The sequence below is a fragment of the Vanellus vanellus genome, assembly GCF_965231255.1.
Source record: "Vanellus vanellus genome assembly, chromosome: 1".
NCBI classification, from domain to species: domain Eukaryota; kingdom Metazoa; phylum Chordata; class Aves; order Charadriiformes; family Charadriidae; genus Vanellus; species Vanellus vanellus.
The window spans coordinates 89,189,009-89,293,059 of record NC_138905.1 but is presented as its reverse complement, the minus strand read 5'-3'; the positions used below and the strand labels follow the sequence as shown (position 1 = coordinate 89,293,059).

Sequence of the window (104,051 nt, the reverse complement as noted above, 5' to 3'; positions counted from 1 at the left end):
TCCCCACTTGAACTGCGAGCATCTTGTTTCTGAATGGTTTAGAACAACAAGAGAGATCTGGTACCACCTTGTTCTCCCATAAGCTGTTGCTTCCCACCTGTAAGGGTTAATCCATTAATCCTTCAAATTAGACTCATAGTGTCTTTACATTGATTGTATTGAGAAAGCAGATGGCTCCACCATCGCATACAGCCATGTGACTTTTCGTGTCAGCCATATGAACGAGGCTATGACCATGCTATCATACCCAGGCTTTTACAAGCATGCTGTTACTACCAAACATTTAATAACTTTTAAGGATTTCGGTGCTGGAACTCTTGTCCCGACATTTCATCTTGCAGATACACCAAATATAGCACATCTGGAACTGATCGAGCCTTCTGGTGTGGCATAGATTTGCTCTTCCTGTCTCACAGCCATATTGGAGTGCTGCGAGCACGACAGCACAACAGATATTAAGCTCAGTGCTTAGTTTCATGTCCACAGGCAGAATGAGACCACTCACGTAGTGGATAATCTCATCTTCAGTCATGGTGTTCTGTGACAGCAATTTACCACAGTACCAAAATATCTTCCCAGATGTTAAACTGTTTATTGTAACTGGGCACATGTACTCATCCCTCAGTGTAGAAGGTTGGCATTTGGTTTTATCTATAATAATTGTGAAACCAAAGTTGCTGGCTAAAAGCAAAATGATCAACTAGTCTTCCATTTGCATAACAATGTGGGACTGTTGTAGGTAGAATGATTTTTCATTGGCACAAAACAAAATAAATACTTTTCTATCAAACCTTGCACAATATGACCACTAGCACAACCAACAAAAACACAGAAAAGACAGCGGTAATCCACACAGAATCTTTTGTGACAATAAATAGGATTTTCCATTACTTCAGCTGTCATCTGGTCACCAAAGGTCTATGTGATAGAAAGCTTGGTTGGAAATTCAAAGTTAAACAAAACTCTTCTCTCACAACCTAGTGAGTTAAAAAAACCAAACCAGAACACAAAAGATTTAATTAAATCAATGAATGTCAACATAAGATCACAGTTTTGCTGCAGCATTTTCCCTGAAACTGGCTCATGCAACAAGTCCCATGATGTAAGGGACTTCTGAAATGAGGAGAGGAGATACCTGGGTCCTTTCAAGACTTTTGACTACGCAATGAAGTGACATTCTTCTTGCAGCTGTTATTGCCAAGTTTACTCAGAAAGAAGGAACAGATCAAATAATTTAAAGGAAGTTAGATAGTCCAATATAGCAGAAAGAGAGTTTTTGTTTTCCCGGGAAGAACAGATAACATCTTTCCTGAACAGAAAACCTTTTCCACTAGACTCTCTATGCTAGCATGCTAGACTTTCTCTCTGTGAAGCAATCAGTCATAAATAAACAGGTAGGCAGCATCCAGGAACTCAAATACAGAGATATCAGTACAGGTGAAAGATCCATCTGTTGTTCTGAACATAAATCTAACCAAGCTGGACCACTGGAAGAGCATGCTCATTAGATTCAAGACTCAAACCCACCTGGGTCCATATTGTTGCTATTACCTGAACCACACACAGACCATCTCTGAGTTTTGTCATGCTCCTTGAGCCATATGGATAAATAGAAAATGCATCAGAGCAGTAATGAAAAGTACAAATGAGTCATTCAGAATGGACTTCCGGCTCTTACTGATCCTACAGCAACTACTGAAATTGGTATTGTAGCTTATCAAAACTAGCTGTTTTGGGAAATTCCCATTTTGGGAAAACATCCAAAGGCTTTGGATCTGAGGATTATATTTGGCTTTGGCTAATGGTTTCCCAACAGACTTCTGCTGACACAATCATCTAGCAAACTGTAGGGACCAGAAAATTAAAGTTTCATGTTACAGTATAGTCCTCAACAAATCAGATTCAGAGTTCCTAAGTAAGATGACATAAAGGCTTTAATCAGCAGTATTTACTGCAGTGCTGTTGTCAGGATCACAATGGCCCTAACCAAGGATAAGTAAACACTTGCTCTGATAACCTATAGTCCCAAAACATTTAGATACAGGTCAATCCACAAGGATCCCATTTCACTGTCCTTCCTTAAACTTTCAGCTCACTCATATGAACTCCCTAATCTTGAATGGAGGCAACCATAATCCTGCTAAGGAGTTTTGTTGGAATTGTTTGTAAACACACGCTGAATCAGAACTATGCACAAGGGCTTCTGGAGAATCTAGGAACCCAGATCATGGTGGCTGAAAACTAAGTATACTTCAACCATATCTTTAAGAGTTACAAGCAAATTCCAGTATAACATACGATATACGTATTCTCCAGTTATTTGAGGCATGGATGTATGTGGATGCTGGAGCACTGCCAGAGTTAATTTATGAGGCCAATCATCATCTGGAGTCTCTGCTGAAGAAAACATTGTTCCTGAATCTAAAATGCCCAGTAAATTCCGTGCTCTAAATTGGGAGCACAGAACTGAGACTCATTATCAACTTATCTTACTAGCCTCACTATCAGCTCACTTATCACTGTTAAGTGATAAGATGACTTCCTAGGAACCACTGGTCACAAAGATAAGTGTCTCAAGTGTATGCACTCAATGCTTATAGCGTATATATACTATATAGTACAAATGTTTATAGAACTTAGTGATTCACTATGGAGCTGATGTTCATCTCTAAAGGTAAGTGAATCTCGTCAGTTATCTGGAGATGCTAGGTCTGATACTGCCAATCCCAACCACTACACACATACTTCTAATGCACTAAACATAAGTAACGGAGATTTCGAGACCAAGACACAAATCACTGCATGTATTCAAGGAAAAGGATTGCTGAAGAAAAGGAAGTTGAAACAAGGAGCAACACAGCAAGGGGTAAGGATACCTCTCTGTCTTTCAACTCTTCTTTCTTCAACTAGGAAAGATGTGATTGGATCCCTTTTCCACCCAGTTCTGAAAGAACACCTTACAATGACTTTCAGCGCACCACAGGGCATGCCTACACTAGCACTGCGGTTGGGATCAAAAGTGTGCTTTTGCAGAAACTCCCCACTGTTCCCACTAACTACACTTCAGCAGGCATCAGAGAGAAGTCTCAGGGAACATGAACTGGATGAAACCAAACATGAAAATGCATTTCAGGAGTGCACCTACTGCATTCCAGATGTAAACAAACAGTAAAGCCCCAGCACACCAGACTAGAGTTAGTGTGAAAAAAGTCCTTCTGAAATACATAGCATTAAGGTTTCTCCAATAACTGTTCTCTAAAAAGCTGCCCTAGCTCATCTGCACCTCTTTGCTAAAGTAAATGCTGTCACAGAACACCATCTAGAATTAGTGCTTACAAAAATGTTCTGAAGAAGAAACAGGGAGGTAAAAGAAGAACAAAGAGACTCGAGTAGCTTGGTATCAAACCCAACTTTTACTGATAGCAGCAAGCACACGTTGCTTCAAGCTCAGCTGCTTCTTGCCAAACTCTTCCCAGATACCAAGTAAACGGCTCAAGGAATGCAAAGAGACAGCCAGGCTAGGTCCAGCTAGACTCTTAACCTGAATGCCAAGATGGTTAACTTCCCAGAAAAGCCACGCTCTAAGAAAACTGAAATAGGCAGCAGATACTGCAAACATCTACATTACCATTGTCTCCTCTCAGGGGACTTTAATGACTATGGTTGTTAGTGGAATTGGGATTATTTCACTGGGCAGACACAGCTTTTATTTTGAGAATTCCTCCACAGAAGCTACTAAAATAAAAAGGCTAAAGTCAACAACCAGTAGGTGAACATACTCATTTTACACAAGTTTAACTTTCCTGAAGAAGAAAAAATAGGCATATTTCCTTACTTGAAAGAAATAGGTCAGGCAAGTAACACTTTTTTTTTTGACTGATAGGGGAAAGAGGAGGGGAAAACCCCAATCTATTCTTAAATTAAAAAGAGAGAAAATAGTAAATTTGATTGAAATACTGAGAAATATGTAATGTATTAAATCCCCTACCCCAAAGAAAGGGCTCTTTTTAAGCTTTTCTTCCTGCCTCACCTACGTGATTTTCTGAAAGACTGCTCAGAACAGCTTGGGTAACGAGCCAGAATTGCCTGTTGATGTCATCTCTTCCCCCCCTTTTTTATATTAATAAATTGTATTGAAGACATATGAATACTCCTATTTCCTTTTCACTGCAAAGAAGGTGTGCTGAATGCCAGCTGTATATGTTAGGTGATTTGAGCATCAGAAGTGTAAAGACACCTTGAAACTATGATCCATCTTTTGAATACATGCTCCTATCTTTGTTAGTAAAATAGAGGAACAAGTAGAAACTAGATACACTAGTGTTAAAGGTTTCCAGTATCTTCATGAGCACTGTGTTAGCTTCTCTAACGTAAGGTTCTAAAGAACTTAGTGTGTGACCTTTACAGAGATCAACTCATGTTAAAAAGTGTCACAGCAAACACTTTATGCCAAGTCAGTAAGCAGCGGTAACATGCGTGCCTTAATTTTTTGTCTTAGTTCCCATGCAGACTAATGCAGCTGTTAAACACTGACAAAAGTTTTGTAAAACTACCTAAATATGCACAGTTATAACTGTGCCCTTTCCTAATCCGCTACAGCTAATTTGAAAATAGGGACTACTTTTGAATACACTTATTCTTTCCAGAGAACATTACCTTTGACTTGTCTACACCAAGTTTGGTTTCCCATCATTCTGTCTCCATCCACTCTGCTCTTGACTAACTTTAGAAAGTATGTCATCATCAAGTTCTTGCATGGCAGGTCTCTTCTTCAGATCCCTAACAAATAAATACAGGTCTCAGTAGGGATCCACAGACACTCAGTCTACAACTTCTTGTTTTGCAAAATTAAATAATTCTTTCTGAATCACCTCACTATGGTAATTAACTAAATTTAAAACTAAATAACTTTCTTTTTAATAAAACCCAAACAAACAACTGCACTACACAGAAACCCTCCCAGTTTTAGTAACTCGGTCATGCAAGACTGCAATCCTTCGTGACAAATGTCATAAGCATATAACGGTTATGAGCTGCCAGAGTACAGGATGAACTCAATTTACATTACAGTACAGCAATTTTAAACACAGCACCATTAAGTGCAATGATACACTTAAATACACTAGCCTAGGACCAGTAGGGCTTTCATTACCTTTTAACATGTACTACTATCCCCTCTTTGGAAGAGTGTGTATCCTTTTGGCAATTCCCCTTTGCCACACATTCCCCAACAAATGCTGTGGTTCGTGGGTCTCAGTCTGTGGGTCTCATGAGGCCTAAGATCAGCAGAAGCTAACACCATTCTCCCACCACTGAGCTTTCTTGAGGCTCATTAGGGAGATTTCATAAAGATCTATTTAATCTCAGTCCGGCTCTGACTTCAGCGCAATTTTCTAAACAAGTAATTTTGTAAATTTTACAGGAAGTTCTCAGATTTCTCAACCTAACATTTCTTTCACACAAGATTACATCTTTTCCCCTGCACCTTTTCTAAAGGAATCCTAGACTTGATGCTGAACTGAAAATCCTGGAGCTCTCTGCTAAATCAAACAGCAGGTGGAATAGGAGCAGCTGAAGCACATGCTGTTTCTCACTGCAGTACTTTAGACCTGACCAGCAGGATGGCACAGGTGGCAGAAATGAAATTCAAGTCCACTCTCTGGGTTCTTTGAAGTGACTCTCAAAGAGGCCATCTAGCACAGTAGTCACAGGGAGTTATAGAGTATGTTTATCTGTATCCATAAGATACACTGACTCACTTCACACAAACTAGATACAGATACAAAATTACACTGAGTTTGAGGACATGATATGGAGAGGCAGTAAGTTCTCTCTTCATCACCCTGAGCTTTTTGATTTGTGAGCCTGTGCTTTTATTCTGGTTATCCAAGAACACATTCAGCCATCATATCAAAGCTGAATAACCACCAAAAGGATGTGTCGTCCATCTGTAATGAGATGACATGCACAGCTAAGGATGTCCTTGATAAGATTACAGATCTTTCTGCCAGATTCTGATCATGTCGCCTGTACCTCAGATTCCTGCAGTGGTCAATGGAAAAGCCCAAACCCCCACTTGAGCAGTCTTATATTCTGCTTTTGCAGGATTTCTTCGTGAATTATGATTGCTTCCGTCCTCCCTCTTTGACTATCCAGACAAGCTCAATGCTGGTCCCACTGGAAATATCTGGCTTTATGCACGTTTTTTTAATACAAACACCTGCAATGTTCTACTTGGGTTTTTCACGGAAAAAAAAAAGTTTTTGTTTCAAACCAAAATGATTAAGAAGATACGAATAACAAAATGTCCGTCCCAAGAAACAAAAGTCCTTGCAACTACTCAGCAGTTTCTACTGAAATCCCACCAGTCTTCTTATTTCTTGATAGATGGGGGAAGCCAGTTCTTTGGCTTTCTCTGCTCCATCCTCTAAAACCTTTATCAGATGGGATTTGTCTTCCTGGAGTTTCTTGATTTCATTCCTGATAGGTGCAAACTTTTGAATAACTGACTCCGCTACCACCATTTTGTAGCGAGCAGTGTCGAGACCAGCAGATTGGTGCAGCACTTCTTTTATGCTAAGCCCTGTTACTGCAGCATGAATGGACACCAGATTTGAGACACCCGGGCGACCAGCTGGGTCGTAGGTCACCTCAGAGGTAAAGTCAGTCACAGCTTTGCGGAATTTCAGCACTATTTCGTCAGGGCTGTCTGCTATGTTAACAGTAGCTAACTTCTGTGGATCTGACTTGGACATCTTCACTGTTGGATCTCTGAGGGATTTTATTTTCCTTGTTGTACCTTAAAAAAAAAAAAAAGAATAATTATGAACACATAGAGACAATGGTATCTTATGACAGTTGCTAAGAACACTTTGCAGAAGCATGACAAAGTTCTCTGTCTGTCCTTGCTTAAAAATGAATTGTAAGCACAATCGTGTACGCTCCTATTTAGTCCTTAGGCCCTCCCTGTTCTTCTAAGTTACTTTTCTCCTCCCATACACTAAATGAAAACCTGCTCCATTTCTTCCCTCCTCACCAAGCAGAAACTTCTGATGGGATACTTCCTAACGTTTTCTGTGGCTATGTGCTGATTTTCCCCCAAATGCTCTCCTCCCTTGTGTTCCTGCCACTACAGACAAGTTACCCAGAGAGCACGAACTGCACATTACTGAAAGGTTCTTCAACAGTGGAGAAACAGGTTAAATCCACTGGTAAAAAAACAGAATCCCAGAACAGTTACTCTCCTCACTTTAGGAAAGTCTTCCACCCAAAATCTCTAGGTAATTGTCCTAAATATCAGTAAAGACAGTTATCAAAAGTTCCCCAATTGAACACTAAGCAGCTCTGTTTGACGAAAAGCACTGTTCAGATAAGAGAGGTGTGAGTATTGTACAAACTACTAAGATATACATGTGTACATGAAACAGAACAGTAGCATTTGAGGAATATTGCAAAATACTTTAACAGCAACAACCCAAACTGTTTCAGTCTTTCACCAACAAACACCATTCATGGAGTACACAAAGTACCACTGGTGTAGAAAGTACTCACACCAATTGTTTTTAGACACCTAATACAGCCAGCTAAACTACCCACATACTGATTATGTACTCGGTGAAAGGGTTAGTGTTCTTCCAGGGTACAATCCAGACTGCCCCAGAAAGTGCTCTGTTCTGAATCATCTTTTGGAAGAGTCTATCTCTTTTCTGTAAATTTGAAGGAGACCAGGTACTCCTACAGGTAAGTGCCAGGTAACTGCCTACAGTTAGTGAGTCTGAATAGGTCCTTAGCTCCTCCATTCATCTAGGATATTTCATTGATTTGCACGTACTTGTGCACTTACGAAGGTATGCTTTTCCTGAGGAAAGCAAAAAGTTCTTTTTTTTCTTTTTTTTTTCCCCTCTTCTTCTCAAATCGAGCTTTTTATTTCCTGGGAAACAGTCTCACCTGCATCATAGGCTATACTCAGCTCCTCATTACAGTTCTTAGTGTTTAATTGTTCTTTAGAAACTACAAAGCTTGCAATACCCAGTATTCTCTAAGCTCCACTCTGGGTCTAACACCATTTTTGTCACTGAGGCTTGAAAATTGAGAAAGGTTTATTACTGCCTGTCTTTTCTAAGGTGAGAGCTCCTTGCCCTTTTGGGGGCGAAGGTCTCTGCTGTGCATTCCTCTACATTACTTACAACAAAGATGCAATGCTTCTTCCTTGCCCAATTCTTCACGTTTCTTAACAAACATGCCATTTGCGCCATCTGACTCCTCCTCACCCCCGGCCTATGACCTTATAGCTCAAAAATGGCTGAGAAGATTTTCCTTATAAGTCTCCCTGAGTCTAAGATCAAAACCAGCAAGTCTAAGTTCTGTAAGAGGTGCTTGCTGAAATACGCAAGTATATATTAAATACACTTAAAAAGATTTTTAAGCATCATAGCAATAAACCTACAAGCTGTTTAGCATGCTTAATGAAAACACCTACCACTCAGACATTGAGGAATTCTGCTTGCTAGAAGTCTCTTGTCTTGTTCCTTACATGTCTCCTGAACTAGCAACATGGACCAGAGACCCTACTCTTAAAACATCCAATACTTGAAGAGCAAGGCTGACCAGCAGCAGCAGAGCGCATCTGCCCCCCGGACTAGAATACCATACGTCACATACATTCCTCTACAGGGGATTTGTAAAGCCTTATGTCTATCTTGGGAGTTCAGTTTCACAGCCTTTAGTCTCTTGTCAGTTTTTAATTTTCCGCTCCCTTTTCTTGGTCCCTGAAACTATTTCCACAATATTTTAATCCATCTTCAACCCTGAAGTGCAGTTAAGGGGAAAGAAAAAAAAATAACCAAGACCAGCTCACTTAAAATGGCTTTGGGCACAGGAAAGAATTGTCCGTATTTCTTGTTGAAATGTTGTGCTATATCTTGGGCTAGTTCCAGGTGCAGGACTTGATCTTCTCCAACAGGAACATGTGTCGACCTTTTAATAAAAGACAGACACAGGAAACTCAGCAAAGCTCTCCAGTTCTGCTGAAATGTTACTCAAGGCTGTCACAGTTTCTCCCATGAGTGAGGGCCAGATTCAGCCAAACAGTCCCAACTAGATATAGGTGCTGCGGGAACAAGATCCCAAACTGACTGTATGCCAGGATGAGCCTGCTTTTTGGGCTGAACTGAAGCACATCTCCAAGGGCAGAAACAGCCCTTCACGAAAACGTGTATGGTAAAAGTACCAATAAGAGCAAATCATTAAACTCAGCTCAAAGAAAGGTTTTTGTAGTTTCTCCTGCTGTGTCTTCAGAGATCAAAAAGCACGTGTTACAGTGTGCAAACAAAGTGAGAAAGATCTGCGAGGCATAAAGTGCAAGCACCTTGCCTTGTTAAGTCTCAGGAAAACATAACTGTTGTCGAGAAGTTAGTACCATGGATTATCAAGGGAAGGAAAGTAGAGGGTGGTTCTTCCTCATAGGTCACCATTATATAAATATCATGTGGGCCAGTGCCTCTACTGCCACAAGTGTTATCATTCATAGATTAGAACTATTAGGATCAAAGGATCATTTGATCTTCCGTAATGAACTCAATAGCTTGAATGTGGTTCTGGAGGAAAACACAGTCTGCATCAGAGGACATGAGGAGGTGAAGAATCCATTACTTCCCCTGGTGATTCTTTCCCACAGTTAATCATACTCGCTAAAAATGTATGATTCTTTTAGATGAGGCAGACTTGAAGTCTTGCCAGCTTTTGATTACTCTCCCCTCCCCCAGCAGATTTTTTTCCTAAGGCTTGTGGGGTATTCAGCTCTGAATCCTGGATATGTTCCAGTGTAAGAAAGTTCACTATGCATCTTTTAAGTTCCCAGAAAATTTCAGTTCAACACGGTACTCCTTCCTTCCGATTCTGAATTACTGGGCCGACATCCAGGAATCAATTTGTCCACCTTTATTCCCCACCAAATAATCAGCAAGGCAACTTAAAAACAGTTACAGTAGCCAATAGGAAATCACAGTGGCCTACAACTAACAGAAAGAAAATCAGTTACCATAATCAATATACTTTAAGCAGGTCAAAAGAAACGTTTCCATATGCCAAAATGGTTCCATATTCACAAAGTTTGCCACTAAACAGAAAACATATTGTCTTTATAAATGCCTCTGCATGATTCTTTGCCTTTTTCCTTGCTGTTTTTTAAATATTTCTGTCCTGGTGCTATTTTTATTCTTTTCTGTCATATATTTACCTTCTGTCCATTTTCCTGTCTCTTTGATCCTTGGTTCATCTGAATTAGTACTGTTTCTCCCCCTCCTCCAGCTCTTAGTTCTTCTTCATGACTGCTGTTCCCTTCACGTTTTTCCATTTCACCCTGATTCTTGTTCCCTATATTATGTTTTTACATTGAAACATTCCTTATTAAAGATACTATGTCAAGTATCTTCAAAGAGATACTGTTTCTCTTTCACTTCCTTGTTTTGTGCTCTATCTGGACAGCCTGCTGTTAATACACGTGGTAGCAAACAAACCACAGGCTTCACTAAGGAATGATGAATCCCATGATCTTATTAGAGATGGAGGAAGCATACATGGTTGAGCTCAATCAAAACAAGGTCATTTCTGATAAAGTTGTCTAAATTTCACCCTTAAATACTGCTTGACAATCAACTGGGACTCGCTGCTTTGAAGATTATTTTAATGTTCAAGTTCATTTTGACTTTTGCTGGCTTCCCATTATTTTTAGTTAAAATCCAAGTGAATTAGAAATATCATCTACTGGTCTTCTAACATTATGGTTTTCCCCTACTAATGATCACTTAGGATTTTTCTAGATACATTTTTTCTGGGTTAACAGCTGGCTAATCTTGGTTACTCTGTCCTCATAGTTCTGTATTACTTCTCTGTTCCAACAAATATTCACAACTTCACTTCAGAACAATTCCACAAAGTACATATGCTCAGAACATAAAAATAATTAATACATAGTGCAGTGTCTCCAACATTTACCTATTGAGACAGTTTAAAACATATTATGAAATACAACCAGTCACAACAATGCACTACAAGCTCTATTGGCTGGGCTACAAACTTAAGCCATGCTGAGTCATCAGTCCCTCATTAGGGTGTATTTCCATTGCAGCACACAGTACACCACAGAGAAAACTGAACTAGCCCAGGCATCACAAAGTGCAGTAAATTACTCACTTCTTCATCAGTATCAACAGGCCTACGCAAAATCCCACACTAATACAGGTATACTATATATAGCCAGCTTAAGTATCTCTACAGTATACTGCATAAAATAAAGCGTAACTACTTAAAAAAAAAATATGTATATGCACATGAAAGCGTAACATGTATAATTCAACATCACTGTGTTATAATTCCCTAAGATTTGTTCTGAAGTTACCAGCTTTTTCTCTTTACAGCCCTGCCAGTTGATTTCAAACCAGGCTAATTTTCAACCAGCCACTTGAGAGGTAAAAAGCTGTCATCCATTTCCAATTTTCTGATCTAATCACACCCAGCTCCCCCACTTAATAAGTTAGCATGTTGACCTGATGAACATTCATTCTAATGCAGCTGAACAGACACTGCCCATGGGCTCACATTCTGCCTCTTACTTGTACAGCAAAATATCTGCTGCTTGAAGCACTGGATAAGTCAACAAACCAACAGTTCCATCGTTATTCTGGCTGGCACGCTTCATCTGTTTGCAAAAGAAAAACAGAAACGAATCACACGTTTGGCTAGTGATGTCAAAGTCTGTGATTTTAATTAATTAGAATGCCAACTAATTTGAGTAACTTACTGCCTAACTCTAGAGAAAAGTGGGCCATGTAAAATCTGCTCCTTGTGAATAAAACCATCCCATTTTATGTCCTATATTTACAAATTTCCCTACACTGTTCCGACATTATAGTGAGGAGAAAACATAGGCTTATGTTTTCTTTCTGTTTGTAATCTTACTAACAAAAGTGATTACAAATACAAAACAATCAGGTTGGGTTATTACATTTAGTATTGATAAAACCTACTTTTAAAATAGCATTTTCAGCAGTAAGTTTTTGAAATGCTTTATAATAGAGGTATAAAAAGGCATTGATACCGTGTTTCACGGAAAAAGGATCAAGGCATAGTGACTAAACAGTCACCTGGAGAGTCAGTGACAGCTAGGAGGAAAACCAAGAACTACAGAGGCAGAGTCCAGTATTCTCTCCATTAGTTCACGCTGCTCCCCACAATCCACTCACTCTACCTTTTACTGCTCCAGGATATAGATCGTTTAAACCAAGACAGTCAGGTTACAGATACTCACTCTGTTCTAGCAATAGCATACCTACTTTTTGTTTTTAACAACAGTTAAATACACTAAAACCCTTAAAATCTCAATTATTTCATTAAGACTATTCAAATATCTTTAGATTTTTCTTACCCTCTCATGCAGATCCTGCCTTCTGTCTACATCTTTAAGTGCCTAGGGTTCACGGGACCTAATTTGCAAAGCCTAGCACCTGTAACACCTATCCGTAGATTTGGAAAGTCAATCCAGTCAAAGCTGGATTTAAGAGCTTAACTTTAGAACCTCAGGTTTGAAAAGGTTGGCTTTAATCTATGCCATGCATTAACGCTGGTTGCTGTATTTAAGTTTTACTGTTTTTATTTAATTAGGAAGAAAAACAGGAAAAAAGAAAACATCTGGAGATGTTTAAGACTGCTCTGAACTCTGCAAGCCAAACTGCTCTTAAGATTTTTTTTCCCTCCTTTTTTGATACTTCTCTCTCTTGCCTTTTGGTTTTTCTGTTTACTAAATGCCAAAATAAAATAGAAGGAAATTAAATGCAAGAATTCAGTTGATGCAGTCATGCTGATACAGTACCAAGATTAAGAAGATGAACATTTGAAACTTGTAAAGGCAAACATTTAAGGTGCATTAACTTTATCACTCAGCATGTTTTTAATATTTATAATTTCTATACTCTTCCAACATATGCTTCTTTTGCACCCTCTTCCATAAAAACCTACAGAATAGCCACTCTTCACAATGGGAAAAAGAAAAGCTGTTTATGGAAATCCTTAATCAGCAAGGCTAAAGGTTTTCACTGCAGTATCTTGTAGTTGTTTTGCATTATTAAATAAGCATTGAAATAACTCCAAGCATTCTAGCAAAATCAGTTTAACAACACTAAACAACCCTCTTTTTCAGTACCAGTTTCTGCAAGTCTCTGCCAAAAATATTATCCTGTATCTTCCAGCAGAAAAATGTTCACTGATAGCAACACACCTGGAAAGACACATTTTCCTCCTTCTACCATAGGACTAGAGAGTTACTTAAACTTAAAGCAATGATAACTGAGATACAATTGATACTTCACAGATAACAAGTATTTCAAGGACAGCAATTCTACTGAATTCCCATAAAATTCCTTTCAATTTATGAAACTATCCATACCTTCCATTGGGGCAAGCGTAGCAGACGTGGCACATTAGTTAAGCACCCAAGAATCCAGGCAAGTTCTGCATGCTCAGGAACCTGGAAGTACGAAGTCAGAATATATTTTAATCTGCATTTGTATACATATTTTCTCAAAATCAATACAGATAAATAATATCAAAGATAAGAAAAGCATTTATTTTTGTCTATTTCTTTTCAGTAAGGTCAAGTGACAAGTTAATGAAAAGTTTTGGACACTGCATGGATTAAATGCACTATGCTCAGAAGTACAGCAAGGTTCTTGATCCCCTCCACTCACGTTTTCTAAAGAAGAAAGAAAACACCTCAGCAATAACAGAGTTGAACTCACACATAAACTAACCAACTGCTGGCCACTGTGCCACAGCTCCCCCACCCCTTGAGATAATACATTAATAGCTACAAAACCTCTTTGCCTTTCTCAGTTCCAGTACCAATAAGCTACGCAAGTTTTGTTTCTTCTGCATCAGGGCCCCAAATGCACTAATTTCCCTTAATTGTCCTGACCAGCCCCATCTGTACATGTTCTACCCCATACCCTCTGCCCATGGCCCCAGAAGCCCCATTTAAGCTCAGGTCAGGCTCCCCCAGTCCTTGCCCAAGCTATGTTACACTGCAGCATGTCTGGCAGTATAACCATAGGTCCTTCACAGAAGCCTGAGCTGACAGCCAGGGAACAAGAGCTGGGCTGCTCCACAAGGCTGTGGCTACAGACAGCCACAAGCCAGGCAGGAGTCATTACCTCCCTGACCAGGACAATGGGGTGGTGGTGGTGACAGTCTGGTGATCATGGAAAGGTAATTAGTCAAATCTGAGGTCAATTCAGGAAGCCCAGTGAGAAAATCAGGGCAGCAGGGACAGGGTTGAGCACACGTACACTGTGATGTAGCTCAGGTTCAGACTGGGGGCCCAAGCTGAAGTGAAGCTCCAGAAGCACTGGGCAGGAGGTGCATGGGTGGAGGGTCCTGGTGAGACTTGTCAGGGCTTTGGGTGCACCAACAGGTCCTAATGACCATGACCTGCCTGCAAAACAGGGATAACATCTAAGGTTGTGTGTCAAACCTTCTAGTACAGGTTAATTAATCCAAATTAATTGTGGATTAATTTGTCTCTCAGTTCTGCAATCCTCTATCAAAACTAATACTGATCTGCAGGTGAAAGAGCAGGTCAGGCCTTCACTGCTACAAGGGCGAGTTGAAAAAAATGAGGGAGAAAAAACCTTCCATCATACCACAAACCCTTAATTTAACATTCTGGGGGGACTGCAGTTATAGTGGAATTTTAATCATTTCAGAAAGACATTAGACAGAGTGATTGTCCCCCTCCTGCTAAGAGGAAGACTTCTACAGGCAGAGACAAGAAATGTGCTGTGCAACAACCTCTGTTGTATGAATCCATATTTAGCTTCTTGACATATACCCTTCAGTTTTTGCATTTCCAATATTCATTTTAGAATTAGTCAAACAGGCCAGCATTGCTGATGCATACCCTGTCATTTTGGTCTGTTGCTACTTAGCTATATATAAGATAATCATCGAAAGAACAAGGTGATCCCTGTTCTGCTCCTATGCTTGCATGTTTGATTCACTCTTTTCAATAGTGGCAGGTCTGGATGTTTAAGAGCATGCTAACTGTCTAAAGATGTTCAAAGCTCCATGCTTGCAACGTGATACAACAACGCAGATGGAAGGCAGTAAAAAGTGTTTGTTAACAAGTAAGAATTACTAGTATTGTTAATGGCAGTTCCTTTGTTGTCACATTTTAAATGTAGTCATTTCCTAGCCAACAGTCATTAGACTATTTCGGTTGTCAATGTTGTGTAGAGGTATCTGACCGCAAGACAACAGCTAAGAGATTAGAGATATGAAATGTTCCAGGTTGATTCTCTTTCCCTTCTTTCTACTTTTCCTACAGTTGGTTTTTTTTTTTTTCCCCTTTTTTTTCTTTTAATTTCCTCATGCTTATTTGACCTGCAATCTTCTGTGCACAAGACAAAGTGCAGCAAGATGCACCCAATATACCTTCTGCAAGATACAAAAAGTAAACTGAACTGTAGAGAACATACCAAGCTCAAGACCCCTATTTCATTAAGAAGGAATCACCATATGGTTCAAAGTGGTTTCTCATTCCTTTCTTCTAGTCACGGATAGAGAGGAGATGGGGCTCTGTTGCACTTGTGTTGACAAGAACTCCCTTTAAAAGCTATGCAGTCATTGATCCAGCTCTGTCAGACGCTGCTTCCACAGCCAAGACCGCACGTGTGTTTCATTGCATCAGTGACTTTGACATTACATCAGTTACCAAAGCACCGAATGATCTAAACAGCATTTGTTGAATCGAATCCGGAATTCTGGGTCCCAGCAAGTTACACTCACGTCTAATCCTCAAACACACACAGTCCTTTCCTAAGTAAGGCTAGAGTGCCGAATACTATGGAGAAAGAGCCTGGTAAAAGAGAGAGAAAATAAAAAGGATAGCGGTAAAGATTTCAGTTGGAAAACATTTCAGTACTGGAGCCTAATGAGTTAACATTCATGACTCAAACTGCAGTAACTGACTGTATGTTGGTCTGTGAATCAAGAGGTACTACGTTTAAACCACAAATCGTTTGTCAGACTAAATCATGGTTTAAGCTACTGTGTTTTACTTGGCAAGAGGGGCAGGTAATTGCTGCATTTCGTTGGTCACCGTGCATCAGCTCAAATGTGGTTACTCATTAAGCTACAGTACTCCATCACTTTGATTGGATAACTTTGGACACAAAGAAACTGGAAGAAGTGAAGATGTATGACATCAGTAAAAAAAGTACCAGTCTACTCTTCCTTTCTGGTACTGAGCAATACCAGTGGATCACAGTTAGGAGAAGCCATTCTCTCAGAGAAACTCAGTCAGCCTCCTGCCCTGAGACCATTTAAAATTCTGAGCAAATGTCTTAATTAAACAACCAAAACATAAAAATGTAAGAAATAATATCCTACCGGATCACAACAGAGGTAGCTGTAGCCTAGCACTCTGTTTCCAGGAGTAGCAACAAAAGACGGCATTTAGGGCGAGCACACCAGCCTATCGCTTCCTGCAGTGTGTTCCTCTCATACTTCTTCAGCATCCATTATTTTTGTACTAGGGAATATCAGAAGATATTATCCCTGGCCCTATCCTGTTAGTATCCATATTCCCCATGAATGTGCCAAATCCCTTTCTGAACCTGCTGAACCCCACTTCACGACCTCATGTGGCAACAAGCTCAAGAGGTTCAAACCTGACGTGTAAAAGACTTTCATTTAATGTTTCTTGTATTGCACAATTTGGTGAACAATTCCACATTCAGTTTATCCAGTGCTGATTTTGTACACTTTGACTGCATCTACAGCTCAGCCTTCTCTTTGAATTGAAGCATCTCAGACTTCTACGCGTTTCCTTTTAAGGCAGCTACTCTATCGCCTTTGTATCACCTCTAATTCGCTACTTCCTTCTTGAGATGCAGACATCCAACATTCAAGGTATGGGCACACCAAGGTTTTGTATAATGACAAAACAGAACCTCTGTCTTGTTATCAATAGCCTTCCTGGAAATATGGCGATGATGACATATTGTTGGGTTTTTTGAAAATTACTTATACTGAGCCAATGATTTCAGAGAACTGCCAGTGATGACTCCAAGACGTTTTTCCTGTATTGTGACTCAGTTCAATACTGTATAAAGAAGGTTTAGATGACTTTTACCTAGATGCTTTATTCTGCATTTAAAGCTCTTCTACCACTGATTTGCCTACCCACTCTGTTTTACAAGTCCTTTTGGAGTTCCTTTCCTTGACATAGCATTTGACTATGCAGAGAAGTATATCATTGCCCACAAACTACTGTTCACTATCTTCTTCAGGTCAGGAATGACGATGTTGACAAGAATTGCTCCCAGCATGAATCCCTGAGTGACATGACTACTGACTGTGCCATTCAAAAAAATAAGTGATTAATAAGTGATTACTGTACCCTATTTGGCTTTCAACTCTACTCAGCTGCAAGACTAGTAATGAACATCTCCTCCAATACATTTTTTTTTTAATAAGAATTGATATAGAACATTGTCAAAGGCTTTTAAAAAAATTCAAATCCATTATGTTCCTGGGATGCCCTTTATCCACATGCTTACTGACACCCTCAGAGTGCTGCAGTTTAGTGAAACAGATTTCCCTTTAAATAAACCATAGTGATTCTCCAAAGAGACTGTTTACTCCTGCACTCGGTGTCCTAGTCTTCGTTGAAGACTCTACCATCCCTGGTAAGACGAAAGTAAAAATTATCAGTTTGTAACAGTTTCCAGGCTCCCATTTAGAGCTCTGCTTGTGTGCTGCCAACATGACTTCAATCTACTATTCCTCTGGCACAGTGACCATTAATGGTGGCAGACTGCACACCTTGGCCACTAGTTCTGCTATTTCACATCTGAATTTTTTTCAGACTCCCAGCTGAATCCATCTGGTGTTTAAACTATCTTTACCTAATAGTTTCTGTACATTTACAATAAACTGACTTAGCTCTTCTGATCTGCTGCTACAAAACACATAAAGTGGAAACCTTCCCAATGCCTTCAGCAGTCCAATACCAAGAACTGAGCCTCACTCTTAGGGCTTTATCAACCCTGAGTGTCTCCTATACTTTATGCTCACTGATCTCCTAAATGACCTCCTGTTTTTGATATGAGACCACTTAGTTACCAGCTTAAGAATCCTCTGCAGGGTGCCCCTCAGCTTCTTTTTTAGCCCTCTTGATTTTTTATTTAAAAAGAAGGGGACTTTCCAGTGCTTTCGTGTTGTTTGGTTTGGTTTTTTTTTTTGTTTTTAATTTGGGCAAGTTTTCCCTTCTGAAAATCTAATCTTTTCCTATGACGGCATCCTAACTTATGGAACCATGGAAAGGGATTTGCTGGACTAATGCTTTCTTCATTAGTGGTGTCACATATAGAATCATAGAATGGTTTAGGTTGGAAGGGGCCTTAAAGATCATCTAGTTCCAACCCCCCTGCCATGGGCCAGGACACCTCCCACTACACCAGGTTGCTCAAAGCCTCGTCCATCCTGGTCTTGAAGACTTCCAGAGATGGGGCATCCACAACTTCTCTGGGCAACCTGTTCCAGTGCCTCACCACCCTCAGAGTGAAAAATTTCTTCCTAATATCTAATCTGAATCTACCCACTTCAAGTTTGAAGTCATTACCCCTTGTCCTACCACTACATGCCCTTGTAAAAAGTCCCTCTCCAGCTTTCTTGTAGGTGCCCTTCAGATACTGGAAGGCTGCTATCAAGTCTCTCCAGAGTCTTCTTTTCTCCAGGCTGAACAACCCCAACCCTCTCAGCCTGTCTTCACAGGAGAGGTGCTCCAGCCCACATTTAATTGTTGGTTTTGTTGTTTGGTTGGTTTTTTTAAATACATTTTTTTAAAAACATGACCTCCAGGATAGTTGGAGCTTTCCTGTGTTTTGTTTATTTATTTCTGACAATTGGACTTAATTTTCACGTAGCTCCCTCTCTTGAAATAGAACATTCACACACTTTATTTGGTCTGCTCTCTCCCGCCACAATGCTAAACACCACTGTAATGAGGTTGCTATTACTGAGAGCTATCTACTAAAACATCCTCAACTAGGTCCTGTGCACCACCCAAAAGCAATTGTAGAATGGCATAATTTCTAACAGATTGTAAAACTAGAAAGCACAATTTATTGCATCCAAAATTTTATCTGTATGTCTTATCCTGATAAAGGCTATATATGGATAGTTGAAGTGTAATACTACCGCTCCCTATACTAAATTTGCAGCTTATCTCATTTAACATCTCCTGATCTCTATCATTATCTCGATCAGTAGGGTCAGCAGTACAATCCCAGTAACACATTTTGTGTTAGATTTTGGTATCTTCACCCACAAGGATTTTTATTTCCCCATAGTATTATGGAGAGAGGCAATCCCTCCAGTAAATTCAAACAATGAAATGAAACAGAGAAAAGACATCTCATCGTTGTACCATTCTGTCAAATGATCTTCAGTTGCTTCCTATTGTGTTAGGAAGCATTTATCATGCCATCACAAGGAAGATGTTTGTCAAAGAAGCATCACTTTCCACACAATTTTCATTAAAATGGGTACGACTGTCAGAGAGGTCTTTTGCTTGCCTTTTTTCTTTTCTTTTTTTTTTTTTTTTAAAAGGAGTTCACCCCAAATCTAACTACAACTCTAGAAAATAAAAGTATATGGAATTCCAATCAATTAAGGTTATTTTGTGTATACTTGAACCAGTAAAGAACTTAATTTGGTTTGTATTTTAAAATCTGACAACAGAAGTATCCTCTGGAGCTATAATGCACTTCAGGAACACCCCACCTTCCTGAAAAAGCACAGAGAATAGTAAGCTTAGTTCTTCCTCAATGAAGACATCACTTTCTCAGCAGTGCCCTCTCCCCCAAATTCCCCAGTACAAAAATAATATAACTGTTTTCCTACATTTTGTATCTCCAACGAACAAAACTCACAACCAGTGACAGTTCCTGAAATGTATGTCAAACCAACCTCCAAGAATGTCACAATCATTGGTAACTCTGAAAAACTGCTATCTAATCCATTAAATCCTTCATGTCAACTCCAGCTACTTTTGCGTCCTGAATGAATACAATAGCCTGGTTTCAATATAAACATTATTTTGTCAGGAAATATTTCTTGCAGCTTGGCTGAAAATATTTGGAGGACCAACAGTCTTGTAAGTCCTCTATTTATTGTTTCCCTTACAAAGCCAACTATTTCTCATTTAGCAGTTTTCACAAAAAAAGCTTAACCAGAGCCATATAGCAAACCCCTCTTCCTAGACAGTCCATATCATACCCTTTGCTTTCCTCAGTAAATACATCAAGTTTCTGTTGTTTTTCCTGCTCTGTGCTCTCGCCCACGTTAACACAGTTTTCTTTCCTAATCTGTTACAAGTCTGTAAAAACCATCAACATTTCTCAAAGGGTCGAGATGGTCATCTCTCTGCTATTACCAGTGACACATTTCCTCCTTCAATTTCCATTGCATTAAGCATCCCCCACAACCTGGCTTACTAATCACTAATCAAAGAGTTCTTTCCAGAACAAACTATTTACATTCCTTCCTTGTGGCCCAAGAAGCCTCAGTCTGCATAGTCAGATTCCTTTTATTTTTTTTAAAGCACACTTATTTAACAGAGGTGACCACTTCCAAATGATAATGGCAGTTATCTAGGAAGCACAAACATCTCTTGTTTCTTCACCTGGCTGAGAGCCCTGCTCCTCCTTCTTTACAGACAAACAGCTTCTTAATTCTTCACTTGTGTGGCCATTTGATGTTATTAAACTCTGACCACACCGTATACTTGGATCATCTCTGGGGCATTATATGCTGAAGTACAACCTCAGGGCTTCTCCCTGAAGATCTGTTACTTTGTCCTTGATCCTAGCTATTCCCATACGAAGTTATTGCTGCTATTCCCTGGCCACAGCTGATGATATACACATGGAAAACCAATAGCTACTTCTAGTCCAAGTAATTCTAGATGACTTTTCATGCTGAAACATACAGCTGAAAAGGACAGCAAGCAATGAGATTCAAGAACAATAACAGAGGAAAAGGCATGGACACTGTGAGCAGACCTGAAAGCAAGCAGGTCGGCAACACTGGAACTTGGCTTTCTGAGGCTTTTTATAATAAGTTGTGTGTCTGTAGCTGAAGTGGCTTCCTGCAAGAAGAGATGCAGCATTTCATTTTTAAGATGGATTTCCTCAAGTTACAACCTAGAGCCCTTCTCTGTAAGGGACTGCAAATTTGCTGCATGTCTGTTATGTGGAAACAGTTTCCTCTCAGCAGTGTAACCTCATTAAGGGCTATATTTTACATGGCAATAAATTTCAAAGATTTGATTTTGACAGTGTAGAGGACAAACAAACAGGTCTGGGGAGGTAATTTGGATAGCTGTGTACTAAACAAAATCTGAACAGAGGAGGGAAAGTGTCCTAAATTTCAAAAGAAATGAAACATTTTTTTTAGGATTTTTGTCTTTTCTAGAAGTACCAGTTAGGGCTTCCAAAAAATTCAAGTGGCCTTTTAGAAGGAAATGCTGCTCACATTTATTTTTCTTAAATAAGAGGTAGGATTTTATTAATGCCTAAGGTTGCAAGCAGTATGTTTAAGATACTGGGTAATGCATCTCTGTATTACACAGCTAGAGAGAGTAATGGAGCCATAAATAAGACAAAATAGACTGCTCTTGAATCAAATGCACACAGCAACTGAGCACCTAGTGAGATACTTTTACAACAGAAAATTTGACATGCTATCGCAGATTCCTGCTCAAAGAAATAATTCAAGGGTGAGTGGAATAAGTTCATGGTTATGAAGGCAACATCTGATTTAAAGAATATATTAAACAATGTATTGAATTGGGTGGGTGGTTATCTAGCTATCATTGGTAAATCTCTCAGTATTTATAGCTTTCACTATTACCTTTGAACAATTCAGTAGCTTGTCCTTATTTACATTTGGCTAAAATTTACAGAAATAAGATCTGTGTCTCCTTTCCAAAGAGCCTGACCAAGAATAATCAGGTTATAAACCCAGATAGAGCACAGTAATTTGGCAGAGGCAACCTTTTCCCTCCTTTTATTCATTATGAAATGAACTTAATTTCAGAAACATTCCCATAGTTTAACCCACAATACTGTTTTAGTAATTAGTTTGGTGTGTCCAGAAGACTGGTGGAGAGAGGAACATATAACAGCTACATAATAGTATGAGATAAACCAGGTAAATTAAGGAAGAAAGGGAAAAAAAAAAAAAAAAAAGAAATCCTACTGAACCATGACTTTTCTTCCCACTGAGCTCTAGTTATGTCTAGCCCAGTCCTATGGGGGAGAAAACAGAGGGATGAGAGAAGCAGAATAATTTTCTAAATTAAATAGTCACATACTTCCTCTTATGACAGGAAGTTTTCAATGGACCATGCTAAATTAATGTACTTTAATTAATTTATAAGCTATGATGCAATGGAAGCTTTTAAGCCCCTCTGAAAATTGGACAAGAAGTAGTGTGAATCCATTCAAACTCTGCCCACAAAACAAAGCAGCTGGATATTTCTGGAAAATAATAGCAGTGAAACAGTTAGTGCACACATTTAAATCGTTGTATTTTGGCTTTTGGAGTTAAGGCTAAGACAAATTGGCAAATTCCCACCTCCCAGAGTTACTGCTTCAATTTGCTTGCACACTGCAAGAATACTGCAGCTGATTATACTCAGAAAATAAATCACCCCATCCAGAAGGCTGAAAACTGCAATTTTCTGCCCAGAAACTGAACATTACGTTGTCCAGAAACTCACAGGACTCCTCAGAGAAGTGTTAGTGCAGCATATCAACCACTGCCTGCTGGATCAACTCTGATGGAATTTTAGTTTCTCTTGGGATGTTTAGTATGTGTCTACTATGATAGGTAGGTGGACAGGAAGAACAGCCTGAGACCACATAAAAGCAACAGCAGTTTCTAAAATTGTTTTGACTGTGAAACAGATGAGATACAAGATGGTTATGGGTAAGAGCTGAAATGTGCATTGTACCCACCAAGACTCAGAGAAAATGTGTTATACCGTATAAGCTTACCATGTGTGCAGATTGCTTACTGTCTTCCTTATTTCCCACCCTGTAGTCCTTTTGTTTTCAGTAAAACAGTCTAAGTTTTATGAAAGAGGACCGTTACAGCTTTTATCAGTTATGGTATAATTTAAGGAATATCTTTGCTCTTTCTTCTAGTATTCTCAGGATATGTTGTATAAGTCATTATTCTGTTACTTCTCTTTTATGGCTGGTAGGGAAAGGCAGCCACTTAAAGCATATCTTGACATTATTTTCTCTGAGAGCAAAGAGGTTTTCATACATCTTGCAGCTGTGCCCCAAATAAAAATGCATAATATTGAAATATGCATTTATTTTTATTTTCATTCTTACAGAAATTGTCACTCTCCTATGACTTGTCTTCCAACTTAAGAAAATATAATTAAACATGCTGTAATGAAAGAGCTTCTCTCACTGGGAGGCCATTCTAGTGTCCAACATATTCCACAATTGCATTTTCCTAGATACTCTAATTAAATGTGCTTGTTCATAACCCTTCACAGACAATGTGGTTCCAACACTACCCTAAATATTCATTATCATCCTTCTTGCTTCTAAATATTTTCAAGTTATCACCACTTGTTCTTTGTATCCACTACTTCCCTAAGCTGGAGTTCAAGTTTGTATATGGTAATATAAGTGTGGGAGGTATTTGCTGAACTACTACGTATGGAGACCAAATATGCAGCCAGACATTAACTTCCTGTTCATATATGTTACAAAAAAACTATAAATTACAAATGGTAGATTCTGAAGCATACAGAACTAATTTTCATCAAACTAGCGCTTTCCATTTATATGTAACTTAAGCTATATACCTGATACATAAGAATAGAGGCCATATACCCTCTAAGCAATACAAGAAAACTCAGTCTATGCAAAATTCCTCTCACTTTTATTTCATTTTACTTGCAAGGCAAGGACATCACTGAAATCTGTTCTGGGACTCCAGGACAACTTCACCTGTATCCTTATCGTAGCAGCACCTTTTGGATCTGGTGTAAACATGAGAGGTATCTGTTCTCACCACAATTTTTCCCAGCAGTCAATCTGTGATTAACATTGTTCAGCCTTTTGTCTCTTGCTTGTATTGGAATGGATGATAAAATGTGGGAAAACTCTAGAGGCAGGTATTTCAGAAAGCTCTGGATTAGAGATTTGATCTGCATAAACCCTGCTGTAAATAAAAGCCTACTGACAGTGAAAGTCTTACCAAATGCATATGCCTTTCAAGAAAAAAGTAATCAATATTTTTTTCACATATGGCAGACATATTCCAGAGAAGCAACACAAGCAGCAACAGAAAGGAAGAACGGAAAGAGTAAGCCAAACAAATAAACAAAAAAATCCCCTCTTTAGCAATTCTAGACCATTCTTGCCCAAGCTAACGCAGAGAAAGTAAGAGGACACGGAAGCATTTACAATAGTGACTGCATGAGCAATTCCCTTACTGGGAGCTTACCATTACTGGCATACTTTTGCAGGGCAAGAATTTCATTCTGGTATACTATAGGGTGCTTCCAGTCATTAGTTGTAGCTGGTTTTGGTGACTGAAATTAAAAGTTCTTATTTCATAATAATTTCGTTGCATGATGTTTGTTTGTTTTTTTTTTTGTTTTTTTTTTTTTTTTTTTTAAAAAAAGAACTGAAGTGGAGCATTTCTATGATCTATAGATTTGGTAATTTTCAAGACAGAACTCTCATTTATCAGTTTGATCTGGTACTGAAAAGAGAAAGCTACTTTGCCCATAACCAAATAACTAAATCAGTCCTCTCTTTGCAGCTGGATCTTCACTGCTTTCCTGATGACCTCTGGAAGTACAGACTAGTTCAGTATACAACTGCTTTGGGTCACTTTGCTTTACACCTCAGCCAAAAGTTTGCAAACAAAACTGTGGCTTTTTAGACCATTGTTGGAGACTGCTACGGTAGCTGAAAAGCAGAGGCCAGGTTCTTTTTTGAAAACTGAGCAATTACCAATCCAAAATCAAGCAATAAACTTTCTTGATTAGCAATAGCTGCAATTCATCTTACACCTTTGTTTTTAGGGACAATCACCTCAACATTATGACATTCCATAAAGTACTATTTCATTATCGTACTAAAATGATAATCACATTAGCAAGGTTCCTGCCTCCTTTCCTCGCATCAAGAGCTACACACAGATATTCCTTTTAATTGCTTCCAGAGAAATGTCTGGTCCTGCCAATACAATTGTAACAGACCGTTGTGCATCTCTGGGTATACCTGACTACTACATACAGCTTGAATAGACTTTTTCGGGGGAAGTCAAATCACTTCAGCCTAAACCATTACGGAAACAGTCTGGATTCACAACCAACTGTAACAGTCCTCCTCCTTGCAGTGTGACAATGAGCTTACAAAAATCTGCTACAAACAGCCACTTCTGAAAGCTGTATTGATACATGTGGTAAGTATTATTAAGAAAATGGTTCAAGACATCAGACACTGCCCACAGAAAGTAAATACTTACGGTTTAGATTGAATAAGAAGAACAACCATTAGATACGGACTGATAAGGACACCCAGAAAAACTATGATATTTATTTATTTATTTTTATTTATTTATTTAACAGAGGCCAGCCTGGCCACCATACTATAAACCAGAATCATCTTTGGTGGAAACTTTTGTGTGACAAAGTTGAACATTTTTCAAATTTATCTATCTAAAGGTTACAATGGTTGTTGCCTGTCTTGGTTCTGTAAAAGCGTCACTTACAGTCCTGTCCTCCCATAATTTCCTGAGTCTGGTACTTTCTCTCTGGGGACTCAAAGCCTCAATCTCTGCGTTATTATATTGTGAAAGGTAAAAAGTGCTTTCTGTGGCTGACTGCAATGCAAGATCCACACTGATAATTTGCTGGCTTCAAGGGAAGTCTGTGTGTTGGCTTTAGCAAGACCTGGAACAGCAGTAGTTTAGGTTTTTGACTTTAAGAACATAAGAAAAGCAACACTGTAACAGCAACCAACAGAAAAGAGCATAAGTACAGAAAAGCATATATTCTCCCAACTGTGATTCCAGTACTTCCTGCAGAGGTGGCACCTCAGGTATTTAACAGTCCCCAAACAAATTTTCAGATTAATTTGTCAAGTTCTTACCTGAATTCGCACACATTTCAGCATGCACCGTATCCTGTGCCAAGGAGTTTTTCACCTAATTGTGGACTTCATGAAATGCAGCATTATTTTGATCATGCTGAATCTACCAGGTGTTAACTTATTTTGATACCTGTTAGTTCATGTTCTTCAGTGGATAAAACAGGTGTTCGCTATCTATTTTCTCCATTTGACTTGCAGTTTTACAAACCTTTACTTTATTCCTCTCTAAGCATAACCTGAAAATCATCTCTTTTCTAGGCTGAAGAGTCCTCTCTGTGTATCTAGTCACTGACCCTGCATTGTAACTGAATTGCTCAGTTGCTTGATAACAAGAAAAAACAAAACTCCAGACTGGTTTTTACCGTATTACTGCCTTGTAACTCACCTTGAGATTATTCCAGTTAATGTCAGCCTCAATGTGAATGAAGTTAAGTCAGAGCAGAGCCAAATTAAAACCCAAGCTGGTAACTTATTTAAAAGGATTAACAGATTTGAACAATGGAAAAATTAATTTAAATATATCTCCACTAGAATTCTGAGCTAATCTATTTAGATTGTTTTTTTAATACAGAGGAAAACTGAAGCAGGAAGCATATCTGTCTTCATCACTTCAATTTCCACAAGGGATATGGAGCTATGATTGTCATTTGCAGTTAGACAACCACAGGAAACTCTGCCTGTAAAGAACCATGTTCAAAGGTGGAATGTAATACCACGATTTCATTTCATGCTGATAAAATTCAGACCCTGTGCACACCACCTTCGCAATTCTGTTGCAAGTCAGACATCTGGTTAAAGATGTCACATCTGCCTCTGTGGGAAATCACAGAAGTTTACTAGTTTAGAGTCAGTAACAGAAAGTTAATCAAGCAAGAAACTAATTTGTGTTCCAGGAAAACGCAGCATGCAATAGACTAGGCTGACATATGCTAAGTAGGAAGGTAAGCCCAGTACCCCTTGGGGTAGTCAAGAGAAGCAGCGAGTATTTCACATGCAAATTATCAGATCAGGTGGAAAAAGGTGCATATGAAAATGATGTTATAGAGAAGAAGGGAATAAAAAATCCCAGAGGAGTCAGAACTCCCAGGTGATTATTATGGAACTGACACAGAATTTACCATGCCAATCACCTGTTGGAGATATTGTGCAGCTGGTAGATCAAGTGGTAGATGCTGGTGCAAAACCACACAAATGTGTTTAACTTGCATTTATGGTTGCACAGACTATGTTTATGCATTTATGAGTTAACCATTTGCAACTGAAGTGAAACTTATAGAGCTAAATTAATGCTCTCCTAAGAAGTCTTTTCAGTATTTTACTCATAACCCACACCAACTCCTAGCTCTGCTTGGGAAATTTAAAATGTACTTATCCCTAAATGGACTTCTCAATCATGGTTTCAGCTACTCCAAAACAGCAGCAAGGGATAAGTTTGAAATCCAACGTTGCTAACATTTTCTAGGACCACCAACACAAAGATGATAAAGGAGTTCAGTAACGCTATGTTCATTCATTAACATGTCTGGAAAGCCACTTAAGTAACAAATCTAACGTAACGGAAGCACTAACCAGTGACTGTCGGAACAGGAAACACTTCTTTGGGTCAATACCACAGGCAAGGACAGCAGCAGTGGTGTCCAGTATGTTCTGGCGCAGGACAGCTGGCTCCTTGGGCATGGTGAAAGAGTGCATGTCCATAATGCTATACAGCACTGAGCTGCACTCCTCCTGCAAATTCACCCAGTTCTGAATGGCTCCAAGGTAGTTACCCAGATGAGGCGTCCCAGTTGGCTGAATACCAGAGAAAATCCGATCCACGACCATATTCTGTTACAAAGCATTGGTAAAATTAACACATGCATTTTCGACAGTTTATTTTATATTTTAAAGTAATTAATAAAGCCTCACTTACGCCTGTCTCTTCTCTCCTCCTGTCAGTGTATTAATGTATAAATTACCTCAGGACTGACTAAAAAAAAAAAATGCAATTAAGCTGGTCAAAATACTCTATTCCACCGCAGAGAGACTGACAACTAGCTTAATTTTAAGCTGTTAGACTGCATATGCAAACAAACATAACTGTAAACAAGATCAGTGAAAAATAGATCTCAGAAATCAAGTGGTAGATTCTTTCATTCTGTTTTGCACCAAAACTGTATGTTTCTCTTTAGTACATCATTCACTCTGATACAGAAACTTAGGATCACAATGTAGAGAAATTCAAACACTTTTGTTGAAAATGTATGCAGTATCCAAGTAGATTGCCATATTAACTCCCATGAACATTGAAGTCTTATTTTTCTAGCTGCAAAGACATTTTAAACAGTTCCTGAAAGAAACCTAGTCCTTGACCTAAAGGTCAAAGAATAATGAAAGAGATTACCAAAGTTCTGAAACTACCCATCTTGGCAGCAATAGGGTTTCTAAAAGGGCTCTACAAAGAAATACTACTATAGCTCAAGATCACACTTGGAATACTGTGGATGTATCAGTACCAGTAAAATGTCAACATCTGAAGAGAGTTCACAGAGAACCAGCAAAAAAATGATTAAGAAGCTGAGGTTGTGAGCAAAGATTAAAAAGCTTAAAACATGTATAGCTTGGCTAAGTGACAGTTACCATCTTGGAAAGTTTGTTTTCCTGCATCGCAGCCCTCCATCTGACCATTTTCTCACTGGTCCAAGCTGTCAGCCTATGATCAATTACCTCCCCAACCTTTCCAAATAATTCCACCATATTCAGAAACTAACTCAGCAATGTTTTATGTGAAAATGCTTGTTATGTGCCAAGTTGTAAGAGCGTACAAGACTGCTTGACTTATAAATGAGGGTCCCACCAACCTCAGCAGGGAGTCCTAGTCACAAAGCTGCACAATACAAACCCTCAGACTCTGTGGTTCAGCAGGAACATTAACTTCATTATGCCCCTGTCTGCTAAATTTTATAAGCAATATCTATAACGAAGTAGAGAAAACTTATTTATTGATGTGGTCCATTTTAATTTCTGCGAATCTCTTACTAATGCATAGGGGAGAAAAAAAAATTAATAAAATCATACAACTAAAAAACCACACAAAATGGCAGTAAAAGTCAAGGCCAAGTACCATTATTTTTAACTATTAAAAAAAGGACTTCAAATTGACTTAATTAATTTTGACTCAGACTCAAGAAAAATGAATGAGAAAGTGTTTCCCAGTGGAATAGGACTTTTTTTTTTTTTAACATGATCTATAGTTCAGAAAAGCCTAGCCCATTTCCTTCAAAATTTGCTGAAAAAATATTTTTGCTTTCAAAGTAAGCCTGTTTTTCAGATTGAGACAATTTTCTTATCCAATGTTTAAGTGTTTGTGCTGACACATAAGAGTAGGTTTGGGCTAGCAGCATGCTAATTTCTCATGCTCATGTAAATGCCTACACACTTAAGTCCAGGCACTAACCCACCCACCCCATCCCAAATATCTGCTTAACTTCTAGGTATATTCTTGAGTTGGTTTCTAAATGCTCTTGGAGAACCTCCAGCACAGGAGCTGCAAGGTAGTCACTGCAATGAAAAGCACACCATTTCCTCTAACAGCAATTCTAACTTCCAGTTCTTGTGCTCCAGTTCTTGACCACCCATGCCTCTTTTCTCCATTACAAAAAAATGGAGTTATGCTACTCAATTCCTTGTTTGCCATTTGATCCCTTGTTTTTCTAGGAACCTACATCAGAGCATTCATCACCACTTTAGAACCCCCTCACCTCCCACTAAGCTACCACCTGGCTCAAGGACTGCAGCCAGCTTTTTGTTAACACTGAGAAGGGCCAGGTGCTCACCCAGAGAAGGAGGCATGCAGAATCCCAACATACATAATTTAAATGAAGCCTTACAGAAACTCAGGATTCACTGGGCTTCAGAGCTGTGCTTCTATTATTAAGGGCGCAGAGCAGTTGCTAGGCAATGCAACAGGTACTTCACAGGCATAACATTCGTCTTTTGCTTCCCATGTTCCTGCTCTTCACCAAGAGAATAAGAGCTCAAGAAGAAAACAAGGTTATAAATAGATGATCACTAAGATGCCCCTACAAGGATCCCAGAACAGCTGGTTGTTTGTCAGAGCACATTTCCTCTTCTCATCTCCCTGTCTCCCCTCACTCAGTTCAAGTCCTGATGCTCCTTCCCACAATTATTTCTCCCCACAGTGCTTCCTGCTTTCCACTGCCCATTTATATGCCTGTTTAACCACACTTTTCTACACAGGCTATAGCTTCTTACAGCCCCACTCTCCACTTTCTTATCAGACTATTTCATCCCTCCTGTGTTCCTGCATTCTTTTCTTCCTCCACTTGTGCTTCCCTACCCCCTGCTTCCCAGAAGAGCTCTTGCATGGTATATCAAGACAGTAAGGAGGCACAGAGTATGCCATATGGTAAGGAAGCTATTACTGCCTTGACTCCAATGATCTTATATAAAATGCTTTCCACCTGCACTTTATGATGTTCCACAAATCCACTATGGATGCGCATCAAATAAAGTATGTTAGGATGACCATGTTAAAGCACGGTGCAGAAACTTGCACATCTTTCAACTGTAGTCTAGATAAAGACAGCATCACCTGAAATGTCTCCTGATGTTATTGCTTCTTTTTCCTGGGAACCTGAAACTAGTGCTACTTCAGTGCAGAAACAGCTCTATCACCTGGGATAACTGTCTCTTATACCAGAAAGTGGGAATCTTTGTGCAGTCAGCACAGATCAGCTCGTGTGTCAATACCTTGCCCCCAACAAAGCTGGCACCATGAGCATGTGGAGAACAGTTCTGCCTACAAACCATTTTCAGTCCCCAAGTCACGCAGATTCCATTCCCTTGCAGCCACAGTCCCGGCTTCATATGCTTCCCACGACATGTTCGTTATTTGCTTTTTCCCCTTCCCAGATCACTGTAGATTAAGTCACTAGGAACATATCTGATGTATTGGCAAAATTATGTCCACTAATTTGAGAATCATACACTCAAATAGATGGTACAAATGCAATACAGACATTTAAGTAGGTAGTTTGAGAATGTTTTTAACCAAGAAAATACAAGATATCAGTGTTTCAACATACACTACACATTCAAATTCTGTACTAACTCCAAATATTTGAAAGATAACAACGTGCTAATTAAAGATAGGTTTATTATAACACTACATAAGTTAGCATCTGGTGACACAGTGCATGTTGGAAAGAAAATACCCAAGTACAATGTTATCTCTTCATATGAAACTGTTTTCATTTTACAAAGTCCTCTGTCTATCCAGTAAAGAGCATACCTGTGAAAGCAAGCATGGCATCTTTAACGGTGCTTGTACATTCAAATGGTAAACAACTACTTATAAAAGGCTTGTTCAGTATATGGGCAATAAATATCAAGCTAAACATGAGAAACAAACAGTAGCAGTATTATACTGAGTCTAAGCTCAGCAATTACTTAACCTAAGCATGGAATTTGCAGAAACAAGTAAATCCAATAATGAAAACTGAGCTAGGCTGGACCTGGGTAAAGCACTAGCAAATACATTACAAAGAACAAACCCACACAGGCTCCCAGCTGAGGGACCAGTTGACTAGAAGTCTTTCATCTTTAACTCCTTTGATTCCATTTAACAACATAAAGCATCAGATGTTACAGCAAATAGGGTGGTATGAAATATTCCATTGTGTTAGCAGAAGTCTATATTAAAAAAAGCCCCCACAAAACACCCTTAAATGAATCTTGGATTTCTAGCACTAAAAATATACAGAGAACATTGCTCCTTTGGAGAGAGTTTATGTTCCCTGTTTGTTCACTCCGTGAGAAGCAGCGGGCAGCATAGCAGCATGGCAGGGGAGTTCTGCCTGGTACCATGAAATCATGGGGCTGGAATGCACTTCAATGGAGCTATTAGGTCAGGGGATGGGAGCTGTGTGCTCGAAAGTACTGGAGTTGGAAAAGGATAAAAACAAAAGGAGTGAAGACTTCCCAATGGAGCAGAGTGAAAGCCACAAGACATGCAGCTCCAGCCCACAGGCACTCACTCATTCAGACATCTGTAGTAAGCACAGTGTGAGCCTGCTGTTCGTATGTTTAACTCTGTGTGGTGTGTGCACCTACACCAGTAGTACTGCATGTTAATCTTCACTCCTTTAAAGAGCATGGCATCTGACAGATGTTTTAAGATCTATTATTTGTTTTCTCTCAATAAGACTTCTTCATGGCAATTCCAAACACCACAGTGCATTTCTCAGCAACATTTCTAAATCAAGCTTGGCGCAAACCCCATTAAGTTTCAGGTGTTCTTCTACCTAACCTCCCTTTTCATGATGAAATCAACAACTGCTGCTCCTTACACTGAAAAACCATCAACATCCAAATGCTTTTAAATAATCAGGAATAAGCGTTACATTCTTGTTTCAGAGCAGGATGGTTAAAGTCCGGCGCCAACACCCAGCAGTATGGCCACACCCCTTTTCAATGCAAAAGAGTATACTGGAAAAGATGAAAACTGCCAAAATACAATGTTGCTCTCTTAGACCCAAGCAGAGCTTTTCTCATATGCCACACCTGTAGCAAGCACAGCTACAATTGTCCAGGCCTCAATTCACTGCAGTCAAAACCATACTCATCCCCTGCTCATGAGACAAATGCACCAGAACCGGAGAACTCACTGAAGTTGCTCGAATTAAGGAAATTCTATCTGCATGTCTCCTAAAGACCATCACAAACAGCTTTATTTTTAAAGGAAAGAAGGTGTTAGCAGCATGCTTCTCTAATCGAAAGAATTTTATGAAAGAATACTAGTCAGTTCAACTTGATGCTGTTCAGTTATATAGGGAAATGTATGTATAATACAAAACTTTCTCATGTTATTAATGACAGGGGCAGACTGACTTGAAGACCACTGAATCTTACATCTTTGAAGACCACCAAATCTTTAAAAGAAACATACAAACTGCCTAAAATTTATCTTCACAACAATTTCCAAAGCGAAAATTCTTTGAAAGGGGGGGGATGGACTCAAAAAATACAGTTACCTTAGACTGAGTTTCAGTTTGGTTTTTGCCCTTAGTGGGCCAAACTATTTTCACATACTAAGCATGGTCAGCTATTCTGTATCAGAAAACACCACCTTTCACTATTTATAGGGAACTCGGAGAAGAAGGACAATCAATTTTAGGGGTTAAAATGTTCACCTCAGAAAGCAGACACAGGACTCTCTTGTCAAAGAGCACACAGAGAAGATTCCAAGCTCTTCTGCAGCCCAGCAGCACTAAACCCTAAAAGCAGCTACGCAGCTCTTTGGATGCTGGTAGCTGTACATATTGCATTTCCAATTGTGTTTAAAAGCTTTTTTGCAACCTCCAGAGCAGGATGCCATATGCTCATTAAACCATCTGCAGCTGTAGAAAAAGTTTCTCAATAAAGTTTCTCTGTTTCATTCCATGACTTTCAGCTGACTCAAATATACTTTGTTAATAACCTCTAATTTAGACATCTGTACAATTTGAGTACATATTACTCTGATATCTAAACAACACAACAGCTACAAGACATCTTAAAAAAAGCTAAGGATCTATGCAGGCAAAACATTTACATGCTTAAGAACTGAAATAAAAATACTAATAGTTACTTTAGAAAAATCTGTGAAAACACGTCTGTCTGAAAAATTAAACATCAGAGAGTCTGGAAAGTAAGAGTTCAAGATTCCTTTAAAAACAAGCATGGAAGTGTACAGTTAAGCACAACCTAGAATTGGTTTTCCAAAGTAAAAATGAAGTGGAAAGCAAAAGACAACCCCATTGCTGAAAGCATTTCATTGTGTCACTGACCATAAAGTTACAGGTCTCCTTCCACGAGCTCAGCACATCAGCAACATTTAAAATGATAAGTTTCCCTTTGTTTATTAGTGTAAGATGCCACCTCTACACCCTTTAAAAATATAGGAAGTTACCCTTTTAAATTTTATTTTCTTAAGGATTTTTAAGACTTCACCATGAAGATTTTTTTTGTTGTTGTTTTTAAATTGATCAGGATAAGCGCCAGGGAAACGCAGGCATGAAACTCTCTTCATACTGAAACACAAACCATGGATATAAAATACAGCTATTTGGAGAGGTAACCAGTGATTTGGGAAGCCTCAAATTGCATTCATTCAAAAGAAGAAACCAATTCAGGTCTCTGAAAGTCCTGAGAATCCACACTGAAAAGATCCATGCGGATCAAAACATCCCATGTCACTAGCCAATTCTTAGTATCCTGACTATACCTTTCATGTTTAGCTTTATGAATTCTGTGATGGCTGAATACAAGTATTTACCTGATTTGCCTGGCATGGTCAACAGAAAACTGCTTCTCAAATATGTAGTAAAATCAGCCATAATGCAGTTCCTCCACTTCACAAAAGAGTCACACAAATAAAATCAAGTGAAACCATTCACAAGACTTAAGTTTTCAAAGCCTCTCTTCTTTATAACACCACATAAATATTGCCATCATACACTTGAAATGACTGCAGACAAGCTACAATTATAAGGAAACCTTATGCTTCATAAACACTTTCATCTCTTCGTGGGTTTTAAAAACAGAAAAAGCTAGCATCCAGTCAAGGAGGTAGGATAAAGCTGCCGTTAGACAGGCAGTTCTCAGGACTGAGTAGGAAAGGATTTATACAATTACATAAAAGTTGGACTGGTTAGAGTCTGTGTTAAAGAATAAGTCTAAAACTACAGACCACAAGATGATGACTTTAATCCCGCCCTAGAAGTAGAGAGGCAGAACATCTCAGCTTCTCAACCTACCCAGTGACGGGGGAGACACTTACATTTTCAAGACCCTCACTACCCAGGTATAGAGGTACAAAAATCAACTCCTAAAGAGCCTTTTTCTAATTGTATTTTTTGCATAACTGAAGGCAAGGACAAGGCTTCAGACTAATTAATTTGTTTAGACTTTGTTCATAAAGCTATCTAAGCAAGCTAACTGATGGGAGATAGGCTTATCACGGAATCACGGAATTTTCAGAGTTGGAAGGGACCTCTAGAGATCATCTAGTCCAACTCCCCTGCTAAAGCAGGATTGCCTAGAGCACATTACTCAGGACTGCATCCAGGCGTGTCTTGAAAATCTCCAGAGAAGGGGACTCCACAACCTCCCTGGGCAGCCTGTGCCAGTGCTCTGTCACCCTCACCGTAAAGAAGTGTTTCCGTGTATTTGAACGGAACTTCCTGTGTTCTAACTTGTGCCCATTGCCCCTCGTCCTGTCACTGGGAACCACTGAAAAGAACCTGGCTCCATCCTCCTTCAACCCACCCTTTAGATACTTGTATGCCATAATAAGGTCTCCCCTCAGCCTTCTCTTCTCCAGGCTAAAGACTCCCAGCTCTCTCAGCCTTTCCTCATAAGGGAGATGCTCCAATCCCTTAATCATCTTAGTTGCCCTTCGCTGGACTCGCTCCAGCAGTTCCCTGTCCCTCTTGAACTGGGGAGCCCAAAACTGGACACAGTATTCCAGTTGTGGCCTCACCAGTGCCGAGTAGAGGGGGAGAATGACCTCCCTCGACCTACTGGCCACACTCTTCCCTATGCCTCTATCTATTATGTATCTAATAAATATTTTCATCTTTACATTAAATAAAGACTTGCTCAAAAGCTCACCTTTGGACTGAAACATAAGCAAGAGATTTCAGACCTAAAAAAACCACCGTTACAGAAAATTATGATGCTGTTACAATAGGAGCAGCACAATAGCAGCTGCAACAGAAATCACCCCACAACCCACAGTGGTGGTTACCATTCACATGCTATAGCATTTAACTGCTCTGTTTTATTTTAAGAGCTATTTAGTCAGGGCAGAACAGGTGAAGAGCCAAGTGAGATCTGCAGCATCAGAGCTAATTCTAAACACAGGTGGTGGGCACGACGGAGAGAGCAGGAAGTCGATGGGAGAATCACTGCTGACATCTACGACAGGAAAGATTGATGGCTTCCCTCTCTAGTTTTCCCCACTGTGTAGGCACGCAGGGGGTGGGGGAAAGGGACGGAGAAGCTGCTGTGCTGGCGACATAACACACCACACAGCCTCCACAGCATCAGCGCTGATTAATGAGACTGGAACGACTCAGGAAACAGCAAAGGATCATTCACAGACTTTGCTCTTCTTGTTATAATTTTATCCGTGGTGGTTTATTTAGCCCTAGTTGTCCCAAACTGAAGCAAGTTCAAATTTGCCAGAGAAAAGAAAATGTGAAAGTCAAAGAGAAGAAAGAGACACATTAACCAAACACAGACATGAGTAAAACACACAAATTGGAAAATTTGAAATTTCAAACGTGAGAATCGTCCCAACACAGATCAAAAAGGGAGGAATAAAACCCCCCAAACCAAAAACTTGCCTCAACCTCTGAGACAAAAGAAATTCTTTGGCTGACAAAAGTCCCCAACTACTGCATCTTTTGCATCTATTATTTTTTTATTTCCCTCATTAATACTTCGCAACTTCAAAGCTCTCATTGCTAAAATGATATGTTCGTCTGTTAATCTTGGCTTAGCAAAACCTGTGTTCAGACAGCTATTAAGCAGCAAAATGAAGGGAAACCAGACGAGTCAGATTTTACTAGCTAAAGCATAAATTTTAAAGCCTAATTGGGACAACTTAAGTGTTAATGTTATTACAGATAGAAAAAAAAATTGAAGGAAAAGGGAAATTTAGAAGCAGTCTATGTACTATAGACTATGCTTCATTTATTGCTTTTTAAGCAATTACTTCTCCACAAACTTGCTGTAGAAATTTTTAAAACATGTTTATCTTGAACTGGTAATTCAATACATCAAATTCATCTGGTACAAATGCTATTTTATCATGCTTAATTCTTAAAATTAGGTATTAAAGAGCTAACACTAAATTAGAAAGAAACATATTTAGACCAGAGCAAGTTTTCAGCTACATAGCTTCTGAGAAAGGATTAACTTATTGCTCAGAAACTGAACTAAATTAAGATTTAAACAGCACTGCCTGGTATCCCTTTCTTGAATGTCAAATGCATTTATATTTAAACTTAAGTAAGATTTTAATATTTATATTTAAAATGAGAAACACATTTAAAGGAGGAACATTTATAGCACATACTAACCCCACCCTATAAATTTAACTCTGCCCTCTAGGGCTAGCAAAAGAATACAGCGTAACTGCGTCTGGGTTAGGCTGCCCTCTCATGCTGCCTTGTTAAAGATAACTAAGCAAATGGATCCTTTAATGTTGTATGCTGCGTCCCACAAAAGTATTCTCCCATTTGCCTTTATGAGATCCACGTGCCACTCAATGTGCTAGTGACAGCTGTACTGACAGACACAAGGATTATCTACAGCACATTCCCGCAGTTCACACCGCCACACAACAGAAGGTACCTCTGGACCCAAGGCAGCCACGGACCCTTCCCTCCCCGCCCAGTGGAACAGGTTATCCAAACTCTGGCTAAGGCACTTTTAAGCAGTCTACAAAACACAAGAGCTGGCTCAAGTACTCTGCAGAGGTCCTAGGACAAGAAGTGCTGATAACATTTGACAGAGTGGGAAGGGTTTGTGCACAGTTGGTGAAGGAACCAAGCACTTGGTCTGCATTTGGTCTGCATCCTGGTTTTCAAAGACATACACAGAACTGCAGTTATTGGTTTCAAATGGTCCAAGACAGGCAGCAGCCTACCAGCCTTAAGCCTGCACTAACTAGTCTCAAACTATTTACTTCCCTATTTTTAAGCTAAGGCACAAAGCTTCTTCAGTCAAATGACTTAACCCCAGACATTAACTGCAGGCCTTATCAGGCCATCTCACCCAGACTCAGTGAAAGGGTAAAGGACTTAACAACACTATGTTCTTACAACTACCACATAAGTAATGTGCTAAGAGAGAAACCAAATTAGTGCCTCACTGACAGGAGGCTGCAGCAGGAGCTGAGCATACTGAACCATCAGCAGGTACATTCTTGCCAGACAGGCAAGGCACGAAGGTCAGGCCAGTTCAGTACACGCTGCTTCCAAATCCACTAGATGACGCACACAATGCTCAAAGCTGAAAATTTGATAGTTACAGTACTGTAGGCATTGCCTGGAGAAGGTGGCACAAGGGAAAAGGACAAGGAGCAGAGACACTTATTACACTGTGGAGAACACCCCTAAGACACATATCCATGGAAAAACTAGTTTACTGTTCATTGAACAATGTGGCTGAACCAGCAGCAACCAAACAATTAAAATTTGAGGGCACAGATGCCTTCTGGACACAGTTCTTTGAAGCACCCACAAGGTCTGCCTTCCTCCTGATCCAGCTGCAGCCCCGTGGGCTGGCAAAGCACACTGGGACAGCAGCAGCGGGACAGGGAGCGAGTAGAGAACCCGATGCTCTGCTCTGGGACCTCACCTAAGTGGAGTTACTCTGTATCAGTCAGCTTAACTTCAGTTCTTGGAAAAATACAGGAACAAATAAAGAACTTTGAAGAAATTACAGCTATAAGTAGCAGACAGCAGTATTTCTCAAGTATTAGTGATGTCAGGTCACTCGAAGAACCTTCTATAGCACAAGAGATGCTGGAATGGAGAAGCACTAAAAGTTATATGTTGATGTTCATTAAGTTCTGATATTACCTCAGTTTCCCACAAGGTAACGAAACAGCACCTAGAACATGTGGTGTGGTGGGTAGAACTGGACAGAAAAAAACCCCAAACCGGCGCTTACTGATGGCTTACAGTGATTGTGGAAAGATATACCACCAAATACAGTTTTACAGGGTTTTCTCTTGCGTCCCATATTATTTAATATTTTAATATCTTTATTCGTACTCTGGATGATGACATAAAGAGTATTCATTAAATCTGCAGATAACACAAAGGTGGAAGGATGATAAGCGTTCAAAATGATATTGACTAAGTGAAGAAACAGTCTGAAAAAACAGGATGCTATTTACCAGGCAAAAATACATGGATTTATGCAGACAGGACTACTCAACTGCACAAATACAGGAAAGAGAACAGCTGTCCAGGCAACAACGGCAGAACAGGGCCTGGGGTTTGTACCATTTTAGATGGTGAGTATGATTCAATATCATGCTGCTGCAAAACCACCACTTTTATAAAATACAGCAAAAGTTGCACAGGAATATATGAATAGGATTAAAATCCAGAAGTTGTTTTAAAACAATTAAAACAATTTACTTATCCTACTCAGGATGAGAATGACCTCAATCTGGAGCCCAGGGGCGTGTTTTAGGTCCTTTGTTTCAAAACAGTGGTAGAAAGAGGCCATAGAAGTACAATCAAGTCCAATGAGAGACCTCAGAAATAAGAGTATGGAGAACTGAGAGTATGAGTGTGAGCCTGAAAGAACTGAGGTTTAGTCCAGTGGAAGGAAGACTGTGGAGGGACAAGGTCTTAAACATCCCTTAAGTATGTGGTCTTCAACATACGACTTTTGGGACCTTGGTTAATGGGGTAGGAAACAATGAGCTTAAGTTGCAGTAAGAAAGATTCAGACCAGATGTAAAGAAAACTTTCCAACAGTAAGAAAAAGAAAACATTACAGAAGAGTGCTTAGAGAGGTTCTTTACAAAAAAAATATACGAGATGTGCTGATAAAGATGTAGGGGCTGCTAATTTTTACTTCGGGCCAGAGGAATCACCAGATCACCTCTACATTGGGTCTCTTCTGGTCCTCTGAGCCTACGATCTTATATAGACATGATTAAGGTCAAAGGGCGATGACCAAACAGGATGGAAGAAAAATTAGAGTTCTACTTAGATAGGCTAGATCTCATGGCATTTCAAGATTCAACTTTCTCCCTGAATTTAACAAAATTTAAGAATTGAGGCCTTTTCATAGGTAGCAGCTGAACACTGATATGCTTTGAAAAAACATTCCATGTTGAGAGACAGAAATACAGAGAGAGATTCAAAATACAGGTTGACATTGAATACTTGTAAACTGGTATATACCTACATTCAGAAATGTACACTGCTTCAACAGAATAAAACTGATAGCAACAAGTGAAGAATTACCATTCATATTACCACATGATACAGGCGTTACTGTCAAAATGTGTAGAAAAGTATATAATATTTCTAAATTATAAATACTGGTTATTTGATATATGAAATGTTGATCTGCTTTTAAGCTAACAGATGAAATAATTTTAAGTACCAAAAACATCACAATCTTAAAGCAAAACAAATCAAAAAGCTAAAGAATGCCCCCATAACTAAATACTTCCCTCCCAGAGAAATTAAAGAAGTTTTATGTTTTTGATCACAGTAGTATCCAAATCTCTTAAAAACATCTGATCACTCTTACTCCTTCTCTGCCTCTAGCTGAAAGAGAGTTTATTACAGTTTTTATATATTTTGTTCAAGTGAGGAATCTGCTTGCTACCAAGATTACCCTATGGGATATAAACAAAGACTATCGACTTACATCTAGAGGGGTGTTTTTTAAAAAATATTTTTTGTTTGGAATTACTATGTTTCTTCAGAATATTGTCCTAGAAACTCAAAGAGTAGTTAATTTCCTCTCCGTTATTTTATTTGGCAATTTCCTGCAGCAAGGAAAAGCTGGCTTCATTTCACATGGGGCCAAAATTAACACAGCTGTTCAAAAATGTTCACCTTGTGGTCACTGCCTGAAATTCATCTCAGGTGAAAAGGAAAGTTTTAAAACCACCTGATGGCTGTTGAGAGGCCTTAGAACATTGAGGTCTCAGTAAATTCCCCAATAGTGTACACATGCATGAAGAAAATACTACAGCTGGTCCTCCTTGTCAATGCTGAAGAGAATTCTATCAATTTAAATACTTTAAACTTAATAATCATACTTGTATCAGGGACTTCTACAGAATTTTAAAACCTTTTTCTGAAGACAGACAATGCTCATAGACTACATTTAAACTGTTTTTATCAATGCAGGTTGGTCCTAAAATCATCAGACTGGGCTGTTCTACAGAAATGACAAACAATGGACAAGGAATGGATGAAAGGGATAAAGACAGAGAGGTTCATTTATGCTCAGGTCTTGCCCTCCAAGAGGATGTAGCCAAGACATGTTCCTATGTCCAGGAGCACAGGAGCTCATCTGGATGCCCTAGTTTAGATACAAGCACTGACCCCCAAAAGTAAATGGTCAATAAAAGCTATATTCTCTTCCTAAGGAATTTAATCCAAGGTTGAGCTGAAGATCGGACAACTGTAGTGTCTGTATTTCCATTGAATAAGCAGACTGAATTTACAACTGATGAAGTTTTCTGTATATAGAGCAAATTCTTTGCTTGGATGAGATGAAGTTCTTTTAGGACTGATATCTAATGTGCACCAGCATCTTCAGTCACTAGCACAATAAAACAAACACTGCTTAAAAAAGTCTGCCCCTTGGTCACTAACATCTAAGGAATGTAAACCCAAAAGCAATACAGTCAAGGATTTATAGCAGTACAATTAAGGGTTATCAATTTTGAGACCTTAAGCACATAGAAGTTTATAGAACATTACCTGCAAGAATAGAACAGCCACAGCACACGCTACCCACGTCACTGCAAACTGTAGTCACAGTCCTGCTTATTACACACCTTGAGCCCAGAAACATCAAATGAAAAGTTCCCTAGTTTGTGTGTGACACTCACTGCTTTGTTTTAAAGATGGGCTCTCCCTTGCTAACTTACGTGTGTTATTCAAACTGACCCACAGGAAACCAGGCAAATTACCAACTCTCAATTTGGATGTACCTTTTGGAGTACATCAGTGTAAAAGAAGCTGACTGTACTGCAGGTATCCTGGAGATGTGTAATACTCCATTTTTCTTTGAGAACTTCTACTAGAGACTTACAATCAATGTTGCATGGCCAACTGTAAAAATGCCCCTCGTAAGGAAGTGACAGCACCTTTGGCTGTTCCGACCTGGGTTAAGGCTTGATGAACACGCAAGGTGCTGACATTGCTTTAACTCTACGAAGATCTCAAACGTGGATATCTTCCAGAAAAAAAAAAAAAAAAAAAAACCACCACAAAACAATGGAAGCATATGAAGAGCAGAATGTGTGGTGGCAGCAATTACATGGGCTAATTTGTTGCCAGCAGAGATGCAAAATGAGATTCGGTCAGGAATTCAGAGGGCTGGACCTCTGATTCCCTGTACATAAGCAACAAAGAGGCTTTGAAATGTTTGAAACTGTTTTGTTCTTCCATGCAAACAGAAAGCACCCTATGGATGCCTATTAAGTAAAGTCTTTCCACATTTTGGCAAGTATGTGATTTCAAGAAAAATATTTGCCAATGGATAACCCAATTCAAGTAGAAGGCAAAGACCACCTTTGAAAGAAACTTCGACGTGGCTATAAAAAGATTATACTTAGGAAAGACAGCATAATGTGGTTCTGTTATCAAAAGTCTGTTCCTCCCCATATTTCTTTGCTGTTGATAATGTAAAAGCCAATGCTGGTAAGCAGAAAAGTGAATGCCCATGAGACCTAGGATTAAGGCAGAATCCCTGAAAAGAACTGTTCCTGCTGTTGGATAAGCCCAAAACAGGCCATTTAGAAATCTCGCTGCCAAAAGACAGGGATATTAGTGTATTTACAAGTGTGAAAGCAAATGATAGAAATAGTTGCTATATGAATCTTTGGTGAGATCATCAGGAAGCCTGGAGGTTTTTTTAATTAACGTGGAAATGTTGCTATATCTTTTCCAAGGTACAGCTAACATGGCAGATTCCAAAGTCAGAACTATGCACCTGGCAAAAGCAAAAAAGATGATGGTGAGCCTAGGAAGTTGTAAAGATGCTAGCAATTCAGCTCCTGTGAACGCAGGCCAACAACCTTCCAAATGAGGTTAATAGTTCAGCATCCAGATTGTGAGGAGAACACTATGAAGACCAAGGTATAATATTTGATTGTCACTGACTGTATGTGACCAGAAATGACAGTGAGAAGATTGCACTGATGGGATTCAAAACCACAGATACTCCATCTGTCAGAGTGGGAGTATGTATACAATTTCATACTTGAGCTACTGAATACTTCTGAGAATTAGAACAGTTATACGGGAGCTCTGAGCCTCAAAAATGGAAACTTACGACTACATGACCCTATAATCTTTCTGCACAGGAACTTAAATATTGCCACCTACCAAGGTGGGTGAACTAGATGGGCTTACACCGCTTTGAAAGATCAGTAAGAACCACTTAATTCACCACCTAATGTGTACTGCAAGGCTCCAAAACCCTCATCTATAAACAAAGTAATCCAAACAAAAAGAAGTTCCTACTCTGCACAGTTATGAAAGTGCCTTCTAAATACAGATGAAGCATAGCAGAGTTTTATCTGCCTGGTTATGTAGATAACAACAGCATTGTGGTAGTAGTTGATAACATGACCTATGTGCAACACCATGAAAACTGAAGAAACCCCTACTAGTGCTCCCTCCGCACAACACTAATTGTTCATTTAGACATCGTGCAGACATCACTGAAGCAATTGGGTAAACTTCACCTTTCCTTTACTTCTGTCAGCTCCAAGAAGTGGAAGCAAGCCCTAGCATAATTAAAAGAACTCAAAAGTAAAAGCTGAAATTTCATTTCTGGTAGCAATCATCACATTTCAGCACAAGAATGAGGGAAATTAAAAAGTAAGTATACTTCATTGTGTGTTTGTGTGTGTGTGTGTATGTGTATATATAAAAATATATGTTTATTTCCTTTCCCTCACAGTGAGAACTTCAGTGTACTCTTAAGGTGGACATCTCTGAGGGCAAAAATGTATTTAATCCTGTCCAGCAAATACACAGATTTGCCTGATACAACAGAAAATTATAAAATCTGCTACATGATTTCTCTGAGTTAGGGACTCCAAGAATGGTATTGTTACAGTTACTAACAGTCAAGGGCTCAAATAACCAAAAGGAAAACAACTTAAATTCACTACTTACGAACTCAGCAGAGCTCAGAAAATATATGATCTAAGGTGACTTAACTGACTTAATGTTTAGGGGTTTTCTTCACTTCAACTTCTGATCCTACTGTAACTTGAGTCAACTCCACAAAATGTTTGTTCATCTAACCCTAGAGTCCCAGCATAAACCACAACTTGTGTCATGGAAAAAGTAATTGTTGAATGTCTAGAATAGCACTTGCTGTATTAGTAAATGGAAATTCTATCTGCCAATGAAACAGCGTTAAAACAAGACCCCTAGTCTGCAGTCTAGAGACAGAGGTGATCCACTACAGACTGTACAATTCACAATATGTTTGTCCAACATATGCACCAGAGAAATTTACACAAAACCTCCCCATCCAGGACTGCCAGAGTAGCATCTTTCATTAAACTCACTGTACAAAAACAAGTTAACAAAAACAGAAGTCTCTCAAGAGAAAAAACAGGCTCAGCCAAGAGACTGAAAGCAAGGGCCAGAGGGAAGAAAGAATGGTGGGACTCTACCCAAGCCCTGCCAAGATGCCAGAATAAAGGGCTGTTTCCTGCTAAAACAACCTACTTTTGCCAGACTTTATTGTTAGAACTCCATTATGGAAATGAATAGGACCCATTCACGCCTCAAAGATCCTTCATTTCTATCTACAATGGGGGCTGTCTCCTGTGCAGCTACAGCAGTGGCCAAAATCCACTAGAGACATGGCATTAAACAAGGCAGACTAGAAGTCTCTCTACAACTAGAAAGTCTAATAACTTTGTGTGGAAATCGGAGTTCTCCCAAACCCAATGAAGACCCAAGAAATGTATATTCTCACGGCATACTAACTTCCCTTCAGCTCTGAAAATGATATACAAGTTAATGGTTTCATTCTGGCTTAGAGAACACCTCCAACGCTTTATCTGAAAGATAAGCCAGTTTCCCTAGAGGATTACACATAAGTTATTTAGTGATTAAAACAAAACCAAATGACTGATTAAGAAAGAATTCCATTCCAACCTGGATAGGAGATTTAACCCAAAGGCTGGAACATGTTGCTAAATCCAGCTGACTTCAGGAGGAGCTGGGTAACTAAATAACTTTTAGTACCTGTGCCCAACAACAATAGTAAAAAAAAAAGTTAAAATTCAGGAAAATAGGAAAACAGGAAATAAAAAAAAACCACAAGGGTACCGATTTTCTACACATGAATCCATATAGAGGCTACTCATATTTGGAAAGCATTTCTCAAGCCACCTAGATCTTTCCTAAAGGTCATGCAGATCACAACACACCGAACAACCCCATACTGGACACTAGGAAACAGCATGGGTCTTTGCTGTCAAACAGGTACTTGCATTTCCAGCTTTTTCCTCAGTCAACAGCACTTTGCTACCTCCAACCTCCATGCTCTCTAGGAGAAAGAGATGCTACACTGGGGACTGTCACAATCATAAATCCAAGGCAAGTACTTAAACTGTCTGCTCATCCATCAATCTCAGTACATGACTGCCTGGACGGCTGTTCTGAAGTTGACCTGCTGCAGTAACCTGTGTATGTGTGCAGCTTGTTACATGCATCTGGGGACTCTTTTCATTAATGGTTAACAAAGTGGCCCCTATGTGACAGAAACAAATTCAAGATGGGAACATGGATGCTTTACAATTGTTTGCATTTCATTCACAACATATCTGAATGATACTAAAAATTGAGCTCTCTCTCCCACTATAGTTTTAACTACAATTTTTTAAATCCTTAAGTATTAGGGCCTGGTATTTTCAGTTACTTCCGTTCTCTGGAACCCATATGGTAACTATAGCCAAAAATTTTCAAGGCAAAATTTGCAATCTGGGAGAAAGCATTTTAATGGTCTCCTCCAAAACCACCCTTCAATATTTATCTAACTGCCTTTTCCACAGCCATCTTCATAAAAAAAATATGAAACATGACCAGTCATTAACATGACTAGCACAGTAACAATGGAGTGATCAGGTGGCTTGAATACAGAAAGAACAATACTTCATCAAAAAATGAATCAAATTTCATCAGAGCCAACCAGTCTGAAGAACTCTTCTTAAAATACTCAGAATACTGGCCAGAATCACTGAGGTTCACAGAGGCCTACCAAAGTGTCAGAAGACCAAAAAAGGACAAATGTTATTCCCGTCTTCAAAAATACAGGAAAACAGGAGCAGAGTGGGAGGCAGTCTGCTTAGCATCAATTCTCAGTGAACAAAAAACATCTTTTGCAATTCCCTAGAAGATAACTAGAGGAAAACAACAGCAAACGTGACTTTGTTAAGAGCAAAGTATGCCAGATTAGTCTAACTTTGGCCTTGAGACCTATTAGGCTATCACAGCAGAGGAAGATGCAGTAAATGTGTCTTGATTTTAGCACCACCTTTGGTCACAAAGTGTAAAGCAAGCTAGAGAAACTACCTACAGGGATCTATCCTGTGGCATTTTTTCAGATATTAACTCAGGTAAAGAAACAAGAACATTCCTAAATGAGTTGCTAAGATTCCCAACATGTTGGCTAAGATTCCTTGGATTTGAAGGTCTTGTACTTGCAATGGTGCACTTACCAAGAGGTAGAAGAAGCATCCCTGGGACTGTGGCACTCAAACCAGTCTTCTCTTTGTATGGCCCAATCAGTGCCTGCTAGAGTCACTGTCCTGAGTTTCATTACAGCAAATCCAACTTTTGAGTGCCAGAAAAAAAATGACCAAATTATAACACCAAAGAGGAAAGGAAAGTATTTTATGTTAAAAAATACCAAGCCTTGTGGCTGGAAGATGCAGTTCTGTATCACACAAAGCTAGAAGAGAACCCACTTCCCAGTGCACCAGACTCTTGTGAAAGTTGACAAGAGATGAAGGTTGTAGGGTGTCAAAATGTACAGCTTAGCAACAACACCACAGCCGTTGTAATAAACCATGTGTGAAGGGCAGGGAAGGCTTACTTATCAAAGAGGGAACACCAGGGTAGGAGAAAAGGCAGCAAAATGAGAGGTTCATGTTTTTCTTAAAAGATGCTCTCAGGAAGAAAAGCAATATAGGTATTACAGTATTCTTTCTATAGCTGTAATAGTGATAACTACTTTGCTACTAGAAAAGAAAAATGGTGCCAAAGACTCCTGACTTCTTCAGGAAGGCAAATAACATCTAAAAGAAGGCATCCAGGCTGGGAGTCTAAAAAAGCCATCTAGTGACACATGAGACTATAATCAAAAGCAAGACCTTGTAATTCTTCTACTTCACTGGGGTAACAGTGAAGGTAGTAAACTACATTCTGGTATGCCTCAAACATACTATGTTCAGGAGCTATGTACATCAGATAGTCTGAGGGAGTATGTGCAAGGGTGACTAGGCTTCTCTCTGAACAAATCAGAAGTCCATTATGGGGTATAGAGGAGATAAAGAGATACCTTGTCCAAGAGCTTGAGCTGACACCAGTACAGAAATGCTCTGCAGTTAGTCACTGGCGTTGGTCGTACTGCTGATAAGTAAGATTTTCTTGCCTAATCACCTAAGCACAAGAAGTCCCTGTCTTCATTCACTTAGATTTTTTTCATCAGCAGTTGTTATGGGTAGGAATGCTGGTCTGAACTGGAGAAAAGAAAGTCTGCACAGGCTGGAATTCAACCACTGGCCAATTCTGATCTTAAATGACTTGGCTTTGCAACAGTGAGACTACAGAGATATTATCAGTTGAAGATACTGATGTAACAACTACCCACAAAATTCACTGGTTGATACAATGTGAAGCCTGATTTAGTAAGATTTAAGATAGAACTGAACACTTACATTGACAGCAACAACTTCTAGAGCTTTGCTGACAGGACTAAACCTAATTCGTATTTTATCCGGTCATACACCAACAGCTGACTGACTCACCTTAGATTAAATTTTCCTCCTGACGAGTTATGCCATAGTTGGATTTCTCAGAATTTTATCAGTAATTCCCTGGAGTACCTGTTAGTTGCCATTTTTAAGAGTGTCTTATCAAAGAAACAGACTTGATGAAATGATTTTCTATAACCCTGGCTTAGAGACCACTGAAGAACAGTAAATCAAGGAATTTGAAAATAAGCTCTTAAAAGCCAAGATATCAAAAATATAATTAATCTCTCCAATAAAACGTTACTTTCTTCTTAACCACATCTACTATGCCTACATATTCTAGCTGCATACTAGAAATATGTATAACAAAAAGTATAAAGGAACTTTTCCACAGCATGATAAATTGAGCACAATGATAAACTGCACTACAGTGAAACAAAGCTGAAACCACAGAAATTACATCTTCTAATAACTATGGCTCCATTATCAGGGAGACCTTATAGCAGTCTTTCAGTACTTAAAGGAGGCCTACAAGAAAGCTGGAGAGGGACTTGTTACAAGGGCATGTAGTGATAGGACTAGGGGTAATGGCTTCAAACTGGAAGAGGGTAGATTTAGATTAGATATTAGGAAGAAATTTTTCACTCTGAGGGTGGTGAGGCACTGGAACAGTTTGGCCAGGGAAGCTGTGGATGCCCCATCCCTGGAAGTGTTCAAGGCCAGGTTGGATGGGGCTTTGAGCAACCTGGTCTAGTTGAAGATGTCCCTGCTCATTGCCGGGGGGGTTGAACTAGATGATCTTTAGATCCCTTCCAACTCTAACCGTTCTATGATCCTATGTTTCTATTACAGGGACAGTACAACTGTACAAATTTTAAGTGTTAAAAACCTAGGAAGATTGAAGTACACATAAATGAAATTAAATCAAAGTACCTAAATGAATGGAAACATCCAACAAGTTTACTGAGTGTGCCGCGTTGAGACTCTTCAGGTCTTCTATACGGTTAAAATTCAGAGTAGTCTTATACACAAACGAAGCATGAAAACCTTACCTCCGCCCCATAGTAACACCCAGTAAGAAGCATACAGTTACCAAGAAAAATATCGGTTATGAAAGTTTCATAGAGGTTCTCCCTCTTTCCCTCCCACTCTATCTCAGTAGAAAGGGCTGAATCAAGGTCATTTGCATGCTATTAGCTGTCTTGATAAGTAACTGAAATATGACTTAATTTCTTAAGTTTAACCTTAAAAATCTTAGTTCTGAAATAAGTCAAGCACTCCTGCAACTTGTAGTTTACCCAGACTCACTATTATATACAGCAACTTTTTGTGTATTAGTGTATGTATTAGCTTGAAATTCTTGGAATAGTAACTCCATGGTTGAGGGCAACAGATAAAATTAAGTTGCTGCAAGGTCACAGATAGCATGGATAACACTGAGAAATTGAAAGTCATCTTTGACCTTTTACTTATCCTATTTCTCCTCACAAGCAACATGAAACAAATCTACCCTGAAACCCATTCTGTACAAAGTGTTCCACTGCAGAAACACTGCATACCATTCAGGATTTGGATGATATATGAATGTGAGCATGACTTTCACGAAAAAGCCAATTGTTCAGCTAAGGCAAACAAACATTCACTAAAATAATGCAACATTAGTATTATTGTCATCAGACTGTTTTAATAATTCTTCCACACATTTTAAAAACAAGACTACAAGCTACATAAAAATTTAGATTGGTAAGGCAAAACATTTCTAGACAAAAAACTTTATGAAGGCGGTTGCCTACAAACACATGCTCGCTGAATGTATTCCTGAACTCTCTGACTGCTTGGGGTATCTTTCCAAACACAATCAATGCCATCAATTGCTCCTCTATTTCAATTTTTTAACAGAATCGGGGGGGGGGGGGGGGGGGGGAAAGCAAGTTCCTGTTCCTCATGGTTACAATGAGAATCCCAAATGCATTAATTTAACAACCCCACCGAAGCTGTGTATGTACCAAGGCGGACGGTTGACATGCATCCTCTAACTAATGTTCAGACACCTCTGTGTGGTTTTTTTTTCCTGCTGGAGAAGAGAGGAGTTTGTAGCCTGGAAGTCCAGTTAAAATGGGTAGATAACGCTCTCAGGAAAAAGTAAAGACCAACGCTGAATAACGTCCAGTGATACCTCGGCGCTTGAACCACCACCAGGACACGACCAGCCGCGGCGAGAACAGCCGCTGCGCCCCCGCCCCTCACTCGCCGACGTAGGCCTCCCGCTCGCCCCCGCCCCTCAACCCCGCGTGCCCGGCGGAGTAGAAGCCCCTACGGCTGAGAGGCGCCAGAGACAACCAGGTGGAAAGCGGGAGGGACGAAGCCGAGAGAACGGAGGCGCGAGCGAGAGCTCACGGCCCCCTGCTCGGCTCGGCTCGGCTCGGCTCGGCTCAGCCCGGCCCCGCGGCCGCCGCTGCCCCCGCCGCCCCGACCGACCCACCGCGCATGCGCGGAGCCGGCCACTGTACCGGGGGTGGGAGGCGGGTTGACGGTTGGGCCGGCCCAAGCGGAGAGACCGGGAGGGGACCCCGCGTCCCCACGGGACGGGGGATGTGTCCCAGGCCGGTTACCTGGCCGAGGGTCCCGCGGTGCAGGGCCCGGATCAGGCCACTCGGTGTCGCCATGGCAAAGGCGGGAAGGGGTGAGGGGGGTAGGGGGGAAGGGAAAGAGGGCAGAAGCCCGGAAGAATCAGCGCATGCGCCCGGCAGCGGGTTGCCCGCCGTCCCCAGTGCGCATGCGCACGCCCGCGGGCGCCGCTCGAGGGCGCGGCCTGCGGGAGAGGAGCGATCACGGGGCAGCCGGGGGGGTGCAGGGTGCAGTTGCGGCGCGCGGGTGTGGCGGCCGCAGGGCCGTCACTGGCGCAGCCAAGGTCGGGGCTTGTCAGCTGGGCCGTGCCCGCGGCACCGCATCTCCTCTTTTCTTTCCTGGGTCCTACCTCATGGGCGGGTTGCACTCGGAACTGCCCTTTTCAGGACTATGTCCCCCCCTGCCCATGTACAACCTCCGAGGTCTGCCTGGCTGCTGCTCCCCTCAGGCGGCCTGACCGTCCCCGCGGCAGCTTTTGTGCCGAGAGAGCCACAGTTTTGGGACCGCGCTTGAAGATAGCTGTCGCTGCTTGCCTGACTCACCTTTACTCGTCAAGTTAAAGTAAATCCCCCACAGAAAACCCTGAAAACTCCTCTCTGCCCTGAATCTGCCCTGCATGCCAAGGTGAAAACAGCGCTCATCATCTTTTGCCTCCGAGACTGTCACTCCTGGTTCACTAGGTAGCCAAAAAACCCCAAGTAACGCTGAAGTCCTAAATGATGTTTAACGTGTTCCTGAAGATGTTATACCTCAACCCTTCCTGCTGGCTCCTTTGGGAAGAGTGCTACGTTTCTCCCCAGTTAATTTCTACCCAGTTTGATTCCCAGACTGGAAGGCCGTAAAATGCTTGTTACCAGTGCTCGGGTGATGAGAACTGCGTCTCATCTGCAGAAGTGGAAACACCTGGAGCAGTGACTGTGGGAATCGGCTGCTGCAGGATTTGAGGAAACAAACCAGCAATCAGGAAAGAAGGTGCAGTTGTAGGTCTGTTATCAGTAGCACTATGCAGCTCACAGCTGATTATTTCCAGTAGCCAGCTCAGTACTGAGCAAGATTAGTCCGAAGCCCATCGCTGAGGATATTGCCATAGAATGTTCCTAACTCTAAAATCCTGAAGTCATTTTCATAGCTAAAACCACTGTAAGTTTACATAACTGTTTGTTTATTTTCACTTCAATGCATTGGTTAATAACAATTTTTAAATTTTAAAACTCTTTATGTACAGTGCTCAGTATACTGGAGCCTAATCTTCATTTATTTCCCCTGACTCTACTACGATACAAATTGTAAAAAATCTACTTTGCACAGTCAATAGAGACTTTAACTTGAGCCCAGAAATTGTGCATATAATTTTTTTCATCTTTTGTATCATCACTGTAGATCTTGTTTATAATTAGAGCTGAAAACATCTATGTGCAATGTTCATCTTTGACATTTTTATTCAGCGTTATGTTTCAGCAAAAATGTGTTGTCCATTTTTGAGAACATAACTAGGCAAAAATCACATGAAGCTGCTTGAATTGTAGGAGACATCAAGGAAGAAGCTGAAAAATTGAAAAGTCAGGTGATATTTTTTGAGATTTTCCGGTCCTAAGGCCAAAAAATATTAGACAAGAGCCTGTGGCTGCTCCACTAACATGAGACTGAAGACATGCTTTGAGTGGAGCATCAGTCGACAACCCTGATGGTGGGAGGGATGCACAGATGCCTTAGCCTCTGTCTTACAACTAGAACTGTTCTCCACTGAAGACTAATTAGAGCAGGTAGAGCTGTCTTAAACTAATGTGGTGAAGAAGGGGATACTGAAGAGGCAAATGGAATATAAATTTAGCTTCAAAAAGTTGTAAAGAAAATTAAGGTAATGTGAGAAGGAAATGTTAAGACTTATTTTCAGCTGTAAATAATTTAAAACCAAACTCTTTTCCAGTATGTAATTACCAAGGAGAAAGCTTTCAGCATCTACTAAATATAAATATTATGTTATTATAAATCACTAAGTCAGACATTGGTTTGAGGCAAAATGATGAAAAAAGCTATGTGGGATTCAGTGATAAAAGGCTAAAGAATGAAGGTATAGTTAATACTAGTTAAAAAGTATTAGTGTTAATTTTCGAGGTTATTAGAATTTGAGTGAATAAATGGAAATGTAAAAGGTGATACTTTTTAGATTTTTGTAATACCTTTGAATTAGTACCACAGAGCATTCTAATTAAACATACCACAGAAGCACACATTAAATCACTAAGGGCTGATTAGCTGACAGCTCTCCAAGAGTACTTGTTAGATTTGAGTTGGGAGACTTTTAGTAGAGCGCGAGTGACCCGTGCTTTGCCCTACTCAGTACTGTTACCTGTAATCTGGAAGTAGGTACTGAATAATTTATGTTGAAATGTGCCCTTGACATGAATATTGGCAGACTTGTAAATAATCCCCAAAACATGATCACTCAGACCATTCTGATAATAGGAGTGTATTAAAACAAATCCTGTTTTAAAATCAAATTGAAACTGAAGTAAAACTTGAATTAAAATTGCTTTTTTTTCTTTAACCAGAACTGAGCCTGAGTTATTACTCTGAAGTCTTTGTTGAACCCAAACTCGAGCTGAACAAAAAGAAAAAAATCAAAACAATATTTACAATAGCTCTCTAATACAAGAAGAGCCCACTACTATGACAGGAATCTAGCAAGGGCAGAAGAATAAGCACAGGTTATTCTTGGTGCCAGCAGAGAGGGAGAGTGGTGTGAATGTGCAAGGCAAGTGAGAAGAGGAAGAGGTTGTCTTGAGAATCCCAGAGAAGAGGAGTCAGCTTCCATCCTGAGAGATGGCCAAGTTATGGGAGGAGAAAGATTCACTGCTCACTTGTCCTCTGAAATCTCCTGCTTCTGCCGAAACTCTTCTGACCTGTGATAGCATACTGTGATACTGTGATACTGTGACACTGTGACCTTTCTCATGTATGATTCCTAGACACTTCACTAGTGCAATTCTCTGTTTTTAATACCTCCAAACTGACTGTTGTATTAGAAACAAGAGTTCTAGACTGTATCTTTCAGCTGAGTGTGTGTCTCCTGGGACACAGTGATTCTGCAAAAGATCTAGAGTTTGTGTTGGACAAGCAACTCTCTTTGATAGTGCAGTCCTGTTGCTGAAGTGGTCAATTAAATGATTTTTTAGTACTGGGATACCAGTCAGTAAATACTAAGTCCACTTTGCGTTTCTGTGCTTAAATAAAGATATTGAAAACTCCAGGAAGAGACTACAGACAATAGCCGTAAAATGATTTAAGGGAAGACTTAGGCATATGCTCAAATAAGTGATTAGTGAAAATGCAGGATAGTGCTAGGATCAGAACAGAAAGTCTGTGATTCTTTTTTCTGGGTTGAAAGACCTCTGTAGCTGGGCTAGAGCCCACAAAACTTTTATTTTCATGAAGCCTTGAAGAGGTACTGCCTTACACAGGACCCAGCCTTCGTTGGTCTACAATGTAAATGAGGTCCTGGGAATCAGTTAGGGATGTGTAGAGAGTTTTTATGCACAGACTCCTTGTCGTCTTTAACGTAGAAATTAGAGGTTGTTTGGTTGTTGGCAGCAGATTGTAAAAAGGAAGAATGGTTAAAAAAGCTGAATAAATTTTGAAAACCTGGCTTTATTCCTTGCCACTGTCAAAAATCATGTGTACTAAAATATTTTGTTTCCTCACCGGAAAAATTAGCAGAAAGTCTGTGCACTCCTAGCTAAAAGCTGATTTTTTGCTACTGTGCTTCTAATATACTGTATTCTGAAAAAAAACATGAAACAGCCTAAAATATTAGAACCCATGTCTGTTAATTGGACAATGTCAAATTTATGTTTTATGCTTAATCTATTTGTGCTTTAGTTCCCATCTTTAAAATAAAGTAACAGCTATTCAAGTCAGCATTGTCAAAATAATTTCACTAATACCCTTGAATCATTCACATTCACATTCCCTGATAAAAGTAACAAAGAATGATGTAGAAGGAAATTAGTAATTTTCTACTCAATTGAGGAATTATGATAGAAAATCCTATGGCAAGAATGTTTTAGGACACTATTTGGAATCAAAAATATTTAAAAAATGAACAATAATCAGTGAAGCGAGACCCTTGCAGGAAAAATAGTATGCTATCATATAGCTAGAGACAGTATCATAATATTTATACAGAAGAAGAGAGGGAAATGAATTAAAATCACACCGCAGTGTTGATGCTGTAATTTCTCAATTTCTGAGTGTCTGATCATATTTTTTAATGTAGCTTGGTGGAGGGGTAATTATAATTACAACTGTTTTTATTGTTTGCTACAGTATTACTCAGGTACTGTCTAAAATAGGATCCCTTTGTGCCATGCATTGCCCAAGCACACACCAGGTGCTCCAAATAGCTTATAGTCTAAACAGACAAAATGGACATAGATCAAAGAGTGTATATGTATGACACACAGTGTGATGAATGAATTTGCAGAAATCGCTGTGTAAAAGTTGTGACTCCTGTTGTTTTTTAAGAGAAGGATGTTGTTAGCAAGGTAGCAAGGAAAGGGGATTTAGGCAAACCAGATAAGGGAGACAAGGTAGGGTGGGATCTGAACAGAGTAAGAGAAGTTGGAACAGGCCACCCAAAAGCACAGAAAAGAGTCCAGTCATTCACATTGTCATACATAAAGAACTTCACTTGAGACATGTAGGTTGGCATAGTTTAAAAGCACATCTTTGAAATTCTTGAGAGCCTAGAGGTTAGCAGCAAGCCTGGCTGAAGAGGGTGAATCAATTACTCTTACCTGTTTCATTTTACATTTTACACATGCTATGGAAGAATCTTTGACTATTTTTACACATCTGTCTGTTCAGCAAAGCTTTGGCAGGGTAGCCATTTGAAAGCGCTGAAGGTCTGGCCGAGACCGTGAAGAAGTGTTGTATTATCTTTGTATGCTGAAACTGTTCATAGTACCATAGCATTGCGGAGAGCTATGTCCTGTGAAGTTCATGGAAAAACACGGTACTGGTAGCCACTGAGAAATAAAACCACCTAGAATCTTCTGAAATCTGTAAACATTTTCTCCCTATAATATGTTGGGAAAAAGAATTCTTTCCTACATGTTCTTTTGTATTATCATCAGTTATGGTGACTGTGTTCTTTACATTCATTTTGAATCTGTGTTTCCTGTCATGAGCAGATTAAAAACAGAAGAGAGCGGAGTGAAAGTTTTCTATTGCAAACATCTGTGTCTGAAAAAGGATTGTATTTCCATGTCCTGGAACATCAAGGGGAAAAGCTTGCCCTCCCCAGACACACACCTTTGGTTTGCCGCAATAAGGAGTTTATAGACAAGGTTGCTTTACTACAGTAAATAGAAAACCCAATTCTGCTATCATTTCCGGTGGTTAATCCAGCCTGGGTGTCTGAGGAGACCTTCGATCATTGTTCCCAGCAGAGATCTGTCTTATTCTATATCTCTAAAATGCTTAACATATTTTGGGGTGTAACATAAGCAATGCTTTTAATAATGCCTGTCTTTCCTATCTGAAACTTAGTTTTATATGCAACCATTGCTGTCCAGATAAGTGTTCTTAGGGACCATCGGTAGAAATGGTGAATGGACATACTTACCCTCTATAAGTTAAATGAAATCCACACACAGAAAAAAATGGATATGTCAACAGACTTCACCAAGAAAAAAATTGATGCTGACGTATCATCCATATCTGTCTGCTTTTAAAGAATACAAGACTGGAAAAGGAGAGAAAAGATGTTGTAAGAAGGACTGGGGGCCAAATATGCAGTGCTTTCTCATACTTTCTGGTATTCTTAGAGGAATTTATCCCTGGAATGAAGGAAATTTATTGGTTTAGATGCTGCCCTGAAACCTTCCTATGTCCTACATAAATGCCCTCCTTTTAAAACTTCAGTATACTAATATGCATCTATGCAAATACCACCCAAAATATATTTCTCTAGATCCATGTACTCCCTCACACCATTGTACCCAAAAGATCTATTAAGTTGTATGCAAAACTGGAACAAATCTGGGAAACAGTTTGATAAAATCATCATCTTGACTGGTTCTTCAGTCATAATTGTCTTGGGCACCAAGGTGGCTTTTGCTGGTATGCAGCAGCGATTCTTCCTTTCTGGAGTGGAAGCACATCTTCAAGTAACAGTCCATCAGCTAGAGTTTTACTTTGGGCAACATTACTGGTGAGGTTGGTCTTCTCTCTCTTAATCATTTCCCCCATCTGCCAAACCTCCTTTAGGTCTACCCAACTGATGGTGATATTTCCATACCCATGAAGATATTAAATACTTTTAATACTGCAAATATTATTACTAGAATTAATAGGAAAATGAAGAAAACTTAAAAGGTTTAAACAAGCTTGGCAAAGTTAAGAAATCATCTGTTACGAAAAATCTCAAAAGTGAACAGATTTGCAAAATTTAGGAATACGTAAGAATTCACACAGTCTGAACCTCTGCTTTGTAACTCTGTTGTTCAGTTTAGTAAGAGCCTCACAGCTGCCTGTTTACGATGGCAATTATCATGACATCTCTCTCACTTTCACTAGAGGATATATTACAGTGTGAGCATTTGCCTGTGACTTACATGTCTGTCCAAGGTTCTCAGAAGAGACTCCACAAAGAATAATGAAGTCAATCCCTGAATCTGCTTCTTGGAATAAGGATCTTAAAGATGTGAGAGATAAAGATGTAGAGAGATCTGCTTGCCTAATTCTCATTTAAATCAGGGGTCATTAGACACTTTTGAAAAGACATTGGTGTAAAACCTATGATTTATTTTTATAAATTGTTCCAGTTCCTAAGAAATATGCCCTATTTCCAGTCTAAATTAGTCTAATTTCACTTTCCAGTTTTAGATTGTATAACCTCATTGCCTTTTAAGCTAAAACACATTTTCCTTTCAGAAATCTTCTCGCCTTATAATCAAAGAATGTTTGGGGGTTTTATTTCTTAAAGAAAGGGCACGGACTGATTTTCTTCAAAACTGTGATAAAATAGCCTTTACACATTCTAAATGATGATTGCTGCTCCTTAATCTTTTCAGTTTTTCAAGCTCTTCTGTTCAGGGTAAGCACCAAAATGTGCCATAATACTATTGCTATTCTCAATGTCATTTGTCTGCTTCTACTCAACCATCTGCTAAAAAAAAAAAAAGGCGTTGCTAAGAAAGTTTGCAGATGATGCACAGATTGATAGAACAATAAATAACATTTATGTATCTGAGAATAGCGTTAGGTGCTGCACCTCACTGAGAGCTCATTCTTTCTATCTGATCTCTGTCTACCAACTTCAGTGTCAGTGGTTTCCACAGTCCCCCAACTGGTAAGAGTGACACAGGATTTTTGTTTCCAGGTGTGTGACCTTCCCCATTTATGTGTGCTCAGACACATTGCTTGAATGAGTTCCCCTTCCTACCAAACAACCCAGCTGTTTACAACTGGCTCTTTCTCAGTACTGTTTATCATTCCACCAAGCTGTGCATCATCTGCAAACTTTACTAGCAGTGCTTTCATATTTTCTTCTATGTGGTTAATAAAAATACTGATTGCTAAAATGAGATCAGGGGCTTAGCACCTGTAAGTGGTAATGATTTAACATCCATTTATTAATGTACAGATCAATATACATTTCACTGATTATTTTATGTTAATTTAAAAAATAAGACTGTCGCGAAGTATCAAAATAAACACTTTACAAAAATGCAGATACAGCACAGCAAAGTATATGTCTAGATACCAGAAAGACTGAAGTATATAAAATGCAGAGTTGTTATAATTATCTCTAAAAAAATCAGTTAATGGAATATTAAATAACACTCCTAGCCAAAGATTTTCAATGTTAATTTTTTTTATTTTACTGTTTTTATGCACATTCATGGCTACGCTGTGACTATTGCGTTCCCATCTGGGGAATGCAGCACACCTATGGTTTATGGGATACCTTTGGTTGGGTTTGCAGCCGTGTTGTTTCACCAAGGACAACAAAAAGTTGCTGAAATAGACTCTTGCACCCTTTGCTTTCTGCACTCCAAATTCCCGCTGGTTTGTCACCTCCCACCATTAATTAGTCTCCATACATGACCCTCTTGTTTGCATTCCCTTGGCCTGGCTTTATCCTGTGAATGTGTGAAATTCCGCAGGCTCACGCAATCCCGCTCCCCTCCTATGCCGAACTGGCACTCAATTCAGGCGCAGTGGCCAGCTTCCCAGAGCAGGTTGGGGGTGACAGCAACACCTCCCTGCCCGGCCACCTGCTTGTCTTATGCCACAGACTCGGACAGCCTGGCCGACCGCTGTTGCCGAGGGAGCGAGGGGATTGTATGGGCTCTGGCTGGGCAGGATGGTGGCACCGCCAAGCAGCATCGGTCCATGTCTCCAGCTCTTCTGGCCTCTTGGTGATGGTGGCAGCGACTGGTCAGCTCTTCACAGCTTGTCCCTGAACCTCAGCTTCTCACCTTTCTTCCGTCTCATGGCAGAATTGACCCCGTCCCTTCTCCTTTGGGCAGCAAAATGCGATTTTGCCCACATTGCTGACAAGCCTGGAGCCAGCCGTCTCCACGTGTCCGCTTTCCTCTCCATCACTCCTGCAGGGAGGGTGCTCCTGGCTTCCCCTTCCGTGCAGAAAACGAGCACGCTGCCCTCCCACCTCCCTCTCAGCTTGTCTTGTAAAGAGGGTCTGGCACAATAGGTGCTTTCCTCCCAGATGCTTTGTATGAATGGCCATACTTGCTGTTATTTTTTGTAACTAAAAGTTGTTTTGTTGTTGTTGTTGTTGTTGTTGTTTTCCCCCCCATGCAGAATTGTTCCCTTTTGGACTGGCCACCATCATCCATTGTTCTCCATGAAACAGAAACTGCCGTTGCCCTCAGGGGAGATGGTGGCTGCCTATACTGTGAGGCATCATAAAACACAGACCCCGTTGGGAACAATGGGGAAAAGCCTTCTCAACGTGGCCACCAACTGAGGCCTGCCACTGCTCTCGGCCCATCCAGAGCACAGGGGAGTGGCAGCCATGTTGAGGAGATGTGGTGGTCCAGCAAGCAGCCGCTGGGCCTGGCCTAGGGGGAAAACAAGATTACATGCAACAGGAAAAATACACAAACAAAACCAGCCCAATTACAAGAAGCAAGTGAAATAAAGTCTTTGTGCAAGGTTACAATGAGTTCCGCTTATGCGGGAGCTAGCAGAGCTTTTAGCCAATTTTGTAGGGGAGGTTGAAGTCCTTTTTGCTGCTGTCTCCCATTGACACCTTGACTCCTCCTTAAATACTAGGAGAACAAAATTCTTTGACAGTTTTAATAGGAAACAATTTTTGTCACAGAATAATAAGCGTTTCATCTATGAAGATGTGATATTTTTCCATCCTCCCTTTTCGTTGGGCAGCCTCCTGCCTCATATACTCTTGGGTCACTGGAGTCTGTATTCTTTTTACCAAGATAGGAGACAGAGAGGTCTATTTTTTTTTAGATGCCTGATTTTTAATCTCTAAGCAGATTAATATATTGAAATACATCTTTGAAATTACTGGAAAATTTGTTTTGTAATAAAACCATATATATTGTACTGTTAAGCGACAGAAAATATTTTAAAATATTATGAAATTTGAGGGCATACGTTATCAATAATTTTGCACAAGCCATACTGTAGGAATGTTTTGATTATTTTTGAAAACAAGCATTGTGATTCAAGGACATAAACGGCCAAGTTCTTACTTAATATATATTCAAGCCATTCAGGTAATTAAAATCACAATTAGCATACTCACCCAATCTGTAATCTGTTAAAATCCCATGTACATAAGCCTCCAGATCTCCTTACTTTTACATTTACAATTCTATAGGATGAACTGTCTTTTGCTGCCATTATTATTCATAGCAGAAAATTTCCTCTTGAGCATAAGTCTTAATCTTGCCACAGAGTGACACTAAAACCCCTTATAATTATGCCTATGGCCATTTCAGTGGCTTTGTACTTAAATTGATAAAGTTGATCTTTAAAGATTCAGTATATGCTGTCTCCTCTTCAGAGTAGGGACTGTAATTACTTTGAAAGTAGCGATTCATCTGGAACGATGAAGCTGCATTCTCAACTGAGTCACTAAGTTACTGGTGTTATGCACCTAATACTGTGAGTCTGGGAGCTGAGAGGCAGCATTTTGGTTTTGAATCATCCATAAATCCCACTTGGGGTGCTAGGTGTGCTCGCTGCCTTCCATGCAGGCTAAAAGAGGGAACACCCTGTGTTTAGTAATAACTTAAACAATAGAGGCTACTGCCCAAAGTAAACATTGAATGCAGGGGCAGAGGATCGATTAGAGTGAATGAAACAGTGGAAAGTGGGAGGAAAAAGGCAGGGAGCAAACCCAAAAATCATGGTACGAGAAATGAAGTGACTACACAATGGCCTTGAAAGAAAGCCAAGGGAAGGAGCTTTTTGAGCAGAGCCCTGACTGCAAGCAGATCTGGGATCATGAGCAAAGCAGCGGATTCTTGTTCAATCTTACTGTATTTCAAGAAGTGGGACTTTGTTTGTAGTAAAACAGGATTACTTCAAAGAAATACCTGGCTCTTGTAATCAATTTCTCATTCTAATGGAAACAGCCTGCGATGTCGTGCATATGAGCTAACTACCCAGGCCACAATGGAGTTAGACAATGCAACCAGAGAAAGCAAACCATGAGGAAAAACAGGGAAGGAGGACAGAGGGAGATTTTAGAAAAAGACATGGCAAAATGGAAGCAAAATTAAAACTTGCGGGAAATTAATCTAGTGCACAGAGAGATAAAAGAATGTAGTCAGGATGTATTCTTCAGCATGATAATCAGTCAGCTGGGAGATGCTAGTGGCTCTGGAGAAGAATAATCCCTAAATGTTGGAATTTCTGATAAAAAAGAAGACCCTGTCCCTCCTGTGCCATTGCCATTTCAGAAAAGCAGCCCTCTCAGACAGGCAACCAGGCACCACGATGGAGGGTTAAAACACACGAAGCTGCTGCCCATTTGGAACACACTCCGTCTCCTCTCACATCTGCAGAGCATTTAGCTGCTTGCATCTGGTTGTGTTTGCGCAAATATAATTCCATATTCACTAATAATTCCCGAGGCTAAAGGCCCCTCTCCTGTAACCTTGTTAATATTCTCACAAGGCCTGGTGTGAACGCCTCACAGCATTTGGATTAGAATTCAGTCTGGTGGGGTTTTTTCCCCCCCTTGTCTCTTACTCTTTCTCTCTCTCGTACTTTTCTGGCCTCCAGTTTCCTGGCCACCCACATGACGAGACACTCTCCCTCCCGCTCTCTCCCCATTCTCAGTTTCAAGGAATTTCCTTTTGTCAAAGGCAAAGTGTGATTGACATATTTTCCCCCTCTTAAGTGCAGTCTTCTTAATACGTGATTTAACTATGTCCTTATGGGGCTCGTATAATCATTACCTAGGTGAGAAAGAGACCCCCTGCTCCCTCTCTACCATCCATTCCTGGGCTTCAAGCGCCAGACTGCTGGCTACTTAGCACTTTTTAAATGTTTTTATTCACTTTTTAAAGTCATTTTTATTAATTTGGTGGCGATGAGGGATTCCAGATTGACAGCATCGGGAACTGAAGTCATTTTTTGTCCACAAAACAGGTACCACCAAAGCAGCAAAACTGCCAGCTCCCTTATCAATGTGCTTTGGGATCCCTTTTCAAAGCACCTCACCCCGGCCAGAAAAATCACCTTCTCCTCGGGCCTTTCTGGGGAGAAGGCTATTCAATTTTCTAATCAGTCCTCAACCCTGATGCTCAGGCTGATAAAAAACTGAGCTGGAGCTCACCCTGACCATAGTGTCACAAGAGTCGGGGACCTTAGCATTTTGCTTGTTCACTTCTGGTCACTCCTTTCTTTAGCACAAGAAATGATGGTTTCCTGTTGTCCCCCAGCCTATTTTCCACGTGACCCGCACAGCGTGGGCCCTGGCCAACTGCCCACCCCAGGTAGAGACCAAGGTGTGCCGTGGTGGTGGGGGCAAGGGGTGGAAGGTGAGTGGCTGTGGGGCTTGGGAAGGTGCATGGGCTGCTGGCCAGGAGGAGAGGAAAGTGAGTCCCCAAGCTGATAGCTTGGAGTCTTTAATGATCCCCTGGTTAACTTGTATTGGGCACCCTGCTGTACTGCGCTGGTTTTATCCATGTCATGTATATTGGGAGAGGAGGGTAAAACTCTGCATTATGATGGCTGTGGGTTGGCTGTGGGAATTCGGTTGAAGAGGTTGCTCAGACTGAGCCAAACATTTCCGATACAACGTAGGAAGGATTATTAACAAGTTTTTGACTAAATATTTGCAAGATCTTAGCACACCTTTTAATCAATATGAGAGCAAAGCAGAGTTTTGTTTTCCATTTAAGAGAAATAGTCCTGGAAACTGATTGTTATAGCAAACATATAAGGAAATGTTTATGATTAATTATGTTGAAAATTTATGCCACATACTATAATGCCTTGTTTTCAGTTGTGTATGAACTTTGCTACATTTGAAATAACTAGGGTGAAATTTCCCATGTCAGGGATTAATCTCTGTATCTTGCATCCTTCTTCTCCCCTTTCTTTGAAAAAGGGAGGAAAAATAATTAATTGAGTTTTCAGAAAAAAAATGTAGGCAGACTTTATTCTCATGTATATGCTAAAAAAAAAACCTTGAAAGGGATACCAGTTAGAATTAATAATCCCTACCTAATTTGGATGAAAGACTTGTCCTTTGATCAGTGATTGGGGTGGAGGATCCCTCTGATGTCAGGAATGTATACTTGCCTATTTCCGTGAAAATTTTCCCATATTTACTCAAGTAAGTTCTCTGAAGCATTTCTGCCCGTCCTCAAATCCAGGGGTGGACAGCAACCTTCTCTCCCACTGGAGCACTGGGGTACGTGGTGTGGCCGCGCTGTCTCAGGGCACAGGAGATGAACAGTGTTGCTGCCTCCACTGTGGTTTCAGTGTTTGTCTGACAGAGCATGGGAGAGGAGAAGGAACTTTTCTGACAAGACTGCAGAAGGTAGGGAGCTGGGACCGAAGTACTGGCAATGAAGACATTGGGACAAAAAGCCGCTGGGCTCAATATCCTGATGTCAATATCCTGATGTTCTGAGAAGGGGTGGGAGGCTTACAGGTAGGACTGGAAACATGACAGGGGAGAGGCATGGACCTCAGATGCTTGTCTCCAGAAATAGAACACGAATTTCCACACATTGGAAATTCAAAAATTAAATTTATGTAAAAAAAAAATACCCTGGAAAATTAATGATTCAGGCTTCACAGCAGAGTTTGGATGGTGTGCAGTAAATAAAACATAAACCTACCTGTTGAACTATGAGTATAAAAGACCTCACATATACAGGATCTTCAACAGAGATCCAGTGGAAAATTGTTATGTGGTTACGTAATTAAAGACGGTAAGGTAGCTCATAGGTAGGGCTGAAATAAGGTCAGGCTTACTGCTGATGATTCTTAACATCGGAATGTTTGACTTTGCAACGTTAATAGTTTCTTAACATAGTATTATTTATACAGTACATAGACCTGGTATAGCATATACGCCAGGACCTACACTGCTGTAAAGTGACTTAGATTCTGTGTCTCATTAATAGCTTAAATTAAATTAATTAAGAACTATTTACCTTAGCTCAGGCTGCAAGCCACAAGGATTCAAAAGAATGCATCCTTTGCAAAGCCAGCTTCTGTGTATTCTGTAATGCGATGGGACCAAGCAGTAATAATATATAAAAAAAAAAATTCTTTAATTCTTGTCTTCCTTTCTTCACACAAACATGTGCAGCTGTGACCCATATCTGCTGAAAATAGTCGTCACCACAATATGGCAATGAATATTTTCAACCATTCTTTTAAGAAAGCTTTTATCTTTTCTTGGCCTCACAATGTTTCCAGGCAATCTATCTCCATTGTCAGGGCCTTGTTTAGTGAAGTATTGTTTCAAGAAGCATAGTCCAGGACTTTTTTTTTTCTGGTAGGTGCCTGGCAAGGAGTTAACTTGTAGATGGCTTCAGCAGCTTATCAGATCACAGTCCTCAGCCTTGCTGCTGCCATGTGCCAGACTGTCCCCCTTACCATGAAGAGCCTATTCCCTAACTTTGAGTGCATTTGGCTTGCAAGCTGGCCAGAAACTGATGTCTGGTACCTGACTACAGGTAAAATACTGTATTTACGCATTTTGGGAAAGTGCCATATTCCATTGCCGCAGAATAAATGAGTTAGTGAGGCTGTGACTGAAATGCTTCAAGAAGGTGATGCGAGGACTGTTGTTCCCAGCTCTGAGGCAGCTCTACATTGCAGCGATTGTTTGCCTGTGGTTCAGGTTCTCACAGTTATTTCCATAACTGCAATTGTCAGAAGCTTTTCAAAACATAAGCTGCGATTTCTGGAGCATGACTTAGAGTGAATGAGTTCTGCATGGGCTTCAGAGCTGTGGGAAGCAGGGGCTCCAACTGCGCAGCAGAGTAGATTGTGCCCCCTCGACCAGCTCATGCCACCGGTGGTTGCTTTTCTGCCCTTTCCTCTGAGAAGTTTCTGTCGAACACCTTATGCCACACACTCTTGTGCAGGTCATCTGTGAGATCAGTTCTCCACCCTTGTGTCCCATTGGGCCATTCTTCTGTCTGACGTTTGGTGAAACGTGTCTTGCCTTCGGACTAGGCTCAGCCTCAGGACTGTGGTGTGATGTTCGGATGGTTTCTCAGGCTTCCAGGATTGCCTTGTAAACACCAGTGCTCTAGGTGAAAACACAGAAAGCAAATTCTGCAAATTGTGAAGCAGCCTTGGCTTTAAGGATAACCCCAAAGAGCTGGGGAGACAAGTGAGCTGAAACCTGCTGGAATGGCATACAAATTGTATGCTCTGTTTTTTTTTCTGAAGAAAATCCCCTCTGTTCTCTGTTGTTAAATATTGGCAGTAATAATCCTTTTTTTTTGTTTGGTTGGTTTGGTTTTTATTTTTTTTAAGTTCAAAGCAGTAAACAAATAATCCTCCACCTTCCCTGCCAGATTGAAATATCTTTAAATCTTTTTCTCTTTTAATTGAGTGTTTGGAGGGGGTAGGGGGAAGAGGGAGAAAACGCAGCTTGAATAAGTTGCCGATGGAGCGTCTTGGTGTATCAGGTTTTTTCCAGGCATTGTGTAAAACAGTCCCTGCCTTAGTGTGCTTGCAGTCTCAAAGAACAGGGTACAGAAAATCTGGAACAGGAAATCGGGAATGGGCTGAGGCTAGTAGCAAGCAGCATCATGGGCCTGGAGAACAGAGCTGGAAGGATCTATTGCCACCAGGGTCCAATCTGGAGAAAGCGGAACACCACCCAGAAAGCATTTGAATCACTCCATTGTCGTCAAGTACCTGTGAGGCCCACGGGCGCAGTGTGCCTCACCCCCTTTTAATGGCCAGACCAAATATGAAGGTGCCTTCCAACCCTGACCATTCTGTGATTCTGTGACATGTCTGTCCCTCCATTCCCATCCCAAGCAAACAGCAAGCATGAGGGATGCTGGGCCTTTTGTTATTAAATCAGTAGTTTGACAACTACACAGCGAACATTGACTGATAGCAAGGACAAATGGCTCTATCAAGGTGTGGAATATGACAGCGAGAGCATCCCAAACCAAAACGCTTTCCCCTAGGAACAGGGAAAACTGGGATATGGCAAGTGGTGCTTCTGTTCAGGCACAAGTGATCAGGAGCTCCCTTCCGCGTCCGATTTTGGGCTGCCTGCAGATGTGTACGGTGCTGCTGCGGGCCGAGGTGTGAGGCAGAGGGCCTCCGTTAGGCTTTCCAGAGGCAGCTGCTGTTCCTGTGGATGCTTTGGACAGTGAATGGCATTGTGCTGGGGGCTGCAGCTTGCACCGAGAGGATTTATACACAATGTCAAATCCCTCCTGTCCTGACCCCTCCTGACTCCTGGACATCTGTGAGGGAACACCCCTGAGAGGGTTTCTGTAAAGAACCGTTTATTTTGCAGTGAAGGGGTAATCTCATAATAACCAGGGAGTTCCTCCAAGTTCCTGGGAGTACCGAGTGAACGTTGCCCAGTGTTGCTGGCTGAAACGCTGCAAACACAAATACAATGGAGGCTCTGAAGAAGGCAGAGCAGCTCGGCACCCACAGCCCGTGTTTATTTTCTCCAGAGATGAAGGGGGGACTGCAGGTCAGCAGGAATTGTGCGTTCTGACTGGTATTTATTGACTCAGAAGTCCTTGCTGACAGACAGACAGACAGAGAGACAGGCAGGGAAGGGTTCCATTACAGTGACGTCGTTTCTTTCCCTCTTCGCCCCCGAGGCTTTAACTGCTGACACTCTTTACACATTGCTGTGGCTTCTCCAGCTGGTGCTGGGGCGAGTGGCAGCTGCCTTTCACCTCGCTGAAGCTGGAAGCCTGGGTGCCCCTTGGGAACACGGCCATCAGGCTTTCAGCGACAGACTGCAGCACATCTATCAGAGGTGTAGCAACAACACAGAGCTTCGTGTTGAGCCTTCCCTCCGAGACCTGGGTTAAGACTGGAGGTCTGGGTCAGATGCTGAAGTTGAACTCTGGGTGGCTACGGGGGGTCAGCGCACAGGGTCTGTGTGAAAGAGAAATGTATCCCTGTGCCGTGCTCAGCCCGATTTCCACCTTCCTGGTGCAGTCACTGCTAATTAGGTCTTTGATTGCCCCACTCTAATATTGTGCTTTAGGAGAGCTTCTAGTCCTTCGCTTAAGTGAAAGGGAGGTAGATCTACTGTCAGCTATTCACAGCGATGCGACGACACTCTGAGCAGCCTCTGTTCGAGCCAAGGGTCATGGCTTCAATACTTTTGATCCCTGGTATGGTTCCCCCAGAGGATCCCTTTGGATTTAAGACCATGCTGGAGATTTATATCTGTTGTAATCAGTACAGTCACCTATGCTTTTGGCCACACAGGGCAGCCTTTTTTAATGAGCCCTCGCTAGCAATGCAAGATACTGGATGCTTCATCCTTTGTCAGAATGGAGAAGAAAAATGTCATAAGCATAATATGAATTCTCTTTCTTGTCCCCACAATCTCCATTGTTTTTTTAAGATAGATCTCACTTTGATTCCAGTAGACCAAAGGTGGCAGTTCCTAAAGGATGCAACGGGCAGGTGTGCAGGATATCTGGCATGTTTGCAGCAAAGCAGTGTCAGATAGATCAGATTATAGATTCTTTACCCACTTTAAAGGCATCATACTTGCAGCATGGATAAGTGAATCACACTAATCTCTTGCTTAATGAAATTTATATTAAGGATGCTAAGAAGTTGCAATATGAGGGTGGCCTTTCAGATTCAGTCTTTATGAATATGCCATCTCTGCAAATACAAATGCATGTAAATGACAACCCAAGCATCAGATAGTTTAGTCCGCTTCTTGATTGCCAATGCAAGATTACGTGCAACAGCTCATGTTTTGTTTTAACAATCTTAAATGATGAGGTATCTTCCACATTTGGATTCTGGCTGTTTTTCTAGTAATTCAATTCATGCAGTGAGGCATGGCTGCAACACTTTCTGTTCTGTGACAGAATGCTTCTTACATCACCTAACATATATGGAATTCCTTTCAGGCTCTACCTCATTAAAAACCGATGCTTAGATCTCCTGCCTCTCTAATGTACAGGGGCAGATCTAGGCATATTTTCACTTTGAAAAGATTTCCTCTCCTTTTCATTAATGACAGCTGTACAGCTGTCTAAAGACTGTGGAGATTTCCCTCTACACTGCTGGATGTTTACTGTCTTGGGAATTTGTTTGTGGAGAGCCACATGCTTTTGTTCCCTCAGTAAAGCTCCTTTAAGCTGGACCTATTTTCCCTAATGTGGTCTTCACAGTAAATAGGAGGAAAGAGGGTGAGGGGTTCAATATGTGTATGGTGGATGCCAGTGATGGGATGGTACTGCAAGGAAAATGCTTTCCTGGCTATGTCTGTTGGCTGCTGAGAATGTCTCATGACAAAGGGCTGCAAGAGTGGAACTCTCCTCACGGTGGTGCATATAGAGCACCTTCAGGGTGCTTATAGGTGCACATCAACTTACAGTTCTAAGTGTATGATGGCCAAACCAGCCTCTAAGCGTTTTATCATCTAGTCTTGCTGAGCTTTAGGTGTAATGTGGCAAAATATGTTACAACTGTGCAAATACTGGGCACAGTTATCGTCACTCTAATGGGCTTCCATGCCTGAAGAGGGAGTAACTGGACCTTTGAGTCTTACTTGAGGGCTGACGTACACCACTGGGATGCCCCAAGCTAATTCCTGTATGAATTGGAATATATACGTAGAAACAAAGCAAACCTTAATTTAAAAGAGAACTTGGTAACCACCAAGTCTGTTACACGGCTGGCCCACTTTAACTTTCGTTTCTCTATCTTTAATCTGCTGCTTTTCTCATCTTTCCCCATGACATGCAGTGTCCTTATGTCATTGGCTTTCAACTTGTGATCCACAGATTTCTTGGAATCCAGTTTCTGCTTCTAAAGGGTCTGTGAAAGAAAAGCAATTATACGTGCTGTGCTGTAAATTATGTGTGTGAAATTTCTAAAGAAGATAGCACGTCTGCATGCCCATTGGGGTGGGCAGGAAAGTAAGTTGAAAGGTTTTTCTCATAGGAAGAAGCGGGGCATTTACGTCCTAAATTTGTGGCAGTTTTGTAATCCTTAGGTTCCTTTAGTTTTTCTCTGTTTCAAGAGAGGCATGCTGGCTGGTACTTTGTGGCTTGATTGTACCTTTCAGGAGTGTCCTGTATGTGCAGAAAGAAAGGATGCACAGTACAAGGGGTGTCTGCATTAAATTGGAATAGGTTCCCCACTACTGAATTACACTGTACCTGGCCCACGTTCCTGTGTGAGGACGTCTTGGACGTGACATCCATGCATAGGGAAGATGCTGACATCAATGAATGTAAGTTAGCTCCTTAGCAAGAGCAGGCACAGATGCAAACATGTCCTGGATATGGAGGTGAAATTTTTTTGATCCTGTGCAAATTACTGTAAATCAGTTATGTTTGATCTCTAATTCAGGTCCAATTTAATCCCTTCGAAGGCCACTCTGTTGTGTTTTCTTCCTTCTACCCTGTCTCTTGGCCAAAGTGCTACCGTGGCCCATTCAGCCACCATGTTAAGTTTTGCTCAGGACCTCTAAGCCCCTTTTCTTCAGAGCCTGTGATTGCATCTGTTTGTGGCAGCTGTATTCTAGAAACAGCTTCTTCTGCTGTTTATACATTCAATCCAAAATAAACGACAGCCAGGCATGTAACAGCATGTAACAAAACAGCATGTAACAGACAGCATATAACAAAAGCTTACATACATCTTTACCTGTAGCTAGATCTTACCTTTTCCTTGCAAATCTCCGTAAACTGTATTTAGCTTAGTTATCTTTGTTGCTGCAGAAGGAGAAACAGACTTTGTTGTTTTGCCTTCTCCCAGTGAGTCCTCACCAATGAAGGATGCTGACCACATAGACAACCTACCCATGTGGTGCAGGTTTATGGTCTTACTGTTATTGATCCATGGCTTAGCCCTAGGAAAAATGAATTTTGGTAATGAGATTAGAGGTAAATTAAAGCATTTTTAAAAAATATCAGACCTCTGGGTTCTCTGATTGATCTCTTTTTGGTTTTGTTTCCTTCCTAAAACATCTTGTGATTTTTTGCAGTCAGAGCAATATCAGGTATTATGACATGTATACAATGTGATGCACCTAACTGATTCTCCACATAAATATATACTAACAATTTTGTAGGTTTATGAGTTTAGATACCTTAACTGATGCTGGATATCCACAGATACTGGGTGCTGCGTATGTACAGAATAAAACTAAGGTATAGTACACATCAGAAGCTAATAAAAGTATCCCTGATGGGATCAAGTTTGTCTTTTGATGATGCCAGAGCACGCTAGTTTGTATTAACGCATTAGTTAAGAACATCAGTTGAGTTTAGATCAACAAACTGAAATGGAACCAGACAACAGCTGGTTTCTTTCTGGCGTGCACATACTTGTTACACACTTGTTATTTAGGTCCTACTCTGGACAAGCAGAGCTCAGTGCAGTAATGTATTTCTTTTTGTTAGCTTTGCACTTCACCTGATGGATTCTGGAGGACCATTAGCTTCCCCTCTTTAACACGTTTCAAGAATGGCCAAACTATGGCTTGCAAGATAATTATTTCCTGACACATGGTTAGTCCAGCATGCAGTCCATTTCTTGCCACCCTCTTCTGAAGGCCCTCAAGGCATGTGTACAGAGAGCAGGTTACAGGCTTTGTGGGGTGTTCTCATGGTTAGTGCCACCAGGTAATCCCTGTAGTCCTCATTCCCAAAGATACATGTAAGTCACATGATGACGTGTGACAGGGCATACCAGTTGATGGAAATCCAGCTATTGATCACGTAACAGGTACATATCTGGGAACTTAACAGAAAGGGTCAAGCTGAAGAGACAACCCAAAAACGTCCTTGTAGGAGGCTCTAGGGTCCACTTCAGCAGAAAGGTGAGGAGTCAGTGCTTTCCCAGGGCATAATGCAGTCCAGCCATACCTTCTACCTTCTCCAGCATATTGCCCATGCCCTTTTGCCAGATTCTTCAAGCAAGCAGGATGGCCCAGGTAAGCTGTGCCATGGAAACTCCTATGTATCCTGGGGATTTCCAACATAGTAGTTCTACTACTCTTCCAGTCCTCGTTCAGAGGCCACAGTGAAATAACCTTTGTGTTTGTACATAGATGCCCCACACTTTAAGCTATGCTGGTTCAGCAGAATCAGAAAGAAATCAATAGGAGTTAAAAGACACATTTCTGAGTAAAGGAAAAAAAATCAATCCTCGAGAGATGACCCTGAGTTGAAGGATCAACTATGAAGGATAAAGAGTAACACTGCAGCCTGGTCTTTTTGTTGACCATCAGTGCATTTTGACATATGCGAGGATAGGGGGAAAATAATTGATTAAATTTTGTTGTCTAAAATAACTAGGGTGCACTCTCCTAATCCTGGGCAGAAATGCAGTTTTTTGTCACTGGCTTTTGAGCATACATATTTAAATTGGAAAACCCAAAGCTTTGGGCTTCAGGTTTTGCAACATAGTTCAGTTGGATTATGAATCTGGAATTATGAAATCTGAAGTCGCGATGGTTGTTGTTGATGCTTTTATTTAAAGATTTGACTGCTTCCCCTTTTGTCTAGTTTTGCTTCTGTGTATATCCTGTGTGTCCCTGTTTTATTTCCGTGTCTCTCACCTGAACCTAAGATGCCTGTTATTAACATGTACTATTAATACTGTAGACTTTATTTTCAGAGGGGCTGCACAAAACCAAAAGCAGCTGCCTTTGGCTTTGACTGGAATTCAGCACCTCTGAAAATCAGGCACTAAGTTTTTTCAGTTGGAAGACCAGATTCCCTTCTATAAAATAGTGCTTTGCATTTACAATTTAAAGAACTTCCAATCCATGTAGGTTTTAAAACGCTGTGTACAGGCTACGTTCGCACGGGAATCTGGCAGCCATTTCTAGGGAGCATTAAGCAACAAGATCTTGTAGTGAACAGCAGAATTATTTTTTATTTAGAGATTACATAACTCTGACAAAATGGAAACCAGCCCCTGTGCTTCACTGTAGACCAGAACTTTCTCTTCCCAGATGGAGGATGACCTTTAATTGTGTCAGTTCCACCCCACATCCTCAGAAAACAAGGACAGCTGCTTCACACATGAAGGGAAGCAGGGACTGAAGCAGCCATGTTGATCAAGGATAGATCATGACTTGAGGTAACCTTGCAATAGCTACACGAATTAGACTCCATCCGTCAGTCAGGTCTGCGAGAGTCGCCGGGCGAAAATAATTGATCTTAAATGTCACGAAATGAATTAGCCCCCGCCTACCTCTGTCCCTTTAGCAGCCCCTGTCGTAGCAATGCTGACGCATCCAGGAAAGCTGCCTGTCGTGGTTAACCCATGGGGGATCAAGCCAAGTCTGTTGAGAGCAGGGCAAAGAGTGACACTGCAGCAGAGCTGATCACTCGCTGCGGCAGTGGCCATAGAGGAGGAACTGGCAGACAGGGAGTTGATGGTCCCCTCGGGCTCAGTCTGCTGGAGGAGAAGTTGCCATGCCGGCTTCATGTAACTGGGACTTCCAGCAAAGACAGCGAAACTAGAAACACAGCAGGTATTCTGCCCTGAGTTAATTCATCAGTACTCCCATACATGCCTTATCAATAATTGTCCCCAAAACTCCAATACCACTTATGTTCCCCTGTCTTTTGCTCCTTTTCTTCCAGCCCCTCTCCTAAATGCTCAGGGTTTTTATTCTCTTTCCCTGTTCCTTTAATGTCTTCATGGTGCTGAGGGGGTGGGTAGGCAGGAGGTGCTGGGACCCCTTCTGTGGAGCAGCTGTGATTGCCTCCCGAGGATGTGTGAGAGTTGGGAAAGATAGCAAGGCATGATTTTTTGCTGTACGCTGAAAGGTTTTCTCCATCAACCTGAAAAAGGACCTGAGAAGTGGTGAAAAGGTATAGAGTTGTCAGCCCTGAAACAAAAGCGCTCGCACAGTTGGGAAGTAACTGGACAGTGTCTGCGTCCTCTGATGAGCTGAGACAATTCCATTACCCACAACTTGCCATAAATCAGCAAGTCCTCTGCTCTGAAATAGGCATTCGGTGTTTGCTCTGCTGTTCCTTAAAGTTCAGGGCTCTTGGTCAGAGAAATGACTTCAGCGCAGTGGTTGGCATGGAGTCACAGCAGTAAAGACTTTATCATTTCTTTTGACAAAGTTGTCACTGAACGCAGGCACACGCTAAAACACAATTTTAAAATGCGAATTCACTTTGACTATGTTTATGTTAACTTTCTGTGAACAGTCAAGCAATTTACCTTTATTGACAAGAAAACCTGTAAAAAGTCAATGTCAAAAATACATATGTGTGCATTTAAGTAAACTAGTTTTAAGTTCTCATGCATAAGCATTCAGTTTTGAAGTGCTTACACATTCCCTCAGCCAAAGGAATGGAAACAATACAATGTGATTTATCTGACCAATCAAACCTAACCCAGGCAGCTGCAGCGCAGGCTCTCCTGCTGGCTGTTATTTCCATGCCGGCAGAAGAAGAGGGTAGATGCCTCAGACGATTGTATTTTTGTTGTGAGTTGGTCACTCGGCTCTTCTTGCTGATGACTCAAGCTAGAAAAAGCGCAACCTGCCTCGAAGGGTCAAAAGGGAAAAGCCCACTAAACCTGGTGCTCACCGAACAACTGCTTATCAGTGGTGTTCACTAAACTTGCCCTTTTGTTTCTGTATTTAAATATGAATATGTTGATAGGAAGCAATTTGCATGCTGTGCTGGATACGAAATCTCCCCCTCCCCCAAATAATTAAAAATAATTAAAAGAACTGTTGACAAGTTCCATGCAACAAGTAGCGTATTAGGACAAAATGGTGAAAAATGCGCTGGCAGTTGGTGTCACAGTGTCCTTCTCATGTAACATGGGGGATGCACGATGTCATCGCTGAAATAACAGTTTCAAGCTATACCTATGTAACGCTCCATGTGAATGTTCCCATGAACAATTCAGAAAGGAGATACAAAGGCCTCCTTAAAAAGAAAAAAATCACCACCAAGAGCCGTCATCTAGATCACTCAAGGATATGCCAAAATGCTGGCAAAGCTGCTGCCAAACATGAAGATGTCTAAATTCCTTACAGGGAAGCTCCTTGTGATCTTGAAGGTCTGCAGCTGAGCAGTTAGATCTTGACTGCATTAGGTAGTAGCACAGCACGTAACCTGCAAGATCTTGAGAAGAAAACCAGTGTGGTGTGAGCATGATTCCCCTGAGCACCCCTCAGGTTTCTGTGATGCAACAGAAATCCGTGCTGGGGATTCAGGCAGGTTACGTGCATGCTCATCCCGTCGCATCCTCTGTCGGTGGTCCCATCTGGCAGCATAGATGAGTTCACGGCTCCCTGTCCCACGCTGGTTCTTGCCATCTCTCTTACTTGTCTTTCCTCTATCTTCATCCATAGCAGGCAGTGTCTGCCAAGAAATTGGGAGAAAAGGTAATCTGAGGACAGATCTTCTGTGTTTTCAAGGGGCGCATTTTGACGGAGGTGTGAATTTGGAACAAAATGGCAATCAGAGTACAATGCTCTCAAATCATATACTTAATCACCTCTGGTAGCATGACCTGCTTGCTGTCTAACGTGTGTTGTCGAACAAAGATCTCCCTTTTAAAAAAAATATTATTTTGAAAAAAAAAAAAAAAGTGTTTTTTTTTTTTTTTTTTCTTTTTGAACCAGATATCAAACCCAGATGGATTTATAAATTTGTGAATACAGTGTTTTTCGGCTTGTCACTGAACCTCCCCACCCTTTGGCATATTTCAGGTGAAATCCGAGTGCCACCTGACATGCCCGTTCCCAGGAAAAGACCTTTTCCGAGATGGGTGGGGGGAAGCGGGTGGCGGTGGGCAGGTTGCTGGGTGCGCAAGGGGAGCTTCTGGTGGCCCTGCGAGGGCGGCAGGGGCAGACATCTGCTGCGCACGTTTTATTTATTTCTGGTTTGGAACGGCCGTGTGAGTGGCGCGGTAAATCTCACACATTTTCTCAATCTGTACCCCAGCCAGGTAGGATTGACAGCTGGAGAAAACCATATATTCTGAGCGCTAAATAGGTTATCCACTGTCCGTAAGAAAGAAAAGCAGTGAGCTTTACAACCATGCCTCCCAGCCGTGCCCTCGTTTTTGACTTTGCCACTGGCAAGGCTGAGTGCCTGACCCCTGCTAACGTGCGGTGCCTTTAATAAGGAGAGGGAGGGAAGTAATTTTATACTCAGCGTGTGAGTGATTCATGTTCTCAAAGGGGATAAAAATGTTATTAGAAAATTCTCCTGCCAAATGTGTGGCAAACGAAACCAATTTATTAATGCTGTGAAGCCAACGTGTGAAATTGGGATAAAAGGTGAGGTGCGGTCTCACCCCCGTGCTTACGGCGGCAGAATGTGCTGCAAGACAAAGGGCTCTTGTCCTCAGAAAGGGGACAAGTGCTGCTGTTGCGACCACAAGCACTGGCAGCAAACAAACAAAACATTTTCTTCGGCTCGGATGCACTTCAGTGTGTTGGGCTGAGAGATGCCGAGTCTGAAAGAGCAGACCTTGATCGTGAGCCATCGAACTGCTGCTCGAAACCTGTAAGACATTGTCAGGACACCTCTGAAAATGCTTTTATTCTTTCCGCAGTTCCAGGCTTCCTCTTCATTTAGGGTTATTATTTATTTTATTATGTGTTAAGGAGTCTCAGCGTGCTCGGTGTTGAACAAGACACAAAACAAAAACAGTCCAAGGCCCCAGAATACTCCCAATTTGAAACAAAGTTCACACAAGTAAGGCATGGTTTTGGAGCCAAGCAAGAGGCCCAGACATGGCCCATGCTTTTATACTAATGCATTTTACATGGGATAATGGTGAAGGTGACCATATGTTCATGAAGTACCTATAAAGCAGGTGCTGAACTATTGACAAAAGCAAGGTGAAAGTGTATATTGAAGTGACTCCTAAAAGGTCAAGGGTCCTCTGTCTCGTGCCCTTAAACTGAAGAGGTCTGTGACTCTTCCTGCATCGCACTAATTTTTGATGTCTCTGCCAACACTGTGTTTGATGCCACTGAACAAGACTGAAACAGAATGTATGGAGCTATAAGCAGAATTAGCAAGTTTCAGCTCTACATCTTTTCACCTCTTATGCAAATAGCATCATCCCTCTATTTGCAGCACCTGGAAAGCATCAGCATCCGGACAAAGAACAGTCAGTCAGAGCTTTGTCAGGGCACAGGAAATATGCGGGGAAATTTCTGCCTTGAAAAACTCATCTTCTCCAGAACAGAAAGTACTCCTTCATCCAACGGTATCTGACTTCAAATTATCATGCAAGTAGGCATGCTCAGTTCTTCTGGATTGCTTTGTCTTCCTGAACAGCCCCCAGAACATCGATACTAATAACTATTTCTTAGATGCAGGTATCTAGAAATCTGAGCCATATTCAATCACATTTTGATTTCACTGTGGCCATCATCATCTTCAAGGTGGTTTGTTGCATTATTTTATACTCAGAAACAAGGCTGAGGATTGTTCCGATCGATTTCCGGAGAGCTATAACCCAGCCACTAGCTCACTTAGCCCATCCAAGCCCCATCTTTCTGCTCACCTTTCATTCAGGAAAGCACCATATTATCCCCAGACTCTGGCAGTAGGGCAGAAGAGGTGATGTGAGGTCAAGCTTTGAACAAAGAAGTGAAATGTATTCAGAATGTTCCTGAACAAGAAGTGTGTAAACTGTCTATTCTTCTTTCGTGCTAAAGAGGACTACTCAGGAATTTGATGAAAGATTGCAAGGAATAAAATTTAGCTGGTGTAGTCGAGCACACATACAGTATGAGTGCCTTGCGTATCTTTTTTCATTCGCTTCATGGACTTGACCTCTAAATAAAGTTGTGCAGATTTAACTATTCTTAAAACAATGAGCATTTTTAATTTTGGCCTTTTTTTCAGTCTGGCTTCTATTAATGAATCTTGTACTGGTAAATCTATTCAGACAGAGGGTTTCTTCAAGCTTCTCTCAGCTACCATTGTACCATTTTTCTGTCTGCCATTGAAACAGCAAACTCATTCCATGAGATCTTAACGTTATTTGTGTTTTGTCTACAGCAGGGATAAGTTAATTAGTTTCTGACATAATATTAATATTGCATTAGCATATGTCACAGAGCATGGTAGCTCAGCCAGAGCTGAGTGATCCAGAATCCAAATTAATTGTTTGGGTTAGCATAAACTACCCACAGTCATGTGTTGGATGACTGTCTCCATCTAGTTCTGTTCGTGGCTGGAGTTGAAAGGTGAAGTTTGCAGAATCATTAGCCCAGTCCCTGTATTCCATATTGTCAGATTACAGCATTCAGCTTTCTTGCCATTACGCACAAGTCCTTTGAAGAATGAGGTAACCATAGCTGATTGTCAGGACATAGTCTTCTGAAATAGAGTCCAATGTCTCTAACACATAAAACCCCATAAATAAATAAAAACTAACACTGATTGGCAGAAAAAAAAGATTCAAACTCTGTATATGCCTCAGAGTTCCCACCTTCATGACAGGGTCCTGTGTCACACTCCTAATCCAAGCCCCACAGTCTTTTTACCTTCACAAGCTGGTCATTGTTGTTGCGAGTTCCTGCTTCCCGTGTCTCTTAACTTTATGTGTGAGCTTCCACATACTCTACATTTTAAGGACAGCTTTGAGACTCAAAGCTTAATTCCAGCATTTCCTTTTTATGGAAGTGACCTCAGAAATGCCTGGCTGTGGGCTCACTCAGTTGTTACAGCCAAGGAAAAATCTTAGGTGTTTATTGCACTTTGAAACACGTTCAAGTATACATTTGCCTGGAGTATGGATGAACTTAGTATTTTCTGTCTGATCAGTTGTTTCCATGTATTCTTTGGGCCCTTCAGCAACATCAAGAACCCAGTACATTCAATCCATGGACTTCCTTAGAAGGTCCTTCAGAGCAGGTAGAATCTGTAGGCAACTCAGGCAAAGGATACCCGTGCCTAGAGTAAGGCAAGATGGACACCTGGAACTGCATCTCAGAAGATGAAATCTGAGATGAATAGGCTGTTCAAACTGTTCTCCAACAATTTGTTAACCATATTCCCACCTTTTTTTTTTTCTTTTCTCTCACTAACATGAAACTACCAATACAATCCACTTGGCCATCAAGAAAGCCAGGAAATTGTCCCTGTTAGTAGAATAAGAGAAGTCTTCTCCATGGGTTCCCTGGAGAGTATTTTGTTGCATTTCATGAGATCTAAGAATTTACAGTCTAACACTAATTCTGGAAATGCATTCCGTGAATAGAGGCTGTTATTTTCTCAGTTCCACTTTGAAGACTTATTATCTGAATTGGCTAATCCCCTCCTAAAGCCTATCATGGGTCATGATTACAGAAGAATATAGTCTGAATAGCAGTAAACACAACAGAAGAAAAATAACTCCATGAATTCTGGAATTAAGGGAACATAGTTGGTATCTTGTGGTAGTTGTCTAATAATGGCACCAAAGAACTGAAGCTGTTCCTCTAATTGGCTTTAAGAGTGGCTTCCGAAAGGATTCTCTGGGGTCAGTGAAAAGCTAAGCTTACCTTGCCATCTCCCCATCAGCAGGGAAGCACTGGCAAGGGATCTCCTTAACAGCTAGTGTTGACTATGTGGAGTTAATATCTCTGAAATATTGTCACTTGTGTCAGACATAGTTGAAACTGGCTAACCTTTTCAAGCAACACTGTGAGAAGAAAGAGAACAGAAAGGAAATTATAAGCAAAGTAACATCACAATCTTCCATCTTCTCCTTCAACATCCCACATGTCCTTATAAGCCTTGCTTCCTCAGGAAGCGTTTTGGTTTACCGTCTGAGCAGTAAACCCCCCCGAACAGTCTTTTCTACCACAGTCTGATGATTTTGTATATTGCATGGAGACTTAACAAGCAAAGTGGTGGAGAGGACAATTAAACAGTTTTTGATGTCGCCTTCACTGGTGTGTCAATCCTCTGGAGCTCTGCTGAAGTCACTGGAATTATTCTACATTTCCACTCATATGGGCTGATCAAAACCATTTGTGTTGTAACTTACTTTTTTAGGGAAGCGTAAGAATTTCCATTTTGTATTACAATACTTAATTGGGAGTTTGTTATTATTATATGGCCTAAGTGTTAGGGGCAGAGTAATCTCTCAATGTAATTTTGCATTTCCTGGAATCCCAGGTCCTTGGATGTCTCAGACACAGTGCTTTAGCCAGTAGCAGTGCAGATGTGACTGAGCTGTAACAACCTCCTGGTATTGCTTTACCATACAAACTGTGATTTATAGCTGTGTAGCATATCATTTGCATTTGTTGTTGTTTGCAGCTACATGACAGCAGTGCTCTTCACAGTGTGCCAGAACTATATTTGGTCTTGGATGTTAACATTTTCACAACAGGACTATATGATTTTGGCTGGGGCTGGTTTGCATTCATATGTATATGCATATGTATATGCAAATATTCATATACATACCCTCTTGTCCCTGCTCCACTCTTCTGCAAATCCGTTTGATGCTGATCTTAGAACCATAGAATCATAGAAAAGTTTGGGTTGGAAGGGACATTTAAAGGTCATCTAGTCCAACCCCCCTGCAATAAGCAGGGACATCTTCAACTAGATCAGGTTGCTCAGAGCCCCATCCAACCTGACCTTGAATGTTTCCAAGGATGGGGCATCTACCACCTCTCTGGGCAACCTGCCCCAGTGTTTCACCACCCTCATTACTTCCTTATATCTAGTCTAAATCTACCCTCTTTTAGTTTAAAGCCATTACCACTTGTCCTGTTATAACATGCCCTACTAAAATGTTTGTCCCCATCTTTCTTATAAACCCCCTTTAAGTACTGAAAGGCTGCAATAAGGTCTCCCCAGAGCCTTCTTTCCCCAGGCTGAATAACCCCAACTCTCTCAGATGATCTTCGTAAGAGAGGTGCTCCAGCCCTCTGGTCATTTTTGTGGCCCTTCTCTGGACTTGCTCCAACAGGTCCATGTCCTTATGCTGGGGGCTCCAGAGCTGGATGCAGTACTCCAGGTGGGGTCTCATGAGAACAGAGTAGAGAGGAAGAATCACATCCCTCGACCTGCTGGCCACACTTCTTTTGATGCAGCCCAGGATACAGTTGGCTTTCTGGGCTGCAAGTGCACATTGCTGGCACATGTCCAACTTTTCATCCACCAGTATCCCCAGGTTCTTCTCAGCAGGGCTGCTCTCAATCCTTTAATCTCCCAGCCTGTACTGATACTGGGAGTTGCGCCGATCCAGGTGTAGGACCTTGAACTTGGCCTTGTTGAACCTCATGATGTTCACACAGGCCCACCTCTCGAGCTTATAAAAAAACCAGCAGAGCCCATGTGCCATTGTACCACCGGGGCGATGCCATGACTCAGATCTTGTGCAAATAGCACAATTACTCTGCTTAGGGAATTCCTCACAAGGAAACTGTGGGCCAAAGTGTTGCACTTTCTGTTGAAGTAAACCAGCCACCTACATGATGTTCAGTGTTTCAGCCAGCAGGAATGTCCATTAAATGGGCTGTTTTCTGTGTGGAGCAGTAACTCTGCACTCCTTTGCACGTAATTTTCTGTAAACTCAACGAAAGACATTTTCTTTTGTCACAGTTTACTTTGATCATAATGTTTATCTGTAGGAAACCTAGTATTTGTATCTTACCAACTAGATGTTTCAAAGTATTGAGACTTTTTTTGTGTGCTGTCCTCAAATGAGAGTGGTTTGCCCTGCAAGGGAAGATGAGGTGGGAGCTGAGGGTGACAGGAAGGCAGGCAGGGGCTGGGACCTCACCCACAAAGCAGCACAGCACCCAAACAGGGTGAGCAGGGCAGCTCCAGTGGAGGTAACAGGGCTCAGCAAAGAATCCACTGATTGCTACATAAGTTCATAGTGACAGAGCAGGTGCAAGGTCAAGCCAGGAGGTCAAGTCAGTGAGTCAGGCTCAGGATTAATGTGGTAGAAGGCCAGGCACAGGCAGGGACCAAAGGTAAGCCCTATGCAGTTCCTGAGCAAAGGTGGGAGGCCTTCAACAAGGCATCTCACAACTCTTTCCACAGCATCTGAGCCAAGTTGCACAGGTGTGCCATTCCAGAGCTGGTCTTGATCCAGGTGGCCAAGCCCCTTGGATGGGGAGGGAAGAGGCTGCAGAGCCCATTGATGCACTCAGGGCAGGCTCTGGTACATACGGGGACACTTTAATTCATGCATTTCTTCAGCAATCATGGATACCTTATGGATTCCTGTTCTTATCTAGTCTCTATCTGAGAGACAGTAGACAAAGTTACCTTCTCCTTCTCTTTCATTTACTTCAGGAAAGCTTTTCTTCATTATCATCTTTCAGAAAGCTTGAAAGTAACCAGTGGTCTTTTTGCTGTCTTGTGGTCTTTTTGCTGTCTCGTGGTCTCCTTGTGCACCTCTACCTGTCTAGTGTCCCCGCTTAAGGGGGAAGATTTATCTTTATCACAGTCACCATTCTAAGAAATAATAAAATTCAGAAGGTACTGTCATGAGGTAATATCTGAAATAGTTTTTCTGTACCAAATAGTTGTTCAAGTTGTTCATATTCACATAATTCCATTTTTACATTCAGCTTTTTAGTGCATTCGTCTCTGCAGTCAGGGGCTCACAAGGGCCATCACAGTTCTGATGCTTTCAGTACTTGAAGAAATATTGCTTTGATCAACACAATGTCTATGCACAATGAAGATACAGACTTTTATGTATGTCCAGTATCATATGGGGGGCACACTGGGTTTCAGCACATCCACTTTTTGTAGGCCAGACCCCTCTGCCTTTGAAAGATGTCCCGGAATTACAGAATATTTTTCCTTATGGACTCGAAATGTTACATCTTTCTTTGGAGTCTATTCCGGGCTGCTCATGTGTATGGAAAACATTCACTGGACTTTCTGCTGGTTCCCAAAACAAGGCCGTCTCAGGCAGCAAGGACTCGGCAGCATTGCAAGTAGTTGTCTGGAACAGGAGTAAGACAGGAAAATGGGGCAGGTTTGATAAGTGTTCACTAGTCTTACCTTTCATTGAAATTGTAAGTAATGCATTTACCCAAACAAAAGTCAACTTTGAATGGAAGACAGTCAATATTTTCGCTGTGTGTGAATTTTGTAAAGGGGTTCTTTAACTTTGCACACAAGACAAAAAATAAGGTGTTTCCTTATATTCAGATTACAAACTAGGTCAGGATCATCTAGTCTTCCAGCACAGCAAACCTGCTACTTTGAATTGCTTCTGTCTCCATGTGAGGTGCTGGGAAAAGGGCTGTAAGCAGGGGTCGTGCCTGCCCTCCTCTGTCAGTGAGGGGAGTTGATAAACATTCAATATAGAACAAGACAGTAACGTGGAGTGGGAGTTTAGAGTGTATTTTCTGAAACTCTTTCTTCCTCCATCCCACAAATTGTCTTATATTTAGGGGAGTCTGAAAGTTTTTTTAATATTTTATTGTTAACATTTTGAAGAAGGCCTTCAAAAGTACAAAGTGAACTTAAGTTATATCTTCCTGATTTTCTAGACCATCTGTAATAATAAATACGGATACTATGTTTGTATTGGTACTAGACTCCAGTAATAATATTTATTGCAGTGTTTATCACCACAAAGAAAGCATGTCTTGACAAAGAGCTACACTGGCATTTCCCATCGCCTAGACTGTGAGTTCCTGATTGAGAGATGAAGGTCAAGGTGGAAGGTATAGTAAATATGTGCCACTACAATGAAGAGTTTTTCAACAGTATGTGTAGGGGAAGTTGGATTAACGTACCTATAATTTGGGAAGTACATCTTTAAAGAGTTCTCCTCTTAGTAGCTGAGTATTGCCAGGGAGCAGTGAGGGCCAGCTGCTCCCTAAGGGACGGGAGCTGAGGACAATAACATGCCTGGCAGGGCAACAGCTTTACCAGGCAAGGTCTAGTTTTACCACACCCAAATGAGGTGAGCAGAGCAGACCAAGGCCAGGTTCAACCAAGAGTCCAGATAATCAGCAAGCTTCTGATGATGAAGCAAGTACAAGATCAAGCCAGGAAGTCAATCCACAAGTCAAGGTTGGCTCTGGTGAGGGTAACCAGAGTTAGACAGAGTCCAGTGATCGTGGGGAAGGTTTGTAGTGACAAGACAGGTTCATGGTCAATGTCCAAAACAATGGGGTTCAAGATCAGGCACAGGCAATGCTGTGGCTGCTCTGGAGACTGGTAGTCTTAAAACAAAGCTCAAGCAATGGCTGAAGTTAGCCCAGGGCTGAACTTGCAGGGACGGGACCTCCTAGGGTCGTGGGCAGGGTGTGTGGGAGAGGTCCAGAAGTAAGGCTGGTGAGGGCAACTACAGCCTATTAGTGCAGTCAGGGCCCTAACAGCTATTAAACTGAAAATACTGAAGGAATAGTTAGAAATTTTACTCATTTTTAGATTCTTTCTCTGTACAAAATGCTCTGTAAGTATCTTTCCTGTATGCTTGAATTCTGCTTGAACTAGCCCATGTGAGAACAATATTTTCTATGAGAAAGTAGATTTTTTTGTCTAAATTTATCACTGTCTAGAGCTAATGTGAGCTCTAGAGCTTGCAGCAGCTCACAGAGGAGCTTTACCTGCAAGGTTCAACCCATTTCCGGGGAACGCAGGTAGTGTGTGTTCATGAAGTTTTTTCTTAGGCTATCGGTCTCATTTTGTGCGAAAGGGAGTCAAGAGCACAATGTCTCCTCTCCTCTCCTCTCCTCTCCTCTCCTCTCCTCTCCTCTCCTCTCCTCTCCTCTCCTCTCCTCTCCTCTCCTCTCCTCTCCTCTCCTCTCCTCTCCTCTCCTCTCCTCTCCTCTCCTCTCCTCTCCTCTCCTCTCCTCTCCTCTCCTCTCCATAGAAAACTTATGCTTTCAGTTTGGGGCAGTATTAGATTAGGTTAAAAGAAACAGTCAGCTGAGAACAGGTATTCAAAAGAGACTTGTTCTGCAAACAAGAGAGATGTATCTTCACCTTCTCCAGAAGACCTGTAGGCTAAGTGATTCAACTACATTGTGGGAAACTCTGCTTAAAGTCCCCACGCTGCCTGATCCACACTTGCAGTCCTTATCTCATGTATTCCCAGTGAGAACTCAGGCCAGACAGCTGTTGGGTCTTTTCTGGAAATCCAGCAGTTCACGTGGCAAATGCCATTTTCTATGATTAAGTATTAACTGGAGCAGGGACTTGAACCTTGGTGTCACCTGCACTGGACAAGTGCCATATCTGCTAATGTGCAGAAGCAGTCACTCAGAGTCAGTGGCGGTCAGTTTGACTCCTGTTCTGGCCCACCAAATGTCAGATTGCTTATTTGAAGCAGAATCCTGTCAACAGCAGAAATCAAAAGGGAGAAAGCTTTCTCTTCATTTCCTTCTTTCCAAGTCAGAACAAAACAGCCTAACTTATTTTTAGAATAGCAGTAGTGAACACAGTGCAATTCTCTTGTCTCAAGCTAAAATGGCTTCGATGGTTGGTCAAAAGTGTTGTAGTTTTCTAGTTAAAAAGGCTTTAAGTATATGCAGCATAGTTTTCATACAACCAGCAGCATGGTGTTTTGAGTTCAAGTAATTGGGCTTTACATGGGTAAAACTCAAATCCACAGTTCTGGTCAGGAAAACGTGTCTGCAGCAAAGAGCCCTTTGCACTGTCAGGTTAATACAATTACAACTCTTAGTGACTGCCATCTCTCCTAGCACTGGACTATATGGTGGTGGAGTCGATACTCCACAAATGAGTGGGAGGAAAGAATGCAAGATAATAGGAATAACATATGTTACTGTCTTGATAGGATGCTGAGCATTGTAAATCACAGTGGACTTCAGCCAGGAACAGTCTTCAGCTCCTGCTGAGAGTGTCAGCAGCGTAGAGTTCCCCAAGTTTATATCCCTTTGCACAGAACTTGTGCAAATTTGAGCTCTTTGTCCCTGGTCCAATAAATTCTGAAATAGAGAGATCTTGATTCTCCATTCCTGGAACTGCTGATTTCACTCTCTAGGGATTTGGCTTTTTTTCTGTATATTTTCCCCTTAAAATGTCTCTAGTTGAATGAAATTGTTTTTCTACAGTGTAGTGGCAGAAATAATAGAACGTCAATAACAGAATCCCAATATCTTTTCAGCCCGTGCCTACAAGCCTGTTCAGATAATGCTGAGAATGGACAGTCAAACCCGCTGCTGGCCTTAATATCAGCTGGTAACATATTGTCTTCAGACGAATTGCATCACCTTACACTGTTAAATAGGGTATTTGGAGGGCAGTTTCTTTATGCTTTTGCTCCTGTTTTGACAGAGCATGCCCTTTGTGGTGAGGTCTTTGAGTGAAATTCCACAGTCCCCAGCTGGAATGTCAGTAGAAGTGGAAATCCTTAGGTGGTGAAAAGTGTTGTATCTGTAGTTGGCCAAAAGTCAGGTGAATAAACAGAATTTCCGCGACAAACATAACCCATAGTCAATGAATAGCATGACTGAGTGGAATATGATCAATTTATTTTTCTCTGCATGTAGCTGAGCACTCAAGTAGGATTTTGTATCTAGAAATAACCCATACTGGGGTCTCTCCTAGATTCCTCCATACCTGTTAGGTTTCTTCCTTTTAGGTTCACGTCCGATTTCTCTCTTGCTCAGGATGTAAACGATGCAGCCTGCAGAATTCTTGTTGAGCTGTCACACGAAGGATTTTCCTTAGATATCAGGAAACACAACTTAAATATATGATCTGAAAAGGGACTGGCTAGATCTGTTAAATCCCACAGTTAGTGCTGTGCTGTAGGAGTGAGTTGTTGAAGTGCTCTTATTGTGAAGTTCTGCACGAGGCTGTCACAGTGTACTCCTGCCCTCCTGGAATAAAGTCTTTTTTTTTCACCTTTTTGGAGATAATGGAATGCTATACACTAGTAGAACAAAGAAAGTAGGTAGCCCTGGTGTGATGAAGTCTATTCGGTTGGGAAGCAGTACCTTGGAAAGTCCAACTTGTGGTGAATGACTGAATATGACCTTTTGGTGCAGTGCTATGGCTGAGTGAGCCCAGTGAGTGATGGCTGGGTAATCACTGCGTGTATAAACAGACAACACTGAATAAAGAGATCATATTTCCTCTGCAAACAGCGCTGGTGATACGTATCTGGCGTTAGATGTGTGCCCAGTTCTGCTGTCTACACTTCAAAAAAGGTGATGAAAAAATGACGAGGGTTTAGAAACAATTACAAATATGACCGCAAAGGGAGTCTTCATAATGAGAGAGCAACTCAAGTGAAAGTTAGACGAAAGCTCAATAATGATCTGTAGGTAGCGGTACAGACAGAAGATTTTGATCAAGCAGATATGACCAAAAGACTGCAAATTTACACATTGCGGGACAGACAAATTCCCACTGAAAATCAAATTCAGACACTTCTGGTGAGGCCAAAGAGTAGCTGGAAAAAACTCATCAGCAAATGCAGTGTATTCCTCTTTACTTCAAGTGACCGAGTGAATTTACGTTATGGTTGGCTGTTTGCCTGTGTGATGCCCTCCAGCTCAGCAGGAAGTTTTCAGGCTTTATATAAGATTTCTGTGCCTTGTATTGCACCGGAAGTCAAGATAACCTCCCAGTTTTCTCCTTTAGCCAGAAAATCTATGTGCCTACCTGCTCATCTGCTTCTTTGGCATGTGGGATTGCTTATTCTCCTTTGTGGTGGGCTTTGACCACAATCCTGAAAGCTGAGACAGTTTTCTACTCAGAATCTACAGGAAGAGCGAATTAAAGTCACTGGGATCATTTTCCAAATTCTCATCATAAACAAAGAAGCTCGCCTATGCTTATCTCAGTTGTGCTCTTGCATGAAAATGTCACGTTTGGCAAATAATTGGGCTCTTGCTGCTGCTGCTGCTGCTCGTGTCTTCACCTCGCTCCTCTGTTTCTTTGGGCCAACTGCGGCTGTTGCGTTGGTGCTGAGTGGCTAGGAAAATAATGATCTGGAACTCAGCAGCACATTGTGTGCAAGCAATGAATTTATTGCCAAGAGTACATATAAAATAAATTACTACCACGGTCCGTTTAGAAATCCTCACTTTTCCTTAGCTATGGCGTCTCCTTAGACGGCTGGGCCGTTGCTGGCAGGCTGGAGCTCTGGCGAGGACCGGGTGTACCTGGGCAGAAGACTGCGACTTGGTATGTCGTGGCAGGAGGGCGAGAGAGGGAGTCAGAAGGAGCTGGCTGAAAGGCTGAGGCTAGAGTTTGCTCTGTAGTGGTGCGAGGCCGAGGTAATTTTTGTGAGGCAGGCAGCTGTGAACAGCTGGGTGAGGAGAGCAGGAACAAGGTGAGAAAGAAGCAGGAGAGAGACACGTAGTAGGATGGGTTAAAGGGGCCAAATGAGAAGGAGAAGGAAGAGTCTTCATTCCTTTCCGGGCTCTGGGTTGAAAACTGGGAGTCATGAATTCCTTTTTTATGCACTCACCTGTGAATAATACTGTGAGAGGGCTTAATCTCTATATGCAGGATTAAAGAAGCTGACAATCTGATATTGCTGTCAGGTATTTGATAACACACCTTACAGCTGCGTTGGTTGAAAAAATCTCTTACCCTGTTGGTGAGCCATACACGAGCCACTAGTGTGCCATATTTTTGTGGTTCTAATTTTTCAGCACGAAGGTGAAACTTTTAAAGAAAAAGTGTCATATGGTTGTGTAATTAAAGGTAGAACCATAGTGTGCATCCACAGGAGACACTAATTAATGTAGGCACCATAAAACCTGGGCACACTAGTTGATTTCTGACTTCAGTTTATCTGTCATTGCAATGGCTACAAGTGTTTTTACAACTTCATTTTTCTGTTTGTCGAATAGTACGGTTCAGCCCGGCAGGTAACCATAGTCTCTAGTAGGTAGTGACTGCTTTTTGCAAGATATATGCCTGAGCACACTGGTGTTGCAACTCAGCCTCTGCTGAAACCCTTCATTTTCTCGTACTCTTATCATTCCCTTTCTATGGCTTCCCCGAGTCCCAGCTGTCCAAACCAGCACATGCCGAATTCTGCTGCCCATCTGTTCATCTACACAGAGAAGCGTGACCACATCCCCACAGCCTCAACCAATTTCATTCACTTCCTGCTGTCTTTGGATTCGAGATAAAGCTTCTTTTAAAGAAACCTTCCCCTAATCTGTCCACTTACTGATGTGTGCTTTCATTTAGAAGGAGGCTTTATCGTAATTGCACTGTATTGGCTGTGTTGCCCTCCTAAAAATGACTCTGTAAGCTTGTGACTTGAGACCATGGGAAGGGCATGCACTTCTTTGTGTCCCCGCTACGCATTCAATCCTGGGTGTCTCCACATTTCAGCTGTCACCTGGTCTCACCAGGAAGTTCTTGTATCAAGAATACGCATTTCTCCGTTGCTATGTTAGCAGTAGCATCAAAAGCCCCAGTCATCAATATGGCCCTGCTATGCTCGATGTTATATGAACACGTGAAAACACAGCCTCTTGCCCAAATTGCTTACAACGTGCTAGCACCACGCAACTCATACCCCTGCAGCAAGCAGTTCTCTTCTCGTTTTATTCCCCGGTATGGATGCCTGCAAAATGAACATCATCTGGAGGCAATGGATCATTTTACCTAGGCCACCAAACACGTGTTTGTTGCTAATAACTTTGGTTGACTATTCAGGCATGGCTAGGCAAAATGAATGGTCTGGATTCAGAAGCCTTTGTATCCCAGCTCCACTCTTCCCCACACATTATTCTATAACGTAAATCCCTGATCTATGAACGTTTGTTTTATAGCCCTACGTAAAGTACCATGTGTTTTACAGAACAGAACAATAGTGACAGCCACATTTTCAGTCAATGTGGTTTGGGATTTGGATGTCTTTTCTCCCCCCCTCCCCGCTTTAGGTCGCTATATTGTTTTCAGAACTGGCATATTTCAGCAATCAGCAAGTTGCGTATGACCAGCCTCTGCTTTACCTGGGAGCTCCTTGAGTCCCGTGCCAAGAGTTTGTCACAAATCTAAACCATGCCGATTTTAGAAAAGATAATCCCAGCAAAGTGGTAAAATTTAACTTCTTTTTTGCAGTCATGACATCCAAGGAATGAGTAAACCCACCAGAATACCTGTCTGGCAGTGTACATGACTGTTGTGCCGGTCTGTAAGCCAAAGCACTTCAAGTGATGACCAGTGAAAGCAGGACACCATTGCCTGGGAAACCAAATAAATAGAAGCACACAGCCATCCATCACTGCCATCTGGAAAAGATTGGGCTGAACGTCTTCCTGTCAGGATCTGCTACAGTATTTATTTGTATAGCTGAGCTTTGACTTTGGGGATTTCAGCAAAATATTCCTGTCAGCGATGATTCGCTGAAGGGAAGATTTGGGTCTGATTGTCAGGCTAGTGTTAATTCCTCTGTTCAGTTTTGCAAAATTACCATTGTAACTAATAGTTGCATTTCTTTTTTCATATGTAGGGACTTCACATGTGTGGAAACAACACGTAAGAGATGATCTCATTCTGGCATTATGTACACGTGTTACCAAAGCACCGTGAATGATCATGAGTTGGTGACATGTACAGGTGTAAATGATACATGATGGATGAGTTTGCTCCTCCAGTGTATGTCTAAACCTGATAAGAAGCACAAGTTTTTGCTTAACACAAATAGCTGGTGGGTTCTCCTAACATCAGAAGATAAACAAAAGCTGAAAGATGGAGTTATTTTAAACATTAAAAATAGGAACATCTGAATGTACTAATGTACGAGGAGCTTGTGAATCAGATAAGTAGTTCTGAGGATAAGGCTGTGCTAATGGATATATATTACAATGCAGTAAACAAACCTTGAAATTCAATAAAGCGACACTTAAACCTGGAAGGACAGCGTGAGGTGTACAAGCTATACAGAACAGAAGAGGGTAAAGAGGCAATTTTAGCTGGCTACAACTCAACAATGAAAAGTGTACCGATTAATTTTTTTAAGTGAGGACACAAGAAAAAGGAACAAACAAATGTAAATGTGCATTTGCTGCTAAATACCAAGGCAGAGGAGAGTAAGAACAAAATGTTCTCAAACCAGCAAATGCCACAAAATGCCAAGTTTAGGGAGGAGCGTAAGCTTTATGTATGCTGATAACTGTCAGAAATTCCTTTTAGTCAAAGAAGGACAAAATTGTTTCCTAAACTGAATGGGAAAAATAACGTTATTGTTCAGAAGGGAGGCAGTCTAGTCAGTGAAGACACTGTCTGGTGTCTGCTTTGCCATCTGAGAGGGCTGGAGAGGATAAGAGAGGCAGAGAGTAGTTTGGCACCAGGACCCAGGAGTTTCTGCCGACAGAGGACATGGAGCAAATTACTGAATTCACTGGTGTAGTGAAGAATTAAAAGAAAGAAAAGAAAAGAGTTAAGGAAAAAATAGAGACGATAAAAGAAGATTAGGAAATGTAGGACCAAACCCTCAATCCCATGTTCATTGTTTACTTACTTTTTACTCAAGTTGGCTCCATTTGATTTCCATGGGAATTTATGGGAATAAAAACACAGTAAAGTAGAATTGGGGCATTGCAGTTTTGATTCTAGTGGATGAGAGAACAAGCGCTAGAAAACTGCGATCCTCAGTGGAAGAGCAGCCGTGTGCGTTTGTATCATCCTTCTCTGAATGGACATAGTGAGGCTTACAAAAAGCTGGTTCTTCCCATCAGTGTCTTCGCTTTTACACCCTCTCGCTAGTGTTAAATGTGTGAGAGCAGGGAAATCCAGAGCTTTTCCACAGATGGCCTTGCCTTCTGTATATCCCTGAGGATTCATGTGCTCTGAGAGAGGAACCATTTTCCTTCCTGGGAGAGCTATGTCCTTCCCGTAGCTCTCCTAAGAAGTCACTATGAAGACATCCTCACATAGTTTGCCTTTCCCCAGAGCCTTCTCTTGCAGACCCATTGTAATTGCAGCACAAAGACCTAGCATTCCTTTATGAAAACAAACAAACAAACAAACAAACACATTTTCGGAGAACAAGAAGCAGGCAGCGTATATAACAAGGGACTCTTCTGAGATGGGAGGTTTGAAGCGCGAGTGATCCGTAAATGAAAATGTTGGGATAGAGAGTGTCAAAGCAAGAGTTAGCCAAGACTCAAAGGGAGAGGAGAAGAGAAGCAAAGAATGAAGAATGTGTTAATGCTTAACTTAGATTCTTTAAAATCTGTTTTTCAAAGGGAAAAGAAGGAAGAAGGGCAAACCATTGAGGGAGCACGAATTGTTGAACTCGAACTCAGAAAGTCTAGCCCTTGGAAAGATGGCTGCCCAGGAATATAGATGATTTCAAACAATGGGTAACTTTTAATGTTATTTTTTATTTCTTGCATTATCGCTGTCATTTTCTAGGCATGAAAATGGAAATGCAGTGTCCTTATTCTGTGGGAGGAAAGGCACAGATTTAATTAACACATTCAGAGGAAGAACCTCTAATAGTCAGGAACAGAATTCAGGAGTCAAACACTCTTTAGTCTGCAAAGCTGAAGTGAACATATCTGAGAGTCAGAGCCACTATTAAGGAAAAATCATGCTGCAGAAGACCTTGGTCTGGCCAAAATCGAGTGCTGCTGATTTGCAGGAAATTTATTTGTAATAGCTTTGGTCCAGAGAAAACCGAACCTCGGAGTATGTGCAGACAAGGTTCTTCCTCACCTTTCAGCTCTTTGCTAAAGCTGTCATCTGTCCAGTTAAGTGACAGTACGTGCTGCCAGATAGTTTGCAAGAGCAATAGGTGAAGAAATAAATTAAGTGATAAACAAAGGTGAAATTATATGCTTTCAGGGATCAAATGATATGGTGTATAGTTTCTATATTATTTTACAGGAAGTGTTATGAAACTGTCAGACTTGAAAGCAACGGCATGAGAGCAGGAGATGAAATCTTCCCAGCGATTGGCTTGCTTTCCAGTGGAGATGGGACCTTGGCATTCTGTGAATAAAATATAGAATCTCCTGTCTTCACTGAAGCTTAAAACAACAACAAAACCAACAACAACAAATGAAGGCAAAGAGGAGAATGGAAAATGAGGAGAAGACTTAAACTTAAAAATTCCCTCAGCTGCTGGACTGTGGGCTTTATGTTGTTGTGATAATAACTCTGGGACTTTTATGTATCATGGTGATGTATGTACTACCAATGCTTAGATATTTAGTGGGGCAGATGTTGCAGAGATGCTAAAAAAACCAAACCTGCTTTCTATATCCAGTGTCTTGCTTACTGGGAGGACTCACTCTAGACATGTCAAACAGCATTGCTTCTGCGTTCCTTGGATATACTCCATTGGAGGAGGCAGCAGTTTTTATTTTCTGCTTAGCTCTCTAGACAAATCATGATGCACAGTTACAACTCGGTGGTTGTATTGTTAGCATATCCCTAATGACTACAGCTCGCCTCTCTTCCTGGGCAATGATGCCTTCTTTGGCTGCATTACTGGCATGTAGTAGCTCGCTCACAGTGTCGGGCCAACATGGAATGATTATCAAGTCTTCTGAGCGCAGATGTGTTTTTATTTTTGTTACCTTATATTCCGTCTCAGAACTTGGAAAAGGGGAGCATCGGTGTTTTTCTAAAATCAGACTGGGCTTCCACTGTGCCTTTTCACTTCAATTCATGCTGCTAATTCATACTGTTTACCTGCTTGTCTTGTGATAGATAATATTTTTGTGTATTTGTTTTGCAGAAGGGATTGTCTATCTCGGCCTTTATGCATAAAAATAGCATATTTGTATCTTAAGAGGGTCAAATGTGAAGGCTGAAAATATAGAAAGACATTACAAATATTATAATTTATTATTTTTAAGTGTATTTAATGACTTTTACGTGAGTCTAACAATTTTCTTGCATTTGACACATGGTTTCTGAACTCTATGATCGGTAATGCTTTAGTCTGAATCCAAAGCAGAATTTTTGCTCTTGGCATCCATAGGTGCAAAACTACACCACTATGTAGGGCTCCGATCAGTTGACCTAATTGCTGCTAATAAACTCAGTTTTATTTTGTTTATATAAGCTGCCTCCAAATATGCTGTATGCACTGGTCTGATGAGGGAGGGTTTGATGTCATTTTAGAAAAAAGATGCACAGGAAGTCTCTGGTGAAAAGAAAGAAAAAAAAAAAAAAAGAAAGAAAATGGCCTGCTTGAACAGAGGCTAGATTTTGCTTTGATGAAGCCGCAAAGAATTTGAGCACATATGAAGAACGTCTTATGAAAGTTTTTAGAACCCAAGACAGACATACTTCACCCCTTAAAGCATTATCATAGAGCAAGCCCTCATGTCCCGTTCGGTACATTGGCCATGACGCATCAAGCACCTTCAATTTATGACTCTTGACCTCTCTCAAGTACCTTCTGTTCAATTGCCTCCTTCAACCTAGGCAGTTGGCCTTATTCTAGGACACCTTTAAGTGCAGGAAGACTAGGAATGCAGAAAAAGGACAAAACCACTTCAGCTTATATGATGCTACTGGCAATTATTTTAAAGCGATAGAAAATGAGGGAGGAAGCAGGAGGCTGAGTGAAAGCAAATGTAGAACCCGTCATCAAAAAAAGGAGCAAGATTGATGCTAGTGAATGCTGTTGCTGTCTCAGATGGCATGCAGGCTACCAGCTGGACTGTTAGCTGTGATTTAAATACTTTGGGGTTTTTTGTTTTGGTTTGGTTTGGGTTTTTTTTGTAAAATATTCATGGTAACTTCTTGAAAACATTTTTCTCATTTCTTGAGTCACACACTATGATCTGTAAAGTCACAGTAATGTGCTCCTAGGCCAGGAATTGTTTAGAGTCAGGAGCAGAGCTGGTAGATATTTTTCACTTGAAAACAATTTTTGATGAAAAATGGTCTCTTTTGTGAAACCCTCTGTATTTAATGAAAAACAGAAAGCAAATATGTTCTTTGACTCTAAGTTAAGAGTAAATATCATCCCAAGGCAGTGTGAGCTCCACATGAAGGGGAAATCAAAGAGTGGGAAAGTGCACACACTCCCTAGAGCTTCTTTCACTCAGAACCTGTCATTTCCTCCGTAGGGGTGCTTAATTTAAACTGGTGCAGGATACGAATCTTGAATACAAAGGAAAATAACAGTTATAGGAGGAAGACTACAGCTGTTGAATGCCTTATCAGAGAACATCAGCTAAGGGCTGAGCATAGTTGTCTTTAGATCCGGAGTACGTGGCCCACCTGTTTGAAAGACTTACCCATGCAATGACACCTTCTAGGTACTTTTCATTTTAGTGTTATTCATAGTCTTCCAGTGATTCTGGAATATTTATGGTCTGACACGAGTTCCCAAACACAGTAAGCTGTAGCTGAGACATTTTTCAGTCTAAACATCATTACCTTCAAGTTGTCATCATTTCCTGATGTGCTTAGTCTCTATTTAGAGCTAGTAATAAGCTGTATTCATCTCTATCATTTAAGCATTTGTGTAGTAAATAGTTTTGGAGTCATATGTCGTTGAACATCTCTGTGCTTAAACTTATGTGAACTCTCAAGGACTAAATTTAATCTGCAACATCATGCTTTGTAGGGGTTGTCAGCTTTGCGTAGTACAAGGGAGTTTGTTTATTGACTAGCTCAGTGATTCGTTCCTTAAGCACATAGGATAAGAGAGACTAATACTGCGTCTGATTGCATTTCATTGATGTACTCTTATAAACTGATGTCTTAATTACATTACTTGTCAAGGGGAAGGGTTACAGACAGCCCCCAGAGGCACAGATACACTGAACAGGTCCTCTGGTGACTTAGGGTTTTCTTATGGGAAGCTTATTCCAGGTAAAGGTCCCTCTTCAGAGGAACAATGTACAGAGGCCATGGATCACCTAAGAATTTAGCTGGCAGCTCTGACAGCTGTGAAATTGTCCTATCATCAGCAGTGTCATTGAAGGGAGCGCTGTGCTGCACAGATCCTGAAACAGATCCCTTAAATCTGATCTAGTCAGACAGCACTGGGGATCCTCTGCATAAAGGAGAAGTGAACATGGAGTGTGTGCTCCCAGAGGCTGTCTTGCACCCACCACAGGTGTAGGAGTCCTCCCTGTTCTGCAGGACTGTCCTCCACTAATTTGCAAGGAACCAGAGGTGCCGTGTTTGGGAAGGGAAGTCTCCCTCAGTAAGCAGTATCCACAGTTTGTTGGCAATCAAGAGCAACCATAGAAAAGGGTTAGTAACTTGCCACTAACAATTTTTCCTTGACTCCTGGTCTAATTGAACCTCTGATGTCCATGGTTGTTTCATCTGCACCAATGTGAGTGTTAGATAGTCAATGGGGGCCATATAATAGATGCCATAGGGCCTTATAATGGATGTGCTAACACACATCTCTGCTCATGGTCCACGATGAGTTTAGTTCAACATGGCTTGAGCGTCATGCTTTTTGTTCTTTATTTCCTTTTATTTATGCTGGCTTTTTGAAAAAAAGACATTTTGCTGATTTATAATTTTTTGGAAGAGGGATTCTTACATAAGCTTTAGGCTAGAACGTCACTCCTGGTAAATGAAAATAGAAAGAAACATTTACATACAACTGTGTTTTTTGCTATTTTTGGCCACCATTCTTTAATATTTTTCTAACTTTTTCTCCCCTTTTTATTTAAGTGTGAGATGTTGATTTCTTAGCCCCAGAAATGCGAGGGAAGAGATTCTGAGTTTTAGGGCCCTACCAAGAAGCAGCGCAACCCTGAGGAGTCAAGGATGCTGATTCCCATCTGGAGTGTAGATATGCCCTCAGTCTCAGATGAGAAAAGGAACAGTTGCAACTAAATGACAAGCTTGTTGGTATCAGCTGAGAGGGGATGATTGCTAAAGCTGGAGCTCCAGATTTTTTTTTTCCAGTTCAAAGTCTCTCTTTGATTTGCCCATCAACATCTGAAATTTTCACCTATGGGACTCATTTTCAAGTCTGACCACTGGTCAGATTTTTTTAAAAATTGTGAGCAAAAGTGACTTAGCAATTCCTAAGCATGAGGAAAAACGCAAAGCCCATGCTTTCTGACTCTATAAAGAGGGACAGAAGTGCTCTAGTGATAAAGCAGCTGCAGACAGGAACTTCAAATTAGGCAGAAAAAAAGTTCTTCACTAAAGACAAAAGTTTATGAGTGTCCTGATGGAAATTGATTTGCCTTTGTCTGAATAACAAGCACTCAGAAATTGCACTCGGTCTAGGCTCAGTTCATTTTAAAGAGCTCTTGTGGTACTCTTAATAACAAACACCCACTGGAGCCTTTACTGCGTTCATTGTGTTTCCTGTATATAAATTATTTTCATGAACTGTTTGTCTGGCATATGCGGTAGTGGAGGGCACTGTACATGTGTATTTGAAGTAGGAGAAATGGTACGGCAGAAGTGGGCAGATTTCATTGGTGCTGTAGCATTATGATCTCTGTTTTAATAATCGCCTTGGCATTCTTGAGGATCAAAATGCTATGGAAATACAAGTTACAACGTAGTTATATAAAATTAGAGCGGCAGTAAAAATGAGAGTGGGCTAGCGGTGGGAGAGGATACATGAGAAAACAATTCCTAAACTGAAACGTGGGTTAAAGCTTCATTTAAGCAGGTTGCTATATAACTCTGGACTGACCACAAGTATGTTAAGGCAGCATTCAGCTCCTCTGTAAAACATTTTCTGGTCCACAGGAAGAGTTTGTTGCATTAAGTAATTTATGGGGTGCTAAGAAGTTCCTTAAGCTATTATTAAAAACATACAAAATCTTCCCTGGTTAGGACTCTAGTAACTCAGACTTCTAACTAAGCAGAACTGATAGGGCAGGCCTTTTGATGTTTAATGAGTTCTGAAGCAGATGTGAGATGTGATAGACAGGGGAGCCGGGGTGATTTAGTGCCCATGGAACAAAATGATGAGATCCCCTCCTGAAAAAGAAAATGTAGCTAAAAAGGACAGGTTTTTTTTCTTCTTCTTCTTTTTTCCCTTCTTCCTTCTCGGTGCATGTGTTTTTGATTTCCTCACCCCGTGCCTCTCAGTGCTGGCTTGTTTCCATTCAAACACACACAGAACACTGAAAACTAATTAGCCCTGGATGCAGCCACAGGAAGTTAGCCTGCCAAGTCCCCTTTCCCCCACAATTCCTCAACTTTCTCAGCTTGCCTCAGGCCAAGGGCCTTGCACTGGGCCTCTCTGTGTAGGTTGCCAGGTCTAATTTTACAATTTCCCTTCACCTTATCAAGTGTGCCCCAGGCCCAACAAGGGAGAAAGGATCAGAGCCAATGTTGTGTTGTGGGCCTTTCTCCCCCACACCCAGTCCCCACCCACCTCTTTTCTTTTCTGCATCAATTTTGGGAGTCTTGGTGGTATCTAGTTTCAGTGTTGACTTGTTAATCTGACCTTTGCTAATGCTTTTTAAAGGAACCAAAGAGAACTTCACCATCTTGTAAAACTTGAAATCCCTCCTCTCCAAGACTTTTCTTGAAGGCTAACAAATTTTCCCGAGAGCCACAGGACTACAGGTGTCAACCATTTTCAGGCATCTCATTTCAAAGCAGAGCCCACCACAATCCCAATGTGAGAAGCCAGAGTCTGATTAGAAGAAAGCAACAATCTGGATGCCAGCCTACAGCAGGCAGAGCTGTGACATGTGCGACTCAACTAGAAAATACCAGCATGGCTGCAAAGTTACAAAGGTCTAGAAGCATATTGGGGTTTTCTTCTTGCTTCTTATGCCCAGTTGCTGTGCAACACTTAGCACACTTAGCTGTGCAACACTTCAGCTCTTTTGACGTCCCTTTCTAGGCTGATGATACCGGGACATAAGCTCTACAGAGAGTACTTTGAGCTTTGTGGATGAAAGGCACTAAAGCTCATGACAGCTGTTACCGAATCTCAGCAGAAAGGGGTGAAGAAGGAAAAACATTGGGCAACTGAACTCTCCTCTTCCTTCTTCTGTGGTATAGATAAGTGGGAACTGATGGCCTTATTGGAGTGGTGTGATCTAGAACAAAGTCTTCAGCGGAAGACTTGAGGCTCCTGTGGTACGATGGGTGAGAAAAGAGAAGAGGCTAATTTGACCCTGTCCAGCACCATTCAGCTCTCCAGGAGTTAGGAAGAGGTATAAGCACTCAGGTACAAAATGTTTGCTATTGTTGCCTGTGACAACTGTGGATGTTCTTGAGAGCCACATAAATATCTGGTCCTTCATTATTGCTGTTGGGTTTTGAGCCATACGGGTTTCCTGGAGCAATGAGTTCCAGAATGTAATTGAGTGTTGTGTGAACAAAGTCCCTTTTTCCACTGATGTGCTCTGTGAATATGTGGAGAAACTCGTGCTACATCTGCTGGTGCTGCATCTGCCCTGTGGACAGAGCTCCAGCCTTCACGGCTGGGAGAGGGAGGTCATCTGTGAACCAGTCTAAATGAACGCACAGTTTGAAAATAACTTGAAGGAAAATATCAAGTACAGTGATAGGAAGGGCTGCTGTAGGAAAGGAGTAAGAGCCTATTCTTGTTTCATTCTCCCCTGATGCAAGACTTGAGTTTTGTAGTGAAGTTACATTTTAAACACATCTACCATCTTGCCTTTTATTGCCATGAATGTTCTTCCTGTAGAGCAGGTGGTGGCACCTGATGTACCATGTGTGGGACCATGCCTGCCACCAGTCTCTTTTCACAGCCTGCCAAATGCCTGTTATGATGGCTTATTTAACGTTTCATGTGTGTTAGTTAGAGACAATCCAGTCATAGAGAAGTGACTTCACTGCGCAGGCACACTGTTATAGGCAGGACATCGAGTGAGAGCACAGAAACGTGATGTTCTAGACTCCAGTTTGGAGCATCCTTAAATGTGTGGTGGGGAGGATGTGAGTAGGCCATTAAGATGAAAGGGACTACTCCAGTGACTGCCATCATACTGTGTTCAAGCAGTTTACTGAACTCATGCAGGCTAGATCATTTTTAGGAAAAAAACCCCTCTTCTGTGGATAGAGGCAGCCCTGTTAATCTGATTTCAGGGATGTCAGTGGCATTCGTAGCATAAGGTGTGTGGGGCAGAGTCTGTTTTTTGCTCTGCACAACTGGACCCCAGTCTGTTTGGCCTGTCCTTATTACCGCTCTTACAAGTGTAAATTTGGCAGGATGGAAGAACTAGCAGCCCACTAAGTTTACCCACTAGCTCTCCCTCTAACTCCAAGTTTTAACACTTCTCAGAGTACCTGCAAGAAAATAGCCTCTTAGTTTTTTGATCTTTGCCTGAATATCAGGACACCAGGCCAAGATTATCACATGGCTGTTGGCTGCTCTGAGGAAATCTGCGAAGCTCAGTGAGAACCAAACATCAGGACACGTGCATCTTACAAAAACATAAAATGAAGACCAAAGCAGTTTTTATGCAAATATCCATCTTTCTTTTAGTGGGAGGAGAGCAATGCAGAAAGAGGAGTGTTTGATAAAAATTATTTCTGCTTGACTCTTGCATAGTTTTCTGAGAGGTATTACCAAATATGGTGACTTACAATTCTGGAACCACAGCATTCACGAGTTGTGTCTATTTTCCAAGTGTGCATGCCTGTAATTCAGCTTATTTTTTAGAACTCTTTACATGTCCTGAAGAGCAGAAGGGGGAAAACATAAGTCTAGCATCAGAAGTTGGCTTCCTTTTGTATCTATGAAGGCAAAGAAGAGCTTAGATTTTACTAGAGTCCCAGCAAAATGAGCCCATGTGGCTGGTCTTAGAGCTATGACATGTATCTGATTGCAAGAAGAAGGAGCTAAAAAAAGTCCACTGAAACTGCTTTGTCAAAAAAAAAAAAAAAAGGAAGCGTTTTTACTGAAAATGGAAGATTCCTCAAAATAACTTTATTTTCTCTAAGTTGTTCACGTATGCTTCTCAAAACCTAAACCCCAAATTTTAAAGTGCTATTTCTGAGTACTTTGGGGCCAGGATTTGTCTGCTTTTGTCATTTTTTCTGAAATGCGTGTGTTTGTTCTTCTCTTCTCTTCTCTTCTCTTCTCTTCTCTTCTCTTCTCTTCTCTTCTCTTCTCTTCTCTTCTCTTCTCTTCTCTTCTCTTCTCTTCTCTTCTCTTCTCTTCTCTTCTCTTCTCTTTCTTCCCTTCCCTTCCCTTCCCTTCCCTTCCCTTCCCTTCCCTTCCCTTCCCTTCCCTTCCCTTCCCTTCCCTTCCCTTCCCTTCCCTTCCCTTCCCTTCCCTTCCCTTCCCTTCCCTTCCCTTCCCTTCCCTTCCCTTCCCTTCCCTTCCCTTCCCTTCCCTTCCCTTCCCTTCCCTTCCCTTCCCTTCCCTTCCCTTCCCTTCCCTTCCCTTCCCTTCCCTTCCCTTCCCTTCCCTTCCCTTCCCTTCCCTTCTCACAGTTCTAGACTTTTAATAAGGAAATGATAAAAATATTATGCACACCCTCTTCTTTCTCAGCACAGACTTAATGAGGCAGGGCTAAGACAGCAGTAGCCCTGCCTTCACACTCCAAGTCACCAGGTGGGTCTGCTGCTCCATGATTACTCAAAACCTATGCAGCATGGCAGAGTAAGCTCAGATCTGTAGCATGTGGCTCGTCGTTCTGTACCTACAGTTTGTTGGCACTGGCTTGTATCTGGACTAAGAGGGTACAATTGGGTATCTATATGGCTTGATCCTCACTTTGCTAATCCTTGGGTCCCTGAAGCCTGCTTCAGTCAGAACACCACCTTTGTTTCCTATATTTGCTCTTTAAATACCTAATAGCTAGTTAAGAAACTAGCCTGATCCCAGTTCTAAGTGTGGTATAGTCTTTGCTGGGGAGAGAAGTAAATAGGTCAAAATTCATAAGATCCTGTTCAAAATCAAGGTATAATAACAAATAACTACAGCAATAACATTTTCATCACAATTAACCTGCTGCAATTTGTTGTCCATTTTGATGCATTTATACCCATTTTAAAGAGGATCTTATGTGAGGCTTGTCTGACATGATAAAATGCTGAATTTAGCTTTCCCGTCGAGCTTCTCCTTTAGAAACTTTCACATTTATAAAGTTGTTATTGAAAAAGTCCCAAACTGTTCACATTTGATAATTCTGGGAGGGAGAAATGCAAGTGTAGCCATTGGTGGTGCCTGAGCATGGTGAACAGCTTCAACCGAGTGCACGTTGTTGGGTTTGAGGAGACAGGATTGCCAGACCTGAGTGTCTTAACAGAAAGTGTTAAAATGTGTGAGGAGCTGATTTCTCACCACTGTGATCAGCAATAATCTCCCTCTTGTTAAAGAGGCCTGAATGTACAAGATCTTGATTATCTTTCTTTGCCTTGCAAATCAGTCCAGGTTCTTTCAGGATCCTCCTGATCTGATAGAGAAGAGGATGATCTATGAAGACCTTTCTCTGGAAAGTGCATTTGTGCATTAGATACACAGAGACTTACCAGAATAAAATGTGTGTTATATTTTGCCATGTGAAACCAGGGCGTGGGAATGGTCTAGATCAGGACTTGAAGCCCAATGCAACACCCTCACCTGCTGCTATCGTGTCTTGGAAGATAAAAGGAGCAGGAGGAAAGACAGCCAAGTTCAGTCACGATCCCCAGTGCTTTCTGCATCACCTTTGGTGATGTTTTCAGGCTGTGACCCTCAGAGTGTATTTGCTGGATATTATTTTGGCATTAATAACTAGCAGCCTTCTCAACTTTTCCTCCACGTTCCTTACCCTGTTCCTTTCCTCTGCACCATTTCTGTACCATCTCTCCTTTACGTGTCCTCAGGCTTTGATCTGCATTTTCCTTCATAAACACCCTGCTCTTCTAATATAAGGAAAGGCAGAATTCATATTCCCCAAACAGATCAAGCCTCCAAAAGAAAATCAAGCAAATGAGATAATAATAAGCATAAACCACTTCCACGTTACGGTAGCTGGATGTATTTTCTCTTTTTTTTCACCCTCATTTTGTTTATATGCTAGAGCTGGTTAAAAAGTGTTGAAGTTTATTTGATGTGGGCATTTTCCCAGGGAATTTGGATTCTTTCAGTAAAAAGTGTACCTTTCAGTCTAAAGGTACTTATATATGTGGTTTACTTGATGCCTTTCTTCTCCCTACTTGGCAGCCTTTTGTCTCACACAGCACCTCTCTCACCATAAGTTCATTCTTGGCGCACCGTTGTGGTGGAGCATTAAGAAGTTATCTAGGACACCACACTAGAGTGGCATAGCAGCATGAATTGCCCAAACAACAGCTCTTCATAGATGCAAGCTAACATTTCTCAGTAGAAATGTCATTAATGCCGCTGGTACAGCTGTGCAGTAATGGTTACATGACTGTGTGGTGTCAGCTCTTCCGATCAATCTTCCCTCTGTTTGGAGCACTAGAAGGCAAAGATATCCTATGGGCAGCTTTATGGCAAGGAACTTTTGGGACGTGAAACTGAGGTTATATTCGATATGTTTCGAAAAGGGCTAATGGTTCTGATACGTGATATCCTATGGGCATTTTACACAGATGATTACTTGGCACTTTTCTGGTACTTATCAGTCACAGAGAAACAGTTGCAGATAGGATCTAGAGAGAGAAAAATATTTAAGTTGCTATGTGAAAAGCAAATAAATAAAAATGGTATATCTTGTGAAAGTCAAATCACAAAATAATGAGCCCTAGTCTTGTCAGTGGAAAACAAGAGACCTCTCTAGTGCAGCTGACATCCTGAAAAAGTCTCTGATGCCACTGTCATCTTGCGTTCCCATTTCTGAGAAGCTATCTGACTCTGCCTAAAATGTATCCATGCATCCAAACAAGGCTTTATATTTTTGAAACACGTGAAATAATTTAGTACAAACTAGAAAATAACTTCCAAATGCCCTCTTTTGCCTGCATTCTTCAGAGAACATATGGGGAAGATAGCACATACTTTTCTTACAAAGAAAATGAAAATGTCATTGTTTTCCCCAAACGAATTTGAAAAATTGATTTTGAAAAAATGCGTCTTTGAGATCAACCCCTCCCATATCAATACATCATACGAGAAACCAGTCACCTCTGCAGAAACATTTATTGGTTTCCATCATGTTGCATCGTTTAAAAGATGAGACAGCACGCTCTGCAGAGTGCAGAACTTCCTCTCCTCTCCTCTCTACTTTAATTGCGTTTCTGTTCTCAGCATTACATAACTTGAAAGGCATGTTATAAATATTGTTCTGCGTCATAGATCATGTCCATAATTTATACAGCGTTTTCACTTTGACATAGTCTCCTAAAGAAAAAGCAAAACATGGGAAATTAAAATAAAAGAAGCCAACCTGCCCGTTTGAAAGACACTTTGCTTTTATTTTGCAGAAACCGATTTGATGTATTTTGCATAGCAGGGTTATTCTGCAAAGTCATTTTGGAAAGGTTTGATTAGAAACCCTGAAATCTTTTAAAGTCAGAAAACATATTATTTCATTTAATTGGTTTTATTGTATTATTTTAAATTCAAGATGAAATCATGGCTGATTCCCACCCAGAGTGAGGTAACCAGATTAACAATGGCGGGGAATGCCACACCGAGAACACAAGCAGATGTGAGAACAACCAGCTTAATTCCACGAGTTTTACACACTAGAGCAAGAAAGAGGGGTGCTATGGGTACATATATTTGGTCCAGCAAGTTGAAAGTTCAACTACTATGACAGAGAATAGGGTCATAATCCCAACACGTTACTCCTTGTTACAAAATCCTTATTATTGATAGGGAGTATTTTGTGCGATTAGCGACCTTGCAATCTAGCCTACATTTTCCCATTGTTTTTGCTTATGAAATGATAACCATGC

The 104,051-nt window shown here is 41.0% G+C and overlaps 1 protein-coding gene across 1 annotated transcript; it reads right to left on the bottom strand.

Moving 5' to 3' along the window:
- Positions 1 to 6,350: 6,350 nt before the first annotated feature.
- On the bottom strand, positions 6,351 to 50,696 carry WARS2 (tryptophanyl tRNA synthetase 2, mitochondrial; the record flags this gene model as incomplete). The annotated part of the gene is made up of 6 exons (XM_082498757.1): positions 50,634 to 50,696; positions 27,819 to 28,076; positions 13,442 to 13,522; positions 11,613 to 11,698; positions 8,858 to 8,976; positions 6,351 to 6,799 (listed from the first exon to the last, which is right to left on the bottom strand). The coding sequence occupies exons 1-6, from the start codon at positions 50,685 to 50,687 to the stop codon at positions 6,351 to 6,353; spliced, it is 1,047 nt and encodes a 348-aa protein (XP_082354883.1). The 5' UTR covers positions 50,688 to 50,696.
- Positions 50,697 to 104,051: the final 53,355 nt, after the last annotated feature.